The sequence below is a fragment of the Phallusia mammillata genome, chromosome 6 (assembly GCF_965637545.1).
Source record: "Phallusia mammillata chromosome 6, kaPhaMamm4.hap1.1, whole genome shotgun sequence".
Lineage (NCBI taxonomy): Eukaryota > Metazoa > Chordata > Ascidiacea > Phlebobranchia > Ascidiidae > Phallusia > Phallusia mammillata.
In genome coordinates, this window is record NC_137257.1 from 24,907,692 (window position 1) to 25,049,288 (window position 141,597).

The 141,597-nt window shown below is 37.0% G+C and overlaps 11 protein-coding genes and 2 long non-coding RNA genes across 17 annotated transcripts in view; 7 read left to right on the forward strand and 6 right to left on the reverse strand.

Annotated features, from left to right (window-relative positions):
* The first annotated feature begins 2,023 nt into the window (after positions 1–2,023).
* On the forward strand, positions 2,024–20,065 carry LOC145233146 (ER membrane protein complex subunit 1-like). Its single transcript, XM_080097815.1, has 21 exons — positions 2,024–2,185; positions 2,509–2,649; positions 4,120–4,244; positions 4,591–4,762; positions 5,493–5,639; positions 5,983–6,140; positions 7,172–7,262; positions 7,985–8,114; positions 10,095–10,206; positions 10,918–11,113; positions 11,413–11,520; positions 12,157–12,266; positions 12,934–13,106; positions 13,578–13,675; positions 14,114–14,320; positions 14,638–14,787; positions 15,576–15,689; positions 17,870–17,981; positions 18,275–18,419; positions 18,811–18,973; positions 19,604–20,065. The coding sequence occupies exons 1-21, from the start codon at positions 2,051–2,053 to the stop codon at positions 19,748–19,750; spliced, it is 2,934 nt and encodes a 977-aa protein (XP_079953941.1). The 5' UTR covers positions 2,024–2,050; the 3' UTR covers positions 19,751–20,065.
* Positions 20,066–21,328: 1,263 nt separating this feature from the next.
* LOC145233148 (uncharacterized) lies at positions 21,329–23,840 on the reverse strand. Of its 2 annotated transcripts, XM_080097818.1 has the most exons (4): positions 23,688–23,838; positions 23,192–23,211; positions 23,063–23,124; positions 21,329–21,888 (listed from the first exon to the last, which is right to left on the reverse strand). In XM_080097818.1, exons 1-4 carry the CDS (start codon positions 23,767–23,769, stop codon positions 21,813–21,815), a joined length of 240 nt encoding a protein of 79 aa, XP_079953944.1. In that variant the 5' UTR covers positions 23,770–23,838; the 3' UTR covers positions 21,329–21,812. The 2 variants fall into 2 exon arrangements, with proteins under 2 accessions (XP_079953944.1, XP_079953943.1); XM_080097817.1 differs by lacking the exon at positions 23,192–23,211 and having other exon boundaries at positions 23,688–23,840.
* Positions 23,841–24,662: 822 nt separating this feature from the next.
* Positions 24,663–27,325, reverse strand: LOC145233147 (superoxide dismutase [Mn], mitochondrial-like). The gene is made up of 5 exons (XM_080097816.1): positions 27,197–27,325; positions 26,883–27,085; positions 26,248–26,387; positions 25,755–25,911; positions 24,663–25,002 (listed from the first exon to the last, which is right to left on the reverse strand). The coding sequence occupies exons 1-5, from the start codon at positions 27,220–27,222 to the stop codon at positions 24,857–24,859; spliced, it is 672 nt and encodes a 223-aa protein (XP_079953942.1). The 5' UTR covers positions 27,223–27,325; the 3' UTR covers positions 24,663–24,856.
* A 740-nt stretch (positions 27,326–28,065) lies between these two features.
* On the forward strand, positions 28,066–33,244 carry LOC145233759 (tyrosinase-like). The gene is made up of 9 exons (XM_080098539.1): positions 28,066–28,365; positions 28,903–29,097; positions 29,153–29,346; positions 29,718–29,829; positions 30,226–30,416; positions 31,052–31,323; positions 31,770–31,934; positions 32,058–32,597; positions 32,755–33,244. Exons 1-9 carry the CDS (start codon positions 28,147–28,149, stop codon positions 33,096–33,098), a joined length of 2,232 nt encoding a protein of 743 aa, XP_079954665.1. The 5' UTR covers positions 28,066–28,146; the 3' UTR covers positions 33,099–33,244.
* Positions 33,245–36,171: 2,927 nt separating this feature from the next.
* On the forward strand, positions 36,172–44,319 carry LOC145233773 (pre-mRNA-splicing factor CWC22 homolog). Its single transcript, XM_080098555.1, has 17 exons — positions 36,172–36,438; positions 36,581–36,709; positions 36,769–36,937; positions 37,081–37,203; positions 37,272–37,409; positions 37,533–37,737; positions 38,022–38,096; positions 38,292–38,443; positions 38,866–38,943; positions 39,017–39,127; positions 39,362–39,531; positions 39,595–39,696; positions 39,897–40,018; positions 40,181–40,602; positions 43,455–43,613; positions 43,676–43,843; positions 44,220–44,319. Exons 1-17 carry the CDS (start codon positions 36,245–36,247, stop codon positions 44,268–44,270), a joined length of 2,568 nt encoding a protein of 855 aa, XP_079954681.1. The 5' UTR covers positions 36,172–36,244; the 3' UTR covers positions 44,271–44,319.
* On the forward strand, positions 44,274–48,534 carry LOC145233777 (GATOR1 complex protein DEPDC5-like). 2 transcript variants are annotated; one of them, XM_080098560.1, is made up of 5 exons: positions 44,274–44,405; positions 44,897–45,036; positions 45,696–45,859; positions 47,581–47,664; positions 48,324–48,534. In XM_080098560.1, the coding sequence occupies exons 1-5, from the start codon at positions 44,274–44,276 to the stop codon at positions 48,527–48,529; spliced, it is 726 nt and encodes a 241-aa protein (XP_079954686.1). In that variant the 3' UTR covers positions 48,530–48,534. The 2 variants fall into 2 exon arrangements, with proteins under 2 accessions (XP_079954686.1, XP_079954687.1); XM_080098561.1 differs by lacking the exon at positions 47,581–47,664.
* Positions 48,535–48,974: 440 nt separating this feature from the next.
* Positions 48,975–50,533, forward strand: LOC145234553 (GATOR1 complex protein DEPDC5-like). Its single transcript, XM_080099268.1, has 3 exons — positions 48,975–49,023; positions 49,485–49,608; positions 50,059–50,533. Exons 1-3 carry the CDS (start codon positions 48,975–48,977, stop codon positions 50,243–50,245), a joined length of 360 nt encoding a protein of 119 aa, XP_079955394.1. The 3' UTR covers positions 50,246–50,533.
* A 41-nt stretch (positions 50,534–50,574) lies between these two features.
* LOC145233774 (uncharacterized) lies at positions 50,575–58,932 on the reverse strand. The gene is made up of 6 exons (XM_080098556.1): positions 58,805–58,932; positions 58,358–58,416; positions 56,396–58,173; positions 53,139–53,353; positions 51,488–51,702; positions 50,575–50,956 (listed from the first exon to the last, which is right to left on the reverse strand). Exons 1-6 carry the CDS (start codon positions 58,930–58,932, stop codon positions 50,856–50,858), a joined length of 2,496 nt encoding a protein of 831 aa, XP_079954682.1. The 3' UTR covers positions 50,575–50,855.
* Positions 58,933–100,202: 41,270 nt separating this feature from the next.
* LOC145233775 (uncharacterized) lies at positions 100,203–106,804 on the forward strand. Of its 2 annotated transcripts, none has more exons than XM_080098558.1 (10): positions 100,203–100,348; positions 101,995–102,171; positions 102,317–102,454; positions 102,842–102,898; positions 102,984–103,051; positions 103,335–103,462; positions 103,779–103,971; positions 104,410–104,459; positions 104,976–105,143; positions 105,541–106,804. In XM_080098558.1, exons 1-10 carry the CDS (start codon positions 100,341–100,343, stop codon positions 105,886–105,888), a joined length of 1,335 nt encoding a protein of 444 aa, XP_079954684.1. In that variant the 5' UTR covers positions 100,203–100,340; the 3' UTR covers positions 105,889–106,804. The 2 variants fall into 2 exon arrangements, with proteins under 2 accessions (XP_079954684.1, XP_079954683.1); XM_080098557.1 differs by lacking the exon at positions 100,203–100,348 and adding an exon at positions 101,456–101,634.
* On the reverse strand, positions 106,776–108,536 carry LOC145233776 (uncharacterized). Its single transcript, XM_080098559.1, has 2 exons — positions 108,359–108,536; positions 106,776–108,204 (listed from the first exon to the last, which is right to left on the reverse strand). Exons 1-2 carry the CDS (start codon positions 108,428–108,430, stop codon positions 107,518–107,520), a joined length of 759 nt encoding a protein of 252 aa, XP_079954685.1. The 5' UTR covers positions 108,431–108,536; the 3' UTR covers positions 106,776–107,517.
* A 1,116-nt stretch (positions 108,537–109,652) lies between these two features.
* Positions 109,653–118,292, forward strand: LOC145233450 (uncharacterized). The gene is made up of 5 exons (XR_013861099.1): positions 109,653–109,741; positions 111,127–111,204; positions 115,899–115,958; positions 116,333–117,956; positions 118,175–118,292. It is a non-coding gene; the product is annotated as an uncharacterized LOC145233450 (long non-coding RNA).
* A 940-nt stretch (positions 118,293–119,232) lies between these two features.
* Positions 119,233–138,067, reverse strand: LOC145233451 (uncharacterized). Of its 2 annotated transcripts, XR_013861102.1 has the most exons (4): positions 137,838–138,067; positions 136,994–137,034; positions 132,715–132,830; positions 119,233–119,364 (listed from the first exon to the last, which is right to left on the reverse strand). It is a non-coding gene; the product is annotated as an uncharacterized LOC145233451 (long non-coding RNA). The 2 variants fall into 2 exon arrangements; XR_013861101.1 differs by lacking the exons at positions 136,994–137,034; positions 137,838–138,067 and adding an exon at positions 133,578–133,640 and having other exon boundaries at positions 132,715–132,962.
* Positions 138,068–138,509: 442 nt separating this feature from the next.
* LOC145233772 (wings apart-like protein homolog) overlaps positions 138,510–141,597 on the reverse strand; it is a 14,335-nt gene continuing 11,247 nt past the window's right edge. The window contains exons 15-17 of the mRNA XM_080098554.1: positions 140,329–140,519; positions 139,702–139,889; positions 138,510–139,628 (exon numbers count right to left, since the gene is read on the reverse strand). Coding sequence (XP_079954680.1) covers positions 139,542–139,628; positions 139,702–139,889; positions 140,329–140,519 — 466 coding nt within the window. The 3' untranslated portion in view covers positions 138,510–139,541. The remainder of the gene's footprint in view (positions 139,629–139,701; positions 139,890–140,328; positions 140,520–141,597) is intronic.

Genomic DNA, 141,597 nt, shown 5'->3' on the forward strand with positions numbered 1-141,597 from the left:
AAATTAAATAATGGCAACAAAAATAATTCTGTGTATTTTATTTGACGATTATCGCAAACGCCATTTCTTATTGTTTCCTTCACTGGGAGCTTGTTTAATTATTTTCCTCCTCCAAAATTTCATTGGCTACAATCTGGTTGAAAATCTCTGCAAAAACATTAACAGTTACACTTTTTATCAAATGGCATAAATGATGCAACAAACATTGAAATAAATAGGTCTATTTTCAAAATATGCTTGTCTTCATTTTGTTTATCTTTTCTTACACAAAATTATGTTTTAAATCAAGGGACTTACACTACTAAATGCATAAGCATTAAGGTAATTTGCAGCAAGGTAAAAAAATTTAGCAAACATCTAATTTGTGTAGCAAGGTAAAACAAATCTAATCCCGCTTTAGTGACTTTGACCTTTCCCCCAATTTACCTCGCCCCAGCATTTCTTCAGCATCGGAAACATCTGGCATTTCTTGCTGGTCGAGGAGACTAGCCAGCCTTTCATTTTCCTGAACATAGAGAAGTTTCAAACTCAGCCACACTGTATACACCAGTAATTCTCACACTAGTGGGCCGCGAAATATTTCTTTTTTTAAGTGCAGAACGTCACGGGTGTTTTAGGACTTCATGACGGAATACTGGTGTGCATGACAACGTTTCAAAGCTCATATTTTAGTTATTGGAAATAAAAAGCATCCTTACCCACCACAATAAAGTTGAAAATTACCATTTATTGAACAACAGTGTGCCGCGAAAAGAAATTTTAGTTCTTTAAACCGCCGCATGCTTTAAAAGTTTGACAACCATTGTCTACACATATATTTCTCTTTCTGACGTCACAAAGAATATTATGACGTATTAATTCATTTGTACCTGCATTCTGCGAGCGTCTTTCTGCAGTTCAAGGTCCCCAAACAACTTCTTGATTTTGGCGAAACCGGTTTTTGCCGCTTTCTTGGCGAAGATGTAAGCTTGTTTTGCTGACTGCTTGAAGGGTGCCCATCCCGGTGCTTTTGTCCTGAAATAAATCATCACAAAAATAAACAAATATTGGGTTTAAATGTACTGTTTTACAAGAATTAAAATACAAATAAGGCCACTTTTAGCAACCTTGCTTGTACAATAAAAACATTTTTTTTGGTTTATTTTATTATCATTGTCTTACGGTGCGGGTGCTACTGCATCTGTTGAAGCGAAGATCCCAATCGCCAACACTAAAATAATTCCAAAACCGTTCATTGTAAACTACTTTTGTCTTCGAAATCGTGTAGTTTAAGACTATAAATCCAACAAAGTTAGAAGCGCTTTTGCCTCATTTATAGCCACTGTTTGTCGCAACGGATGCAAAGCCAACAATTGTCTTGCAAATTTCATTTAAATCATTTTCCTACTTTGGGCTTTTGACCGCACATAGGACTGCGTCGCTGGTAACAAAAAACAATGGGTAGCAAAGGTGAAGAATATAGGGGGAACCAATTGCTTTCAGTCAACTTAAATGAACTTTATGTCCTTCCTGTTGACTTTTAATGGAAGATTGCTTGACGGTTTCATTGCACAAAGTCTGAAAAATCGAAACTGTTTTGTAACGTATTAATGTTGAGTTTTCTTAAATTGTGCTGACTTTATGGAATTTCCACCAAGTGAATTGTTTGGCCGTTGTTTACTAGCAACGAACCGTTGGATTCGAATGAGCCCTTTGGCATCTGGGCTAACCTAACATCCTAAATAATGTTTGTCCACTAACGGTTTATTACTGTTTGCTGTAACGGTCTTTTGGTCCCCCTGCCCCTGGTAACTCAAAGTGTACGAAGTTGTTTGTGTTTACTAAGACCGCGTTGGCCCCTCATAAGTGCATAGATCAAAACACTTTAAATTATTTATTATGGTTTGGATTGAGTAAGGGTTGAATAAAATTCTTTATTTGAATGTAAAACTTGCAACTTTCAATCTTTACAAGGTGTCGCTTGTCGCGCAAAAATACACAGCGTTACGCGACATAACATAATGTTCACTCATGCGTAATATCAGTTTTGGAAAATCAAAGCGAAAGCGTGATGATGCTAAAAAAATCAGCAATGAACCGATACTTATATGTTTGTGTCGTAAGTGCATTATTTTTTGTCCTTTCGAACGCTTTATATGTTGACCAGATTGGAAAATATGACTGGACAAAGAATTTAATTGGAAAGGTATGTGAAAATAATTTTGCATTTGAATTTTGCGATTTAAAAACAGTGCATTGTAGTTATTGGATTAAACCGCAGTATAAAAAGTTGCCGACTTATTCTATGACATCTTTTTGTGAGCGTTACACCAATGAAATTAGCATAAGTTATACTAAATAATTTGCATGTTGCATATTTGAAAATGTAATGCACAAAAGGTTGATAAAAATACTTTAATTCATAGTCTTATTCTTCATGTAAATATAAGTTTAAGCTTTCTTGATTTTTATTAATTCAGTGATAATCTCTTATGGTCATCTTTGTAATCGGCACTTTTTGTTGTACAGGTAGAATTGGTTGCATTTGACAGTTCTGTGTCCATCAGTAAAAATGTATTTGTGGCTACTGACAAAAACGTTGTAGCGAGTATCAGTGCTAAAAATGGAAACATTAATTGGAGACGAACACTAGCTTTCAATGATGGAAAAGTAAGAGTCCGTAATAGTTTTATTTCGCCAGTTTATGCAAACCAGAATTGTTTATATTTGTTGCAAACAGACATATGTAGCATACTCTTTTGTAGGACTTTTCTATTTCACTATCAGCAAAACAATTTTAAAAAAAAATTGTGTAGTTTTTGGTAAAAAAAATCAACAGAGAAAGGTTTGCAACGATTGCGAATGTTCTCTACTGTGTTGTTATCATGAAAGTTGTGAAGTCAGTTAAAAAAAGATTTAACTCCGAATACATTTTCCAACACTCAGAAGTGAACTGACTTCGACTCAAAACAAAACATTTATGTTGCCCTTTGCCAAATTTATTGATGTTTTTTTAATTAATTTCATTCTGTTTCCAACTTTACAAAATAAAAATGACTTAAATGCTGACTCCATGCCTAAAAGTGCAAGTCTTTTGCCGGGGGCACAAACTTTTGCCGAGGTTATCATTAATAGTGATGGGACGATACCAGGTTTTGAAGCGAGTACCGAGTACGAGTACCACATGTATATACCTTCGATACCGAGTACGATTACTGAGTACTTAAGTACAGTGTTGTACTTAGTTGTATATCACCTGCTAATTTATCTGCCATGGCCGGCGTACAGGCGTGCACACACACATGCAGAAAAAAAATACGTAACCTGGCGGAACTTTTTCCCAAATTTGTACTGCCTGAAGCATATATTGGCACAAAGTTTTCAGTGTTCTTATAGTGTAAATCGGCCTTCGGTACTCGCACGTTGGTATCGAAAACTGAGACAAAATATTTCGATACCGAGTACGAGTATTGATACCACCGAAATCGATCGATACCGGGTACTCGTCCCATCACTAATCATTAATGCAGAAATTACTGGTTGTTTCATTTTCTTTTAGCTACTGTAGCGAAATTTTATTTGCTTGTTATTTTTTGTCACCGTCACTTATTGTTTTCGTTCTTTTTCGTTGTGTCACCTTAATTACGTTTTTGTGTTATGGCACCCTCGCTGCTTCCCCTTAGGAGTGATTAGTTGTGAAAGCGTTGATTGCGCCGGAATGTGCCTTCCTGTTCCGCATGCTTTAAATAGGGCGTCACTAGTCGAAGAGATGGCTTTTTCTCTGGGGGCCGTGAAACGTGGTGATATTGGTGTTGGTGGTGGGTTGCCAAGTGCCCGGTGTAACTTTGTTTTTACCTTGTTTTAAATATAAGTCGCGCCCATAAGCTAAACCAGTGTGAGGGAGTATAATTGGCTTTAGTGGTGAGCCGTTATTGCAGGGTTCTGGACCGGTTACGAATTAAGTAAGCAGGCTTGGTGCATAAGATCGATTTTTCAGGCCTGCCGAAATAATTCGGTAACACTACTATTTACAATTTTGTCTCTCATGACTTTGCCACTGGAATGAAAACCATTTTAAACTCACCTGAGTTCATGCAACCCTTATGTTAGTTGTATTATCTCTGCCAATTTTACTTGCAGATAAAGTCACTAAATCATGTTCGAGATGGAATTGTGTCCGTCACTGAGGCTGGCGTCGCTCGTGTTTTTGAAGCTTCAAGCGGCGTTACAAAGTGGGATGTAAATCTAGCAGCTTCCAAAACTGAGTATGTACTTTCATACGGTTTAATGGTTTTTAACACTAAATATTGCATTTCTATTATTGAATTTCACTATTTCTAATATTGACTGAATGCTTATTTTTATATGTTGTTAATCATGATAATTTTGGTGCCATATTTAATGCTTTGCAAAATCTAACTACTTTATTAGTAAAGTTCTTCACACCCTGAGCAAAGTCTTCTGATAACTTGAGTCTATCAAATATTTAATAAAAATCCAGTCATTGTTACCAATTGAATAAAAATAAAAAAGTCAAATTTATCATGTTGAACGGTTTTGATTGTAATTGTTTGTTTTTTCCATTGTTTAAACAAAAAACAATTTTTCTAGGGAGGAATTTTTGGTCCACCAGGTGGCAGTCTTGGAACAAAGTTACACGGAAGGAAATCTTTTAGTTGTTTTGACAAACACAGAAATCATAACTGCTTCTCTGTCTAAACATCATCCCAAAGTGAAATCAGTTGCATTTGATCAAGATATTAGCGGTGCAGAGTACAACAAGGTTTGATGAATCATATTTACTTGCATGGAGTAAGAAATATACATTTTTTGTGCAAACTAGACTTCATTTTCATGCTTCACTAGAATGTCATCACAGTACGCCAAGCACTCACCATCATATGGCAAGGCGTAGGCTAGAAAAATCTAGCCTGCGGTGGGATTCGAACCCACGACAGTCTTTTGAAATCGGTATGACGCCTTTGGTGGGCCTGGCGTACTGTGATTTACATATGAGTGTGCCGTGATCGCTGGTCTGCATCGACGCTTCAGGGCTGATCCCAGTTATGAATTTATGTTCATTAGAATGTAGCTCTTTTGTACATATTAAGGGCTTGGTTGTGGGTAGAATATTGGGAAATTAGTTTTTGGCCATGGATTTTTCAGATTTTTTGAGACCATTTTTAAGCACAGCGACTAAGTCTGTACTTCCTAAAGTAATTCTCAGCATTTCTAAGGGTGAAGCAACTATCACCATACCTCAGGGCAGACACACATTTAGCTAATTTTTGGTAGGTGGCGCAAAGAGCTGAATTATTTATTTAGCAATAGCCCTAACCGTGAGCATTTTTGGAGATATATCATTTTAAATGGGTAAATTGCTCTTTGTGCCACTTATCGAAAATTAGCTAAGTGTGGGTCTGCTGTGAAGTATCATGTTAGTAAATTTTCCACTTTTAAGATGGCAACCTATGGCTATAGCTTAATGATTAAGAAAATGTTGATTGCTTTAGCTGTTGATTGATTCACAAAGCAGTCAAATTCTCCATTTTCAACTGGAGTTGAGGAGAGGAATTTCGGTGACTGTGTATGATGCGAAACAACTGGAGATTATCTCTCAAGCCAATGTTCAAAATGATTGGCTTGCCACACTTGATACTGTAAGTTTTATCCGAATTCATCACTCATATACATTAAAAATTGTTTGTTTTTAATATGCCTGAGCCGCTGTGTTTGTTTTTACTGTGTAACCATGTGCACAATTATCAGCTTTCAAAGAGAAATACTGGGCATTACCAAATTTTGAGCAATTTTTAGAACTACCAATATGGCAAAGTAACTATTGAAAAAAAATGTTACAGTAAGTCAAAATCTGGCATGACATTATACCTCCTTTACTTTAAGCTTAGCATAGCACAAGTATTTTAATGTGATGTCCAACCACATTGGACATGTCCATTATTTCGCCTATTTACTGCTTAAACACATAATATACCTTATTAGGTTGCTGTTCTTGAGGGAAACCAGCTTTTGTACAGTTGCAATGAACCTGAATCTGAGATGTTGTATCTTGTCGACTTCACGAGCGGAAAAGTTCTGAATTCTGTTAGACTTGAGTTGTTTGATATCGAATCAGTTGCATCTATTGTCTCTGTCAGCAAGTAAGGAAACAAAAAGTTTTTGATTACGTTTTTATACCATATTGATCAACTTGGGCATATGGAAGCAAATACTTGCCTGGTAAGCATTACACAGATAAACTAATACTTTTTAAATCAACTTTCCCCCTGTTTTAGTTTAAATGTTTGCTGGAAACCCATGGGTCTGTTTTTCTAACACAATTTCAATAGATTTAAAAGTAAGTAGTCGAGAAAATGTGAAAATTTGGCAACACAAATACAACCAATGCAGTTTATAATAATCCAGTTAAACACAAATTCCATTTATTGCATATGTATGGCAAAATATAGTCTGTCATTAGACAAGAAAACATTCAGTTTACTGCAAGAAAAAGTGGGCAAAATTGAGTTGTCATTCTAATAATGTGAACTATCATTAAAAATGTACTTAAATTCTTAAAATTGGCTTAGACCTGAAAGCATTATTTAGTGATGGGACGATACCAGGTTTTGAAGCGAGTACCGATACCGAGTACGAGTACCACATGTATATACCTTCGATACCGAGTACGATTACCGAGTACTTAAGTACATTGTTGTACTTAGTTATAAATCACTGGCTAATTTATCTACCATAGTCGGGCTACAGGTGCACACACGCACATGCGCAAAAATGTAATCTCCACACGATAGCGAAAAAAAGATACGTAACCGGGCGAAACTTTTTCCCGATTTTGTGTTGTCCAAAGCAAATTTGGCATAAAGTTGCCTGTATTTTTATGTTGTAAACCGACCTTCGGTACTCGCATGTTGGTATCGAAAACTGGGACAAAATATTTTGATACCGAGTACGAGTATCGATACCACTGAAATCGTTCGATACCGAGTACCGGGTACCCGTCCCATCACTAGCATTATTGCAAACAAGTATATATGAATATTGAGGCTGCCAGGCCTAATGGTTTTATACCTTATGTGAAAGGCCAGTTTGATTTAGTATCAAAGGCCTGGTGTAATGTTATTTATCTGTAGTGGTAAATAAATGCTTATTTGTTCTATCCTGTATTCTGCAGCAAAGATGTGACAACTCATGGACCGAATGTTCTGTTACTTCATGGTCAAGGAAAAGTTTCTCACATAAAAGTTGATGATGGAGATGTGAAGGTTAGAAATCCAGATGTTTTGATTTAAATTGTTGCTTTTAAGTTTTATTCGTCTTATTAGCACAAATTCACTTAATGGCACAGCCTCCAGAAATTTCTTAGTCTTCCTGCACACAATGCTTAAAACCATGTTATATATAACACAAATTTGTCGTTCAACTGGTGCGATGCTAAACAAAATACTTGCTGTGTTACATTGTTTAATGCCGTGTTTAATGCAGGTCACTTGCAATAACAAAATTGGGGGGCGATGGAGAATAAATAGACAATTGGGGGTTACTGGAATAGATCTGTCCTATTAGAACAGAATACCTTACTTAGGCAAATTTGGTCATTTATGCATAAATCCAAACTAAGCAAAGTAGTATCGGTGTATAAACTTCAGCCATAATGGCTATTTTCTGTTAAGAGGGGTGTTTTAAAGTAAACTAGCTGTTTAAGGGGCAGTTTTGAAAGCATGTTTAAGAACACTTGTTGATAGAATGACAATTCAATGTTGTAAGTAAAAATATGAAAACTCATCAAGCAGTGTTTATAATGTCTTTAACAATTTGTGTTGTCATTTACATTAGTCTATGTTTACAATTTATACAAATTGTTTGTTTTTTTACTAAAGTTTGCTTAACAAATGATTGTTGTTTACATGTGATGTTATGTGTTAGTTCAGCAAAACCGTACAAAGCACTCTGGTAATATTAATAGCATTGGGATTTTTTGATTTAGATTGGCTGGAAAAAAGAGCTGAAGTCATTGAGGGAAGTCGTCACTAAGCAACTTGGTTCAGAAGAATACAGTTTCTTCACATCGATCGACAATCAAGATGTCACTATTACAGCTATGAGTGTGAAAACTGGTATGGTGATAAAATACAAAATTATTTTCATCCTACAAACTGAAAATTTGAGCTGACAATCCTTCAAAATATTACAGTTTAGAAACAATTATTCTGGAATATCCAGTTATTCCACTTTGAACATCCCTAATCACTGCTTTTACCCACAAAAGGATTTTAAAATGTAGGATTGTATTCTTTTTAAGAATAAGCATTGGTTGGTTATACAGACGAATCCGGTTAATCGCATCATCGATTTGCCAAGGGTATTTGATGCGATTAACCGGATTATGCGATAATCCGGTCGCTATGTAAACAGTACACGCCGTTAACAAAAGTGCTCATTTTCACTTCCCCAGCTGAAACAAAGTTGCCGTGACGCTCAACTATGGCAACGGAGCAGTATTTTCTCTTTTTTGTTGCCGAGAATTGAAAAAATTGCTGCTCTCAGCGCAATACATGACGTCATGCTTCCTAACTGTCGTGGCTGTGGTGCAATCGCTTAAGTGTGTTAAAGAAACAGTAGAAACGCACACACACACTCTAAAAAACTTTGGCACATTCTACAGCGCAAGGGCACTAAGGCGAGCTGCATCAGTTTCTATTATAACCCATTATTCAATTGACAAAAAGAATATTTGATTTTAGCAAAACTTTAACGACTCAGATTGTGGCGATACTTTCTAGCTTACTCAGCAAAACTGCAGCTGCAAGATTAGCGTGACTGTCACGTGATCAACGTGTGATCGCTGCTTCAAAAATTTAAAGCAGCAACAAATACTACAGGAATAAATGCCTCTCTTAATCGGTGTTTTACCTGATAAGTTGCGCAAGGTCACGAACAGAAGACAAAATATGGCAATCATTGACACGTTACCAACTACGTGAATCTAAACAACATAGTGTGATTACTTGCGATCTAACATTTTTTACAACCATTACGTGTTTGGCGGGTCATGAACAATATAACAGAAAACATTTTTAAACATTTGTTTTACATTTAACCTTGTTTAAATTTCAATACAGTTTAACACTTCGAATTTGGTGCAGTTCGCACTTAGCAAGAAATTACAATCAGCGTCTTTGCCGGAACACCAGTTTCGGAATTTTAACACGTTGAACTCTTTATTTAAACGCTTGATTTAAACTATTGGCGATTAGATAAGCCAATAAAAAAGAATCAATGTGCACGGCTGTGCGATAACGACTCCTTGTTATCGCACAGCGGTACACTGAACGCCGATTTAATCTTCTAATAACTTTTCCAAAATATTTTATGGTCGAGACGTGTCATTTTCAACGTTAGACGCGTTATTTGGTGTGGAATGCAAAAATGCATCTACGTCTTTTTCGCGTACATTACCTCCGGAGGATTTTACTATCATATCGTCGTTTTTTATTCCAAATACTCGGGCTGTTCGACTTTCACATAGAGATCATCAATCCAGTTAATCGCATATTTCGTAGAAAATCGATGCGAATATCCGGTTTATGCGATAAACCGGTATGCGATTAACCGGACGATTTTCTTAACAAACGATGGGCGACGGTTTGGGATTTTTAATTGTGATGCAATTAAACGGATTATGCGATTAACCGGTATGCGATTAACCGGATTCGTCTGTATAAGGCAAGATTTTCTCAGCCTTTATGTTTAACTGTGATTATGGCGGAGTTGTGTACTTGTAACAAACATTTGATGGAAGTTTTAAACTATGCAGACTTGGTTAGAAAACACTGGTTCAGCCTGATTTAGCAAATCCCATGTTATTTTGTTTTTGTGAGTTTGAATCTTTTCATTTTAAAGGTCAGCAGTCCCTGGTATACATGTAGGCCAAGTCATTTTTAATAATATCTCGCCAAATCGTTACATATATGTATGTGTATAAAACTAATACATTGGCACATGAAGCCATTACCATTTTGCCATTAAATGTGTAAATAGTCATAAACATTGTAAGTTTTGTCATTCTTTAGCTTATAGAAATAAATTTACTCCAGGTTTGACTGACGACAGTTTGACGATTCGTTACCAACTTCCTGCAAACACGGGTGAAATTTCTTCTATTCACATCAACATGTTCCTCAAGAGGACAACACCTATTGGATTCAGGTGCAATTATGCATAATTAAAGTTTGTCAAACACATTGACTGGTGTTTTTATTTTTAGTGATTATGACATCTTTATTGCTCTAAACCAGGGGTGCACATATTGCACCGCCACTCCTTCAATAGTCACTAATGCTGTCTGTATGTGTAGACTTGTACATGTAACTGGCCTAACATAAAAATCATGTTTCTGTAAGGACAAAAAATCTTTTTGAGATCAGTTTTTGAATTTAAATATGGAATAAATTTTCCCAAACACATCATTTAGCAGCTGTCAGTACAAAATTTACAAAAACATGTTTGAGGCTGTGAAAAATGTCTCCTAGGCTGCATAAGGTTGTATGCCTGTTGGTTGTACACCCCTGGTTTAAAACAACAGAACTAGATCAGTGATTCTTACCCTTTTTGTTATGGCTGAACCTCTATGATATTCTTCAGCCTTTGGTCGAACCACAACAAGTTACATCCTTGTTTTTTAACTCATTTGGTGCTTTTGAAAATATGCTTTGCCGCTCACGAAGGATGCACACAGTGTTCTTTTTTCTGTCAAATATATCATTAGCATTATCGAACCCCTGGGGATCGATCGCAACCCAGATTGAGAACCACTGGACTAGATGGTTTGAAAAGTAACCAAGCTGACTTACGCAAAGTATAATGGGACTCTTTAACCCAGTAAGAATCAAACCAACAAAAATCTTTTTTACTTTTCAGAGCATTGCTAACCACCACTGCGGACACAGTTTTGCTTGTTGCTCATCCAAATCGGTTGGCATGGCAACGGGATGAGTCCCTCGCCTCGATTTCATCTGCAAACATGTTGGATCTTCCCCTGTCGGATGGAGATGCAGGAATCGAAGCGGAGTTCGAGGAGGCAGAGAGGACATCGGTTCCTGACATGTTTGCTAAGGTTGCATTGGTTCACTTCATGTTGAAGTTAATGACAAATGTTTTGCCTAGAAACATTAAACCACAATGTATTTCCAGACAGTTATGTCAACTTTTAAGTTTTCTATTGCATAGCTTCTAATGCCTATTGCCCGATTTATACATCAAAGTACACCTTACTGAACAATTTATTTTTCATTTTTCAGTATCCTTCAGATATAACTGCTTGTGTTTTTTGAGATTTTTGCTCATTGGACTTTTCACAGATTTAAATTTTTTATTTTTGTGAAATGCAATAACTTATTTTGTACTTTTCCGCAGAGGGTGAAGGCCCAAGCATCTCAGGTAGTTTCTTTCTTCAAGCAAATGGCCAAAGAACTTGACGAGGGGACGTTGTTTAAACACAAAACAAGAGATCCACTTATTCAGGTACATGCGATTAGCTTTAACGTTAGAAAATATCAATTTTTACATGTAGCATATTACTTGAAAAATGCTGGCTTTTTTGCCATACAAAAGAGAAAGACTTTAACTGGTTTGTCTTGCATTATGTTACTGATAATGACAACAGTTTTATAAAAACATTTGAGTTATAAATGGTTAAATAATAATAGGGCCAAAACTGCAAATGTTCTGTTTGGTCGAGTACTGAGCATCTCACGATAATGCTCAGTTCTCAGCCGTGCACGCTTGGTGCATTGTGGCGCTACAAACATTCCCAATTCCATGCTAGTTTTGTAGCTTTTCAAGGTCCCTTACATCACCAGCAATATAATAAATTGTACAGGCCCTATAAGTACCCTTTTTTCCACAATCTAAAATATTGAAAGAAAAAACAGTAATTTATGTTCTTGGATACCCTTTCATACACCAGTTTCGTATGTTAGCATGGCATGAATGTGCAAATTTAATGCTGGGGTAAGTATGTGCAACTGCTTTGCCGAGCATCAAAAACAGCGATGCTCGGTACCAAGTACTCAGGTTCTGGCTCGGCCCTTCCCTCAAAATAACATGTTTCTGCAGCTGCCTTGGACATTTTGTTCTCAAAATACACTGTTTCTGCAGGTTGAAGGATTAACCAGGGATCCATTTTCACTTCATAAGATGATTGTTGTCGTCACAAAAGCTGGAAGCTTGTTTGGCATCGATAGTTTGAATGGAGAAGTGGTTTGGAGGTACGGTATAAATATTTACATTTACAGTAAGCCTCAATTAATCAGGATCTTCGCCTAATCCAGGGAAAACTTAGGTACAAATGATTTGTAATGTGGTATGGCTTGAACTAATCAATATTGGTTAATCTGGGTCTTTACCTAATCCGGACAAATTTTGGGTTCTAACAGGTCCGGACTAGCTGCGGTTTACTGTATATATATATATATATATGTTGTGGTATGTGTTCTTCTATATTCTGTTATCATAAGTTAAAAACTGTATCACTGTTTTTATATGTTTAAAGAGATTAAACAATTGGAATTTTAATTACTTTTTTGTATGGTAACTTTGTATTATAGGTAGAAAAAAATCAATGCAATAAAGTGAAATATTCTTTACTATATAATACACTAACTTGGTCTAAGCATTAAAATTGTTAAGTTGTTTTGGCTGATTCAGCAAAAAATAATTCAAAAAATAATTCCTTTCTGGCCCTAATTATCACTACTGGGTGAAAACTGATCTTAGTTTTTTTGCGATTCTATCATGTGTGAAGTGATAATTAGGGCCAGAAAGGTTTTGGTGAATCATATCATCTTATGTTAACGTTGCATAGTTGGTCTAATAAAAAGTTACACTTGTATTATTTGGTAATAGATTAGTTTTTTAAATGTCATTTTCATCCAGGTATTACTCAAGTCTTCTGACTGATCGCGACATACATTTATACGTACAACGAACCACTGCCCATTTTCCTCACCCCCCTCAGGCTCTCATACTGGGTCTCGACCCCCAACAGCAGCTTAACCCCGTATTGCTGGAGCTCAACCCAATCACTGGTGAAGTGGAAGACAAAACAGGTGAGAAATAAGTTTACCAGTAACAATTCCAGTCTTTGCATGTGTGGAGTTTGTGGGTGATGTGTTTCTTTTTTAATCTTTAAGTTCAAACTGTTTTTTTTAGTATTTTTGTTCCATGCTAAGAAAAAACTCTGAAAAAATTAAAGAACATACCTCAATAAGCATTTTTTTATTACTGTTATGTTAATGTCTGGAAAATGTCTGGAAATTGCATTTTTCTAATTTAGGTTAAGGGGACTTAGTTAAATGTTAAATGCAATAAGTTTACCAAACATCTCAAAAAGTTCATGAGAGTGTGACCAATTTTTCTTTGATTGCGTGTTTTTCCACTTTTTCTGCCATTGGGGACAATAAAGTCAACGCCATGACCTGAATACCCAGTTTGAATAGTCTGGCAGATTTTTTATGTGAAATTTATATCCTCAAAAGTTTTTGTGTTTAAATTTCCTCTAAATAAAGTGATCTTACCAGATGTACTTGGAGGCATAAAGAGTGCTATCATGCAGGCTACTCTACTTCCAAATCCAGATTCAAGTCATCTCCGACCTCTGCTTCTGTTAGACACAGATGTAAGGTTTTATTTATATTTTGGTGTTAAGCTTATGCATGTGACTTGCTTATGCCTAAACCTACTCTAATATGTCAAATAATACTATACTGCATTTAGTTCTTATATACAGTAAACCTCCGTTAATCCGGATCTTCGCATACTTTAGACAAAACTTGAGGTACAAATGATTTGTAATGTGGTAAGGCTTTAACTAATCGACATCGGTTAATCCGGATCTTCACCTAATCCTGAAAAATTTTGGGGTCCAAATAGGTTTGGATTAATCAAGGTTTACTGTATATGTTCAATAATGTTACTGAAAAAAACTTTGTATAATATTTATTTTGAATTCATTTTTTCAAATTTAACATAAAAAAAAATGCCTTGGCTACCTTTTTAGTCTTAAGTATTCTTAAGTCCAAGGCTTCATATTAAACCACTTTGTTTTTTATTTTAGTTAAATGTTCATCTTATCCCAAAAACAGCTGAAACTGAATCTGTGTTGAAGCAGTTGAATTTATACTTGTACGACATTAATTCACTAACTGGTCTCATTCGAAGTTTTTCAATTAAATCATCAAATGTGGCTAAACCAACATGGTCGGTCACAGTCCCAAACACCCACAGAATTATTCAGTTTGGTGGCAAACCATCGGGGGAAAAGGTAAAATTATTTGTTTGTTTTTTTCATTTTCTGCACTGTCCATGTGAACTGCTGTGATATAAAAATTACCTCCAAACAAAATCTTGCAATAATTTGTATTTTTTTAGGCCAATAGTTAAGGGTCCCCTTTTCTGGAGGGACAAAAAAGCCAATTTGCTTTGTTGCCGCATTGTGCCGTAACTGCCTTACTATTCACAAATGTCCTTTAGAGGGCACTGGTGCTTACTAGGAGAAGCACTCACGTAAATTTTCTCTCTTTTTCTACTATTTAACAGATTGTGAAGACATACAATCTTATAAATATTACAATATTTTAGATTGACTCTCTAGGAAGACCTCTAGCAGATAGAAGTGTTTTGTTCAAGTATCTCAATCCCAATGTGGTAGCTGTGTTAAGTGAATCATTGGAGCAAAACGTAGATCGATGCTCGCTGATGTTGTTCCTCATTGATGCTGTTACCGGACAAGTAAGTTGTCAATCAATCTGGGACTTTGAACTGTCAAGTTTTTACTCTAAGCAGTTTGACAATACTGTATTGGCTTTGGAGAACCTTACCAGCTTGAACTTAGTATGTTTAATATGTTTCAAATACTTTCTTAATGTTGGGCACCATACACATTGTACTAGCACCAACATATAGTTGGTAGCATAGGTTGAAACACAAATCATTCGAATGTGGTGGAAAACCAGCTAGACTTTTTATCAATAACTTTTTGTTTGGGATATGATAACAAAGTTGATTGCACTGTTATAAAGTTCCACTCTCTTATCGGTTAGCCCAGTGGTTCCCAAACTTTTTTCTTTTAAGGCGCATTTTAGAAAAAACAAAAATTATTTGGCGCACTTCGAACATTTCAATAATTTTTTAGCTGATAAAGGCACTAACTATGAGGTCATAAAGCCGCTATACAGGTCACTTTCATAGTTAAATAGCCTAGTTAAACATCTCAGAGACGTGGAGCATGTTGGTCTAGTGGTCTAAGCACCTGGTACTACTACTCTACTTGATTGATTTTAATTTCAATATTTTTTGCGGCACACCTAATGACATCTGGCGGCGCACCAGTGTGCTGCGGCGCATAGTTTGGGAACCACTGAGTTAGCCGTAGCACCAGCTTGCAATGTTGGTTTTTGTGTAATGAAATCAAATTATCTGGTGAATACTTTAACATTGCATAACAATTTTTCCATTGCACGTTGCAGTCCATATTGCAAAAATCATTTCTGTTTAATTTAATTCTGTTTTGTTTGTAGATGATCCATTCAATTGTTCACAAAAGGTCCCAAGGTCCAGTTCATCTTGTTCATTCAGAAAACTGGCTTCTCTATTCTTACAGAAATGCTAAGTTGAGAAGAATTGAAGTTTCAGTAAGTCTGTTATTGAAAAAAACCTAGTGTATTGCACCATACTCTAGTTCAGGGCTTCCCAAACTGGGGGTCGCGATCCCGGTAGGGGTCGCTTAACAAACTTGAGGGGTCGCAGAGAGATTTACCAAAAATTATGTCGGGGGGGCCTTTGTATAACGTCACAACAGCATCTTTGTTCAAGCTACGTATAGGTTTTAAAACGTATCCGGCTAAGCCAGGGATGGCGAACCACTGACCCGTAGGTCACGAAGTGACCCGCCACGTGAATTTTAGTTGACCCACTTGTCGTTTTTTTTACAATTTAGACTGATTGCTATAGATAGGGTTACCAGACTTTCAAGATTAAAAAGCAACGCAACAGTTAAATTTAAGCCCCTTGCCAGATTGCCTATTGTCTTAAAATACAGCAATACAACAACTTGAAACGATTTGTTGTAACTTTGTTAACGCTGTTCGGTTCAACATATTCATGCGAATCCTTGTTTTTACACATGAATTTGGTAAAATCAAGTGCCAGGAATCGTCTTAGCTCAGATATGACTGCTGCTTGTATTAAGCTGAAAACTATCTAGGATTGCAAGGCTTGCAGACAAGATGCTTAAGCTTCTCATTGACATTCACATATTATAAAAAATGTGACCCACCTTGTTTTCTTTTTGAATTATGATCTCATGTATGACCCATTCAACTAAAAAGGTTCGCCATCCCTGGGCTAAGCGCAAACGAGTTTAATTGTAGTGACGCCATTGATCGAACAGACGTCAGTTGAAACGCAACAATTGCGATTGTTTTGAAATACACAGGTATTTTAATGCAACATAAACATGACATATAGGGTTATAGACTAACGTATTGTTTGGCGCAATAACTTTCTCTAATAAAAAATAAAATAGGTAATAAATTTACGATTTCTAAGCAGTGTTTAATATCCGTTTGCAAAGCACTGCAACGGCCTAAACTTGGTCCAAGGTGACCTCAGTTTAGGCGTCAACAATACATGATTTAAAAAATGAATTGGTTTTACTTCTATTTTCCGCCCTAACAAATTACTTAAAACCTAACCCGTTGTTAAAGTTGCCGATTCGGCAAATCCTCCTTTACGTACGTGGTAAGTTCTCGACGCACAGCAAACGTCCAAACCACACGAAGAAATTGTGACAAGTGCATATTTGCAAAACAATTTGACAGAAACTAAAGGCTGAAGCACGTAAAAGTTTAAACGTGTAAAGTAGTAGATATCGAGTACCGGTAGTTGTTTTTAGTTTTCGCTCGAATTAGGCGTTTCAATAAATACAACAAACGTATCATATTATCCGTGAAGGGTCGCGGAAAATTTTAGATTAAAAGGGGTCGCGTTTAAAAAAGTTTGGGAAGCCCTGCAGTGTTTTGTTTCTGAATAGGGTTACACAACCACTTAAAATGCTGATGCACATTTTTTTCCATCTTGTAGAACTAACATGTTGCGAGCAACATTTTTTAGTGTTACTTTTTTACATATACATCTTTTATTATGTTTTATCCTGTGGGTTTTTAGGAACTGAAGATGCCAGTTGGCGAAATATATATATTCTATGTAAATTCATGTAAATTCAAACCGAATATTCGGCGTTTTTGCCGAATAAATTCGGCCGAATCAACCGAATTATTCATGGTGTCACGCAAAGTCGTATCCCAGGCGTTTGACATGAAAACAGAAGTTTATCTACCAGGCAGTAGTGCAGAATGGTTGTGTCTCGTCCTTATTTTAGTTCTGTGGGGTTTAACATTGCCTCAAGCATGATTGCCGAACCCGATAATGAATTACTGATTTTTTGTCCGCAGTAGGAAAAGCGTCAATGTGTTAAAAAATATAAAGATTGACACGATTTTCGTTGGTTCTAAGCAGAAAGGAAACGTTTAACGCTTTAAATGGGTGTTTGTAAGCGAATCGCAACAAATTATTCGGCCGAAACTGAATCTTTGCAAAAGTGGCCGATTCGGCCGAATAAATTCGGCAAACCGAATATTCGGTACACCTCTAGTTTTTACACACTTTGTTTACTTTTTTTGCAATGTTTTGAACTTTTCTACCCTATAGCTTTCTGTTTTTGTTGTAGCACTATTGATAACTTTAAGTCTAATGGATCATTGAAAACTAACACCAAATAAATACTTTAAGAGTTGATTGCTTTTTGTTGCAGGCACTAGAAATGTATGAAGGCAAAACCCAATTTAACAGCACAAGTTTTTCATCATTTCATGTGCGACCCAATCCACCCACTATTCTGCAACAGGCCTATATTTTTCCATATGGTCAGTAGAATACGGTTTAATTTTTACAAAATTTACAACAACGAGAATTGTTCTGAACAAAAGTTTTGTTCAACAGTTGATAAAAATTATTTACTTATTAGTCAGTTGTTTTCTTATCTTTTGTTATAGTGCGGATGTTTAAAAATTGTTTGTTAGATTTTTTTGTTCAAATCTTTTGTACAAAATGTTATTGGTGTAAACTATTTAACAACAATCTACATCTGTTACATGACCAATGAGAAAATTACTGGTCAAATATGGGTTATTATTGCAGTATTTTGGAAACTTTTCAGGTATTTCTAGTATTGGAGTTTCAAAAACAGAGAAAGGAATTACTTCTCGACAAATTTTGTTTGGTTTGAAAAAAGGTTCTTTGTTTGGAATTCCTCGAAAACTTTTTGACCCAAGAAGATCATTGCACCCTAATGAAAAACATAGGTATATGAATATTGCATGGTTTTTTTAAAGTCCCTTAGCAACAATACAACAACATAGCAAGTTTAGAATATTATATAAATAACTACAATGCATTTATTTATCAAGAATTTTTTCATACTTTTTTGCACTTTTTTTATTACTGTCCAACTATTTCTAGTTTATGGAAATACTAAAATCTAACCCAAATTGTATCCAACATGCTAACTTAGTTTCCCAAAGAAACTGTGCGCCTGCCATCTATCCACCAAGTGTGCCCTCAACTTTGTCACGTGTTTTAACGTCTAAACGTTGCGCAGCTATTTCCTTCGTGGTGAATATTTTAGCGCAATTGTGCTACTACCATTTTGCCTGGCGAAATAAACTCAACTCAACCTTGTCATTATTTTTGCAGAGAAGAAGGAATAATGCCATATTCCCCAGAAGTTCCAGTTCCACCGGAATTATTTTTGTCTTACAATCTAACACTGGAACAAATTGATGGAATTTATTGTGCACCTTCTGCATTGGAATCAACCAGTCTCGTTTTCACAACTGGCCTTGACCTTTTTTTCACGGTAATCTGTGTTTTTCTAATTCAAATTTTGATGATGCTGGTTATCGTGTTTTTTTGTTGAAGGTTTTTTGTATTTAGTCCTTTAATGTGGTAAAACCAGTGGTGGGATTCAGTCGGTTCGCACCGGTTCTATAGAACCGTGTCACGAAATATTACAAGATGAGCGAACCGGTTAACATTACTGGTTACTGTCAATTGACTTTTTGTAACAGAACCGGCTGAAAAATATGACTTTTGTGATAGAACCGACTGACAAAAAATTAAATCCCACCACTGGGTAAAACCTTTTTTTTGTAGTGTTTCTCAACCAAAAGTCTGTGTACTCAGTTTTTTTATGAATCCATGACCAGTTTGTAATATACAAAAATATGTTTATCGTATTAAAGTAAAAATTGTGGAAGACACTAAAAGGTTGAGAAACACTGTGTAAATAATTTTCTGTGTATTATTAGGAATAGAACATCATTTTTTAACCATAAATTTTGTCTGAGCCAGGGACACTTATTTCTGAGTTCTTATAGGCTAAATTCACTTACATTTATACAATTGATAATTACACATACATTTATATATTGTAGGCTTCAATATGCACACATGTTAGTAATAATATCACATGTACTATTCTCCACAGAGAACACAACCATCAAAAATGTTTGATGTCCTGAAAGAAGATTTTGATCACATGTTTATCGGTGCAGTGTTAATTGGATTGTTTATTGCTGCTCTTGTTACGAGGAGGTTATCTCAAGTCAAACAACTCAACAAGTCATGGAGATGATCTATAATATGTTGTTTAAAATTAGTTAGGAAATTATTTATATTCCAAGGGGCTCAAATGGGTACAATACCTTCAATGTTATTGTTGTTATTTGTTATGCAATGGAAAAGTGTTTTTTTATTGAATGACCTTGAAGGATAGAAATCATACGAAATGCTGCTAACAATTCTATTCAATTTCAACATGCTTTTGGTGGAAACAAGCTGCTTTATGTGGAAAAATTTGTTTATCAAGACTTATTCTGAAGATTGAGCTGCTTTTTCAATATTGATTCTTTAATTTTGCAGTATCCAAGAATAAAATTTTGATTTATTATTTTCGGCATACAGATTGAATATCACGTAAGTATGAAACTTAGCTCTCAAGAGAAAGAAAACGATTGCTGCCTACATCTTGTTTTGCTTTGTTTTAGGCTATGTGTGTACAACAAAAAGGTATTTGTCTACATATGTTTTGAATACATAATTCAAAATGTATGGTAGGTAAAGGCCTTTGTGCTGTCGTTCAAGAATGGTCTTTCCTGCTGTTCTTTTTGCAGAGGTCTATAAGTTCCGACATAGTAGCTTTTTTTCCATAACTAGGTCTTCGAACATCAATTCGTTATCAAAATCAGCACTGAAACGTTAATAGCAGAACAATTGTGTGTAAATCGTACGTCGTTTAGACTTTAGAGGTGCTTTCTGCTTTGCCGGTTGAAGCCTACTTAATGTGTTCCATGCAGCAAATTACACGCTAGGAAGACCGGTTGGGTCCTTCCGTTTATTTGCTACAACTTTTTTATTTACGTTTTAACGATTTGAATTGTGAGTTCTTGCATGGTAGTACTTGGCTGGCAACTTACAAATCTATGAATGATACGTGGTCAGCAAATACTTGAAATCAATGTGAGCTGTAGGGAAATCCCCCGAAAAAGTCCCTGCCGAATTTTGACGCAAAATCACTTTGTTGGTAATGTGGCAAAGGTAAAAAGCTTCTGCTGAATCTAAGCAGTAGGCGCCCCTGCCAAATCGACCTTTCATCGATTGAGCCACCTAGAAGCAACTGTGCCCCTAGGTTAAATTGTTGTTACCAGACGTCCAAATTTTATGTTAATGTTCCAATACACGGAATGTTCCCGGCGTTTTTTTATAATAAAACCTTATCCCAACTTTAATAGCTCTAACCGTCAGCAATTTAACCCGATTTGTAGCGGTTTTCACGACGTCACGCAATATCCCGCAACATTCAGCGTTTTAGTGTCACCCGAAATAGCCAATCTTTGATTAACGTTTTAACAATCTCTGGTGTTTGTTATTTAAAGTGTATTGGTAGCCTACCTTTCCTTCAAAGCAGCACACTGAACATATACTGGCTTTAGCCTACCTTTGGCATTGAAAACCTCTTAAGGAGTTTTCAACAATTATGAAATACACCCTTGTCTGCAAATTGGAACTATTTTATTTGTTACGTCACAACTAAAAAAGCGTTGAGGCGTGTGTTTGTGGTCAACAAAAATATAATTAACTTCAGGGAGGTAATGAACAATTATTATAAAAGTGAAGGTAGATTCGATTCTAAAAAAATAGATCACAATATATATTAGAACGGGCACGACTCATTTTATTTGGGGAAAAATATGTGATCTATTATAAAGGATTCAAAAGTTATAGTTGGTTTTAAAAATCCACATATTTTTTTTTGCTTTGAGAAACGTCATAACGTTTGGTTCGCAAAAATTCCTTTAGTTCACAAATAGCCTATAACAAAAATAATTTTAATTTTGTAGAAACCGAAATCACTAAATATATCTTGCATTTAAAACTTGTTTTTTTTTTTTTTTTTTTTACTCACATTTTGCCAACAGTTATTATCATACATGAGATCAAGCATACGCTGCCGATACTATATCATGCATAAAATATGCTTAATATAAATGTCTTTTTTCGGGGCCCGTCATAAAAATACACTTAATCCCATTTCACACAATTAAGGCTTTTTACTAAAAAAGTAAAAATAAACATTTTCATAATTTTTCGTGGTTTCGTTTTCTTATGGTGATCAACATGTTGGTTTCGTTGTTGTTTCACGGACATTTGCAGCCAGGTTCGCATTTCATCGTGTAGTAGGTGTTGGTTGTCTCGTTTACCAAAACAGAACATCTGCAGAAATGGTAATTATTATTTTTCGATGTAAAGGCACCAAACCAATAAATGATAAGCTGCAGACAGTGCACACTGTTTCGACCTATTCGGTCTCATCAGTGCAGCTGGTGACGAGAGATTGGCCGCATTGGCTAGTGTATCGGCCACTTGTGAGCCAGTTTCATCTGCGCTGTAGCCTATGCCCAGTCGCACAGACTAGGTGAGGCATGGATATTTTACCCTGTTACTCCCAGCAAACTGGAGTGCCGTTGGATGGCTACACTAGCCAATACGGCCGATCTTTTGTCACTAGCTGCACTGCTGAGACCTTTTAGGTCAAAATATACTGGCAATATTTTCCACCTAACCATCGACGCATAGACATACTGTAGTGCACAAAATTTACAATGCATTCGCGCCAACCTTAAGCTCTAAACATGTCACATCTAAAGACTGAAGCTCTAAATGTGAGTGTATTTTTTTCCGGAAAATTCCAGGTTGTTTTGCAACCAATTCTGTTGTTTGTTCGCCTAGACGGGGTCGGCAAACGAGTCATATGTTTTTACCATGTTCCGAAGGCTAGGTTTTAATTGTCAAAGGTTATCTCGACACAAAGAATTTGGGTTCATAGTTGTTTTGCAATGATCAATTGTTTTGCATGTTGTGGTTGTTTCATGTTGTTGCAAGGACTACACGGGGAAACAGAGGCCTCAGATTTCATGTGTGACATGAAAACTTCCGCTCTTGTTGATTGCAACAATATTTTGAAGCCAACGAAAATATTTGTTTCAAATTTAAATTCTATTTTTACAGTTGTCTGTCAAAAATCTGTTTTCGTCTTTTTATAAGAGTTGCCTGTTGTTGGGAAACTTTAAGCAATTCAAGAAAAGGACGCGACTTTGGCATAAAAAACTCGTAAACTTATTATAAAAAAAGAAAAAATATGAAAAATTTACGAAAGTAATTTATAAAATGCAAATATTGGGCCATGATAAAATTAATACCATCTACAAACTGTTACCTCCTATTAAAAAATTCAACTTTAAAGCAAATCCAAAACAAGAAAAGACTTGAACAAACAGATCTTTTAGCGCTAGAAATTTTTGCATGTACTTTGTAAAATGTTTCAAATAAAAGCCATATTAAAATAACTACGAACCAAAAACATCGAATGTTACAATGAAAAACTTACTGGATGCATCTCATGCCATCGATCTTTCTGGTGGCTATGGTTCGTCGCACCGTGAGATGAAACTACAAAAAAATTTAAATTAAGTGCCACTGTTTATGACACTTGAAAGTAACCACAGCACAAACTTACTTCCCCCATTCTCGATCCACCTGTAAGAAAATAAACAAAAAAGCTAGTCACACACCACACATACACTATACTGTCTGCCAAATTTTACAATGTTTGTGGTCAATAAGCAAAAAGTCTATGAATCCTATCCAAACATTAAACTTGATTTTATTTATTTTTCCTCATTTCAGTTTGGTAACATTTTTATTTACTGTTTAAGGCATCTGGGGCTTTTTAGAGAATTTGGCATTAGTAAAAAAAACTTCCAAATTCGGTGTCGGTCCAAAAATGCTTTAATATGTTTAATCAAATTATTCCTTGTCACACTTCAACCTGCTTTTTGCGCAGCTTGTCGACAATAATTTACAAAATTTACAATACAATTACAAAGATTTTGTGCACGAAACGAAATTAAAGACGTAAGTATTTGGTTATTTAAATAAAAGTACATCGTTTCAGATTGAGTGTAAAATATTGTAGGTCAAAGTGATTAAAGCATAAAATCTTTTCAGCTTACCCACATAGCCTCCATCGATATTTTGACAAATTAAAATTGTCATCAGTATAACACCGAACAAAAACATGCATAATATCTTCATATTTACTTGATTTGCTTACGTTTATCTCCGAAACGTAATGAAGTCTTAAAACTGTTCACGGGACTTTTATACTAAACGCAATTACCTGTGATTTTCCGCAAAGACAATTTTCCATTAGTTTCGAGTCCTGAGCCGGTATTGCAAGGCTATTTGCGTCGCAATCAACGTCTGTATTTGATGTGAACGCTTTTGGATTCCAAGAGCTTCAAAGGTCTTGTCACGTGATGACGTACGCTTCAAAAGAGTGACGCTAATTGTTCGCGTGCTAATTAGCATCAAAACAGGAGGGAGAAATGATAATGGCTTCCTGTTGTTTGAAATCTTGTTGCGAAGAACCCGCCAAATTGCCACTGATAAGTGTGAAACAAGCTATTTATGAGATATTTGAAGTTGCTAGCAAGCCCGCCCCAAAACGTTCTGGTCGAAACCGAATATTCGCCCACAAGGCTAAATAATTTCAGCGAAATCTAAATTCCCGATTCTGATTGATGTTTTCAACTGAATCTTGCGTTGTTGATGCAAGTGAGCTGGTTAATGTCACTCGAAAAAAACTTTTACAATGCGTAAGCTTTATTTAACTTTTAATATTTTGCAGACAACGTGGCTCGTATTTTTTAGATGCAACAATTAGTTGATTTATGATGTTTCATATTGGCGATATTGTGAGAAGAGACTTTAATTCCATATAGCATTGCTCACAGTAGTCCTCACTCCTCAGTGTACTCAAGGTGCTTGTGTGTATTCCCAGACACAAGAAAATCTATGCTACGCATAAACTGGTGGGTGGTGACAGCGTGCACATATAATGTTGCTCAAAGTAGCTTTCAGTGTACCCAGGGAGCTTCAGTGTCTGTCTAAACTCCAAATAACAGCTAAAAACAAATTACCCTGCCTTCAAACAATTCCCAAGCCTGCATTTATTACAAAGTACATCCACAATACTTATACTTATGTGTTATTATTGAAACAGCAGATCACAGCAACACAATAGCATTTTTAATGGTACAATATCCATGTTTTTGCAACTTATTTGAAGCACGATAGTTGTGTAACACATTGAGCAATATCCGCAGATGAATTGATTAAATTATTGCTGTGCCTTTGTGAACCTTTCAGCCACTTTGTCCCAGTTCACAACATTATAGATAGCTTTCACATAATCTGGCCGGACATTCTTATACTGAAGGTAGTAGGCGTGTTCCCATACATCAATTCCGAATAAGGGGATAAGACCTGCAAAATAAACACACTTAGATGCAGATTCAATTTTTTGGTCAACCGGTTCTGCCACAAAAGTGATATTTTTCAGCCGGTTCTGTATAAAATAGTGACATTATCCATTGACAGTAACCAGTAATGCTAAACTAGTTCGCTGATCTTATAAAATTTTGTGAGACGGTTCTTTAGAACTGGTGCGAACTGGCTGAATACCACCACTGCTTAGATGTATTTTCAATATTTCTTATAGGCTGGTGTGCAAATTTTATTTCTACACAATAGATTCATGAAGAAAAGCATTAAAATGTTTAGACCTACTGTCTTTTTATTTCTATCTTTTTGGTGAAACATTTTTGTGGTCCAAAACTTTGTGGTTTAAATCTAGCTTTTGCAGATTTATTTTATTTTAATCCATAAGATAATAGATTGCAAAAAAATAAATTGCAAATTTCGTGTCAATAGAAGCCAATTTAGCAAACAAACTTGGTAAGAAATTTTTCCTCTTAAGTTCTACACCTTTGTTTGCTATATTTTAAATGTTAAACAAAGATTCTTAGCCCCTTTCTTCCTTAATACCCTCTGCAGCATACTTACAATTTTTTCGCCTTTTTTACAAAAGCAAGTCAAATTTACTCTATGCTGAGAGCCAATGCACAAAATTCAACATAAACAAAATTAACAACCAGTCTGTACTAACATGCGATGCAATCTAGATTAGTTTAAACAAGATCCTAGTATTATAAACAAACAATGGTGTTGTAGCCAACCTGTAGTGGCTTGTAGAGGATCCTGGTTTGCACAAGCAGCAATTTGTAACCGATTTTCTTCTTTGTTGTAACCCAACCATCCCCATCCAGATCCCTGCACAGCAACTGATGAGCCAGATAACTTAGCTTTCATGTTATCTAGCGACCCAAAATCCCTCTGTGATACAAAAACAGATAAATTATGCAAACCCAGAAAATTCTGGTTTATTACCATTCCAATTGACGTAGGTTTTTCTTGCATTTAACCAGAATGTGCAAATAACTGGTTCTTTTTTCCTAACTAAGGCTTTGGAGACTGGTTTGATTCAGTATAATGCCTCTATTGACCTGGCATAGTGTGATTTTTGTAACAGAAGGAATGTTACAATATTGAGATTTTATTGGGATTCAGTTTGCAAAAGTCATATTTTTTGCAATGGTTTTGTTTGCAATTTACAACTCGCACCAACAAAAGACAAAAACTGCCAGATATCACTAAAAATATAAATTTTACCTCAATCGCTGCAAGCAATTCTCCACTGGCACATTGCCCTGTGGCAGGTGCTAAGGTCTCCCAAAAAATCGAATGGTTGATGTGTCCGCCTCCGTTGAACTTCAGAGCAGGAGCAAGAGCAATGATAGCAGATGCATCATCTACAAAATAAGTGTTTTAGCATAAATTGAAGGAGCATAATTTGACCAACGTACAACTATTTTACTAAACCTAGAAATAGCTGCGCAACGTGGAGACTTCATAAAGTGCGACAAAGTTAAAGGCACACTTGATGGATAAATGGTACATGCGATGCACCTACATCGTTTTATGTGCAAAACTTACCACCCTGAATTAACTTTTGCAAACTGACTCATTGAGAATGCAAGAAATGGGTACCTTCATAAAATTGTTACAAATTTTTAAATCTTGTTTTCTTATTTATACAGTTACAGCTTTAGCTGCATACAACACCGGATTATTCGTAAAATCCAGTTTTAGAAGCATCTCATTAAATTCTGCCTGAAATTAAATTCTTTAAATTCTGTTGTTTACCATCAAAATTTCCCATTCTTATCTTGATGCCAACTGCCAAGCAGAGGGCACATTTGTGTGACAAATTTGATATTTTCTTCAACATTATAGAAAACACTTACTTGTTGCTTTTGCAGCGTCCAATTTTTCCTCGGCCATGTTTAAGTTGTTAACGTAAGTTGCATGATGCTTGCTGTAATGAAGCTCCATTATTTCAGCAGAAATATGTGGCTCCAATGCATTGTAGTCATATGGTAGATCAGGGAGTGTGTGTTTCAGACGTAAAACTGCAGCACATAGAGCACAACCACTGGTTATGGAAGTCCTGGACAAAGATATTATGTGTGTAAGTTTAAAACATGCATTTCGCTAAAACTAAACTATTAACAACTTTTAACATATTCGTGACAATTTTAGCTCGGCACAACTTTCTTACTTTTGAAAAATCCGTCTCAACGCCATTTTCTTTTAGGAATAAATTAATGTTTCTTGGAAAATGTAAACAAATGCTGCAAAACTACGATCTTGTTGCGGGTCACTGCACACATGTGCTGGTGTGTTCAGTCAAGCGAAACAATCATAAAAATGTTTTTTCGGGTTATTTTTTCTGTTGAGATATTTGTTTTTGTTTTATTGAATAACTGTAAAATAAATAATGTAACACTTGAAATTGATTTCTTCGGCCAAACTGTCTCTAGCAATTTCCAAACTATGTAAACTGTTTTTTCGCATACTATTTGAAGGTTTCGTACAACGCAGCACAGATTCAATAAAATCAACAAAATACCATTAGTGCAAGCTCAAAAGTCGGAGAGATGTATGTTGAATATGTTTTTGTTCACAAGGTGTTTACCCACAGTATATGGATTCCATTATTTTGTCTTCCAAATTGTACTTACACTCCTTGCGTAACCAAGTAATAACTAGGAACAGGACAAAGATTAATTAGGTTAGCCTACGCAACACCAAACATTTTAACTGTCATATTCTAACCAGTTTTAGTATCAAATAGTGTTTCAAAATTTTGCAAGAAGTGTATTATAGGAATCACTAGGTTCCTTATAGTACATGTACATGTACAGACTGGACGCAATAAATTCACAGCGGGAATTTACGGGATAGGTTTTTGATAAGTAACATCCGCTGACGTCTAAACTACGGACGGCAGCGTGATCACATTAACTAGTAATCCGACCCTTATGACTTCATTCACAAAATGTCGGGATTAATAATACCGCAATCGACTTCCTAAAGTTAAGTTACATGATCCGCTTCCACAAGAAGATATAAAAGTACAAGCAAGCCTTGTTCCTCACATCATTTGTGACAATTCAGTTGTTGTAGTGACTCAAATATCAGTTGTGCAGTTGTGGACTCATATTTACAATGTCGAAGACTAAGTTAGTTGTCTTGCTGTTGGTTGCAGTTGTGTTGGTCATTGATCACGTCCAGGGACAGTTTCCGAGGCGTTGTACCGATTCTGTGTCTTTAGCTCAGAGGGAATGTTGTCCATTATACAGTGATGGGTCGAAATGCGGTGAAAAGGCTGGTAGAGGATCATGCCAGCTCATCAATGCAGCAGAAACTGATCTAACCCTAAATGAGGTTCAAATGTTTTCTGTTTTTTCTCTCAAAGTGGATTTCTTTTATGTAGTGACGTTTTACCCTATTTATATGCTGTTTTGTGTGTGAAAAAAAACCATTAACGGCCATAATAGTGAATTACTCAAGAACTGTCGATATCATGGCAGGCATACATTAACAATCACTGATAGAAGTGACTTCCGACCGTAACAATAATGTTACTAACGAAGAAATGCTTCTTGCTCGAACAATAGGCAAAATGTACGTAATATATAATGTCCAGTGGTGGGATTTAAACTTTTTGTCAGCCCGTTCTATCACAAAAGTGATATTTTTCAGCCGTTTCTGATACAAAAAGTCCATTGACAGTAACCAGTAATGCTAACCGATTCGCTCATCTTATAAAATTTCGTGAGACGGGTTCTATAGAACCGGTGCGAACCGACTAAATACCACCACTGGTAATGTCCCTTGATTCCAGGCTGATTTCACAGGCGTCTTGGTTTTAATTAATCTTGCAAAATATTTTGAGTAATTTGAGGTATCTTGTATTGCTAGACTCTGTTGTATCTTTTGGACGAGCGAGCTAGATGGCCATTAGCAATGTACGATCGGGCTTGCACATGCGCGGGTAACTTTGACGGCGTGGACTGCTCCCGATGTCTGGCCGGTTACCAAGGTGAAAACTGCCTGCAGAGGGCGCCCTTGGTCGTCCGTAGGAATATTACTTCCATGTCGGTCGGCGAACTTAGGGTAAGTTTTTTAAATTTTCATCGAAAATCAAGAAACAACAACCAACATGTTTCAGAAATACGTTGACACTTTAAACCGAGCCAAGGTTACCAACAGCGAAGACTACGTCATATTGACGACGTCATTCGAGAGAATTTTAAAGGGGGAAACACCGGTTTTTCGTAACATTTCTATATACAATTTGTTTGTGTGGATGCATTCCCATGTTTCAAGGGACAACTTAATTTTGCAAAATCCTGACGTCACAAGGTGATCTTCTGTTGCATATGTCAAAGTAACTACTGTTTAAGATGCCATTTGACCACTGGATCGTCAATGGTCAATAAGCTAAACAAGCAGTTTTAAATGCAGTACAATGTTTGGCAATTAAGAAAGAATCTCTGTTTGTTCTTTTGATTATCTCGTAATGAAACAAATTCTTTACAAGTACAACCACCAAAGAAAATCACGAGTGGTCTGCTGTCTGTCGCGTATGTCAAAGTCACCAATGTAAAGAATTGATTATTTATACAAGCAAAAAGGCCAAATCACAACCAAAGCACATTTATTTAATCGTTTTTTGATGAAATGAATCTGTATTTAAATCTTTACAACCACTAATGCAAATTTCGCACCTTTAGACTTCTGACTGCAAACGATCTCAGTCTTGATGCCAAAATGAAATTAATCGACGAAATTTTGACACGAAACATTTCTATGGAAGTCGAATCAGCAGTCGATTACGGTCACGAGGTAACTCACTTCTCCTTTTTTACTTTACAAACATGATTTTAGAAATTCTGAAAAACCGCAACCAGTGGTGTTAAAGTTAACAACTGAATGTCAAAACCAGCCCAATTGAGCGGGAAAGCCGCCACCCGGTCAACTTTGTTCACAAAGCACATCTGGATTGGATGCCGTTCAAAATAACAACAAACCCTTGTGACTTAATCCAAAGTTGATTGTTTGGTTTTTGCTTCATAAAGTGATTATATACGTCGATGACGTCATGTACAGATACCGTTATGACATAGTACAACCTCGAACATGTAAAAAGTTACTTTTTGTTAAACTGTGCATCCTATCATTGCGACTCAAGTAGGTTTGAAAATATGATGTTTATCCACTGATTTTTATCTAATACAACAGGGTCCAGCGTTTTTGCCTTGGCACCGTTACTACCTCCTCAAGTGGGAAGCTGAAATCCGTGAACTAGTTGCCGAAGACCCGACCTTTGCCCTGCCCTACTGGGATTGGCGTAACACCGAAACCTGTGACGTATGCAATGACGTCATGATGGGTGGACGTAACCCTGACAACAGGACCTTGATAAGTGAAGGGTGATTATTTGTCGTTTATTGTAATTCTCGAAGTGTCTTGGTGATTTTTTGAAAGTTTACACATAGGATACCGAAAGTACATCGTAGTCTTCATTTAAGCCTGTGTTTCAAGGTTAACTCCTGAATTTTGTTTTGCTCATGCAAGGCAATTATGATTAGTCATACTGATCTGTGGTGATCCATATCTTCTATCGAGTGTTGGCATTCACGTTTTTTGTCAGCCCGTTCTATCACAAAAGTCATATGTTTTCAGCGGGTTCTGTCACAAAAAGTCCATTGACAGTAACCAGTAATGCTAACCGGTTCGCTGATCTCATAAAATTTCCTGAGACGGTTCATAGAACGATCCGGCTGAATCCCACCACTACTTCCATCTATTCTAAACCGATACGAGACACAAGTGTTCAGTAAAACGTATTTACTAACACTTTACTAATCTATTTGAATAAGGAACTAAAGAAACATAAAAACATAAATATTCCACGAAATTCATCAACTGATTTCGTTACTAGGAAAATATTTTGCTTTTTCAAAACAAATTTGCTTTTTCTGAGGGTGGTTTAAACTTCACCCATAAACCACAGAAGCTTTGAACAATGAGCTCTTTTCAAAAACATGACCTTTCAACTTTCAAGGTCACCATTCTCGCAGTGGGAGGTCATTTGTACTCGCAGTAGCGAATACATCCTCCAGGGTCAGCAGTGCACGGGGGAGCCAGAGGGACCCTTGATTCGTGACCATGGCAACTATGATCCCTTGAAGATCACTGGTCTTCCCACAGAGGCGGATGTTGATCGTGCATTATTTCTTGGTGATGAGTACGATTCTCCTGAGTTCGATATTTTAGCCAATCAGAGTTACCGGAATTTGATTGAAGGATTCGCTAGAATGGATACTGGGGATGCAGGTGGTTATGTTAACTTGTAACTTAAAAGTTTTGGTTCATGACTCGTTAAAAAGAATTGAGATGGATTAATGAGACACATACTGCTTCACTGACACATACCATATTGCCTTGTAAAAGTTTGGTTCACGATGATTTGTTAAAATGAATTGACTTGCATTGCTTGAAAACAGTTTTTGTTTAGCTTACTTTACTGAGTAAACTGAAAAAATACCAACTTCAATGCAAAAAATTGAGTGTTTTACTAACTTCGAAGTGCAGACTTTATTGTATGACTAAAAAAGACATCTGGTAAACATTTGTAAACAAAAATTGTTTTCTCATATCTTTTCGGTCAAAAAGTTGCAGTTTTAGAATGGTGTTGTGGACAAAGAACGAATATTTTCTCACATTTTTTAACAATTAAGAATCTCCAAATTGACAAAGCGTTTTCATTTCAAACTTGACAGACCCAGATCAGAGTCATTTGCACAACGCAGTTCATTTGTACATGAACGGGACAATGTCTTCGGTCGACTCTTCTGCCAACGACCCAATATTTGTCATTCACCATGCTTATGTTGATAGCTTGTTTGAACTCTGGCTGAGAAAGAGAATGGAACAGAATAAACCAAGTAAAGCCAAGTGTATTTATTTCTTTTTCTTTCCTAATCGGATTTAGTAAAATACGTCCTTTGTTTGTGGGTGACATTTCTGCAGAAACGATTCTATAAATATCTATTTTTATTTACTTTTAGCCACATTCGGCTACACTGGTCCGGATCAACCGCGTTTGGGCCACAGAGCTCAGGATTTCATGGTTCCTTTTTTCCCGCTCGTGCGAAACGAGAGAGGTTTCGCCGGCACAGAAGAGCTGGGATACGTATACGATTACATCAGCTTTGATGACGAAACCGGAAGCGCAAGTGACGTCAGTTTTGACGTCATAGTCCCAAATCCTGGCAGTAACGACGTAACAGAAATTACAAACATTGACGATGTGGAATCAAACGTTAACAGGAATGAAGACGTCACTAGCGATGTTAATGACGTCAAAGTTGGTGACGTTATACCTGCGGTGTTTGTCGGGGCTTCCCCTGGTGTTGCTATGAAGCAACAAGCCCAAGTTGGAAGGGATGCAGGGAACTTGAACGCAGAGAGACGGTGGGCAAAGGCGAGGAGAGGTTTGAAATTGAGACCTTACAAACATGGAGAAGGAGGTTTCTCGCTGTATGACGACATGATAAATGTTGTAGCTGATATGGGATCCACTCAAATGCTGCTAGCTGATAACAGAGGTTGGTTTCCTTGCGTAGTTCTGTAATATTTTGACTTTTTATATACTCTAAATTTTTGACTACATCTTTGAAAAAGCAGGAACAATTGTGAGAAAGCTTATATACATTAATATGTTTTGGTCTCAAAAAGTTTATACCTTTACTTTATCATCTCCAGTTTTGGCTGTTGACGCAAGTTCAACTCAATTCAGTCCTAACCTGTGGCAACGGATTAAGGACACTCTCGCCTACCTCAACCGGATGTTTAGACAAATGTCGCACATTGACCTTGCGCTCATTGTGTTTCTATGTGCGCTTTCAATTGTCCTGTCTTGTATGTTCGTCAATATCTGCTGCTCTCGGGGTTACGCGAGAAAAGGGCGAAATTCCTGCTGTTCAGGATTTCCCTGCTGCTGCTGTTGCGGATCTGACGGTGACCCGAGTGAATCTGTTGCTCTGCTTGAACCTCCGAGGGAAATTTGTATCAAGGGAAAACTGGTTAAAGGAACCACTTATATGTAAACACGTGTAAATGTATTTGAATCAAGATTAATATAATGTTTACAATTTCGGTGAAAAGACGTCTTTGCTATTTGTAATTGTATATTTACCCACTGAGCTGTTTGTACCTTCATTAAATGCAAATAAAATCAACTCTTTTACACTAATACATGGCATTTTTAGTGTCATATGTGCCATATGTCAAATGAGCCAATTTTTACTTTTTAAAAAGACCAAGTAGCTGATTTTCAGTAATATACTTCACAAAGGCAACTTGCGTCAACAAACACAACCAAAAAAACTAGTTTCTGTGTTAAAACAAGAATACAAAGAACAGTAGCACAAATACCGTTTTATTTGTCGCACATACGCTTTGCTTTAAGTTCGATATTCGAAACCACACAATCAACAATTCACACGTCACAGTGAAAAGTTCAGGATAGATGGGGGTGCCCCTTTATGTAAGATTAATTGTAGCTGTTTTTCTTGATACTGATTTTTATGATTGAGGATTAAAGCTGCTAATCGACCAATAATAAAGCTTTGGTTTATTTATTTTTTAAAGTCAAAAATATATTTAAGTTTTCCAGCACCAAAATAAAAATATTGTTTTTCCGAATTAGCTCAGATAAAGCGTAACATTGTTCCAAATTTTTTTGTCGGCTGCCAGTTTTTGTGCAAACGTCATCACTCCACCTTTGCCCTCAAAAAACTTGTGCTCTGTAAACGAAAACAGAAAATTAGTTGTTTTAAAACAGATTTAAATAATTTTACGCATTTTTTTTATTTAATATTTAATTGTATTTTTATGTTTTGGGGGTTATTACGTGTTGCGGACCGAGAAAATGGAGACTTTGTGTAATTGAATTAAATTTACTGTCATGGTACAGCAAGTTTATTGAAGGCATTTTTCTTGCCGTTGGATTTGAAACCACGACAGGAGTGTTTCTGGGACTCGCGCTTTACCAATTAAACGACACAGGCTCAGCGGCGAACCCGTCGAAAGCTGAATCACAAGCACCGTTGCCTGCCTTGTATGCACATGTCAGCTTCGTTGTATGGGATCGCCAGATTGACCATGCGCATGCGCAGTTGGAAAAGCTACATGCCGGGCGAAATAGTCGACAGGGTGCTGCGGCTCGCGCAGCTCCACCAATCACGTAGCGTGTGAACCGGCAATCCAGCATGTAGTCGTCTGTTCCGGGTCTGTTGTGTGCCAAAGCAAAACCCGTGTACTATATTCTTAAGTTCGACAGTGGGTATAGTTAAATAACTATTTTGCCATCTATCAATTTATTTGTTTGAAGGTTAGTCGTGACTTTTTAAGATGACTGTTAGTGGGCTTAGTTAGTGGTTTTTGCAGTTATCATTGAATTAAAAAGGGGATCAAATACCTTGTGCAGTCACGATTAACCTTTATAATAAATAACTGAATTAAAACGTTTTAAGACAGAATGGGTTAAAACATCTACTATTCCAAATATGTCATGCAGGAATAGGCAACAACAAGAAATACTCAGTTTTGGTTCTGAATGCTACCAAAGAAAAATAGCTCTGTGACTGTGAAGTTAAATGCCTCACTGAAATTCAGGCAATATCAAATGCAGAACAAACAATTGCAGAAGCAACAGGAATTTTGAAATAACTGAGTGATGACCATTTCAAGTTTTGGTTTCTTAACACACCATGTGGACAATATTTGCAACCAAGTGCAATCATGTGTATTGATATAATGGACATATACTGTTTCTCTAAACAGTAGCTGCTAAATTGCTTCACAGGAAGTGTTTCTTAAGAATGAACATTCTACAGAGGAGATAGTAGTGGCCACAAAGCATATCCTATTGTTGACAAAGAAAAGCTAGTTACTGAAATAAAAATGTTTCTGTAGATCTGATGTTCATGATTACTTTGAAAATAATCTAGATGATATTTTGAAGTTAAATTACTAAGATGAAAAATCCTGTTTGCAATTTCCATGAATCTTTAAGGCAAAACAGTTCTTTTTAACACTGAAAAGGATGCAAACTTTTCTAAGGGACACCATTATTTCCAAAAGACTTGCATTTGCAGTGCTAGCACTAAATAAAAACAAACAGTTTCTTAGTTGTCATTTGGAAATCAAGGAAGAAGCTATCAATTATTTTGCCCAAACTATAACTTTATGATTCATTTTGGTTGTAAAAAGGAAGCACAAGGTTTAATCATATCGGTTAAATTTAAGTGAGAGTGTTGTAAATTTTAAAGCTTGGAGGAGTATTGCACTTTAAAAAAAGGAATTATAAGCAAACTGAAAGACAATTATTAGTCTGTACACAAAAATTTAAAGAAAATATGTTTAAATAACCAAGTTCTGACACAAATGTAATGTGGTTGTTAAATTTGTCAGTTATGATACCAAAAGCTTTATGGCTAGTTTTTTGTGTGGCAATAATCTGTGAAGTGTCATGAGATATGTTGAAACAATGACTGTGACTATAAGTTACTCAAATGAAACATGACCATATTAATGACTGAATAGCAAGTGTGTTAGTTAGTGGTCATTGTTATAACCAGTTATTCTTAAATGTTGTCCAACTGAAATACTTTTCGACTCATTTATTACTATTTTGTTCAATATATTGTTGTTATGTTTTACCGTATTAACATCCGCTTCGTTTCGAGTCTGTGTCACGTGTGTTTTTGTGCCACATTTTTACCGCATGTTATTGAGTTTGGCCCGTTGCCATGCAAGTAAACAAAATTCCCCAATCATACCGTCTGCTGTTTACACTCGTGCACATTAATGCGTAACGAAATTTACATCACAATGGAGTTACTAATTAAGATTTGTATTACTTGTTTTTCTACACAAAACAATGGCTGGAAATCTAGAAATGTGGCATTTCTATATGTTGCTAACTTATATATTAAATTAAATAAAGGCTAAAATTTGGAGCAGCACCCCCAGAAATTTTAGGCACGAGCCGCCACTGATAATGACGGTTGTCAAATAAAGTTTATTTACAGCAACTGGTGTTCGTCATGTAACGTGTATAATAATAATATAAATCAATTGTATCTAAACAACATATTTTTTCTATTACATAGCTTAAATGTTTGCTATAGTGACTATAGTATATTAGTGAAACATAAACAAAACGTGACTGTTGCCTTTCTGTGGTAATATGGAAAAAGAATCCAAGAGAACAAAGTCAGATGAAAGAGATGAGAAGGAAAGCAGAACTAGAAGAAAGGAAGAACCACCAATGAAAAAGAAGAAGCCAGATCCAGTAGAGATGCTTGGAACAAAAACTGGGGGAGCGTACATCCCACCGGCAAAACTCCGAATGATGCAACAACAAATGACTGACAAATCAAGGTATTGGTTGTAGATTATTTGTCATTTTCTTTCATGGAAATATGTTATTGAATTTGTTACACACATGCGTAGGTGTTTGTGTTCAGACTTTGTGACTGCTAAAACAATTGGTTGAATATCAATTAAATTCTTTTATTTGCAGTGAACCATTTCAAAGGTTCAGTTGGGAGGCATTGAAGAAAAGTATAAATGGTCTCATTAACAAAGTTAACGTATCCAATATAAAAGAAATTGTACAAGAACTGTTTCAAGAAAATATTGTCCGTGGAAGGTATGATAAACTGTGATACCATATGACCACCCTATATAAATGTTCATTTTTTTTTTCAGGGGCCTGTTGGCAAGGTCAGTTCTAACTGCACAGAATGCTTCTCCAACATTTACTCATGTATATGCTGCACTTACTGCAATCATAAACTCTCGCTTTCCACAAAATGGTGAATTGATCTTACGGAGGGTTGTTGCTCAGTTTCGAAGATCTTACAGAAGAAATCAGAAGGTGTGATAAACTAAGTCATAATTCTATTTTTGTTTGAATGCTGTCAAAAGTATTGCCTAAAGTTTAAGTGTGTTAGTTTTGCTAAAGTTTTGGACAGTAAGTTTTAATAGTCATCTGTTTAAAAAGGTGTGTTTATTTTACAGGACACTTGTCTGCATTCAGTTCAATTTGTTGCCCACCTTATTAATCAACAAGTGGCCCATGAGATCCTTGGCTTACAAATTCTGACATTGCTGCTTGAAACACCAACTGATGACTCTGTTGAGGTGAAAAGCTGATTTTGTTTAAGTTGACAACAAGGGTGTTGTTATTAACAGTTCCTTCTTCTTTGTAGGTTGCAATTGGCTTTTTGAAAGACAGCGGTCAAAAGTTGGGTGAGGTTTCTCCCCGTGGTTTGGGAGCTGTCTTTGAAAGATTGCGGGTTATATTACATGAGGAACAGTTGGAGAAGAGAGTTCAGTATATGATTGAGGTAAGTGTGCTATACTTTATATCTTTACCACATCCAAACCTTGAGTGTAAATCTTTTTTTGTTTATGCTGAAATATGAGTTGCAGAAGCTTGTTGGTTTGCAAACAACTTGTGAATATTGCAGGTGATGTTCGCCATAAGAAAAGATGGTTTCAAAGAGCATCCAGCGGTTTTGGACAACCTGGACTTAGTTGATGAGAGTGACCAGTTCACCCACATGCTTACACTGGATGACGACAATATGAAGTCGTTGGAGAATGAAATGAATGTTTTTCGCTTTGACCCTGAGTTTGAAGAAAGCGAAGCGAATTACAAAAAGATCAAAAAAGGTTTGTGGCACAAAACGCAGTTTGAAATGGCATGTTTTTTTCAAAACTGATACCAACTCACTGTGCTCTATAATTGACAAAATGTACCCAAATGAAATTTGTACAAACCTAGAGGGGAAAGGGAACTACATAGTATTGACTTTTGTATTAAATATATTTAGCTTATATATATATAATATGTGAAAAACCAGTTATTCTTTGGTATTGTTTAGGCTGACATTGTCCTGCCAAATTTAATTGACCTTTCTAACATCTTTCATCCTTTGTCTTAATTTTTGTAACAGAAATATTGGATGACAGTAGTGATGATTCAGATAGCAGTGGATCTTCTTCATCATCAGATTCTGATGAAGCAGAAGGTAAAATGTCTATATCACTGTGCTTTTAATTCAACAACCTACAGTTTTGTCTGCAATATTATCACAGCTTGAACAATTATAGTCTAAACTTTCCACTTTAAACTTTCTTGTCTTTGCATTTGCTATTCAATTAGTTTTTGGTCATTAGGTTTTTGCATATTTAGCAGCTAATTTGCAGTATTTTTGTGTGTGCAGAAGAAGAGACCTCCACAATGGAAATCACAGACAAGACTGAAACAAACTTGGTGGCATTGAGAAGGACCATCTATCTTGCGGTGCAAACCAGTTTGTCTTTTGAGGAATGTGCACATAAAATTCTTAAAATGGAGTTTGCAGAAAAAGACTATGTAAGTCAACATTGTACACAGTGGTTTTCATTCTGGGCCAACAATTAGGGCAGTGGTTCTTAACTGGTGGTCCATGATAATGGTTTGGGTGGTCTTTAATTATATTTGGGGATAAACTGAAAATAGTTGCAAAAAGTATTTTGAATATTCAGTATGGGAAAAGCTTATCCAAGTTATTTGACATTTATTGTTAGCTGTCAGTTGTTTAAAATCACTCCTCAGAATTCTGTTTTGAAGCAATACATTTTAAGCCAATGTGCTTGTTGTGTATGCTCTCTTTATCCTTATTTGACAAGGGACTGTTTTGAACTGGTGGTCCTTGGTCTGAAACGAGTTAAAAATTATTGAATGAAGTGGATTGAATTTGAGCAGCTTAGGTCCACTATTGCAGATCATGTAACAAGTGCTAAATTGTTATTTAGGGAGAAATCTGTGCAATGATTGTCGATTGCTGCTCACAACAAAGAACTTATGAAAAGTTTTTTGGACTTTTGGGTGGGGTAAGTATTTTATGTTCAAGATGTGCATAGAACCAAATGTTTGTTTCACGAAACATGCTTAATCCATTAACAGAGATTTTGTCTGCTGAAAAAAGAGTTCATGGAACATTTTGAGGTTTTATTTGCCCAACAATATGATAGCATCCACAGACTGGAAACCAATAAACTTCGAAATGTTGCAAAGGTACGTTTCAGACATAAAGTTGGTTTAGGCTTTTTAGACAAATTTTAAAATATTTACTTGTGATGAAATTTATTTGGTTTCATTGCTGAATGGACTGAAGCGCAGTATGTATGATATCATGTAAGCTATTTTCAACATTGAACAGCAAAGCAGAACAAAATGGCATGTAATCCATGTTTATTTTAAATAGAACAAATCATAGTATACCCAACTGACTACAGGATTAATTTTTAGTTTTTTGCTCATTTGCTGCACTCTGATTCTGTCCCCTGGAGTGTATTATCACACATAGTTCTGTCGGAAGATACCACCACTTCCTCATCTCGTATCTTCATCAAAATTCTCTTCCAAGAGGTCACAGAGTACCTTGGAATAACCAAATTGAACCAGAGACTGAAGGACCCGTGAGTGAATTGATTCCGTATGTGTTTACTTTGGTAGTTATGATGTATCTTTTTTTTTTTCAGGACTATGGCTCCATTTTTCGAAGGAATTTTTCCCAGAGACAATCCAAAAAATACTCGATTTGCAATCAACTTTTTTACTTCCATTGGTCTCGGTGGCATCACGTATGTACCAAGTCTTTTTGCATTTTTTGTCCCCTTAATGTAGGAAAATGGTTGTTTTTGAGCCCTTTGGATTCGGGGAGTCAACTTATCTATGCATTAGTTTTACAATGTACAGTGATACTAAAATTAATGACTGCATTTGTCTACATACAAGATTTTTTTCTATTTACATGCAATTGGTTTAAAAATATTTTTTACAGTGATGAGCTGCGTGAACATCTCCGAGTTTCTGCTCAACTTCTTTCCCAAAAGTTACAACAGGAACAACTTGCTGCACTCAACAATGAATCTTCATCTGATTCTGAAAGTTCTTCTGATGAAGGTAAGCAAAATGGTTCAGTTATCTGTATGCCCCATAAGGCTCATGTGTAACCACTTTACCTCAAGGCGTTTTAGTGGTTTTGAATTATGTACTGTGCTTTGAATATCTACACAGCTGACAATACAACACTCTTCGCTTGCTATTAAAATGTATATTTTACAGACTCCAGCTCTGAAGACAAGAAGAAGAAAAAGAGCAAAAAATCCAAAAAGAAGTCGTCGAAGAAATCTACGAAGCACAAAAAAGAAAAGAAAAAGCGGAAGCACAAGAAGAAAGCTCCAACACCATCCGATAGCTCCTCAAACGATTCAGAGAGCAGTGAAGAGGAAGAAAAACTAAAGAAAAAGAAACTGGACAAACGTCATGCGAAAGATGACGAAAAAACGATTGAACATGACGCAGAAAAAAGTAGAGCCAAGCCACGAGACATCGAGAGAAACTTATCACCAGAAGACAACAGGGAGAGAGAACGAAGAGACAGAGAGCGAGAAGACGCTTTATTTCGCCCAAAAGTGCCAAAAAACGTTTCAAAAACTCTTGCCACTGGTGGCTTACTAGGTGGATGCGGAAAACCATATGTTTGGGTAGATTTAAACATGGTTTAACAAAATTGACTTTGACTGATATTACGATTCGCGGCATATCATGGCAATTTACGTTTCTTTATGTAGCATTTCTTTCATGCAATCACCCGAAGCTGAATCTCTCATTGACAACACAAATCTTGTTAGCTACTCTCTATGCGCTTTTTCTACTGAGGTTTTCGCAAGAGCCGTTTTTCAGATATCGAAGATAAAGTTATTTTTGAACCTAACGCAAAACGGTGAATGACGTTCCTGCAATCTGTCGGACGACTTGCAAGCATAAAAATAATCAGTGCTATCGTCGCTGCCGTTCTTACCATTGCCATCGTCGGTGTAGTCCCGTAGCCGAAATAATTGAAGGCGTTTGAAATGTTTTTCAACCAACGCAGAGGTTTTTTTACAGTTTGTCAAAATGTAAAAACTTTCTACGACCTCATCTAGTTCAGGTAGCGTCGTGCATGAAAACATTACGTTAATCCAAAACAAGTAAGTTGTAACGATTTTACGTCTATTGCTGTATTTATGGCATAAACACTTGGCAGCTTTCATGGCATGACTGCAGCAATTATGAAAGATAGTTTTGGTCAAGTCAACCTCTTCAAATCTCCCGGTCACAATTTCGAAACAGCGGTTGTAAAAGTCCAATCGCGTCTCATGCAATATCGCTTTCAATGCAGCGTTCCGCATAGCCATTGACCCATCAATTACAATAAGCGATGGTTTTTTAACACGACCACAAATTTTAGCCACGTCGAACAAAAAGTTTTCCAGAAAATTACTAATTGTATTTGCATCATGTAAACAACTGACACGTGTTGCTACGGGAAGGGGAGTTCCACCTTGTGTTGGGTTTCTAACTAATAAGGTGGAAACCTGAAAATCGGAATAATTTTTAAAACGTCGCAAAATGCTTCGTGTCGAATCTAAGTACGCAATATCAAAAACACAAATTTGATTGAAAGTTTTTACCTGCGCATCGGAGTACATTACGACCATTGGCGGATGAACAGAAATGTGTTTGATAAAGTAATGGCTTTCCATTTCTAAGCGTAAAGTATTTAGATTTATGTACCACAATTTGTTATTCGGCGACCTAGACTTCCTTCACTTTTAATATTATTCAACACAGATTGGGACGGCAGATATGTGTGCGCACCTAACCAAAGTTCTTCCGGATCCATTTGGTCGTAAAGTTCTCTGTACTCTTTAACAGCGGTCTTCGTTTGCATGCTTTTGCGCAGGGTATTCCTAAACGAACCAGTAACTTTTCTTCGCCTTTTTCACCAAGGTTGATGATTTCGATTTCCACTCACCTTTACGTGCCCTTCCACTTTATCAACATATGACACGAATGTAATTGAATATTTTACCTCACATTTACAGTTTTTGCAGTTTCTATGACTGCAATACAATTTTACCCAACCTTCTTTGTAACAATCGTCTTGGTTTGTAATTGTTGCAACACCATAAACATCAACCAAGTAATTGTTTGAAAAGTTTGGAACGCACGAGCAATACACCTTTCGAAGTTTGTCTAAAACCAGCTCACGATATAAGTCGGTACCAAAACGATTTCTTGTACGATCTGCCACCATATTTCTCCAATTTTCTAGCGATAATTCAATGACATCTTTAACCCTGACCATGTCTACATGACGATGCTTTTTTCGGTTTTGTCACCAACCCCACCAAGATCTTCAATGGTTTTGGTATATAATACCGACGAATCATAAAACGGGTTAGAGTTGCCAATTTCGTTATCTTTTTCGGACAAAACATCCATAGGCACTTCAACGTTTTCAGAGGACAAATTCGAATTTTGGTCATCCGAAACACCGGTTTGTTCGGAAACCTCTGTCACACTACGAACGCTTTCATCAAAATTGCTTAAAACTTCTGCAGGCGACTGAAGCTCATCATTTAATGCTAAAAGATGAGGCAATGTTGCGAATTTAATGAAAATAATGGGCCCGAAAAGATTTCAAAAATTGTAATAAAGTTAGCGTATTTCGTCACTATTGGCATTTGGCCCAAAGAGGGTGTTAGTGAATTGCATTTTGCTGTAATTATCGAGTCGGGTTCACTTTTTTGAAAACGGAATGTTAAAATAGACTAAAAGATGAGGCAATGTTGCGAATTTAAAGAAAATAATGGGCCCGAAAAGTTTTCAAAAATTGAGGTGAAATTAACATCTTTCGGCATTTAGCCCAAAGTGGGTGTTAGTTAATTGCATTTTGCTGTAATTATCGAGTCGGGTTCACTTTTTTGAAAACGGATTATTAAAATAAGGAAGAGCACGCGGGCTTTTACTCCCCGCCTAGGCGGGTATGCGTTGGCCCGCGTCTCGATCGTAAAAAACAAGATGGCGGCTATATACATGGGAGGTACTCGCCCACCACTAGTGGCATGCATACCAGTTTGGAAACCGCTGCTCTGATCGCTCAAATAATGTTTATTATATCTCTGGTCTGCATAGACGCTTCAGGGTTTATCCCATTCCGAATTTATTTTCATCTTAACTGATGACTACTGGTCAATTTGGCGATACCCCACTACACAGCTAAACTGTGCAGCGAGGCAGACAACAGTTCGTTCGATTCGACTTTCGACAGGTTCACCGCTGAGTTTGCATAAAGCTCAGTTGGTAGAGTGCGAATCCCGATATGACTCCTGTCGTATGGGTTCGAATCCCACCGCAGATTAGATTTTTCCGGCCTATATGCATTCGATGGGCCTTGCGTACTATGACTTATTTTGTAAATTTCAGAGCACTTTCAATAATTTTTAGGCATTTACTTGAACATAAAGTTTTGTATGATAATTTGGCTAATAAGCTCTTATTAATCGTTCAGGTTTTCGGTTTTTCACGTTACTCTGACACCTGGAAACAATTGGCGAGCGACTCGGTACTTCTGCAGAAGACATCGGCAACACCTCCGGACATGTACAAAAAACGTCCTATAAAATCAACTGACGAATGGGCTGGGGGCAAACAAAAATCCTTCGAAACGGTAGCTAGTCTTGTACTTTATCACATCTAAAGACCGAGGCTAAATCTGCCTTTCTATAACAGAGATATTCGCCGGATGGTGGCAGTATTGGGGCGAGCGTACAGCCGAGTCGGCCTGTGCATATTCCGTTGTCAAAATCTCAGCACTTCTCACGGCTTCAACAAGGTCATGGAATGGCAAGCTCTGTAGGAATGACTGCAAATTTGGAGAAATATTACCAGGTCGAACAGGTAGGAACATGTTTACTCGGTTGTCTGAACGAGCCATCGAGTTATTGTAAGTGTTTGTGCTGAGATGTAACGATAAAAATATTTTATCGAATATTTTTTAGGATGCGATAGGTCCTGGATTAAGTTAAGAAAACCGCCATGGGCAAAAGTACTTTGTTGCCATAACCTTAAACTCGATTTGTTTTCCTTAACACATTAGGACAACTAGAATAACACCTCTGTTCGTAAAGACTCATTAGTCCACTTTGTATATAATGCATAGATTGCATAGAAATCAAGCCGAAATATATATATATTTATGAGAAAAGTGTATGTTAAAATTATATATTTGTACACTCGGTTTTGGATTTAGAACCAAAAGATTTATTTTTATCAGAACTTGTCCGCCGAAATGCAGCCTGTGATAGGGAGTGCGAATCTCACATAGATCATGTGGAAAGATTCCAATAAGAAAGCGATGCAACGTAGAGCTCTGTTTGATCCCTTCAACGCGTCTCATATGTTTGCACCTCTCACTGCCAACCACAATCGATGGATGCACACATATCCTCGAGGCCCTCAGGTAATTATGCTTACTGTTTTGTTTCAGACAGGGCAAAGGAAAGCAAAAACTTTGCCCCTAAAACATTTTTGCAAATACTTTGTCATACAACTTACTCATAAGCTTCGGCAGTTTTTGCAGATACAGAGTTAGTGTTTATCAACGACCGTGCTATTGTACACTGATTGTACACTGTGCCGAAAAAATGTTTTCAAATAATGCTGTTTTTCAAAAAATCTGGGTGTAAATGACAAGGCAATAACTCGATCTTTTTTGTGACCAAAAGCAGTGATACATACCACAGTGAATTCCAAATTATTTCATTCCAACAGTTTTTGTTTCATTAACCTGCTAAGTGTGCCGAGACGGAAAATTGGGTTTGTTAGGGTGCTGCAAGCTTAAAAAACTGTATAATCAGATTTGGATCAGTGGCAATTGGCAACCCTGCCTCTGATATAATTGAAAATTAGGTTGTGTTGCCAGTAGTGCAATGTGCCCTTTTTCTTTGACAGGGAGAGGCATTAGTGATGCACCACCAAAACCCCCTCACCAGATATATATCACGAAGCAGACAAACTTCTGAGAGCACTGATGATGAATGCACAGTTGGATCGGCAGGATTCAGTCCATCTCGCTATTCTCCTGCAAACAGGTACGATTTTACGGGTGTTGACAAGTGCAAAATGGTATACGAGACCAGTTTTTGATGTTATTTTAAGCCCTCACCCTATAAGCATATAGTGCTCGTAAATTCTGCCCGGTACCGAAGCTTTAGGATAATGAAGATAGCCGAGTGTTCATCGCAACCTTTGTTCGTAAGGTTGTGAGTTCTAATCCTGTGCAAGGAACTTATGCATTGCTACAACCCCGTGGATTCTGATGGGCTAAACTAAATCCCAATCACAAACTTTCTAAAAAAATAAATAAAAAACAGGTTTTATGGAAGAAAATTCAGTGTGAAAAACCACTAAATCTGTCGCTATATTTTATTTGTTTTATCAAAACAAATGCATTTCGCTATAAAAACCATCATCAGTGTCTAAAAACAAAATAAAAAGCGGGATAAAAGCAAAAAATAAAAAAAATTTTCTTGATCTGATTTTAATGACCCTGAATCGTCGCGGTCGTTTTACTTGAAAGGAGATTTCAAAAATAAGAAAAGAATTACTAGGTTTTATGGAACTTAGAATAAAAACAGGCAGCTGTACAGTGAGCAAAGCGCTTTCGGGTGTTGCCCGCCCACCAAGGATAAAAATTAAAAAATCGGACAAATGCCTTTCACTGACCGACAAACCGGGTTTGGTTGTACAGTGTCAACTCCCAGCGGCAGATCGCCATGAAACCTGGTTCCGCGGATTCCAGCAGCGGTTCCCCAGGATCCAGTCCTTCGCCAAGCAAAAACATCAAACATCTACCCGGGAACGAAAGTATTTCGTGGTCCCTTAATCCGAACCCAGCTGAGAACTACTCGAAAGGTATTTTGTGGCAATTATAGTGGACGCATCGATAATTTGATACCTCCTGCAAAAAAGCAATGTGCATTTTTGAATAAATGTTTTCTTGCGTGTGAGGTCCTCAAAAATCGACCAATTAAGACATGTCTGTATCTGTAATGTCAAATCTTAATTTTTTGACTTTATACCACTCAAAAGGTATTCCATGAAGTAATTCATTGGCTTTACCTGCCAAGCCTTGTGTTATTCGCTATGGCAAAAACATATTGCATCAATTTAAGTGAACACAATTCTCATGATACTTCTAAGCAGTGCCATCCCGTTGTCATAATGTATTTTTGTTTCCGGCAAGGCTTGGCAATATGTCAAAACCTATGCTTATCTGTAATCAGCTTATTTATGTATTGGGCTGTATTTTGTGTGTAATTGTGTGTCGTACATATAGCAACGCATGGTTACTTTCATTGGAAACAAACAATGGTGGTGTGCCAGTTTTGTTTCATGATTTTTTGGATTCATTTTAACCAACGACATAGCAGTCGCCGTTGGACTTAATTTACCAAAAAGCGATTGTGATAAAATATGTTGCATTTTTGTCAAGATTTTTTATGATAACTGTTGAAAACAGAACCGTCACGGAGCTTGAACAAAGATAATACATCCAAATTTGTATAATACGGACGTCTTGTCATTCGCTGTTTTTGTCATCAGTACAGTGCTACGAGCTTTCGCAGTTTATGCTTCACATCAATACACACCAATCCGGTTAATTGCATAACCAATTTGTCAAGCTTTTTAAGCGATTAACTGGATTGTGCGAATAAAGGAATAATTTTCTCAACAAGTGATTAGCTACGGTTTCCCTATGCTCAGTGGCGTAGCCAGGGAGGGGCCAAAGGGGCCATGGGCCCTCCCAAATTTTCAAAGTTGTACATTGATAAACCTAAATTTAGTGTAGTCTCGTCCTTCATTATTGTGGTTTTGTCTCTCAACTGTCAAAGGAATATATAAATTACCAAAATTGACTTTTGTCACCAAGTTGTAGGCTGAAATCCATGCTTTTTTATTTATGCAGACATGGAATAAATTAATAAAGCGTTTCGTTGTCCCATCAAACCACAGTTTGGCAAGTCACGTTTTTGGTAAAAGCACGCCGAGCGTTAGCAAAAAGTTGTATTAGACATCAAATTATTTGGCCCCTCTCAAACTTTTTGGCTGCCTACGCCACTGCCTATGCTTATCAACTAAACGGATTATGCGATTAATGGATATGTATTGAGCTGCTACCAGTTGCTAACTATTGCAAATACAGTAAGCCTCGGTTAATCCGGACCCGTTTAAACCGAATATTCTAGTCGGATTAACCGATGTCGATTTGTTCGAGCCTTACTACATTAAAATTCATTTGTACCTCGAGTTTTGTCCGAATTAAGCGAAAATCCGAATTGACCGAGGTTTACTGCCTACGTGCATCCATTTTCTGTCTTCTGTCTTTCATATTAACACATGCATGAGTTTTACGTAATCAGGGTCACCATTAATGCATTAGGCAAAATCCAGATATACATCTTGTACTTTTAATTTTTGCTGGGCGAAATCAAATATTGATTGACAAGCAAGTAGCGATAAAAGCGTATCAGTTATCTTTTCTTTTGCGTTTCGTATAAGGTGATGCAGTTCAAACACAAATTTTCAAAGTTCATTTCCTCACGTTTTTGTGTCGTGTGCTTCTTCTCCACCAGGTTCGAAGCCGATCGCCAGTTACGGGGTCAGCTGGATGTGGGGCATCGCTGGCGACATCCAGTGGACGTCTGACACGCACACGGGCACGTTTGGGTCTTTGTTCTTCCGTTTGTCGGTGGCGATAATTGGTTACATGTCGCGCATGTTGCATGCTTTGTCATCCGCATGTTGGGTCTTCGCGCTAATTGGCTGTTTTCGGTCACGTGTTACATGACGTTGAAAAATATTGGTAATTCGATGTTTTGCGATTCGATTCACCCGTAAAATGCATGTGGTAAATGGCGTTTTATTTGCAACATATCAATTCATTTGTCTTGTGTGTGTTCCTTTAATTTCAGTCATTTTCTCAAATTTACGCATTTAGTAAAGCGTGTATGCATGGTAACACCAAACATGCCTAGTTATTGATACAAGTCTTTATTGGCATATTTTGATTTAAAATTTTGACTTTATTGGCAATTATCTTTGACTGTTGGACTCTGCCATTCTTTACTGGTAGGTGGTAATCATAGACATGAAACAATAGATTGGCGATCAACAATGTCAGAAAAAGTGATTAAAAATATATTTCAAAACTCTTAATCATCAAGGATGGTGATGTATTTTATGTTTGCTCACAATTATACAGAAAAAAAATTTACACAATTTTTCATCACATTGCGCCAAGTTTGTCATTATTGTCACTTTGTATGCTATCAAAAGCCTAGGTCATATCTTTTAACGCTTGAACCTGTTTCTTCAGGTTTGCATTGGAAATCTTTGAAATGCCCGGCCTGGTTCCCTATTACCACTGATTATATCATCCGACCTACGCACATCTGCGAAGCGCCTGCACCGAACAATCCTACTTTCTCGTTCCTGACGATGGAGAACCCTGCTAGATCGTTTGTTTATTGTCACATGACCGCACTTACCCCAAATGTAACAATATCAATACAAAAGTCGTGACTGTGGGTTTTCTTCCTGTCAGGGACCAAAGTGTGATTTGGTCCGGTTTTTTTCCGGTTGGGAAAGGGTTTTACTTTGAATAAAACGGGCTAGATTCAGGCCTAACTTTAATCTCGACATCATTTGCGTCCTATTACACTTTACGGACCCCAAAGGGACCGGGGATCCAGGTTTGAGAACCGCTGGTGTAATGAGTTCCTTTATTCTACTTCAGTTCTCATATTTTACTTAAAAATACGAATTTGAATTTAGCACCGAAGATGACGACACCAAACAAGAGTCGAAGAAGCCGTGTTTAGAAATCCGCAGTTCAAAGGAGGTTTTTCAGGAGTTGATCAACCAGAAATTGTGCCAGGGTTTTCAGATCATCAATCAAACGCAACGTATGCGGGCAAACGACAGCACAAGCAGCGCAATCACCGTAATTAGCCCCAACACAAGCGAAATGTCGTTCATATTACAGATGTGCGGAACGAGTCCTCTTTATTCGTCACGTAAGAAAAATGTTTTGTATTTTTGAGCAGCATACATGTTACATCTTTATGTATTCTAGATTTACAAATGTCAAATTATTAGCATCGCCCTTTTTTCGTTTGAAGAGTAGTTACTATTCTATTCAACTAAACACATAGTCGGCGAATTCCTTACTCTCCACGATCTTTGTGCAATAAAATAAACGAAAAAGAAATTGACTTTTTGGTGTTAAATGAATGTAAAGGCGAAGATTTAACTGTAAAGCAATCACTGCTTTGAACGAACATGTATAAAAGGAGTCATCTATTTTTTATTTTACCGCCTTTTTATTTCGTACAATAACAGTGTGTGTTTTTTTCAATTTGGTAAAGAAGCCTACAGTTCAATATTTAAAGAAATCACATACATAACAGAAAGACATCTAAAGATAGTATTTGTAAGGTTGGATCGATTTCAAAACTTTAAACTGTTTGATTTATAGCTCGTGGACTTGATGAGTTAAAAGCGTCACCAGACACGTGTATGCTGAGTCACGGTCGGCAATATCACCTAGTCAAGTTTGTACAGGATGAAGACAAAATCGAAGTTGTAATATTCAAACCGCGGTAAGTCAAGAAAAGTAGATTAATTTACTGATGGTCCGTATCGTGCCGACGTGTTTTGTTACTTATTCTAAAATACACCCTGTGGCATCTGCGTGATTAAAACAGTAAAAATCCCCGCACAGACCTTACCTGTACAGTATACACAGACACAAAAATCTGGTCGGAATTCGTCTTTGGAAGCTGGGATCGAACACCGTGCCAAATTTAAATTTAAATTGAATATCACTTATCTAAAATGCCAATTTTGTTGCTCTTGTATATTTTTACCCTGTACATCGTTCATGAAACATAATCTGCGATGCTTCAAAGTTATATATCAATACCTGAATCATATGTATTGTTATCAAAATTTTCGGTACCCTATGTTTCCCACCCTCTTAACACTATTGGTTGGATTAGGTGACACATTTTCACCAATGTTAAACAAATTATAATTTTATACATTTGCAGTCACCCATTCGATACAGTAACGGTGGAATACGGTTACATGCTGTGGTCAAAAACACGGGGCCAATTCCAACCATCCAGGTGTTCCTTCGCTCACGAGAAAGTTGAAGATTACCCGTGGAATCATCATGACAACTACGTGTGTTGCCTCGACAGCCACCTCCAGCTTGCCTCGGTAAGTTACTGTTAACGGGGCAAATGTTACTTACACTAAGTATGACATAAACCTTTCAAGGGTAGGAAACTTTGTTTACCAAAAGACCTATTACGTCACATGTCGGTCGTGAGAGCAAGTGTTTTACTTCGAATACAACTAGATGTGTGAGAAATCCGTACACACGTTTTTGTCTAAAATGTGATTTTTGTCTTAAATAAAAACACAAGGGTGTAAAGATATGGCAAAACTGTGATTTAATAACATCAGAATTATGTAGAGTATTCATTTGTGTTAAGAAATGAAAACTAAGATTTGTCTCATACGCGCTAGTTTCTGTGTTAAAACAAGAATACAAAGAACAGTAGCACAAATACCGTTTTATTTGTCGCACATACGCTTTGCTTTAAGTTCGATATTCGAAACCACACAATCAACAATTCACACGTCACAGTGAAAAGTTCAAGACAAATAGGGATGTCCCTTTATGTAAGATTAATTCTAGCTGTTTTTCTTGATACTGATTTCTATGATTGAGGATTGAAGCTGCTAATCGACCAATAATGAAGTCTGGTTTATTTATGTTTTAAAGTCAAAAATATATTTAAGTTTTCCAGCACCAAAATAAAAATATTGTTTTTCCGAATTAGCTCAGATAAAGCGTAACGTTGTTCCACACTTTTTTGTCGGTTGCCAGTTTTTGTGCAAAAGTCATCACTCCACCTTTGCCCTCAAAAAACTTGTGTTCTGTAAACGAAAACAGAAAATTACGGAAAATTGGTTATTTAAAAACTTTATTTGGATATTTTTTGCGCAATTGTGTCCTGTGATGCCATTAAATTATATTTTTGAGGTCACATCGTGTTGCGGACCGAGAAAATAAATGTTTTGTGTGATTAAATTTTAATTTACTGAATCATGGTACGCCAAGTTTATTGAAGGCAGTTAAGAAAAATCGAAATCCAACTGAGCTACGCGGGCTCAGCGGTGAATCCGTCGAAAGTCGAAGCACCGTTGCCTGCCTTGTATGTTGCACATGCCAGCTTAGTTGTAGGGGATCCACAGATTGACCAGTATCAGTTAAGATGAACATAAATTCATAACTGGGATCAGCCCTTAAGCGTCTATGCAGACCAGCGATCACGGCACACTCATATGTAAATCATAGTACGCCAGACTTTTTAAAGGCACCATACCAAATTAAGCTGGCCGCCAAGCATTCCAATATTGCAAAGCGTAGGCTAGAAAAGTTAACTACAATTTTAAATTTCAACTTACGTCTTGCCATGTCCAAATCGCATTTGCAAACCGGAGTGTTTGTGCCAAGAGCCGATTTGGACCAAATCGCCACTACCAGGCGCCCTTGTGTCAATATTTTTCTTCTCATGTTGGGGAGCACGATGCGTTTGCTTAGTTGAAGGGGAGATGCACATTTCATAGCTTTCGTTTTCCGCTTAATTCGTTTGTAGTTAGGCTCTTCGCTTTCCAGGCATCTGTTCAAAATTAATAAATTAAAAAAAAAGTTTTTTACACAAAAAGCATATTTTTTGTTAAGCTTCTTTAAAGTTATTATGTCGATATTTTTTTAACCATTTATACTAAGTCATAGCACGTTCCGGACCTTATTATTTGATTCGGACATTATTCACACTTAGTCATATTATCTTTTTGTAAAAAAACATTTCGGGTTTGGGGCCCTTTTCTCAATACCACTTATAACTCGATAGCAACATAAAAATGCCCAAAAATATTTTTCTCAATACCACTTGAATATGTATTTTTATGTTACCCTATACGTTATAACACACCAGCTGCAATCTCCTAAACATTTGTATTTAAATTAGCTAAATATGGTTTTGAATTAAACTTTGGGACAGCTTATTGCACAACACTCCTTAGAAAACCTCTTTAAAGGCAAGACTGCCGAATTATTTGAGAAAAAACATGTTTAAACAATTTGATGTGTATATATTGTATGTGAAAATGCTAACCCCTAGCGAACAGAACCAAGAACGAACGTGGTTATCTTTTCCATCTTTAGTCGCCCTTAATAGACTTCATTACCCACAATACAACGCAATATTAGCACTGATCCAATCACAACGTCGTTCTACTTTATCGCGATTATCTAATCTTAGCACACAATAAGCTTGAACACACGAGAACTGGGTGATATTGGGCGCCTCGTAGTTCGTACAATGGCGTCTCTATGCTATGCCTCTGTGTATGTAACTGTTTTTACGGGTTGCTTCATACAAACTTTGTTAGTGGTAAAAATTGGCTGCAGTTACTTTGGCGGTTTTGAGGTTTCAAAATGTTAAAATTTACACAAGGTAAAATTATGGGATAAATGGTACATAAGTTATGTTGACATTCGGCAAAGGCATTGTTGAGAATTAAGCTGGATTCCAAAAGAAAACTGTTGGTTTCAAATGTTTCAGCGTTAACTTGTGCTGTCGTTGGTCCTAATTGTATAACGCTATAATTTGCTTGTATAACGCTTGTATACTTTTGTGCCTGTATCTTAATGGTAGGCAAATAACTATGGTAGAGCTACTAACACTGAGCTTGGGCTGGCCCCCGACCTGAGAACTTCTGGTAGGTGGCGCAACAGAGCATAGGCGTTTATGGTGCTGTTACAGCAATTTGGGTTTATGGTAAGAATAATTGCTGAGTCAGCACCATAAACGCCTATGCTCTTTTGCGCCACCTACCAGAAGTTCTCAGGTCGGGGGCCAGCCCAAGTTCAGTGTTAGTAGCTCTACCAATAACTATATTCTTAACGCCACAAACGTAAAAAAATAGAGACATTTAAAGTATCTAACTAAAGGACAAACGCCCATTTAAGGTATTGCAGTATTACACCATACAAAAGATTATTACGTAACATACTCTTTATGTCCCTACACAAAAACACAGGTACACTTACATTTTTATGTAGATTTTCGTTTTTCCTAATGCCAAACCCTCCAAGACTTTTACGAAAATCTCCAAGTCACACGTATCCCCGTCTTCCACCACTGCGAGCTTATCTCCGGTGTGTGAACCGGTGTGAAGGCATCGCATCCGTGCAGTGATGCTGCAAGCGGTCGGCGTGCTTTCTTTGGGACGAACCCCGTAAAATTCGAAACTGGAGGGCGGGATCTGTAAACAATAAAAACTTGTAAATTTTTTTAAAGTGAAATGTTAGCTCATAACTTTGAAATATAGTGTTTAAAATATAAAGCGCCTTTTTTTTAGATAATCTGTTGCCAAAGCATTATATCTTAACGAAAACAAAACTTTATATATTCTAAACTTTTGGAACCGCTTTTAAATGCGGAATTGTATGTAAGAGAACAAGTCTGACAAATATTTAAAAAGCCCAAAACCAAGTTGAATTTACCAAAGCGATATTACGGCCGAGTTTCAAGTCAAACCCGTTTTACTTCTGAATTCTTTTTCTTAAAATTCTGCATTTGGACATGGTCATACTTTATAAGGTTTCTAGAAAAATCAGTAAGAGATAGCCCATAACTTTCTTTGGGAAAGTTGTTGTGTATGAAATTTTCTAAAAGTTTAAAAATTTTTTTTGGATGACGTCATCTTGAGCCCGAACCGACCAAACACGAAAAGCGGAACATTTTTGCGCATTAACGGGGTTTCCTCATAACATTTAGTCCACGTAGTCACAAACTTTAGTCATAGTTTATTCATAGTTTAACGACTTATATATGGCCTAGAAGTATAGTGAAAAGTAGCTATAATTTGTCCATTCTCATGTATTTATGATTATTTTTTTTATTTTTTTACATGTGAAAAATTGATATATGCATGAGAATTGGCAAATTACAACTGCTGTGAAAAATAGACAAATAAACTACGAACTGTTGGACAAAAAAATGATTTGTGCTGACACATGCAAGGCACAAATCACACAATAAGACAAAATCTTGAGATGATTGTGTCTGATTTGGGATTTTAAACCAGCGTCTCAAAGCACAAAAGCGACAGGTATAGGGCGTGTCTTAAATTTCATGCCCTCGTTTTCTTGTTAACTCCTCGTTGAGCTGAAGACGCAATTGAACCCGATATTATCTTCGGCTGCAATCTCCGAAAAAAAAAACGGTGTCTTTCCTGTGAAGTAGGCGGAACGATGCCTACAATGTCCTATGCAAACAACGCGCTATTGCCATCGAAATGCCGAGGCTCAAGAAGATAAGATTTTATTGTGAGGCGATTTTGCGAACACGTCAAAGAATTAGGGGGTGGGGCATAGGCGTGGCCTGAAGGACATGTTAACCAAAACTTTGTGTAACAGATTTTTAACATGATATTTTATAAGCTTGTGGTATAAATTTAGTTTATTAATTTTGCCTTGGCATGTTTTGCTGTGCTGTAACATGTAGGGAACCTGCAGGTATTAATCAACTGTTTCTACAGCTAAACTAGGCCCCAAAACTTTTTACACTGAACGAACGGGTCGCTAACCGGTTTTAAATACGTGATTTGTAAACGGTTTTAAATACGAATGAATTTTCGAATCGGTTGAGATTAGAATCCATCTTACACATTCACAGAACAAACAGGTTGCAATGATATCTTGAGGTGCCTTATAGTAGAGTGAGGTAATAGTATTTCATGTTTTAATATTGAATGCAAATAAACAGCATCTATTCCTAAAATAATGCATACTTGAGTGCATCAAAAAACAAATTTAAAAATATCGTGTGCAATCTCATACACCAAACAAAACACTATAAATTGTAGCGGGGAACCTCTGAACTACAATTAAACGCTATTATCCTGCATAATTAACGTTTACTTGACTTTAATTACTTTTAAAAGTCCGTAAGAAAACTGATGTGACATTAATCGGCTTAGATCAAAGGCCGGTGATTCATTTTCCGTGCGACCTGTTGTACACCTTAAGCTCGTTTGAATCGATCCTGGGCTACGTGCAGTGACGAATGTTCAATCTGTGCTGTGCCCAAGTTGACCCCTTGTTTATTGAAAACCGTCGTTTAAAAATCCTTTGCGTAAGACTATGGTAAGGTTTCATGTATTCTTGCGTCCTTGGATAAATGCTTAATGCATAGTCATTTTGTGAAAATCACATTAAAAAACTTTTCGCTTAGTTATTTTGTTAAAATCGTATTCTATAAAAACCTATCTAATTTTGTGGTATTAAAACAAAAAATTAAACCGAAATAGTGTGGTCTAATCCGGGTTGCCTGTGCAGCCCAGAGTTTCTGAAACTGTGTGCTGTAAAATTTCAGATTTGAAATGTCGAGTTGTCTTATAACTTTAGTTTCGAGATACTCGCGTGAATACTTTTGACCTTTTTTTCTCTTTAACGCATCGAGTGAATTATAATGTCATAGTTAGAAAGAGCTCTTTTTATAATGTAATCTTCCCAGTCTATTGCTAGAAGATGTCACTTCAAAAGCACGAAACTGATAGTTAGGTTGAAGCAGAAACCCAATTTGGACCAGAGTTGTATATCGGGTTCGGACTTTTCGGTTTGGGCTAAGTTTGAATAAAACAGACTTGATTAGGGCCTGACTTTACACTGTACAGCTTTTGTGAAAAATTTCCAAAGCATTTAGGTCTTTTCGGTTTCGTTTCTAAATGGGTTCGGGTCCCGATTTCAGACCTCACTCTGGTTTAGACCGCAAAGCATTGAAAAAGGCGTAGAGATGTTGTGCAAAATATTGTTGGTTAAAATCATTGAAACAAACAATTAAGCTTCCTATGACTTTAAGACCGGCACGACCTTTATGTAAGTTTAAAAGAAGCATATCTTGGTCCCTTGGCAAAACAGTTCACCTATTATGTTTACAGTTAATCCTATGTAAAACAAAAGGGCTCCGTGCTTACAGCTTCGTCGGTGCGCAGTAGAGAGTGTTAAACGGACGTGCTAATGCGATCAAATTACGAAGTACGGGATACACGATATCGTTAAGCACGAGAGCGCGCAACTATACAACTACTCAGCCACACAAAAGTAATTTTAAAGTTCTAAACAGCTGCTTTTGCTGCATAGTTTTTGTAGTCCGGCAAAAATATATTTGTACATAATATTAGTTCAAATTGCAGTTGAATTTAGAGACAGCTGTAGAAATTTTTCTCAATATTACAAATTTGCAACAATTTTGAATAGTTTACGGACTTAATCAACCGAATTTGCACCCTACAAGACCTTACCTTAGAAGTATCAGCTTGTGTTTTTGTCCCTGCTTTCGAATTTTCGGTCTTTTCGGTTTCCTTTAGAGCGGTATCAACTTGGGGGAACTCCGCAGTTTTGCTTTCACTCAACTTGGCTACGTCACTTTTTTCAACGTCACGTGCTGGGGTAACCGAAATCACCGAGGCATGACCGCTCTGTGGCTGTGACGTATTGCTTTCGTTCTGTGTGCTGCCATGCAAGTCTGTTAAGCCTGAACCCTTATTCTGTTCCGGCTTAACGGCATTAGAAGTGTTTTCCGCAACATAATTGGTCTCTTTGTCGATATTATCTGCTGCTACCGAAGCACATTGCCCCATTTCACCTGTGGGTTTGTCTACAGTCTGTTCAGTGTTTTCAGTTTTAACTGTTTGAAGAGAGTGTTCTCCGGAAACTACGCAATCGCCGTCACTTCCGTCGCCGCCTCCGTTGTTATGACGGCAAGCACCGGCGCTGTAGCACACCCCGTTGCCTAGCGACTGACTGCAGCTCGTGACGCAATCAGCCCCTCCCACTCGTTGAGCACCGTCTGTGTTTTCAGCATGGACGTCCGCTTTTGTTACCACGATATTAAGCGACTTGTTGGCAGAATTTTGCTTCGCAGCAACCTCCAACGCATCGTCGCGTGTGGCGCATGTTGTGTTTGTTGTGGTGCAGCTGTTGTCCTTGTCGCCAGATGAAGTGGCCTCGACTGAAGTGTCTGTCTGATGCGTTGTTGCTGCTGGACTCGCATCAGGGCTTGTCACAACATTATTGTCAGTGCCATGTTCGCAAAACGATCCACTTTCCGTTTCTTCCTCCTCTTCTTCTAAAATCGGCGCCATCGCTCCCGGAAAAGCATCCTCAGCTGCAGTGTCTTCATCGACGCCGGTTATTTCATTATTGTTCAACACCTCGTCGCCGGTTTTTGCAATTTCCTCTGCATTTCGGCGCATTTCTTCTTCCATCGCCATCAGCTGCATGTCGTACTCCACTCCAGTACTATCCCTACGACTGTTATAAAGCATTTCATCTGTGCCTTCTCGTTTAATTTGTTCAACCTCCAAGTCCGTGTCATGAATCTGCTGATACTCGAAAGTCTCCCCTAAGTTCTGCAACGCACAGGCCTCCATACTGGTTTCAACCTGCTGGTTTTTATCTATAGCAGCACATTCCTGCACCTTTTCACTAGTATTTGCTTCTTGTAGCTGTGTTGTAGACTTAGTAACTTCTCCAGCCGTGCTGTTGTCGCCCGGCCCGCCGCTATAAGCCCTCGTCGCAACTAGGTCGTTTATTGTTGCCTCATCGCCACAGCTTTCACTCGACCCATCACGCTCTGTCGACGATGACACGCCAGACGTCACGCTTGAGCAGTCACTGTCGCACGTGATCAGACTGCTGACAGTTGTAATGGTCGGAGAACTGGTTTGGTCGCTGCTCGACTCGTCCAACGGCGAAAACAAATCGTTTTTACCCTTAGGCAAATCGTCGCCCTGCCCGAGGTCAGTAATTCCGGCCTCTTGTTTTAGATTTCTATCCTTTCTAGCCTCTGTGCAGGCCCTAATAAGTTCGTCTATCAGCTTGCGAGCGACATCCTGTGCTTGGCTTTCAGTGTCAACAGTTTTTTCGTCGCGGTTTAGTGGGATTTGCGAGCATTGTTCTGGAACGTTCGTTTCGTCATAAGGATGATTGTTCTCGTCATAGAAGTCTGAAATAACTTCTCGGCTGAATCCGATGGACAAAGCTGCGGGGCTGGCGAGGCGAAGTCCCCGTTTAATGCCTGTAAAAAAAGAAAACAAAAAAATCAAATATATTAATAACCTAACTTAAAAACTTGTGTATAGAAAACATGTTATTTTGCCAGCGCTTTCACATTGCAAATCACAACTTGTCATAAGTATTTAATGTACAAAAAAATTGCTAACTTCTGTTGCAAATTTATTTCAATTCAAATTTACACTTACTATGGGAAAGATCGTTTTCCTCTGAGATTTCTCTTGTAAGTTTCCCGTCTTTTAATCTTCTGCAAACAGATTAATAACAGTTGAACGCAGTTTGCACAAAGTTTCACATATTTGTTTTTATCAGCTATAACACAAATGTACTGTGGGCTTTTTAAACCCTAATCTGTTTTTTTTACCAGAGTTCCACGGAGCCCTGTGATGTCACGGTTTATCCCTCACAGTACGTTTCATGGGATTAAATAAAAGGAAGACATCATCCGTCTGTGACGTGTTAGTTGGTTATCTTATTTTTTTTAATAAGAGGTACATTGAAATTCAAAGTGAAAAGGACCCTTGCCTAATAAACAGATAAGGGTTCAACCGTTTTTTTTCATGTTTGTTGCAAAAATTTTAATTGGAAGTCAAAGTATTGTTATCACATGCTTATAGAAAATCATTTCAGTTTACCTTTTATATTTGTCTTTACAAGTTGCAACCACTCTCACAGCGGCGGCTGTTCCGAAGTAGGTAACCGCTACAAGTAACGCAAACGACACAAGGTTATTTACACTACTGCTCATGTTGAGCTCTTGCATCTGACAACACAAGTTTAACTCAGTACGTGTAAAGAAATAAACTCAACATAATTATTTTAATGATCTCAGATACACAAAGCGAGTTTTAAATTTTAATGAAAAACTGCAATCGTTTCTACATTTGCCAGAAAGTGTATTCTGTATGCGAGTAAAAGTTAGTTTGTAAATCGCTATCTTACTTTTAACATTTTACCGCTGTAACCTCCCTACCCGTTTCTGTGTGTTTTACCCTTTTATAACTTAAGAATAAATCAGTTTGTGCAATTATTACCTGGCAGAATGTGATATTTTAAATTGACTGTTCTGCACATAAAAGTAAAAAACGTGTTATCTTAGAACAAGAGTTTCAATCTTTGACATACTTGTGCTGCTACAGACTACAGTCAAAAGCTCTTGCATCTACTAAACGTGTATAACTGCAAAGCAACAGATGCAAATATGTGTGGCATGAAATGAAATCGTGATTATCATTCAAACGGCACCGGTAAATAGCTTAATCAGCAAAATACCAGATGAGCCATGTTGAATATACATTACAATCCGTGTTACGTAGAAACGACAGGTGTCAGAAAATGCCAGGTAACCATCAAACAATATGCATCGTAGTGATAGAGTTTTGGTGATGTAGCCCAGATAGGCAACATAGCATTTACTTGAAGGTCATTGTGCTCTGTTCTAAATGTAATGAAGTGTTTTATTACGTAACAATACAAGGTATTGCGTCATAACTAATTCAATTAGAGCAGCAATAAAATTTTAGTGTTGTCTCTAAATAATTTATACACGCTTTGTAAAAAATAGGTATCCCAAATGAAAACATTGTTTTTTATTGTTTATATTCTACGTCTACTGCAAACTATATTTATATCTGCGTTATTTTTGTCAAAAATATGATCTTTTTCTATTTTTAATGTGTTTAATTAAGCACTATGTTCTTTCCGTTAACGCCAAGAATTCCTTTTGACTATTTCTCACCTAAAAACACAATTTTCATCCAAAATATCATCACATCGAAGCTTGCAAATTCACCTGTGCTACTATTGATATTACTCCCGTTTACACGAATGCCACCTTGAACTGGCAAACTCCCCATTTTAATCACTTTCCCGTTAAATCCTACTTCGCTACTGAGGATTATCGTGAAATTGCGCTGGATTTTCGGCTTAAATAATCGATATTTATGTTGCATAGGTTAGAACAGTGGTCGGCAACCACCGGTCCGCGACGAGTTCGTAACCGGGCCGTACAATTTTTCAGGTTAAATGCTTCAGAACATTTTGCCCATGTATTCCGGGGATTATAAACTAATTTTGGCGTTTTCTTAAGGCAATTTTGGCGCTAAATATTTGTATTTTTTGGAGGCCGGTCCGCGATCAAATTTCAGTTTTAAAAACGGTCCGCGGTAGAAAAAAGGTTCCCGACACCTGGGTTAGAACATTAAATATTTGTTTTTAGAATTCTCTTTACCTGTAACGGATATAAAATAAGTAAACAGTGACATAGTTAAAATGCTAACGTTGGGTTATCTTAAAAATAGACAATTATACCAATCAGATAATCGCCAATTCCTAAACACGTTAAAAAGTCAAAAAACGCTTAAGGTAACATTTACCAAAATTTAAGGTGCAAAATTTTGTAGTCAAGAAGTTGATGAAATCGCTTCACAAGTAAAGTCGAATGTAAAGTTTGTACAAAATCACTTCAATTTTAAACATTAGTCAGAACCCAACATCCTGCCCTGAATTACACCTCTAGGTGTCGCTGTGGAGAACGATACTTTGACCGTTTCTGTTTTCAGTTTAAAAACGGTTTGTTGTGTTTTGAAATCTTTTCTGGGATAAAAAAATATTAGCTTGACCAAAAAGCGTGTTAAAATGCTTGTAATAAAGACCGAATCAATTTCCTGTTTACACGTGTGCTACCATACTTCGTGTTTTGAGGTAGGCAGTTAAATGCCAAAACCAACGTTTCCTAAATTAGCATAAAAATGACTTTTTATTTGCAATCTATTTGCATGTACAAAAGTCTTGTATACCAACATTAAACTGGTAAAATTGTTTCAGTGGGATTCCTGTTGAAATAAATAACGTTAAGTTATAAGTTTTAACACTTTCAGGACTGAAAACACACAGAAAGGTTCAGAATAAGATAAAGTTTCCGCATAGTTGAGAAACTACTTAAATAATTTTAGGCTAATATAAGTTTCAACTCCCAAATTTATTCAATTTTTGTTCAAATGTTGGGCAATTTTACAGTTTCGTCATCATAATCGTCATTTAAATACACACCAGTTTGTAATTGAAAAGATTTCCGTTTTTGACCCCGGTCAACTGAGAAAGGCTACATATTTTATTGTCTAGTGATTCCAAACATTTTCGGTTGCTCTAACATTGATTTTGACGACGTTTCGGTTTCGGCTTGAAGTATTTTTAACCTTTTAACCGAAACTTTTTAGCTCATGAATTCCATGCCCAAAGTCTTGCAAACGTCCAGTTAAAATGTATTCATTTAACTAATCGTATAGTCAATGCAAAATACTTTAACTTTGTTATCAATTTGTAGGACAAGACATTTTAGGTACGCCTAATTATAGGTTTGTCAAACCAGTAAAAAATCGTTATTGTTCCTTACGAAACATTATGATACATATACTTGAACGAAATATGTTTCATTTCGAGATAACAGCCTTGACAAAATATAACACAAGGTTACATAATCAGTTATTCATCGGTAAAGGACTTTTGCATTACGTATTTGGAAGTTATTAATTCCTAGTAATAGTAGGTCAGTCCGTTACTCGAAACCGCTAAGATGACAGCATCATCTTTACTACTGATTATCCTGATGTTTCTAAGCTGGCGTTTGGCAGACCAGTGACATTTGTAAGACTAGATTTAGGGCCACACATTAAGTTGTATGGTGGTTTTGTAGCATCTACTAACGTTGCTGTCACTGAGGTTTTAACGCTCTCTTGACGACGTAGATGGTTTGGACGTATGCAAGGCTAGCTTTAGACAGCTTGTTATACCAACAGGTCGAATTCCAAAGGGATAATACACTCCTTACTTTTTCACCTGCCAAACACATATTGCAGGTAAATTTGTTAATATTTTGGAAATGGTTTAAACATGTTTGCTGGTATACGTATAATATATGTAAGAAAATTGTTGAACTTTATCAATTTTTTTACATCAGGCCGCACGTCTGCCTAGTTTTAAGTTAATCTTCAATTCATATTCAATTGTCAATTGCACCGCGTTTAACCATTATCCACCAATTGTGCCCGACACTTTTTTGCGCCCCATAACGTTTTAACGTTGTACAACTTATTCCAGCTTGGTGATTGGTTTAGTGCAATTGTGTTGCTATGAATTGTCTTTTACCAAGCAAACTTAACTCAACTTAACTCAATATGGCAACTCTAAATATAGAATGAACTACCAGACCATGTTTCCGAATTTACTTGTTTTCCGTATTTGCTTGAAAGACTTGATATATTGCTAAACAAACATTTAGTTTCGTTGTTTTATGCACCGTCGAAACATAACCACAAATCAAGACTAAACTTTTCCGTTTTGGGTGTTGCCGTGTTGTTTTAAATAACAGGAGATGGTTTAGATTGATTTCAGAATAGCCTTGGAACTTGCTTTGCTAAATAGGGCGTGTTTCTTTCATCTGCCACTTAAACACATATTGTTGGTTTATTTGTTATTAATGATTTTACAAATAATTCAAAACATTTTTGGCTGGTATACTCATAATAAATATGACAGAATTCTACAGGTAACATGAAACCACATCAGTTTTAAATTAGTTGTCAATGCAATATAGTCTGTTCTTTGGTAGTGTTGTGACTTAAAACATGGAATGAATTAGAGTATTAGACCATGTTTCCGATTTGACTTGTTTTGCGTATTCGCTTGAAAGACTAGAAGGTAGAAGCCTAAATTATAATTGTTGGCAAACAAACATTTGGTTTTGTTGTTTAATGCACTGTCGAACAACATGACCACAAAGTAAGCCGACACTTTCCTTTTGGAGTGGTGCCGTGTTGTTTTTTAAAGAAGACTTAAACATTGTGAAACCTTTACACAATATCATACTTAATAAAATGTAGTTCGGGTCGGTACCAAGGTCTGTAGGAGTGCAAGGGGCCCATGAATATAAAAGTTAAATTGAAGTGAGCGCTGAGCTTGTGTATATGCCCAGACACGTGAAAATCCATACGGCGCTTAAGCCACAACGTGTGCAATTGTAATGTTGCTCACAGTGGTCCTCAGTGCACTCTCAGAGCTTGTGTGTATCCAGACACACGAAAAATTCGAAAAAGGTTAAACTTGGCCCACATTTGTCAAACTGTCGCCATTTTTCTGCGCCCCTTGCTGCGCTTCAAGCCAAAATATCAGCACTGGTCGATAGCAATCTTTGACATATTGACCTTGCAGCTTGATTGCCACTCTAGATAAAGTCACAGCGCGCATGGTTCATGTCAAGTCCCAAAATATCTGCCCCCCTTTCCCTGTCGACTCGGCGCCGTTTTATGATGTCATAGAGGGATGCTGTGACGTCATAAGTGCGTGCGATCGGAAGTTTGGTTTTGGAATTGCGGGATTATTTGTGGTGAAGGCAATTTTGTTCCGATTGAAGTAATTGCAGAGTAAAAATATAACCCACTCTTATATGCTATTGCAGGCCATTCACTTGTGCAGACGATTAAAAGTAAATTTGTTTGTAAATGATACATTTATTAATACAACTTAAATACAAAATACAAATGTTCTACAAACATACAACTTGAAGCATAATCCAAACACCCACAAAGGAACCAATTTCCCTCAATTTTCAAGCTCTGCAAAAAAAGGAACTGTTCATCAAGGCACTGAAACCAACCAATTGAAAACACGGCGTGCTTGCTTCAAGCACAAAGCACTTTGCGCTTTGCGTTTCAGAGCAAGACACGTAACAATAGCCCTATGTTTTGTAACAATCCCCATTGCCCTGTTGATCGATGATGCGTACAATGTTAGTTCCTGCTCCATTTGTTAGATTTTATCAGCAACTGTTTGTTGTAGTTCGTTATTTGGCCACGAATTTGTGCAATATGTGTACAGAAACTTTAATAGATTTAGCAGGCTGTATATGGTTGCATATTATTGTGTTTTGACAGCTTTTTGACTATTTTTTGCCACTTCAAATGCATGTAACTGGAAATATGCCTGTTTTAGCACAGGACTGCTTGTAAAATGTTTTGATTGTATTGTTTTTGCTTAGCAGACTTTTGACCAATAAGTAGCAAAGCTTTGGCTAGTATGAAATGAATTGTAGTATAAGTTTAGTTGCATAAATGCGGCAAAAAATAAGAATATATTGCAGTACACTAAACATTCCATACAACTGTGTAAAAATTAGTCACAGAACATGTGTGTTTTCAGGTGGGCTATGTTTTATGACTAAGTTTATACTTGTTGATATATGAGATTAGACATAAAAGGTATCATCACAAAATTGTTTGCTCGTCTGTCTAGAATTTAAATAGCTATGAGTAATTATTTGTTGATAGCATGATAGCTTCGTGGGCCTCGCGGTTTAGATAGACTTTCACTCATTTGCTCGACTTTTAATCCAGTTATTGTTCATCCCAAACACGTTTTTGCGTTTCGAGGTGACCAATAATGTAAATACAGACACTTAAATGTTTGCATAATGAAACCGCCACGCATAGCTTTTGCTTATAGTTTGTGGTCATTGCTAAATACGTTCACAAACTGAAAAAGGTAAATTGAGTCTTTGGAAGTCTTGTTCTTAGCTACAGAAAGCACATTTATTTAAGATCTATTACTTTACGTTTGCCTTGGTTTATGTAAACTGAAATTAATAGATTTGCTTTTGAACAATGCCCTTCACTTTTGAAAAAAATATAAATTTGACCAAATAGACGTAAACATATTTTTTGTTACTTTAACGTTTGCATTTGTTATTTAAACGTTTGGATAATAAAGCATGCCGTTTTTACGTCTTTTTGGGTCGTTATACTGGTCACAAACTTGTGCATAGATTAGGCCTACCATACGTCCTCTGTTTGGAGGACATGTTTTTTAACAAAAACCAAGTTGTCCTCCGAGGACAAGAAAAAATACCCAAATGTCCTCCTTTTAAAGGAATTTCTGATTTATCAAATACATATGTGACAATTGTGCTATTCAAAACAGCAAAATATAGATCTTAGCTTATGTTTTAAAGAATACAGGTTTTCCTTTTTTTAAATACAAGGTTATTTTAATGTTGTGGTGCAATAAACGTCAAACTTTATCCAAACTATATTGTATATCATTTAATTTTTGAAGCTTTTATTTTTTGGGGGGCCTTCAATTGTTTTTTCATGTTCTTTTCAACAATGTGTCCTCCTTTTTGAGGATGGAAATATGGTAGGCCTAGCATAGATCCGTGTCTAGTGTTCAAAAATATAAGATTATATTGATGTACGAGGATCGTTCTAATTGTAGACATTAATTTTTGGCCAACGTATTGAGAAGATAGTAATATAAACACTAATACGGAAAAAATGTAGTGGCTATAAGTTGCATGACTTTTTGCCTTTTTTTACTTCACGACCCAGCATTGCTAATTGCATCATTTAGTTTCTAAAGTTTGTTTTGAAGAGATTGTGTAGTCGCTTTGCATTCCTGTGTGCGTTCACGCAGACGCCAAGTTGTCGCCCAATTTGCAACGTTTCGTTTCGTATTCCTTAAGTGCTATGTGCAACCTTGGTGAAACCAGTCAAGCATTGCGGTTTGTTATTGTGTTTTAACCTGTCATTTCGCCGTGGCCGCTGTTTTGGCGTAAAGTTGAACTTCAATTTGGTTGTATTGAAAACTTGGGTGGTCAAAAAAGCATTGGCATGCGATCATTTGCAAACTACGTTACTGAAAATGGCATAATGGGCCAGGGTTCGGCAACGTTTTAAGCTACGCGTACCGATTTACTTGTTATTTCCATTTGGTAATGACTTTGCATGCCAACTTTTTTGTGGATAACACTGGTTAGTGGCAGGCGATCTTAATATGAAGCAGAAATAAGAGTGTTTTGTGCATGTAGGCTGGACTTGAAGACAATTTCGTGATAAAAAAAAAACTGAATAAAGCAGTGTAACAGGTTAAATTTGTATTTCAATGTAAACACACAAATCGGTTGGCGTACCATGAAAAATCACCTTGCGTTGTACTTATTGTACATCAAAACAGAGGTTCAAAAGTAGGGGCGCGACGCCATACAATGCACTTTTGTGATTGTGCATTCACTTTCTTAACCAAAATCCTAAACGATTTAAAAATAAAACCTCAATTACAAGCGGCACCGTGGCCATATTTCGCATTGTGTTTTTTAAGTTACTTTACACAAAAATCAAGGCTTAGTGCCTGTGAGGTGCAGTTTTGTTTCTGAGCAAATTAATACCCGCCTTTGGTGCGCAACGCAGTAAAGTAAACTTCGTGTAATGGTGTTTCCCTCTGTCTAATTTTGCTGTTCTTTGTCCATCAGTGATAAAAGTTGCACACCCCTTTTTGACCACAAAACTACCACTTTTGGCAATACTTACTATTGCTTCAAGCGGGAACTTTCAAAGCAAAGTTTAATTTTAATGTTTTGACTGGGAGTGCCGGCCATGCCTGGACAATGTTGTATTCACCTAAAACAATTTTTCTATTCTTAAAAATACTGCCTATGACGTAACAATCCCCATTGTACTTAATTATAAACGAACAATTGCCACATGTGGCCCGCAGGAAGGTTCTGAGTGGCCCGCGTGGTATTTTTTGAAATTACTCATATTGGCAACTTAATTGCCTACGTAGTTTATGGCAAACTTTCATTCCGAAAAATTGGCATTTATTGCTTGCTTTATTTCTTTGTTAATAGACTTTCTACATTGTTACGTCACAATCTGACTCGTGCTTCAAGAGTCCGTCACTAATGTTTCTTGGTTTGTTAAGATACTTTTAGTATAAGAGACTCGCGCAAAACGCATTTAGCAGTAAAACTTCTTCCGCACTCTGCTGCAGTGATATTGATTATGCCAAACAGGAAACAAAAGCAAGTAACACCAACAGAACTTTCCAAGAAAGGTTGACATGTAACTTTAAATCCCTTGTAAGATCAGTAATTTCTGACAGCCATATAGAAAAATCGCTTCGCATTGCTACATCGTCCATCTCACCGAATATTGCCAAACTTGTTAGAGAAAAACAGTGCCAAACTTCACGTTGAAATGTCGACGTGTGGGAAGAACTTTGTTGACTTAACTATATCTTGGTGTGTTTATTGTTCTTATAATTGTAAACGAGGACAAGAAACATTTCTAAGATTAGAATTTCGGTGTGAGGATTTTAATTAGAAATTATAAGACAGCTATTTCTAAGATTCCAAATTGGCAGTAACACTCAGTGGCCCGCGCAATCATTCGTAAACAGCATGTGGCCCTTTGGCCAAAAAGGTTGGACACCCCTGACTTAAACTGTATTACGATATTTTGACAAATTCGTTACGTCATTTGTTGGGGATGACGTCACGAGTCCATGTCATTATTTCGTCGTTCATTCACAATGACGACTTTTGTATGTTAAGTTGAGACTTTTTATGCAAAAAACTTCCTTCAAAATTTAAATGGTAAAGTTATATTACATTTGAACGTGAACATGGCTTTACGTATCGATAAAATGCCAAAGACAGACATGGAACGTATTCATTTGTAATCACTTCCTTTATTGATTTGATTACATTATTATTGATTATGATACCCTAGTCAGATATATTTTACCATTAACGTAGATAATCGATATTTGAGGGTGCTTGTTGTGTGAGTTTCAGTAACTGCTTGTGGAAATAGCAATTGCTCTCTAAACCATTTCTTAACAGTCATGCAGTCCCGTGATGACAAAGTTCAAACCAGTTCAATGCTTGCTGTGCATAAACTGCTAAACTTTGTTCCCGATTTGACTGCACGCTGAGCATGTGATGTTATTGTTAGTACAGCAGTTGGTGGTGGACATGTTTTGTTTGTGATGAATACTAACAGTTTAAAATAAATGCAGCTGATTACTGCTGTAAAAGTTTTTGTTGCTTTGTTGACAATACATTGAATTTGACATTGAGTTGTTAGACAAATAGAAAAATATTTGAATTTCTTTGGAAACTGCTACTTTGCAAAAGTTTTGTACCAGCTGCAGAATAATTATATGTTTTTACCGAAGCTTACTGACTAACCAACTGGTAACGCACGCAAGGCTATTTTGTTACTTCCGGCTGTTTTTTTAAATGCAAGGTTGCAAAAAACTTGCTAAACGTAACTTGGCCTAGATTTATATGATCGTAAAACACAATTCACTATTATATTTGCCGTTTTTTGGATTGTGTTGCAACCATATAGTGAAGTACAGGTCAAAAACGGTTTTTATTGGGTCCTACCAGACCCTGATGTTGACTTAAATAGCTTTGGTGCTGAGCAAATAAGCCAGTGACAATACGCCAAGCAACCGACAATGCTTTGTCACTCTATTTGAACTTTTGTATTCGAGTTTTCGGTTCTGCAAGACGTACAATAGTTGCAGTGTACTGAATGTTTAACTAAGTCGCTACCAGCGAAGATGAATGCAATGAACCTTTCGTGCGGCAACCTTACAGCACTCCATTCTGCAGCTTATACTTATCAACTTATCATATACTGACTTAATGCTTTTATTTTGTATTGTAAGTGGTTTTTTAAGTGTAGTAAGTCATATTTTTGGTTGGGTTTTCTGATTCTGAAAATTGTTGAATGCTTGGTATATAACAGGGGTGGCCAAACTGCGGCTTTTTGAGCCTTTGATTGCGGCTCTTTAATGTTACACATGCATTTCCCCATCTTGCAGTTGTTTGACCAGATGATAAAACAATGCATTCTATCACGTATTAACAATAGACTGACTGTTTGTAATAACAAATGTACATTCCGCAAACCGAAAAGAACATTATTGTACAGAAGCGTGCTAGCTTGTGCATTGTAGTCAAATATATTATCAGGTTTAAGCTGTAAGTGTGGGCTGACATGGAAAGAATTTTACATTTGTATTGCAGTCTCTATTAGCAATAATTGCAAAGTTTAAACCTGTGTGTCTTATCTGTCAAGCTTCGTTCAATCATTACAAAACTAGCAACTTGAAACGTCATTACAAAGCTAAATACAAAAACTTTCCCATCATATCAGCCTAATTTCAAGCAGCCCAGGTGGAGACTCACAGTATCACCACACAACAATAATCATTATTTGATAGCGTACACTTCGTTGTGGGTGAATAAATTCGTTTCTGTTTTTTTGTGTTGCGGCTCTTTTGAAACTAAGTTTTGTGATATGCGGCTCGAGCATGAAGCGGGTCTGGCCACCCCTGGTATATAACTTACCAGCCCTTGTCAAGAAAATGAATAACAACAGTAAGTAATGGTCTCAGTTGCTTGTGTGGAAATAGATTACGTTGTGATGTAACAGTATTTAACTATTTACAATCTGCAACAGATTTTGTGGATTATATTTTGACAGAATAATTTGGTGATATAGCGAGCTCACAATGAAAAAGAGCAGTCAAATTACACCATTGTTAATATTGACTCAGTTTTAAGTGCGTTGGACTTCAATTTCCAATGAGCAAGCAGTTTTTTTCCGGTCAATATTTGCTTTACTTTTAAGTGCGCAGACATTAGTGGCAAGGCTTACATCCATTTATTAAAATATATCACTTTGTTATTAAGGCGTAATTCAGTGTAATTCACCACTGTTTGAGGAGTTTTGTGTTTGAAATTACTTCGACCTAAATATTTTGTTAAATCTTAAGTCCAATCGTTATACATTCGCTTTTTCTAAAGTTATCAACCTAAGGGTGAATTGAATTAAATTTTATCTTTCATTAAATTTTTGTTTGTGACATACACAACTAAACACAAATGTGTCATCCAATAGCAATGTTTTCAAAGCGGCTGATTAACTTTGCTTTTACCAACATGGCATCACCTCAGTGAAACGTTGGCCGCCCTAAAGAGGATTTTTTCGTAAAAACAATTTAGAATCAACTTCTGAAATCATTATAAATGCCTATATCGTCTATCTATTTAATCTCTATACGTGTTTTGCGCATTCTAGTATTGTAAGGCCGCTCAATAAACAATGACATTAACTGACGCGAATACTAACGTTAGACCTATATATGGCCCTATGTGTCATTAAACAAGGCTTCCCGATAGCTGTAACACATCTAGTTTCTCGTTAAAATCCTACGTGTGTAATGTACAACCCCTTGTCAGAAAAGTCTGCTATTATTACTTTGCATTGGCTTGGCATGAGGCCAAAAATGCAAAGTAAAGCCGTTAAAAAGGATATATGATACGTTTTAAGCTCTTTAGACCACTCTCAGGCGTTCATTACATGTTTATGCTTTCTTGATTATGCATTTTTACTTTGGTTTTTGCAGCAAGTTAAAGCAAAAATGGCCATTTACTTTAAAAATTATAAAACTGAGTAATGTCTTAGCTTACACCGTCAACTTGTCAGCAGCATTCACTTAAATCTGCCGACATTTTTTTCGGTGTGTGTTTGTGGTCGTTTAGTCAACGTTGGTTTGCACGTTTTGACGCGAAAAGTGTTTTTTTTTCGTTTTTTGCATTGCTCACTTTGCAATTCTTCAAAAAGTATGGGTTGCAAAGGATGTAGCCTTTACCGGGCCACTCGTATGCCTGCAAAACAAAAAAATACCTTTGAGTCTTAGAAACGCTGTATTAATCACCGAGTACTTTCGATTTGTTGAATAGTTGGCATTGCTAAATAGCGGTATAGAGTTTAGGTTTGTAATTACGAGCCTAATTAAAGTTCAGGTTTTTTAATTTCGCACACATTGTTGTTATTCTCGAATCTACCCTGAAGTGATTATTTTTTTAATGTTTTTTATCCATGCCTAGGCGAGTGCTTTTTTTGCTCACGGGACGCTTGCAAAATAGTCATAGTTAGGAAACATCCCTAAAGCTAAACTATAAGTAACTTTATGGGGAATAACTAACCCTTTTTATGATTTACTATTATTTTTTACTGTGTAATGCATAGTTTTGCTTGCATTAATGATCAGTCGATGGAATTTACGTTGCAGGCTTAAATTTCTGCTTTAATATTCCCATCTATTGTAACGTGCGTCCTTATCATGTATACATAAGGCATTTATTTCAGGGAGAATTAGATTACAGTTACACTAACGCACATCTCACACCATCGTATCATGGTATATTTGGTAGCGGTTATAAAAGTTTTAGACAACATACAGAACTGAGATTATAGTTTTGTCTTAAAAGGCCGAACAACAATTATGGTTATAGCGAGATCACTGTACTATGTTTGTTATAACATGTTTTTCAAAAATATTAAATTCAGCACTTTTAAAACATTAATAGATAGGACTGGGCTGTGCTCAATATTCGGTTACGCCCGTACCTAAATTAAGCTAGGTCTGCACATGGGCTGGGCCAAAACAATTACTGGTCACAAAATTTCGTTTCACGATGAAATGTTTGTCACGTGAGCAGAAAGTACTTTATGACATCACAATTCTTACTACTGAAGGGGGAAGTTTGTGAAACAAGGGTAATTTTCAAACCACTGGAAAATTATACTCTGACTTCTGACACGTTTCGAAAATGCACGATACAGAACTCCACAAGTTTTTGAGTCAAACAACATTTTTTTCAGGCAAAGGAGAACTAATAATTCTTTCTTGCGTGGTGGAAATTTAAACCTCATCAGAGCAATTTGGATCTAAAATAAAACTGCCATAGAGAGAACTTGCCTATATTGCACGATTTTTTTTGGCAAAATGAACAAAATCGCTATTTTTGGTATCCCTAAAAATGCAAGTTTGCTTTTTTATTCCGCTATTTTCCCTTGTATAGGGTAAGCTGTTCTATTTTATGCTTGTTTATGTTCTTTGGCGCTATACAGATTTTAAACACATTAAAAGTCGTCATTTTACGCTGCATAAAAAAGTAAATTTCCAAACTGTGCATCGTTAAAAGCATTCAGTTTACTGTGTTATATGTAACTTTACAAGATACTGTAGTGAAAATATGCGACGTATTTCTTCTACGACGCCTTAACAAAATTTTGTCTCGTCACTGTCGGGTTTGATATTTATTTGCAAATCTACCTTTCACCACACACATTGATAAATGATAACATACACGATATTTAGCCATTATCGTCAAAAGTTAAAAATTAACAGCCTGAACATTAAAACGCCATTTTTGTTCAATGTCTTGTCTAGGATTGAACCACAGGCTTTCGTTGCGATTGTTTAAACGTCAAAACCTATTCTATAATATATGGTCATCAAGTTAAATTAATGTCTTGCGTCATTTGACTAAGGGACAAAGGTCAATGTGTGTTTTCAGTCCTTGTTCAGTTTAGGAGAAACGTTTTCAGTGACCTTTTGTAACTTTCGTTTTTGTAATACTGTGGTGATAATCCTGCTATGGGTGTAGCTACATGGTGTCAATGATCGACCGGTTAAATTTAGCTTTTATCTTATGGTCAGACTGGGCTGTTCGGAAGTTTATTGAAAAAAGGAAGGAACCAAATTTGGGCCTGAAGTTTGGTAACTCTGAATATTGATTTGTAGTGTCAGACTTACATCCCGAAGCAGAGGTCAAGGTATAGTATGGAGAATAGATCTATAGCGCTGTTGTTTAACATGTGAATGTGAAAGGCATTTTTTAGACTTCGAAGCTTTTATGTACTGTTCAATAACTGAACGAACTTGGCTACTTAGAAATGTAAGGGTATACTTTAGGTGAGTTTGCGTAAAGCTGTAAGAAGCAGCGAAAATGTAAGACGTGATTATTATTTAGATCTGTAACTATTTAAAGAAGTACCTCGTTCATGACTTGTATGTACAACAGTTTAATTGCTATTGAGTTTTGAGATTATGAACAGTGTATTGTACGGAAGAAGTGTTTAAATATTTCGACAAAAAGATTTCTTTATAAGGGGTTATATATTAATGCACGGATTCCATTATGTGGCTTTATACAGCGTGTAGCTTGCATTTACTTTTGATTATCGACTGATTTGAAATTTCTGAAAATTTGTTTTGCCTGGAATCTGTCGGTTAAAATCGCAGGTAACATAGTCCCAACACAAATGTGTGTATAGGCAACGCTTAAAACTAAATGTTGTATCCGAGCTAACTTTGCTGTTATAGATTGGTTAAATTGTTTTAGTTGAAAAAAACGCCACTTGCATCATATGTCGTAAACAAAAACAAGTACATAACTTGGATATGTATTTGACATAGCCTGGTGTACTATGAGTTTTATGAGTATGCCGTTATCTCTGGACTGCATGAACGCTACAGGGCTGATTCCAGTATGACTATATGTTCATGAGAGCTTACTCGGACATATTAATTTAAATTGTGGGCAAAATTGCTTAATACAAACGTTGTTGCGCATAAAGTTCTCCTGTGACGTTTTTTGAGAACGTTTTTCAATCGTTTAAAAAAATTCACGTAAAATTGCGTAACGAGAAAATGTCGTTGTGGCCAAACGTACTTTCCAAATATATTTGTGATTGTAGTGAGAAAATTTCCTCGGGCATTTACGTCGAACTTGCGTGGGTACTTGAGACGTAAAGGTTAAAGACGTTTGTGAAATATAAAAGTGTCACTTATCTGTCCTCCTACTTACGTTTATATCTTGATGTGACAGATTTTGCAGTTTTTTTAATGTCATTGCACAAATAGGTTTAGCCGTGTTGAAAACTTCTTAGAATTATTTTGCAATGGTTTGCAAATAATAACGGTTTCAAAATGCATAACCCAACTTTAATGTAAAATTATTTTGAAACAAATCTTTGATCGAATTATTGGAACGGTATTGACCAATGCAATATGCTTTTTGGCTTTTGTCGCTTTATCACAATAAAATGCTTATGATACCTAAAAAATCTTTGCAAGGAATGAAAATGTTTTAATTTGTTAAGGGTTTAGTTCTTCAATAAAGGTTGGGAACCACTGGTTTAGGCTCTTTTGACAAAATGTGGGTATGCGTAACAACACTTTTTTTCTTACCAACAACATAAGTTTCCTACGAAAAAAATAGTGTATTAATACGTGCCGCAGGTTTAATGCAATTTGAGAAGCAACAAGCGCTGCTATAAACTATTGACATTGTAACCTAATACCAAGCGTATTATTACTAGTTTTCTCTCCCCAGCTAATGTATTAAAATTCAAATGCATAACGCACTTAACGATAAGTTACGACTTGTGAAATGATAAGAACATTATGTGAATCGGGGCGACTCGTAATTTTCTCGAAACAACAAAAGCTTCACGCGGCGTTTTTGCATCACATAATCGGTCGAGATATGAGGGGTAATTTGCGTTCCAAGCCCTTGGTCATTGTAAGTGATACGTCTCAAAAACCGAAATTGATATAATATGACCAGTTTAGGTTAAACCTGATACGCCTGCATACAGCGTACTGCCAAAGTTACGGTTAAATTATCTAAGTACGCTTGGTAATAACTGTTTAATATAACAAAGCTTTGTCGGCATGAAGAGCAATTTGTCTGCAAAAGATGACAGCCTAGTCTGGTATTCAATCCAATTTTCGTGTTGTTTTACTAAATGTCAGAAATAGGCTTAACCTAAGGGATTATTCTTATTGTGTTGATATAAGGTTGCCTTGTGAAAAACCGCCTTCTCTGAAAAAATATCAATATCGCACAACAGGAATAATCCTGTGTGTTCAAATTTTACTTTGAAATCACATTTTTGTGGCATTTTAGCTTGAGGCGTGGCACTATATACATTGTTACATACGTCTTGTGGAAACACAATTGTGTCAAGTTTATCAGTACCTGAGTTCTGCAGTTGTTATGCTTCGATCTGCTAACTCGTTTTGCTTAAAACGTTTTAAGTAAAAATCTTTACTTTTGGTGCTAAATGTTTAGTGGTTGTTTGCATGTAGTTATTGTATTGATTGGAGCATGGTTCTGAAGGTTAAAAAACAGTGTTGTTGTAGCAAACATCTCAAAATTGTGAGTGTTGTGTCCTTACTTCAAGACAGCATTTGATTGGTTCAGTTTTAACACTACGTCGTGTGTTTACCGGTCGTACATAATGACATGCGTTTCATGAAACCTAAATGTACACATGCAATTTTTGTATTAATGGTGCAAACTCATCAATACGTATAGTCGTATACTGTAATGATAGGGGCGTTTTGTAAAAAAAATTTATGCATTCCATATCAATGTGTGACGAATTTGCAAACGTTTATACTGATACCATTATAGATCAAACTAAAACTCTTTCCTTGTCAGCTTTACATATCTTTCACAAAATTATAGGTGACATCGGTAGTAGCCTGTCTCATAAAAATATATCTCCTCAATCGAAACGGAAATATGTCTCTCAAATCAGTCGTTTCCTTTCAACTCCCAGGAGATGTTTATCACTCTATTGATGCACGTTTAAAGCCATTAAGGGTGCGACTCTTTTACAAATGGCTTCGTCCACAATAGAATAAATGTTCTTGCAGCATTAGGCCCTATTATGTCAAAGATACAACCCTGTAATAATAGGTTCAAGAAGTTTGTTTAAAATTCCCATGGGTTTGATTAAATCTCTCAAGTTGGTAATAAGGTGTTTGATATCCTGTTGTTTTCCTCGGTAAACACAATAACGCTATTGTGCGTGGTGCTCTTAAAACCTGCGCTGTCAAACAATTGTTTACAGGTAAACTGGATTCGGTTAATCCGGATCGTCGCCCCATTCGGACAAAACTTGAGGTACACATTATTTGTAATGTGGTAAGGCTTCAAAACTGACTAACATCAGTTAATCTGGATATTTGCCTAATACTGACATTTGTTTTGGTTCAAACGGTTCCGGATTGACCGAGGTTTATTGTGTTTGTTTTGCAAACGTTTTATATTAGTTTCAGGTATTTCCATTTCCAATCGGAAGTATATGGCGTCTCAGTTTTTTTTTGGTACATTAATTGCAAATTGCGTTGGACGTTTGGTACAGTAGTTTTTGCTTTTTGGGTTCTATGCTTCCATTTACACTTGGCAAAACTAAATTTGAGTTCCTTAAACGTAATGCTATGATATAATTTCCGCATATTTGTGTTTCAAATTCTGTTATTGTCAACATATTTGTCATTCCAATTTCGCAATTTCTATCACATTTGGAGGCATAGTATTTTTGCAAAATTGACGGTTTTCTGCCCTTTCTATCCCTTGGGGTTGATTTTGGAACTTAATTATATTAATGATGGATTGTCAAAGATTTTTTTTATCTAATTTACATGACTAAGCATTGACACAACGCATTTACCAGTTAAAGTAAAAATGGTTTTATTGTAGACTTGCTTTTTGCCGCGATTTTGGGCTCGTTTTGACAGGACAATGGGCGGGTTTTAATAAAGTGCGTATTGTAACTTCAATATCTAGTTTTGTCTCGCGACGTAATTCCGTCACATTAAATCGGATTATGAATCGGGCGTCGACGAACATTTCACGCCTGCCCTTCGACTCTATTTTCCCGCCGGTCGTCCTATCACTAATACTTGTTTTGTGGGTCGTAAAATAACGCGACCGGGCGTTCGTGGTCAGTAATTAAACGCACTTTTTCACGCCACCCGCGAGTTAATACTGCTTGCCTGCCAAGAGCCAACTTCACACCAGAATCCCTCTGAGCACAAGCCTTGATAAGTTTATTACCGATTAACTGGTCGTTAAACAGGTTTTACAAAACTTACACTGTGCACGCGTGTGAGCAGTGAAGAAGGTTGTGTGTTAGTCAGGTCTTGTGTTACGTTTTTTTGACCTTGAAAGTTCAGGATAGGTGTGCGTCCTTTTCTTCACTGTTGTCTTATGTTCGTGTTTTTTTTCACTTTTTAAGCTTATGTGGCAAAACTTATTTGAAAAAGTTGAAAAAGGTTTTATAAAGGCCATGTAAGTAGCGTTTGCCGGTGCAAATCCGTTGATGTAAGGAAAGCGTGTACATTGACAGCGCAAAGCTCATTAGAAAACCCACTTTGAGTCTGTGGAATTGTGCATGTAAAAAGCGCTATGGTAGAGTACGCGAAGGTTGTAGCATAGTACGTTTTTAGATTGAAGAAACGTACCTACGACAACCGTTTAAGTTATTCCTTACTATGGTTACGTGAAAAAACACGCTTCAAACTTGCGCTTTTGTGCATTTGACATCGATACAGACACAAAGCCAGTTGAAAAGTTCACTTTTAGCTTGCAACAAACCATTTAGCTGGCCGCACTAACCTTGTTTAAGATAGATGCGTAAAGGACTTCGATGCATTAAAACTTGCACTTGTTTAAAACCGTGCTTATCAGGCATTACCAGGTATGCGAGCATGTTCAGTCTAGCAATACAGCACGCTCCAGTTATTGCGGAAAAGCTTGTTTGGTCTCCTTAGACTGCACGCCCCCACAAGAAGATCAGTTGCCAAGTATTTGTTCACGGCGTTCCAGGTTTATTCCTGATCACACCAAATATTTGCTGTTTTGAGGTTATTCCGGGTCAAACCAAGGGGTCATGTGCCATAGCTTGGGCAAACAGTGTGACACATTGCAGGATATTGAAGTATTTTGTTTTGTGACAATAACTACTGAACTGTACATTCCGACTTGTTGCTCTTTCAATGCTTCTATGACCTCATAATGCTTTGATTCACCGTCCATGACCATCGTCGTCTTTATTTTTTCCGCACATTTGGCAAATCGCATCTATTTTCGGCTTAAATTTGATACTGGCTATAGTTTATGCCCGTAAACTGCCAGGGCGTCTTCTCACATATTTTATGCTTCAGAAGATAAGAGCAATTATACAACGTCCGAAAAAATCCGTGCACGCTGTAAAATTGTTTGAAAAATGTGAAGTTGTAACCAGCTGGTTTATCTATTTTTATTATGGGTCCCCTTCTTTTTTTTTCTTTTTTTTCTTCCTTTTTTTTTCTCCCCAAAGTTTGTCCGACTCGTTTTTCCATCAAATGTTTGATGGATTTGGCTGAAATTTACACAAATGGGAGATATAGTTATGTAGATGTGCATCCCACTTTGTTTTTGTTGATAACCCCAGTATTTACCCCGCTCGCCCCCTAAAATGGGTATTTTTACCCAAAGTTTGTCCGACTCGATATTTGGTAGATATATTCCTGCAGATGTATAGTATGCCATTTATAGGTGTCAATTGTTGTGTTCAACCCTGTAGTCCTAACATTTACCCCACAAGCCCCTAAAGTGTAAAACGTATTTGTATGGTACTGGGCACCACAAACGAAAGATTTCTTTGGAGCAATAGTGTTACAAGGGCAACCAGTTGTTTGTTGCTCGTTGGTGGTTTTCTTGGTGGTCGTTTTTGCGCCATGGCAGTTAGGGGCTTGTTAACAGCCCTATGACGTCAGAAACAGTAACGGTTGTTGCTCAAAACACCTCTAGTGGTCGAAATTTTAAACATTGGCGGATTGGGCTGAAATTTTGCAGTACTATTGATTGAGTCATTGTGGTTTTTATATATTTTTTAGTTTGTGTGTCGAACCCAATTAGTTGCCCTACTAGCCCCCTAAAATGGATCAGTTTTTTTAAAACGTTAAATAGGACATACTTTGATCAATATCTGGGGTGAATCTAGTTTTATAGTTTGTATTCTACATAGTATTATTATTTAAGCCCAGTGCCGATCACTGTGTTTTACCTTACAACACCCGACTTTTGCATGGTTATCTCTTGAAATGCATTATCTACAACTTTGCATGTGTGGGGACCCATGAGTTTTTGCCTGCAGAAACGACTAAAGTTATAAAAGACGGTGACTAATATGGGACCCAATGCAAAATAAGCATAGGAAATATATTTATGTTTTAAAATAGGTTATAGTGTATATGCAAGGGCAATATGTGCTAAGCCACCCTTCTAGTTTCCCAGAGAAAATCCATTGGTTATAGGTTCGAATCCCAGCACAGGTGTCGCGTTTAAATTGATTTTTTTATAATTGAATACTGGTTTACAACTATGCTAATTATCATGCAGCAAGATTTAATTCCAGAAATGCTTTGCCTAACCATTTTGCAACTACATTGTCTCAGCTAAGCTCTTTTACTGCACCAGTGTTTACGCTCACAACATGTATTTGAACTGCTGCATTTAAACCCAGTATAGGAAGGATATGTGTGAATGAATGAACGGGAATGGTATTCATGATCACCGAATCAGGTCAACATTTCTATGAATGCATTAGGCCGTGTGTAACATTAGTAGGCTATGGTTAGGTTTAAGTTACAGGCAAAAATGATGCAGAAAACGCCGTTATATAGATTTCAAAGTTTTAATTTAAGAAAAGTACTTTCAATTTTCTACGTCTTAATTGGGTTCTGAAAGGATGTACTTTATAAAGACTCGAAACGGTTCATTGTAGTATCATAAGGTTCATTATAGTCTTCATCCACGAAGCAATCAGTTGGGTGAATTTATTTACAAGTTTGAACCACGAGTATTGCTAAATTAAGCTGTTATGTGACATCGTATAGGGTATGGTAATGTTTCCAACTGACGCTTTGCTTTGATAAGGTTGAGATAAGCTATGAAATTCCGCCATCTTTTGCAATTTTGACCGGAAATCGCCCCACATAGCAACCCTGTTTGGCATTGCAAACAAAAAAGGTATTTTAAATTGGGCACCGGATTTTGTTTTTCCTTTTTCCCCCGTTAAAACTCAACGTATCCATGACGAAGTGTGTGGTAATAATTGCGAATCTATAACACAGTGAGTGCATTGTTCTATGCGTTGGCGGCAATTTAAGAGGCGCTTTCAATCAAATACTGGTTAACATGCAAATTCATGCGCTTCGTAAGCAGGCCTTGATAAAATGTATTTTGCTTGCTACATTGTAGCGTTGCAACTGTGATTAAGCAGCCCAAATTGGTGCCAAATCCAATTAACGTTAAACAATGCTCGTTTTGCACCGTTTTGACCGCACAGGTACTCAGTAGAAAGGAATTTTCGGATCAATGCAATGACTGACAGCTTGCACGACTGCGGCCGTCCATCACTATAACGCCCTCCCACGTAAAAACAAGACAAAAGCGACGTTTTAAGACCTACTGAGCCAAGTGACATCGACAACGGTTTCCGAAACCCGCGGACAAACGTCGCGTCTTTCTCCGGCGCGTCGATGATTTTGCCGCGTTCCTGTTCTTTTGCTATTGTTTTTTCGCGCACGTCGCGACTGTTGCATTCTAGAATACGCGGGAGGGGGAAGGGCTATTGTTGCTCGAAATTGCATTTGTCTGCATTCTGACACAATATTCATGATATCTGACGGAATTATTTTAAGGGAGAAACATTACGAGATATTTGACTTCACTCTTGGTATTGAATTGCGGGTTTAATTTTGACTTCAAGATGGTTTAAGCCAGGGCTTCTCAACCTTTAAAATGTTACGACCCATTTTTTTGCATTTTGCTTACAAACATAATCAATTGCATTGCACTACCCAAGTTTGTTACGCCTGTCTAATTTTACGTACGCTTTGCCGATTAGCTAGGTTTAGTACTTTAGGCAAAGCACATAGTATTGTAACGTTTGGGACTAATTTTCGCACAATTTCGAAATTAACGAATCTTTTGCATAGTTATTTGAGGTATAGCACTGACAAAAACCAATAAATACCTACACAATCAAAACCAACACTACAAAAAAATGTCTATTCTAAACTCGTATTTCCATTCTAAACCAACGGCTTCAATTTCCATCTCGGTGCAATTTTCAACCACGCTTTGTTTGTGTTGTAAACACCAAACCAACTCCATGCGACATTGAACTTGAAATTGAACGCCAAGTCCAAGTCCTGACCCAAAGCAAGGGGTGGTTTTCAGCCAATCAACCCTATAAGCTGCGGTTTCGGTTCTTGCATAGCACAGGTGTAGTTAACTTCAACATGCAGCTGTTTGCCAGTGAAGTGTGAACCAAAATTGGGTGCTGCAAGTTTTCGTTTTCGTTCAAGCGATCTAAGGAATATGTTCGCTGTTGCATAAAAATCCAATCAACTGTGTTTGCCGTGCGGTTTTTAGTGAAATGCGTTGTTGAAGGTTGTTTTTTTAATGTTGGTGTAGTTTAAATGCAGTCTTACTTGCATTGAACCATTGGTAGTCTTTCGTTTGTTTGTTGAGGAATAAAAGTTGTAAGTGGCCCGAACTATAACGTTTTAAAAGGTCCGAAATTTGTACAAAATGCAAATTACGACACAAATGTGGCACGTTTTTAAGACAACTAATCCCAAACCCTGCTAATCTTACGATCATACATGGATTTCTTGTATTAAACAAGCACCAAGTCTTCAAGGATAATTAATCCATATGGTAACTACAAAGCAAAGCCATTGTATTTATCCCTAATTGAAAATCCCATCTTATGTCATAGTAATCTTAACACATAGTCTCAACACATGTACAGGATCTTTCAGTAGCAACGGTAAGCACAGTTTGATTGATTTGCGTTGTTTCAACGATTTTTACGACAACCCAGCAGTAAAGCTATCTCGGGTCTTAGCTACAAATCCCCATAGGCCGCATAGGAACCTTTTAGCGACATTTCTGTGGGCAATAGGATTACGAGACTTACGGTTTACGACCTTGACTTTGTCCTTGCCAGCGGCCACGTGCAATGTCGTACCATTGCTAACTTTTACTTGGATGTTCATTAGGCCGTTAAGCAGTGTTGTGCAAAGACGTTTAAGATCGACCTTTTCTGCTTTCTTTGGAGTGTATCAGAGGTTTTTATAGATTTTATTTGGTAATGGCGCCAAAGTAAATAAAAAAATAGTGCTTGGCTAGGATAAGCACAGGATTAAGCAAAAAATTAATTTTATTCTGTGAAAGATAGGTATTAATAAAACTTTCGAATAATAAAGTTGGACGCTTATTAACAGCTATATACTTGTTCAGTTTAAAAAAATGTAGTGTGCTGTGAAAAGAACAAGACTTGTTTGTTATGCGAGGTAACAGCAAAATCAGAGGCATAATTGAGTATTTTCTGCCATTAGATTGTATTATACATCCGTATATTTGTAAAATCGTTTCTTGCATCAAAAAAGGAATGGTTGTTATGAATATTTTCCCCAACCATTTAAACTTTGCGAATTTTCTCCGTTTTAATGCAACATTCCTAGAGTATATCATCATAGAGGACCCATACATTTTTCAAGACCACGATGTCTGTGTTCAGTTTTGACATCCTAGTTAGTCTTGACGAAACTTTGCCATTATCTGTTTGTTTGGTTTCACAAAAATGTTTCGTGTAAAAAAATCCAACATCTGTATAAACAAGGCTTAAGGCTCAACTGGGATCGTTCCGTCTTAGTTGTCTTAATCCGCCTTCGTGTGCGCAGCAACGCATCGACCGGCCACGTTTTCGAACCGGCGAAAACTATTTTAATTTGTGGTTGATGGTTTCACCGAAACGGATTTAGAGTGTTGTTTTGTTTTCAAGTTTTAAAACATATTTCTAAAAATGATTTCAGATAAATTGATAAAAAGAAATTAGGGCTTTGTCCAAGATGTTTAGAACAACTTAGTATAAAAATATTTGGTCATTTTTTTTTAAATTCAGAGGAATAAACAAATGATAACTATTTTAACATTGACAAAAATGACGTCAATCATGTTTTTCAGCAATAATTTTATGTACTAACTGTTATAATTGTTATCCCACGGTTCTACGGTTTACAAACCACCCAATTTTAAAACCCAAAGTGAGAAGAATTTATTGTGAAAACAAATCTTGTAATTTCCCCTGGGTGGTTTAAGATGTCTATGTTGCGCATACAAACACGTGACACTAAAGTGGGAAACTTGAAACTGGCGGTTAAACCACGTGAATAAAGGAATGTGTTGTTTGTCACGTAGTGAAAAGGGAACAAAAAGTAACTGCAAAAAATTGAGCATTTTTATGTCGATTATGGTTAACATGTAGCACAGGGATTTTTATTTGCTTTACATATAAGCTTCAGGGCTGAGTCGGCGGGCCTGATATGGGAAAATGAAGTACTTGGCGGGCCGGATTCGTGAATCGATACATTAATCGCGTATTTATCCAGTGATTTAAAACGGATTTTTGACCACCTAAACCAAATACATTCAAGAACATCACAATTACAATACAGTCTAAACAATCAAACTGATATAACATAAAATTATTCACCGCAGCAAATTTAATGCATACACCACAGACTTAGATACTGCTATAACACTAACTAGGCTACACCTGTGGAAACAAAGAAAACCGTGAAAGCAGGCCATACAACACACAAGGTTGGCAGTTATGTCGTAACAATGGACGTATGGTGCAATGGTAACAACGGCGGGAAAGTTTTTTGCTATTGGGGAGCGTTACTGTCCGTTACAACTATAATTTGACGTAGTAAGCAAGTAGTGGGGGATTGTGGCCGCGGGCCACATTACCATGTAAGACCCGGAAACTGTCTGCGGGCCGCTCAAAATCCCGTCGCGGGCCGGATCCGGCCCGCGGGCCGTATGTTGCCCGCCCCTGGCATAGACGCTAAGGGCTGATTTTATGTTCATCTTCACGTCCGTAATTTTAACGTTTTATGTACCGCACTCATTTGCTGTGGTCGGTTAATCCGGATTAACCGATGTCGAAGTCTTACCACATTACAAATCATTTGTATCTCGAGTTTTGTCCGAATTAGGTGAAGATCCGGATTAACTGAATCCGGTTTAACCGATGTTTATCTTTTTTTCCCTGCAGTCCAAATTTGAATAGCCAACTGCTATTTTGACTTTCTCACTACAAATGCCATTCCCACGCTAGCAGGTGCAATTCAATCGCCCTTTCCGCTTTCAAATCTGTTCTCCAATCACACGAATACTACAGGGCAGCTGCTTATTGCTGACCGCGCATAAATAGCCTGAAGCCACTCAAATGCGTACGTAGGAAACGAATCAAGCATTTGGCAAAGTAATCGCGTCAATTTCGGAAACATTGCGTTAACTGCGTGCGTAACTGCGGCTAAGATTACGTCGAACTTTTTTCTCGCTTCAACTTGGCCTCAAAACTGGTGCACTGTTTAAACTTTATGGCAAAGGTTGATATGTTAGATATTGTCCGGTTATTCGGGTGTGCTTGTGGCTAGGACTTGATTTCCAAAATATACCAAAAACTTACTATATTATACCAGTGGTTCCCAACCGAGGAGGAATTCCCCCCTAGGGAGGAATTTATAAAAACTGTAAAAAAATTACATTAGAAATGTTACAGAACATCTTTGTATCTACATTATTATGTCCAGTATAATTTGGACCCGGTTCACATTTGGAACCAGTTGTAACGGATTCTGAAATGGACATCCCTCATTATAAGGTCTATTTCAATTTGCTTTTTTTTATGTTACATTTGTTTTTCGTCTTATGGCGAGGAATTAATAGTTCGAAAATGGGCAAAGGGAGGAATGTGACAAAAAAGGTTGGGAACCACTGTATTATACCAAACCTAATTTCTTGTGCTGAATCACTAACTTAACTTAATATCTGTCACGATGGCAAAAAGGCACTGATTTAGGAAATATACGTTTGTTATAAACAACAACGACATGTGTATTGATAACATTAGCGGTTGATAAAGCATATGGGTTGCGAAAATTTCACCAATGTTTATTATTTGTCCGCTAGCTTCTATTTTAGCAAATGGAACTTAAATGTAGCCAAATACGGTCGCTTGTTGGCCTTGTTTTATTTGCTGTTGTTGCCACTTACATTTGATTTGCTACTTGAATACAAATGTCAGATGTCCATTTTAGTTATCTCCTAGGAAATTGCTTGATTTCATCCGTGATGTAGTAATGTCAGGTGTTTTATCGTTTGGCATTTCGTTTGAAATGTTTCAATGTCCATTTATCATTTGGCATGTTTTGTAGGTTGCATTTGCTCGTAAGTGAAGGTTAGGTTTTGTCTGTTTCCAATTCCGGATAGCAAAGACGTTGGCTAGTTGCTATATTAGCTATTTTCTTTATCTGATTGGCATTGAAAAGTTCAAATAATAAAACATTTGGTATTAGATTTGTGCAGGGGTCAAAAAGGCCATGCAGCATTGAAATAGAAAATTTATCTGCTTTAAAATCGGGCTTGTTGTTTTGGTACGAAGGGCAGAAAAGGGACAAGGCCTTTATGCAACCACTAATTAAGATGTCTTGATTAGCTGGGATTGGCAAACAAGGGTCTTGTTTTCGTTTTTAGCTGCACAAAAAGTGCACATCTTAACATTTCTTTATCGCGCATGTTCTGTGTTCTACTCAAGGTAAATATAGATTCGTTTTATATTCTTAAAGGTCTATTGGTGTCTGAATTTGCAGACAGCAGCAACGGAATCATAGTGTCAATCTTTTTGCTATACCACATCCAAGCATCATTGGTTTTGACCTACGAATAGTATATTTGTTAGCTTTGTGAACAAACCGATTGCGTTTTGTAGGAGCACTTTGGTACCAATATTTATTTGTCATTAGTGTAGCCATAAAATTGTTGAATTTATTTTTGTTAATGGACGAAGAGCCAAACCGAAAACAGGGATAAAAATAGTAAAACGAATCCATGCTTGCTGGTCGCAAGGCATAGGTCGCATTGGATTAGCAGTTAGTTGATACGGCGAATGCCTTGTCACCATGCAGCTGTACTGATGAGACCTTATAAGTAGAAACACTGTGGACTGTCGTCAACTTACGAATTTTTTCTTGGTTTTCCACAAGGTTGTAGTTAATGTAAACGGTTTTGTATCTTAAACTGTGGAATTGGACGCTTTTCGGAAATAAATACAGTGTATGTGTGTGCCTTATTTAAAACAGGGCTGACCTTTAAGGTGACCTACCTTATCAGCGACCCCGAACCAAAGCTAAATCTTGATGAAGCGCATCCCATGGAATGTTAATCGAGTACCAACGCAAGTGGCCGAATGATTTTAAAATGCCGTGCAAACTGATACACCTGTGCTGGGAGCGTTTCCACAAACTGATGTATTTTGCACAGGTGTATGTCTGCATTGAAAACCGGATTTACACGCAATGTGCGCATATTTGTGGTTGCAGTTTGGCACCTCGTTTTGAGGTTTATTTCAACGATGGTTGCTGTTAGTTGTAACAAAGATTTAACGGTTTGAGGTACAAAAAAAGTTAAAAAACGTTTTGTTAATGGCTTGATGCATATAGAAATTTTGTCAAAGAGTGTTTGTCAAAACGCTTTCATTGGATGTCATTTTACGACAAGAAACACAGCAAAGTTTTTACTGCGCAAATGTTTGCATTTGACCTTTCATTCACCTCACCGAACGCCATGTATACATGCATTTGGTCCATTCACTGGGTTGGCATTCATGTGATTTCTATATTGTGGTTTTGCAGGGTCTTGCGCATTGCATTGGCTAGATATTATGCAGATTACTGCTGATGTCTGGCGTGTGAAAATGAGCTCCGTCGCACTTTGCAGCTTGCAATTTGGCATTGAGATTCAACACAACTACTAACAATGGCCTTGACAGGTAGGCAAACTGTTGGACGATACTACTTCCTATTGTTAAGTTGTATTGCTGCTTGTTCAGACAATTTTGCTGAAAGATTTGTTGCTACCTTTTGGGGAAACGTCTGTTGTTGTTGTGTTAGGGACAGGGTGTTGAATGGTAAAGGTTGGTTTGTCTGAAGATGTTTTTTTTTTTCTTTTTTGTGACTGTCATAATAATATCTGTAAACTGCCATTGTTTAATTAACAGAATCGAGTAGTAGCTTGAATTTAAAATAATAACTTGGAAAAGAATTTGATCAAAAACATAGAGTTTAAATTGCATGAGAATCGTTTTATGTGAGCCTTTAACTGTTTTAATACACTACTTTGTTTCTAGTCGTTGCTGAGGTTTAAAATCATAACTAGGATCGTAAAGAAAAGTATTTTATCAGAGATATGAAGTTTAATCAAGTTTTGTGTCAGCCTATTACTGTTTTAATGCACAACTTTGTATGTTTCAATAAGACTTATGCGCAAACAACTCTAAAGGATTGCGAAAACATGACTCTAAAGGTTGCGAAACACATGACGTCATCACTTATACGTAAGTTCGTGACGTCATAAAACGATTTTGAAACTATTTGGTGGTTGTTTTTCACTTCTGTATTTCAATGTTTAAAATTACAGTTTTTGAAAGATTTTCGTTTTTTTATCAGTGTGCAGATGAAATGTGTAATTTTGTTCGATTTGACCGTGGGATTTATACGGAAATAGCGGTTTTATCCATGTAACACCATGTTTAGAACCGCCACCTTGCAAATCATTGGGTTTGTTGGTAATTCGAATCTTGCAACCGAAAATTCCGATCCTTGCTGCGAAATATTTCATATGAACTAAAAGTCGAAACTGTGCAATTTTGAAACACATAATTTGACCCAGTTTGAAGAATTGAAATCATGAAATTCCTCAAAAATAGAAATTGTCGTGGATGGGCAATATCTAAACCTCCAACAGCCGCCATGCATACCGACGATAACTGTGCAAATTGTTAAAAGACTCGAAATTTGAGAGGACTGTCTCAACTGCCAACAGAATCAGTCAGTAAATTAGAAAGTAGGAATATATATTTCGCCTAATAATGGCATCATCAGTTCCTGAAAAACGCAATAGATCAACACCAATATATCAAGAATGTAAAACAAACACAATGTTCTAAGCAACTCAACAACGCGAGTGTCGCCAAACACAAAATCGTTAAAAACCTTGCAAACCCAGCAACGTCTGGAAAACCTAAAGGTAACACCTGTGAAAACTTCAAAAATAAACTATCATCCGACGATGAATATGCGTGAAAACGGAATTTGATATTGTTGATATAAATTTTTGGCTCTATTGTAAAACGTTGGAAAAAATAAATTGTTTAGGTTGGCCAAGGACCAAGTTAGCTATACATATTTGCAGTATATCAACAACAAAAGTTATATGCACATAGAAAGGACTTTACTTAGTAGAATCTTTTTTTCCTCTTTCAATTTATTTTTCAGTATTTCTAAAGCTTTTTATGGATTTCCTAAACCTACTAGTGATACGACGGTTTGGAAAAGAAGCAAAAATGTTCTACAAGCAGAAAATTATCAAAAAACAAAACGGTTACTAGTTAACAAATTATGCTATTGCCCAAAAGTGAATCGAAAACATTTACTCGTTCGACAATTTACAGCTTTATTAAAATACGGTCTATAAAGATCACTAAATCTCTTGTTTTAAACCTCACATTTCGTTGAGGGTAATTTTTATCCATCTGAGCATTGCAAATTTTATTCAGGTAGGTTCCAAGTCATCTTAGGTCAGGTGATTATCTCCTAAGCTGTGGTCACGCGAATTCATTCGGGCGTAGTTTAAACAGAGAGCTAAGCCAAGAACGTGATTACATGTCAACTTTTCAGGGGGCTAAGCTCAACATACCAGTTTAAGCCGGGAACGCCTGTGCACAATTTTGCTCTGCGCTCAAGCGTTGATGTTACACGAGAACATATCAGACCGTTGAAAGATTGGTCAGTCAAGTGTTTACTGATTTCCAGCGGACAGTTTTTGCTGAGTTCAGGGTTTAGTTTTATTGCGTAAGCTATATAGCTTACTATAGGTGTGGAGAAAAATTTGGTCAAATGTTTTTGGAAGGTTGCGTGTTTTTCCTTATTTCTAAGAAATGTCCTTGTTTTTGACTCGAGTCCTTATTTTGTCTTATTTTCAACAATTACAAGTCAAATCCCTGCTACAAGTATACAAGTAAACCTAGACCTGGACTGTCGTGAGATGAAATGCAAACATGTGTTCAAAAACGTTTGTTTCGTTTCGTACGACAATGTAATTCTAGGAACCTTCTTACTAAAAATCGTGTGGTATTTTCAATTCAAGTCACATATAAATCAAACATTGCAACTTTTTTAAATACGAGTAAATTTTGCGAACTAAACGTAGCACTTTATTATTATTTTAAGACATGGTGTTGTAACATTCGAACACAGTGCTGCAAACTAACTACCTTTTATTTTATAGATTGCTGTGTCTTAATATGCTCAGTAGTTGATAAAGAAAGCGCTCTGTGGCGTTAGGACTGTCAATTTTAAACCAGCTGAATCAAAAGCATTGGACTTCATTGTCGTTTGAGATTGAGTTTGATGGGTTTCGAACCCACGTCCTATGGACCAGGAGACTTTATTCAGGTTTATGTATTTTTTTGCTCGGACAAAGCGGCTGCGTTGTTAACTGATCCAGTAAAAACAAATGAAAGTAAATACACTGATGTTAAATTTAGCTGTTGTTAAACATTTCACTATTAAATGTTTTTACACTACCGCACTAAAATACGGGCTTTCTCGTAGTTATGTTGCTAATTAAAACAAATAGGGCTTGTTAAAGCGATGTGTTGGATTTTAACGTTCAAACGTTTGTGGTACACTTATTGAATAATTGTAGTGTTGAATTTCCCCTTCAAGAACAATTTTAACTTGAATTGACACAAATTGTTTTTCACAGGCACAAGGTTAACTGTATACGACCCTGTACAACCAATTAATGAAGGCTCTTGTAAATTTTCGTGTGAAACATGTTAGCTAAACAGTTTTGTATGGCAGATAACATGACACTGACTTACATTAATGTTTTGTATCTGTTCACCCTATAGCACAGACCCACAAACTTACATTACAAGTTTAGGTGAAGCTTAAGGTAGTTCTGTTCACTATTTTCAATCTTGAGACTTTTGTACTAAACATTGTATGTTGCAGCTTTTTTCGACCGGGTTTTAACTTGTACTTCGGGTTTAGGCCCGATCACAACTCTGTTTTAAAAGCTTTGTTAATTTGCCGTTATTATATGTTTTTACATGTTTTTTTTAATATAGAAGGTTGAAATATTTACACGTAAACTTATATGTTGAAAAAACATGTTAGTTCTGCACACTGTGCGGTGTGTAGCAATTGATGCTAGATTTTGCAACACCTTTATTTTGCTATGCTACGTCGGGTGTTAAAAACTGCTTGTCGGTAATAGTCTGTTAAATGTTTGTAGTTGAACAATCCATTCACATATTACGCTTGTTTTAACAAACCCGTTGTTTTGCCATGCGGCCTTGAGGGTCTGATACTGCGTGTCTGATGAGCGAAAACAGGAGGATATTGTTGGAATACGGTTGAGTTAGGTTTGCCACGCGTGAAGTTATTGTGTTTCCGCTGTTGTAACTGCTACTGAAGAAACTTTCGCCTGAATTTTGAGTGGATTCGTTTGATCAAAATTGACTCGTATTTCACTCGCATCACAAAGCAAAAACAGTCAATACAAAACTAAAAACGTGTTTCAATTCATAACTTTGTAATTTGTCATATCAATTAGGCGCATTTTTAAATGATTGAATGTTGTTTATTAGGTCGCTGAAAAGCATCTGATTTTCTGCGATAAATAGTTTAAAAAAAGGGTATTAATATGTCAAATTTGAAATATATATGCGGTAAAGACCAAATTTGTTACCATTTTCGTGCTAAAATAAAAGTGAAAGTGCACAATGCAAAAATCCGTATTTTAAACTAATTGTGATCTATTCACAAAAATAAAGAGTTTACCGAAATAATATTGCAGCAAAAAACACTGCAGTGCATTTATGTTCATGAACTAACAGCTACTCAGGGTTCATTATTTAGTGGGTGTAGTTGGAACTTTATTGAACCTTTTCAGAAACGTGCCACTTCACACCAGCCAGAAATCACACCACGATTCCTATACCACGTGTTGATACGTCCAACACGCAAGGAAAGTTACTTAACCGTAAATGTAAGCTCCTGTCATCCACAGGAATTGAACCATGATTTCCTTCTCAACGGCAAAAGGTTTGTTAAGCGTGAAATTTTCACAAAAGGGTTGTTACCTTAAATCGTGCGCTGCTTCAAACTTGGACGTAGCAATTTCTTTTCTCTCATCGGATAAAGTGGTGATATTTTGCGAACCAGGCGTATAACCGTGAATAGAAATTGTACACGTTTTTATGGTGAATGATTTTGAATATTATTTAACACCGACTTGGTTTAGTTTTACTGGAGAGAAAATGGAAAAAAAATCACTAAACTTTTGTTCATTGAAAAACACAACGGCCAAAATAGATTACATGCGATATACTTTTTTGGTCAGATGTTTGGGCAAATAGTCATCATCATTTGATATCATTTGGGTCCCATTAAAATTATAAACAGATCCTTGTTTAGAGTTACAAAGTCTGTTTATTGTGATAACAACTACAGTTATATGTACTACTTCTTTACACAACGTATTTTATTGTGTCCAAATTATGGAAGATTTAGCGCTTCTAAATACAGGTTAATGTGTTTGCGTCAAAAAGCTCGAATGTTATTCATTTTTTTGCCCCGAAACTATAAGGTCTTAGCACCGGTTGCGCATGTTATAAACCAGTGATTCTCAAACTTATATGGATCGCGTACCACCTGACAACGTTTTCTATCGCTGCGTACCACTAAACCCTGTTTGAATGGATAGACCAAGAAATAGGCCCCTTTTCTCAACCTGACCAGCAGATTTAGCAATTTTAAAATAATGTCCAAAACAAGAGTTTCGCCCAAACCAGGGTCGATCAGTTGGGTCAGTTGAGTTGCAATTTTAAATCGGACTTAATAGCTATAGCAGAAAACTACTCGCGTACCACCTAAAAAGTTCTAGCGTACCACTATTGGTACGCGTACCACAGTTTGAGAACCACTGTTATAAACGGAGTAAACTTTCAAAGTTAACATTTTATTATTATCGGTGACAGTAAACTCGTTTTTCGATTGTGCTTCTCATGTCAAAAGCATTCCAACAATTTGTTGATTCGTACATGTTTTGTCAAGCTTATTGCCTTAAATGTTAAAAACCCGCTTTCAATAAGAAACACACAAAGGGCGGCAGCGGTAAAGATGATAATTGGCGAGTATATCATGATGTTGCACATTAACATCACATTTTGCGCCACAGTGTACATGTGATTTTGAGGTAAACGACGTGTTTTTGAGCGGTTTTTCACATCTGCGTGACTGCGTACAAACACCAGCATTCAATTCCGACTCCTCCTTTTTTTTGCACCGCGACATGAGGTTTATAAGCAGACCTCTGGTTGAAAAGCGCCCAGACTGATTTTCGACGTTTCAGCAGCATTTTGTGTAGCGAAGTAATAGCTCAGTTATGCGTCGCGTGATATTTAAGTGGCAGTCTTATAACTAGCACAATGGTTCTCAAATTTTTATTCTGCTTAGTTCAGCATGTTTGTTGAGACCAAACCCAATCGTATGTCTAAATTTAGTTTTTAAACAAAGATTTAGTTAAAAGAACCTGTTGTGCGTACTTGGTAGATTAGTGTGTTTGGCTGTTAGTGGACAAATTGACTCGTACTATGTTAGAAGTGAGACAGTATAAATATAAATGTTGCAGAAGCGTTTCGATCTGTTTATGGCCAGAGAATTTGAGTAGTTTTCAAGTCATTCAAACTGCTCATATATTTTCCTCGACGTCTTGTTGGTGATTTTTAATTCTTTCCCAGCATCGAATACAACACCATCTGCAAAAGTATTTGTTTTTGTCAAAATTATGCGCTACTGGTACCAAAAAGTTTGGAAAAAAACACAACAATTGCATTCTATATCTTGAAAGACGTATATTTTACTGCCAAAGCATCGTCGCTAGTATGTTATTCAATTACAATCGTTCGAGCGAATTTAAATGCACATGCCTTTAAAATCAAAGCACGAATTAATAAGTTTTGAAAAATTCGCGAGGAAAACAACTATGTACTGATTCTACGTTCAGCTGTCTAGCAACTAGTATTATCTCAATTTCTGCGCACAACTTATTTTTGGTTGCTAATTTGTTTTGTCCCTCGGGGCGATCTGCGCCTCGTCACATAGTGATAGTTTCCATGGTAACCGCGTGCACGCCATCACGTGATTTCAATGTCAAGTACCTTTAACTGTGAAATCAGCGTCTGTCGTTTGTCTTAGGAAATAACTTACGAAAGACAAGCTGGTTAAGAATGACTAATCGGTTTTAAGGACTTTGGGTGTTTTGTTTGTACTGTATGTAAAAAGCTTCATACTTTCTGATGATTAATCAATTGCTGTCTGCGCAAATAGTTGGAGACACTTTTGTGAAAGGGAGTAATGCATTTGCATGGTTGGTGCAAAATTTGGGAAAGTGTAAATTCAAATTTATCAGGATGAAGTAAACGAATTTGAAAGAAACGTTAATGAGAAGTCCTTTAACGGACAGAAAAAAGACTAAAAACATAAGATACGACAACGACCTAAACCAGTAGTTCCCAACCTTTATCGACGAATTCATCACCTAACAATTCAAAAAATTTTCAGTCCTCCCAATGGACTACTATAGAAAGATCGTTTAAAATTGCATCTTTATTAACTTTACAGGCCATATTCCCGGAGCTTAAGTGTCTATTTACAAACCACATGTAAAAAATGTAAATTTCTCCCCGCTTGGGAACCACTTCCGTAAACAGAGCACTTTATTGATTCTTAAATAATTTTTGGGGTTTTAAAATCTACGTAATTTATTTTCCTCACCTGTGAAGTTAATGGTAGATTTAAGACAGGTGGTAAACAAGTATATGTTGCTCACAGCGTTGTATGATGCAGCTACCTTCCGGTTAGAGGGCTAGCAACGTCCATCAAACAGCAACAAACACTCGCATGAAAATATGAGTCACTACTAATTAGAGAGCTGTCATAATTGTTAATTACCGTCTTCCTGTTTTTCTACACCTATTTTTTACGACCTCCTGTGAAGTTAAGCGTTAACTTCCTATCTCGGCGCAAGTAAAAAAACTACGAGGGTTTCTGCAAATTTGGTTGGCGGTATTTGCTCCCAATACGTGGTGATGTATTTTTTTAGACTTTTATGTTTGTCGTGTTGAAAATTGTGTATGGAAGTTAAAAATCATGTCTTTTTTGTGATATAAAATGTTATTTTGTGGATTTAGTTTTTGTTTTTGTGGTGTTGAAAAATTTGTATATGGTTGGTTGGAACTTAAAAATCATATCTTCTTTGTATTTTTTTGAAAGAAACAAACGTATTTGAGTGTTGTTGGCTGTAGATTTGCGCAAAGCAATCATAAGAAAAACGGTATAGAAAAATACAATATCTTTTCCTTTTCATAGACAGATCTGTGCGTAATTAAGAAATAAAAACTTATAGGGGCATGCTTAAATTCCCAAACGTATCAGCAAACAATTCTATCACTGAAATAGCATGAGCATTTGCCGAAACATTTTAAAAATTTTCTTGTTTTGCCATTGTATTTCTAAACAGACTTGTAACTATGTGCTTCTCTAAAACCACGAATGTTTGTACTTAACAAGTAGTTAAAGGGTCAATTTTATTCTTAACCCACCTTGTCACACAATGACCGATGCGTTCAAGGTTCTGGGAAAGCCAAGTCAATCACCAGTTTGATTAGGTTTACGTTTTGCCCTAGGCACTAACGCGTAAAGATTGTTTATGTGTTATGAACATGCTTGAGTGTCTTGGTAAAGCTTTTAACATGATGACAATCTGTGCTGCATTCGTGTGCAAGGTTTACTATATGTCAGAACGTATTGTTGGTATCTTTCTATAGTCGTTGGAAATGTTTTCGTCGACTGATCACGTAGCAATATTTACTGCACGGCTGCTTTAAACTGTGTAATAAGTCAAATTTACCAAGTTTATTGAGCTCTTCTGGCAAAAGTATTTTTATTACGACGTTTCGACGTACTACGAGCATTCACTATTATTTACCGTGATGAAGGCGACCTGTATAGAACGTGGAATCGAAACGTCGGAATAAAAATACGTTTGCCAGGAGCGCTCTAGAAACTTGATATTATGCCTGGCAGCAATAGCTTATATCAGTCAAACTTAGCGTTTGTCTAACTATCTTGAGGTTTTAGACCGAGAAATTTTCTCTTAAATTGTAAAGCAAACTACGAAAGCGTAGTGGCTCCCATTTTTTTAGGCATTTTCAATGAGCCAAATAACCTATTTCTATCGCTTTTATTATGGTACGAGTAGTCATGTTTTCATCGTGGTAAAAAAACTCGCTTCGTTTAAACATATGTTCATTAAAATTTTACTACGACGCATAGTGGGCCAAAAAAAAACAGTCTGAAAAAAAAAATTTTTTGCGCCCAGATCCGAAATGTTTGACAACCGCTGGCATATATACTACACGATTTCAACTTTGAATCAACTACACTGGTTTTAATGTTCGACATTTGTCACATAGAGCAGAAAGAAATAAAATTACAGACCTATAAGGCAAGGAAAGGTTATGGGGTAGGCAACATGTTATTGATGAAAACCACAGAATTTTACTCACGCAATGGCATTTCTGCGCGATCCTTGTTGGTTTCTCATTATTCCGGCGTTCCTTGGTAGGCTGGTGTCAGTTTCAATTGTTCACACCACTGATGTTATAGATTTTTGAAACCCAATCTTACCGTCGGTCGGGGGTCATTCTTATTACATCTGTCAATCATATACCACCCGGCCCTAATTAAACGTGCCTGTAGGTTTTCAATTTTTTATTTCAATAACTACCTCAGAAAGGTTACTAATTTGAAAAAAAATCAGTTACTGGATGCAGTAGGAATTTTGACAATGCAAAAGTAAACTTTGGTTAATCCGGACCAGTTCAGACCAAAAATTTGTCCAGATGAGGCGAAGATCCGGATTAAGCGATGTCGACGATTAGTTAAAGCCTTGCCACATTACAAATCATTTGTACCTCAAGTTTCGTCCGAATTAGGCGAAGATCCGGATTAACCGAATCCGATTTAACCGAAGTTTAATGTACGCAGACATGTATTACATTTAATAAAAGGCCACAAATCGTGCAAAAAAGACAGATGTGTTCGCAGGTAATGTAGGGCAAGGGTTAATAGATGTCAATGGACCCTGTGCAAAAATTTAATAACGCTTAAAAAAGCAACCCTTACAGTAACTTAATTTCCCTAATCCCTCGTGTATTTGTCATGTTATGTTAGCTAGCACAGTAAGTGTTGTGGTTTTCAAACCGTGTTCCTATAGTTCCCCCGCGAGACCGGGATATGATAACTCGATTATGATGTGGTACTGCATTGTCGGTTGTAGTTCTTATCATAGCGACTTGGGCCGCAACACTTTCATCCCACCAGAAAAGCTTGCGATAAAACTGTCTGTATGATAGATAAGGATAGTAACTGTAGCTTCTTCGGAATTGTTATGTAACAATGCTGGTATTGTGCGTCACATAAAGTAATAAAGGTCGGTTTATCATCTTTTAAAGTGTGATAAGAGGGTACTGTCAATTGTAACGTGAGTGTATTGGAAACAACATTCTGTGTGTATGTCCTGCATTGTTTGATTAAAGGCATAGATTTTTCCCTTGTGAGCTGATACAAGTTTTTTTTACGGGTTTGAACATTGTCGCTTTTTCCTTGCATTTGAAACACTATTACAGTCGATCTGGGATTTAAACCCTGGACCCTACGATTACCATCTAAATCAGCTATAGTAAAAATCAGTAAAAATGTACGGTCTGGTTTTCTTCGCTGTAGTGGTACAAAGGCCATTGATGGAAAGATTGACAAAGCGACCATTTCAAACACAGCGCCAAAATCTAGGGCAAATACCTGTTAACTCAAATGCAACAGTAGTTTCCATGATTCGTGTGCATTACATCGGTCACGTACGCTTGGTGGTCGGTAGGGACAAATCGGAGGCAATTAAAAATAATCACTGATGTCGTCTTGGCGAAATTATTGCCCTGTCACTGAGACATCTGTGTCGACCTTGCGACGCCAGGTATTTGTGGACGCACGCAAAGGGAAAGCGGTTTGTTATAATGTTTGCGGTGGTCGCAAGGTTGAAATAGATTAAACCTTTTTTTGTCTAGCCATATGGCAATGCTTGGGAGACCTGCTTGTATCGGTATAACGCCTTCAATGGGCATGGCGTAATGTGTTTTGCGTTTGACTGTGTTATGATTGTTGTCTGCATGAACGCTTCACGGCTGATCACAGTATGGAAAATTTGTTAAGAGTTGTTGAGAAATAAATGTTGCAAAGATGATGGGTTTGACGTTTAGTCGAATTGAACGTAATGTGCGAACCCATTTCTGCGGAACTTTGTGTTGTTGTTTAGTAAAAGTGCTGTAGAAAGTGGACACAAATTTTGAGAATAATTTGAAACACAGTGTTCAATATCGCGTCGTGCTGAAACTATAAGGCTTTTAAAACAGGCACCTATAATAGCACTGTCATTGCTATATGTTCAAATATCAAGAACATATTAAAAAAAACATAAAAAAAATAAAAAGTATCAATAGTTGTCACAGCGTACACGGAACATTTGTTTAATTTCCTTTCTAATTTATGGACCATTTCACGCACAGTTGCCAGAATTATTTGCTTCACACAAATTTCAACATGAAAATAGGCACGGGAAATTGAAGCGCAACAACTGCTGAGTAATGCTTTTTAAGTCGAATCGGCAGAATTGATGCTTCAGTAGTTTGGTTACCAGATAACATGACCCTGCTGCCGGGACTATATGTACGGGAACTGAAGTGGTGGCGTTTTCGAAGAGTTTGAATTTGGTTAAGTGAAACCAAGTTCTTCAGGTGCTTCACCACACCTGGCTACTGTTGTTTCGGGTTCCTCACGTCGCCCTTCATTTGAATCTTAAGTGCGTGGGCATGTCGACAGGATGGCTTTCGTTGGTTATAACTTTTTCTTCCAATGCATGACACAACATCGGTTTATAGGCCAAACGGTATTTTTCAAAACGAATTTGTGAACCATTTGACTGGTTTCAGTTGGACTTTAATTGCAACAAAACGGATTTGGTTTGGAGCAGACTTTACGCTCAACAATGTTTATGTCGTAATTACAGTTCGGTAAATCTGGCTCTGGGACAAATTCGGGATTATTGGAAAAAGGCTGTGATCTTGAGGATCGAAAAAAATTAAGGTAAACGTTCAAATTGCTCACATTTACAAAATGCCAAAAGTCAAGACTTAATCGACGGTTTAAAATATTTGCTTTTTATATTACAGTCCATGGTAAGGTGATATTATCTGGAATTGCTGCTTAAGTCGAAATACAAGTTGTTTTGGCCGCGAAGCTTTTCCCCAGGGCAGTTGTGCAAAACCATTAGTCTGCTTGACAAGCAAAAGTAAAAGGGTAGAAACTGAAATGCCCAAATCTGTAACAAAACTTGCAATGAGAAATTATGTGAGTAGCAGTATTACATGGGCTTGAGTAACTGTTGATTGTTGCAAGCATTACAATACCAGCATACTTGTGGCATCATAAACGAAACGTAACCGGTAATATGACATCATAAACGCAACCGGAAGTTTCTATATGATGGTTAAAGTGATATTACTAAGGGAAACTGATATGCATACATCAAAATTCAAAGTAATTGTTGGACAAAATTCAAATTAAAAAGGGTTTGAAAAGCATTTGTTTCCTAAAATGGGCGTTATTATACCCTTTTGTGGTTTTCCACACCGCTGATTTGACTGGGTTTTGTTTACGATGTTAAATTTTAAGATAGGCGTCCATACAGAAATGGGCGTATGTGTTTTATGCTTCAACATACAAGCTAATGTATCCAATTGGTTGAAAATGATTAACTACATTTCATAATATGCATTTGGCACGGTTTATTTGGTGTCATAAATATTAAAAAAATGACTTTAAATGGCAGTTTTCAATCTACCAGTGCTCCAATCTGTTGTGAAATTTTTCTGTTGTTCTCTTATTTAAGTTTCACATCGTTTCGGTCACGCGCATCTCACGCCAGATACGCATGCACTAAGTTTAGCCTCCTATAGAATCTCCTATAGCCTCTGATTGAACCACCAATTACCAGTTTGTTATTCTTTGTGCGGGTTTTTTGCATGCTCTGATATCACGCGGTTCCTTTGACCAGTAGCTAGCCCTCGGTTGCAACTGCCTTCCGGTTACGTCAGAGTTACGTCATCACGGGTTTATTTGTTTCCTTCGAAGACTGAAGCGGTTATTATAAGTGTAGAAAGGTTAATGTAATGTTTGGCTTGGTAGTTTTTGAAAGGCGTTTTGTTTAACAGTTGTTTGAAATGTGCGTTTTTCTTTTGAGGAATCTAAAAGCCCAAATAGAATTAAAAAAGTGCCATTCTTATTCTTTAACGTTTCGACAAATGTCTTTGCCATTGTGGGCAACAAAAAATTGGGCATTAAATTCCTTCTTAAGTATTGGCGTTTTCTGTTTTACAATCACTAGTTTGGGCGTCTTTGAGCAATTGTTCATTTGGCACATAGCATTATCTGCTGATCTTTTTTCACGTTTGTTATATTGTGACACTTTGAGACTTCGACGCACGCTCTTGGTGCTTGGCGGGCAATCACGGGGTCAAATGCCATCGTTTCCTTTTTCATGGACTGTGGAAATGCGAAAAAAGCTTTTGGAAAGTTGAATAAAAAGGTCGTTTTTTTCCACGAGACCGATACAGTTTCTAATATTCGCGGAGACCGTGTAAGCCGCAAGCAGAGCGTTGTTGTTTGTGCCGAGGTCCCACACCCAGCTATAAGTGCATGCATGTGTTGTTAGGGCAATGACAGTTAGTTATTCAGAGAATGAGCAAGTTAGATTAGGAATTAGGTCATTTGTTTGTGAAGCTTATTGATATGCAAGTGTGCAAACGCATCTGAGTAATAGCTTATTTGCTTGTATTTCCAACGTAGGCCTACGAAAACAAGGCACGCTGATTGTACAACACTATTTACCTTGGTATGTATAATGATGAATGATTACCCAATGTGCTGCGCCATAGAATCTGACCTAGTCTTTGTGGTTATTTGCAGTTGAGGCTTTTGAAAACGTTTACCAGGTTTAGAAAAGCAAAACTTGATGTGCATGACACTTCTACCTATTATGAGTTTCTAAAAATGGAAATTAAAATATTGTTTTTGCCGATGTCGGTGTATTGGCTTAGACCACGCAACGGAATATGACAAAGTGTTTTTATAACTGCCTCTTGGCAATTTGTGGCTTTAGTAGTTGCATAACACCTCACATGTGGTCAGCCCTGAAGCATTTATCAAATCTTAAGCTAATAACAATGTGCTTTTATTCCTAGGTGGTATAGTAGATGTGGTTTGTTATATAACACTGAGACCTGTGCTAAATTGTATAATTCCTGTTTAAAGTTAGCTTGAAGTTATTTTGGAGGTAGGAACTTGGATACAACAGCCAAAGACATGACGAAGTAAGTGAAATTTATATTAACTTGGGACTTATTTTTGTGATATGGTCCATGTGTAATCTATTAAAGATAGCCCTAAGAGCAAGAATGCAAAAATTTGTTGGAAAAAAATTGGCAAGTAACGTTATTGCTACACAAAAGTAATGTTTTTGCCGTTATTTCTAACTAGCCTACCGCATAATAAAAATGCCGTTATTTTCAAGTATAGCCTACCTTTTCAATCTGAATTTTTGTTGTTGGTAATTTGGCGTTTAGAACCTGTACCAACACGCAGACACCTAAACAATTTCGTTCGTAACGCAACTCTTAATGTGTCACCGGTTTGACCCTGCTTAACCCGTCAGACAAGCAATCTAGTTCTAACGCTACGAACTGTTTGTCTCTCTAACCAGGGGTGCGGTTTACTTGCAATGCGAACGGTTTGTTTACCATTTTCAGTTGTACAGTGGCACAAGAGTGGTTCAGTTTGGTAAACCTGTTCTTGGGTTAACAAGCAAAGTTTTGAAACATCTCTATATTTTGCACTGATGAGACCCTATAGGTAGAAACAGTGTGCACTTTTCTGCACCATTTTATTAGCTTGATGCAATTATATGTCCCACTCTAATTTCGGTATTTCCAAAAAACATAAATAACCCATTTTTATTTACTATTATGTTTTGCGTTTCCTAATGTGTTTTTCACATATTTTGTGGCGGAAAATGTTTTGCCAAAATAGGAAAAATAAAAATCCGCTGCGGTTATATTCCGTCTGAACGAATTTACCGCTTCGTTTCGTTTTTCGTTTGACCGTAAACTTTCATATTGTGACTGCACGCAATCTTTTTCGTATTAATTCAAGCGCGACCACCGCGGATATTTCTGCTATTATAGTCATTTTTTAGCATTTAAATTTCATTGCTAAACTCAAAATCGTGCAAGTTTTGTGTTCAAATTAAGCGTAAAACCAAAAACAACTTTCAAATTCCATTTTGACAAAACATTTTGGTTTAAAATCATATATTTTGAAAAATATAGGGCACAGGAAGAACGTTGTTGTAAATATTTTACGTTAAATTGGCCTAATTGTCGTAAACGTTACTGCTAGCGCGAGTCAAAGGCTTTATTGGGGTAATTTGGTAAAGAAATCGTTGGGAAATAGGATGTTGTTTTTTACAACAAGTTTATCCACAAACAAGCGCGGCTACAATGACACCAAGCGGTCAAAATGTCATGAGAAAAATTCCCCCGCAAACTAGGTTGCTAAAAAGGAGAAGTTGTGTTTGTGGCTTTGTGAAGTTGTTTGTTTGGTAAGTGAAATAAAAACAAATTGAGGGGGAAAATATATTTAAGCACCAAGCTAACGTTTCTGGCTTGCTAAAATTACTTGGAAAAGTCCAGTTAAAAACGATTTTTTCATAAAAAGACAATTAGTTGTTTGCGTTTTATTAAAAGCGTTTGTGTTATTATGGTTTGCATTTTCACGACATTGCCTTTGTTTTGAAGTATATTTTTTTCCATACTTGTGGTTGCACAAATGTATGTTTTGACTACTTGTGAACAAAAGCAGTTTTTTCATATTCATCAGTGCATTTTTTTCCAAAAAACTAATGTATGTACCAAACTGTATCAGGTAGCGTGTATTGTAAAGTTCTGTTTTAACCTTGTAGTCACCAGTGTGAAGAGAGATGTCTGGCGGAACATAACAGCGGCAACAAGAATGGGATTACAGCAAAACCCTCCCAACTGGATTGCCCATACAGGATTAAACGAACACTTGGGAGCAATAATTTCTCATCATTTGCACCTTGCTGCGCAGACCAAAGTAGCCTGACTGATTCGCGAAGGTAAAAATGGCATTTCTTTGGTTTTTACGATGTATACAGTTTTGTAAATGTGGAACGAGATAGTGTGGTTTAGGGGAGATCAAATTTGCTACTTTAACGTTAACCACTATGGCAGAATATAAAAAAAAACTTGTACTTTTTACAGACGCAGGGATTCAATGCTCACCACATCCACCGGGTGTCAGGACAGAGAACAAAGCCGTAACGGATTTTGTGGACCCCTGTCTTGGTCTTTTTTTCCCATTCTCATTAGCATCACCACATCTGTGGGCTTTGTTGTCACGTAAGTCACATCAAACCTACGCACTTTTGTTGTCAAAACTTCTCACCACCGTAACGTTCCATGCAAACTGTATGAAATCTTTTTAAATCATTAATTTTAAACTGTGGGTTTGTGGACACCCAAGGGGTTCATGAATGCACAAATGTTGGGACTTAAAATTTCTGGGGTGTAATCGTACATGCTGGTCCACAAACTTTTTGTATTTATAAAAAAATATGTTGTTACTAAACGGTTGCTAACCACTGGTTTATTTCAATATGTGAAAAGGCTTTTGACAACTAGATCTTTTAATCTTTGATGCATACTTAAATACATTTTAAATTTAGGTAAATTCTGTATCCAAATCTTACATGGTCTTACAATATGACAATTTTAATCTTTTTTCAGATATACTTTTGCAAAGACGAATTGCCACATTGAGAGATGGATATTTCCTTATTTGAGGTAAATATCAACATTACTCTGTACCTTTACACTGTAATATCAAGCTACAAATATAAAATATACAATAAAATCTATTTTGTTTTAGTTACACCGGCACAGAAAATCCAGAATCAATGATCTTTGGTTTAATTTTAAACATAGAAGGATTTTTTGGTAAGTTTTTACATAAAAGTTTTACATGAGAGAAAAAGTTAAAAAAAATAAAATAAAAGAGTTATAATACACATTTAAAGACCTTCTGTATCAAAAAAGTATGACTGTTTATAAATCCATTTATATAGTTTGTTGTAAAAGGTATTATCCTGTTAGTGTTCAATAAGAAAGATAAACACATTGTTTGAAGTTATTCTGACTTACTCTAAATCTGATGTCTGTCTGATGAATTATTGCGTAAAAAGTCTCCTAGTAAAATTTTAACCATCATATTTTGTCACAGGACTTATTGTTGTGTTTCTGGCATGGAGATTTTATCGACACATGGGTCAAACAAACTGTCTTAATTCACTTGCACTTGTACTTGGATCTTTAAGCTGCTTTGGTGTGATAATGGTTGGCAATTTCCAGGTAAGATATTGCAAAAAGTAAAAAAATGAGTAAAACAGTTAAGGATCTGTATTTGCATCATTATTGCCTTTTAACAGCCAAGCATTCTTTTTTATCTCGTATACAAATGCAAACCTTTTTTCAAAACTGAAAGGTAAAAAAATATTTGTGCAATGGAGCTTAATGGCCAAGTGCTACAAAAAAATGTCATTTAAAATCACAGTGTTTAAACCATTTTTGATCATTTATATGCATTGATAAAATCCATACAACCCTTTAGCTATATTTAAGCATAGCATTAGTCTTTTACATAATAACCAATCACCATATCTTTTAGGTAACGAAAGCCAAGGTGCCACATTACATTGGTGCTGGACTGGCATTTATCATTGGTACTGGTTATGGAGTTGTGTCAAGTATTCTCAGCCGTAGATCTTTCAAAGTTGCTCACCCTAAAATGAAGTATTCTGTTTGTGTCGGGGGCTTACGCTTGGCCTGTGCATTGCTGATGGTCACAGCTTTAATTTTGTGTAAGTATTTCACTTTTGTTTAAGTATTACAGAGCGAAATAAAGGCGTTAGGCCAGTGGTTCCCAACCAGGGGAATTTGTGTCACAATATATATGGTTGTCTGTGCCATGTGTTATTGCTACATTTGCCATATATGAGCTGAGAAAAAGAAAATTCTCGTATATTCGATTTAAGGCAGCAATGCAGAACTTGTAAGGGGGAATTAGATTTGAATATCGACCAAAAGGGTGCACAGGACAATAAAGGTTGGGAACCACTGCATTAGGCTATGTTTTAATGAATACTGTACCTGTTTATGCTAAAGAGAATACCTTTTGTCAATTGTGTATGTTATTAGTCTTCCTATAAATTTGATTTCTAAATGGTATGTTGTAAATGAAGTATTTTTCTTTAAAAGCTTGTCTAAAACCTGTTAGTTACCTTCTGTTTTTTGTGCAGTGTCTTGCGTTGGAATGTACAAGAAGTTATCGGAAAGAAACAGAACTAAGGTAAGATTTTAGCAACGCTACATTAGTACCAAAAGACTATTAGAGTTTGCCTAACACTGCTAAAACGATGGCCCAAAGTTATTTTTAGGCCAAGCCCAAAGCAGCTTAAAGGTATACTTGCAATTTGCTGAACATTATTTTATGATGTGAACCTTGTGTGCTGTAATAATAAATTAGTTGCACAATTTGTTTTGTATAAACTAAAAATAATCTTTAGTAAATTGATATTTGTATGGTATGAAACTTAGGTTCAATAGGGAAAGTGTTTTGTGGTTATCATGTGAGACTAAGTACTTAGAAATAAGCATGTAATATGACATAATGTACTCTCATTTTGAGCCTAACAACTTTAAGTTCATTTACCCTGAATTTGTTGTCAATTCTTTACAGCTATTAGATTTGTTTTTCAAGCAGCTTTTATTGTATTTGTACAATCTTTTTTGTAAGTTTTTTTTTAATGACATCTTGTGGTCAAAGTTAACAAAAATATGAGTTTAAACTTTGGTTTATTTGTAGGAAATCAACCTGAACGAAACTCGCATGCTGCCAGATGGATCGTGTCGAGACTTGCTCAGCAAAATTCCTTTGCATGTCCAATATGTTGATTTACTTGGTTCGATAACTGAATGGGTTCTGACTGCTTGTCTTCTTATTTGTCTGAGTCTTTACACTTACGAATTTCGAGTAAGTATCTGCTTCTGGATTTTATGGATTCTGGATTATAGGCAACTCCATAGTTTTATTGCTTACTAAGCATTTAATGTAAAACCATTGAAAAAGATTTTGCTTGTTATAATGAAACTGGTTATTTGCTGTTTGTTGCATACAGATTACAAATCCCAAATGTAGCTATTAGTTAAGAAATTAATTTCGATTATTGCATAATTTGGTCAACACATAAAAGATGATTAACCAGATATATGTGCATTAAGCTCTACTTTGCACACTATGTACCTCCTAAGCTTCATGCTTACTTTAGAATACAATCCTAAAAATTTGTTGCAATTGTGTGTGCAAAAATTGATATTTAAGTATTGACTTCTTACTAAGCTTGTCTATTAACGAGTTTCATCGTAATTAGGCATTCCAAAATGTGAAAGTGGTCCTGTACGCTAGAGGGGGACAACTACGTTGCGACAACAATAACTGCAGCAAACCTATTAGACAAAAAGATGAGGTTGTCGTGGTAACAGAAGACAGAAGGGATCATCATCATGAAACAAAATCCCTAAATGATTCAAACTTTAGTGATTGCGAAAACGCAAGAATTAGCGAGACGAACACTTTAATTTTTTCCGATACTTCATACAAGAGTAGCTCATTGTGCAGCGACCCACCTGAAGACATATTATGTGCGAGAGAAAACAGCCAAGCGTTGCTGATTGTAAACGAACAGGACTCTACGCATTCTGACAACTTTGTGGTATAGGTTCTGGCCATCACTGCAGCATCACTTTTTTGCACTTGTCTTTTTCTTGCACATTAAAATACGTTAGGCCTGAATATTTAATTGATCTCCACCTACCCTATAGGTATAATGAGTGATAAAAAAATTGAGTCACATTTTGAACTAAGTGTCTTAATTACAGGACGTCTTTTGAAATTGTCGTTCTTCCAACATGTTATAAATTTTATTTACTTTTACTGATTATTTTATATTAATCATCCAGTTACATTTTGTCTACCAATTTGCGACTGTTTTTCATGTCTTCGTTAATGTGCTATTAATTGCGAATGAATTTAATCAACTTTTTTGTTATTGTCATGCCTTTGTCTGTTATTGTGCTCTCAGTATTTAAATTGTGTGAAACTCTGTAAAATATTTCCAAATGTTTTTTACTTGAACTCTCATTATGGTCCTAATTTTCACATGTGTTATTTACTGGCCTGATTTTTCTTATTTCCATCTCATGTGTCAGATAATTTGGTCAGGCCTATTTTTTCAATAGCATTGATTTTTGCAATCAGGTTAAATCACATTTTGGAATAAACAAATCCAAAATATTTTTTGTGTATAAAATCAGTTTTCAAATGGTTTAGGCATTCAGTCAAATTCACATAAACCACTTTAAAACAAAAGTCATAGAGTAATCAATTTCACGGTGCTGTCATACTGCATCAGCCTTCACAGTTTTCTACTTAAATGATATTTATCGTGTTTGCCACTGTTAGCGGTTTTGCTGAATTGGTGGTTTAATGTACTTGTCAATTGTCTTTTGTTGTTTTGAGCAGATGTTTGTTTATTTTTCTTGTTCATTTTACTAACCCCTGTTTCGTTTCTGTCAGTTTATAATGCCTTTTCTATTTCTTCAAGTGTTTTGTTCCAATAAAAAACTCTGTTGTTACTTGTTGCAACACACAAAACAGTGCAATCAAAAATGGGTCAGTGATGGAACAGATATGAGATTCGTAATTTATGTGACAAAGCCATATTATGTAAACAAAACAGCTTAATTTGCACAATTGTAATTATTACAGGCCTATTAAATAACATATTTAACATTTTTTTAAACCTAAATCAATTTTTTATGCAGGCTACAGCAATATGTCAAAAGTATTTTACACATAAAATGTAACTACTATTAAAATAGCGAAGTAGTTTTAAAACTTGTTCTGTACCACCCTCTAACCACCAGTGGAATTGTAAACAATCTTCTTGGTAGACAAAGCTTATGACAAAATATTTTACAGAAAAAAAAAACAGTTACTGAACTGGTTTTTAAGTATCCAACATAATCGAATCATTTGTCTAAGTTACTTAAATTGGTTGTTTAGCCCATATGAATGAATATACTTGACAATTTACTTGTTACTGTGATCTGTTCCAACTGTCAGCTTTTCTCTTAGCACCCCCTAATCACCCATTTGACCTCCAGTGCCATCTTTATGATTGAAAACTTTTCTAGGGGACATAGGTACCCAGTTAAAAACTACATAGTTGGAATTTTTAAATGGAATCAACCATATACATTGTTCATAAATACACTACAAAACACAGGTGAAGGCAGTGAACATAAGCAGTGCATTCTCAAAGCCAGAACATATCTTTATTTATCTGCTACGAAGTCTTCTTTATTTTGGCACACTCCACAGCAGGAGACGAAAACGAATTTCTTTTGAGTTTAATCCTCTTGCCAGGCTTTTTGTTCACAACTTGTTTTTTGCTTTGATCATTAGTCGCTTCACAGGTTTTCACAGTGGTTGAATGTTTATCTGTATCAGTGTGGTTTAGGTCGGTCTTTTTGATTGAGATATTTTTGCTGTTTATATTACTGTTTTCAAGTGCCTTTGGTTTAGTTGTACAAACTGGGGTCTTCTTGTTGTCAGTACATGCAGTAGCACAAACATCTGGTGGCTTTCTATTTATTATTGGCCTTTTAGCTGGCGTAACTTTAGGTTTGACGTTTTGCTCTGCAGGAGAAAGTTTACGCTTTAGCACAGTGCTCTGTTTTGCAGCTTTTGACCTTGCAGCTAAGCGGTCCAGCTCTGGGGTTGCAGATGCAGACTGATCCACAGTTGAAGTTGCTCTTGGTTGTTGCGATTTTTGATGCATCGCATTTTTTAGCAACACATTTGTGTGAGAAACTTTCGGTTCTTTTTTTCTGCGTTCTTGAAGTAGCCTTCCCCGTCGGTTACTTCGAGGAAAGCGTCTCGGTAGAGCTGCCAGAGAAACGTAGAACTTTTTTACAACATCTTCTTTCGACCAAGAAATTATGCTGTCTGAAGAATCTTTCAAAAAGCCAACCTGAAAAAATGCCAATATTACAAAATTACTATGATTTATGCTACTTCAAAGACAATTTTGTTGCTAGTTAGAAAGCATTACGTTAACTAACTGAGTATGATCGTGTAAAAAGTCGTAAACTTCATTAAAATAGAGTTAAAGAACAAAAACATACCCGAACAAGGCTTTGCACCAAATAATCTTTAGATGCTTGTTCAGGAAAGACTAGAAACAACTCTTGTTCCATAAATTAGTCAGTTTTGAAATTAGACTGCAGGCTGCAAGACATTAATGGTCTGCCTTTTTTATTTTTTAACAATTACTGAAGTTGCTTATTGCAAGACTAACCCACGCGATATATGAGCATAGAAAACGTATTTATTATTCGTTTAATATTTTTCAATCGAAGAAATATATTTAGTAGAATAAAAATGTACGTTTGAAATAATGAAAATTAACATTATTGCATACTTGCTGAATTGAAGTAATTCAATAGCTCAGAGGACCAAAACTTTTCAAAACAAATGACATTTTGACAAAACACGCAAAATTAAACGGGGAATTCCCATAAAGTGTTTATTTATTGATGTTTTTCTTTTTCTTAATTTTTAAGCCGTAAAACCACAATTTAAAGTCAAAAGTCTTAGAAAATAATTGAAATATTGTGAGCTTATTTGCTGATTTGATTTTGGTTTTTAAAATCAGAAACAAAAAGAAATATTTTTTTTCTTCAAATTTAAATTATTGCGCGTGGGAAATTGTCATCTGCGCTTCTGGGATTTATCAATTTTCCGTGCATGATTAAACAAAAACAAGCGGATGTTTTGATTTTGAGATCAAGGTCATTGCTGATTTGTATCCGGTCATTATCGTAACGATCAATGTCAATCAGCAGTTATGTGTTATCAAATCCCAGTTTTAAACGAATAACAGTTATGTTAATGTATATATTATCAGATAAAGAGTAAGAAGAGTAACATACAAGCCGATAGGCAATGGAATATAACCACACTTTTCCGCACTTTTCCGAGTAACATTATTATTCAGTCAAACTTTAGCACCAAGGACGATGTTTTAATTTGTGTGTACCTACCACGTAACTCTGCTAATCGTACCAAAGCCGAGACTAGAGCGAATTTTGTAGTAAGCCATGTGAGTTTTAGGGACCTTTAACAGAGTGACTCGCCTTCACGTGAGTGTCATTTTAAAATAATGCACCACAACAAATGTAATGGCTACATGTTTTAGTTTTTCTTTGTCAAAGATTAATTTTAATAATAAGCAAAACAAATTTATATTGCACGCAGTAGACTTGAAGTGCAGTCTTAATTCCTCATTGACAATGTTGGCTGTCATTTTAATAAGAAGGTATAACACAAATGGAAAAGCTTATTTTTTGTTTTTTCAAAAAATATATTGGATTGCAGTGTTACTTGCTTTTTAACTTCTGCTAACATGCCAATAGCTTTTTCAGATTATTTCAAACATAACATTTTTGATAATTGTTTTGAACTCAAGCATGAACTGACAACCCAATGAAAGAAGAAAGAAACTGCAGGTAAATGAGAAATACTAGTGGTTTATTCTTATTTAATGTCTTCAAATCCTTTATGTCTTAACATGTTGCTAGTATGGGTTTTCTCCTTGTTATTTGTTTTGTCTGTTTGGTCTAGGAAGAGTGTTGATAAACATGTCAGTTTGTTATCTGAATGGCCCCCTTAAAATATTTTTTGAAGGCTATAAATGCTGAAATTTATACATGACCTAGGAGTTTCGTACTTTGTTGTTTGGTGCAATGCGTATTTGTCCAATTCAAACCGAACCATTGCATCTGTTGTGGGCTACAGCACTGTAGTTTAGATTGTGCTTCGTTGTACATATAAACTAACGTAACTGTGTAAAAACGGAACTAACCAGCGCCAAGAGCATCAAAAGCTTTTGGCATTGATTTGCCTTGATACCGATCAGTGACTAAGATATATATACATAGTCAATAACATAGTTGCAAATGTGCTGTTTATCAGCTGTCTGACGAAAAAATTATGGATTTAGACAATGATAATCGGTTATATGCCAAATATCGGCGCAGATGTAATCAGCCAGGCTGATATTAATCTGTCTATCACTCTTAAAAGCATTGTTGAAAGGTCATTAAACAGTCATTCAGCTTTGCTAGCAGTAGATGATTGTGGATGTCAACACATGTTTAAATCCATTGTTTAAGTCCTAGGTTGATCTGAGTTTGATGATGTTTGTCAAGGTTTGGTTAATTGGAAAAATGAAAGGTCTGACCTTTTACAATTCACACATTTGATAGTTATTTTTCCGATTTCGATCTTTAAAAATTTGCAGAATACTCGTTTTACAATCCAGAATATCAAATCTAATTCTTACAATATTTGTAACTGTGCAATACTTAATCTTGACAACAATAAATTCAAACCTGTTTAGAACATTTTAAAACATACTTCTAATTTACAATACAGAAAAGAAACAATTAAAGCTAGAAGGATGGCTTAGCAGATTTTGCCACAGTACTAGTCTTCCCTCCTGGGAAAGTCTCAATGAGAATTTCCCGGGATTTCTGGCAAAAATATTTCTCGAATCTGACAATCAAGCAAAAACATGTTAATTTTGTGACAAAATAACAGTAACGTTCGAATTTCTGCTAGCTGTTACCGAAATACTGGGTTTCATAACTTTGATGCTGAAATGAGTAAGCGTTTTTATACGAGATGGTAAATTATTTTTGAGAAAATGCGCTACCCAGCGTAAATAAAAAACAAATTATTTTTTCGTAATTTCCGAAACTTGTTTACCTCGAACAAGATCATTTAACTTCATTTAACTTTTGGACATTTTATACTGTTTAGGTAAATGTTGCTTGTTAAATATATATATATATGTATTAGAAAATTGACTAATTACAAATATCATTTTCAGCTACCCATCAAACTTTCATCACAGAAGAGATTCATCGAACTTTCATGAAGTTGAATCAACTCATCACTATATGGCAAGGTTTGTTAAATTTGTTTTTTTTTACATGCAAAGTAACGCTTTAGTCATAATTACATTCGTTGGAACAATTTTGGGTACAAAGCTATGGTGTAAGATAAATATTGTAGGTAAATTAGTTTAATTTTGAAAAAATATTTGTTACACATTAATTAGTTTAATGTTGTCAATGAATTAGCTGGTGCCTAGAAATTTTGGAAAGGTTGTATTATATGCAACACATGTTTTGTGTGTATTTCTTTGTTTATTTACTGTTTAATGTGGGTTTGTTTCTTTTATTTCATCAAGCAAGTGGTTTTGAAATTAAGATTCTTGTTAGATATCCATGTGAAATTGTTCTTGTAAATTCGGTTGACCCAGCAGTTCACATTTTAAAATGTGAAATTGAAACAGCTATACCTAATATAAACCAAGATTTTTTTGTTTGTTGGTTATATTTGTTTTATGTGTTGTTTGGTGTATTCTGAAGCAATTTGTAACTTATAGTTGAATTTATCTGTTTTTAACTTTCATATCAGAATATTATTGTGTTAGTGGGTTATTTAGACTTGAATCTTTTTAGCCCCCATTTTTAGTTAAAACGCTGTTGTGTCCATGCTAGACACTTGAACATAGTGATAAATTGGTTTAAGATTTGGAACGGCCTCTGCTTTATGCATGGAAACATGTACCAACCATGCAATGTTTTTTCTGGTTTGAATTAGGCTGAAACATTTTTGATTTTTTTTTATGGAACAGCCGCTTTGCACACAAACAAGTGTTTTACATGACAGACTTTATAGTATGGTGATTGAAAGCTAAATCTTATCATTGAGTAAAAGGGGGAATGAAATTAACGAATAAAACAATACTTACATTCTGAATACTGCTGACTCGTTGATATTAACAATTAAATTGATGCATGACATGTTATAGAAATTTTGTAAAGAAAAACTAGTTTTTGTACGTTTAGCTACTGCAAGGCAAGTAGTAAAGGCACGCCGAAGTTTAAAACACAAAAATATGATTCCTTGCATGTGTTCTATCTTAAACGGAAGTACAGAATTCATGAGTTTCGTTATTAGTTGGTCTATTGTAAAATATGTTAAATGATTTTAAGAGATGTTCAGAGTAGAATCTTGAATCTGTTGGATTTGAATCCAATTTTGCCATTTATAGCAATTGGAACCGAAATAAATGTGTGCTCGGGTCCTTGTAAAATATGCCTGCATGTGTTTCTTGATGTATTTGCAGTTTAAGGGCTGAATGATGTTGACAATGTTGATTTGGATGAAATTTAGATAGTTTGTAAAATTTGGCATTTAGAGGTGTTGGTTGTTGTGGCTCCAACATTCACCCCACTGAATTTTTTAAATAATTTTGAATTGAATGAAATTTGGTTAATTTGTAGAAGATGTCATTTATTGGCGTTGGTTGTTATTTACCCTGTAGCCCCAACATTTACCCCGCTAGCCCCCTAAAATGGGTTAATTTTTTAAACAATGCCTGAATTGAATGAAATTGAAACACTACGTAGATTATGCTATTTTGAGATGTCCTTTGTTGTGCTTAACCTTGTAACATTTACCTAACCAGCGAATTGAATAAAATTTGGTCAATTTATTGAAGATGCCGATTATAGGTGTTGATTGGTTTTGCCCTGTTCATGTCATCTGGTTTGACAAGTTAGTCTCCAGTTAATTAATTTTTTGTTTAATGCTGCTTTCTTCTAAATGTATGGCAAAGAAGGACTGCAATGTTTGACTTGATTTGATATTTTTAGTGATGGGACGGGTACCCGGTACTCGGTACTCGGTATCGATGGTATCGAACGATTTCAGTGGTATCGATACTCGTACTCGGTATCGAAATATTTTGTCCCAGTTTTCGATACCAACACGCGAGTACCGAAGGTCGGTTTACAACACAAAAACACAGGCAACTTTATGCCAAATTTGCTTTGGACAACACAAAATCGGGAAAAAGTTCCGCCCGGTTACGTATATTTTTTTCGCTATCGTGTGGAGATTACATTTTTCCGCATGTGCGTGTGTGCACCTGTAGCCCGACTATGGTAGATAAATTAGCCAGTGATTTATAACTAAGTACAACAATGTACTTAAGTACTCGGTAATCGTACTCGGTACTCGGTATCGAAGGTATATACATGTGGTACTCGTACTCGGTATCGGTACTCGCTTCAAAACCTGGTATCGTCCCATCACTAGATATTTTTACTCATTTAGTGATTTTTGTTGGATTCAACTCTTTAACCCCAAATATATAGTTGTTTTTAGATTTACCAGTTGTTTGGGTCAGATATATTTAGCTTGATCAGCCTAGTGGTCAACTTTCCAGCTTTAAGTATGTGTCAAAGTGCCTTTTTGCCTCACCAGACAATCGTTGTTTCATGTATGATCGTGTGTGTCATGAAGCAAACTTAGTCATATGATTGTATCACAATGTGAAGGGTTGTGGACGATATATATATATATTGTTGGTCTTGCTACTTTGCCACCAATACTAGGTAGTTAGTGTGCTTACATGTTTTTCAACAGTAGCTTATGCATTTTCAGTTTTGGTAAAACATTGCATATTTAACCACTTCAATTTTTTGTACATGTCAGGCTAAACTTGGTTAAATTGAATAGAATCACAGAAACTAAAGTAAAAGGTCAATAATGGTTTGTTTTTGCAATGAGTAAAAAAAAGAAAGACAAAAATTTTTAGTATTTGTTTTTTTAGTAAATTTTTAGTATTTTTTTAGTATTGAATGACTGTTTTTGCTAACTTGTCCTTTAAAAATTAATAATATTCACATAATATCAATACTATTACTAATTATCACTTTAACATGCATGGGATCTGTTCGTTTTTGCTTGCAAAAACAATACTGTTAGCATGTCAATTAGTGCATGTAGTTCATAATTAAATAGGACAGTATAAAATATGTAAATCTGCAATATAAATGAAAGTCGCCTTTCTAGTTGTTATAAGTACAACTTGAAGAATGTTTGAATTGTGTTTTTGTACGTTGCTAGGCCGATGTGGAAAAGACGAATTATTTCCATTTTATGTGTTTTTGCTTATTAGCCCCACAAATCTTGAAAAAAAATTGTTTGAGTGAAGGCTTTAGTCACTGTTGTTTGTGGTATTATCTCAAGCAACAAACTTTGTATCGTGTTAGTTACTCCATTAGCCTCCAGAAATGCATGAAAATTCAAACAATGTTAGATTGTATAAAATGCAGACAGTTTATAGAATATGCCATTGTAGAAGGCACATTGTTGCATTCCCCTTACAGACCCAACTTACAACCCCAAGTTACCCCCAGTGCCCCCTCAAATAGGTCATTTGTATTGATGTCCAAATTGGTTCAAACTCGGATAAGCCATTGTGATGTGGTGAGTTTGTTTCCGTTTGTACCTCATATATTTATCAGATAAAAAACTTTTGTAAATGAATAACATTATTTTGTGTTGTTCCATCCCACTATAAAACATTTTTCCATTACTGTTGTTGTTCAAAATTTGATTGTGTTTTCTGATCTTCATAAAAAAAAGAATACATCGCTGAGGTTGAGTGCAATGTAGTTGTTTTATAAAACAAGGTAGTACTATGACCTTACTTTTTAAAGAAACTCTTGCAGCAGTGATTTCTAACCTGTATCAACCCTTAGTTGTAAAAAGTTTTTTGGGAGCTTCTGTGCATTTGTTCCTCACAGTTTATTTTAATATATTGGTTTTTATAGAAAGAGGAATATGTGTACTTATAAAAAATCCCACTAACTAAAAGTTGGTTTAGTTCTTTTTATGCCTAGGTCGCTAGCGTTGTAGCCCAATGTTTGTGTGAGGTGTACTCACAGTTGCCGAAATTTTTGGCCGGGTTATGACGTCATGAAACACCAAATATATTTTTTGCTAAACCTTGCAGTTTAAGATTGTTGCATAATCTGACATGGTGTGATTTCAACACACGGACTGATTTCCATTTTATTTAAAATCTGTACGCATCAGCTTAAACAAATTTAATGTTAAAGATGCCTATATATTAGCTGGAACATTGCGCAATGTGCATACTTTGGTTGGAAACACGTGGGTCTTCAGACAATTATGTTCTTCAGGACTGTAGCATGACCCATGTTTGTAAAGATGTGTTAGTAATTAAGTTAAACTTAACAGACCCTGCCTTTAATTTGTTGCCTTACGAAACTAATTTATTGTATTTGCCAATATTGCTATATTTTCTGTTCTGATTGATATGTATGTCATTGTTTCAAATACTACATGACCAAAAGACAATAAATGTTTGGGCAAATAATACCAGCTTATTTGATAAAACCTTTAGAATATATATTTAAAAAAATATGTGTCATAAATTTTGTCACTTTAGAAAACATTGCCCTGTTCATGTTAATAATCAACCTCCCCCAAACAGTTAAATCTCATCAGACAGAACAAATTTTGTTTTTTAGCACCAAACATTTTGAGTAACTATAATTAGGTTCATTCCCCTAATGTACTATTTTATGAACTTGCTTGATTTGTTGTTTGTTTTCAAATATAATTATAATATTTTTTGAGCAGTTATGGTTTATTTAAAAACAGTTTATTACCCTACATAACAAGAAAAGTGGCATTTTTTGGTGGTTTCATCATTTGTGGTAGATTTATTAAATATATGTTGGGAATTTGACTGTTTACGAATGTTACTTTTAGATGTCATCACATGAGGATTCACCTCCTGTTCCTGATTTGACCACCAGACTTCATAGCAAGGTTTGTAATATTTTGTTTTTATGTCATAAGTAATTGCTTCAATACATAAGTTGCAACAAAAATAAAGTGAAACCTACAGTGGCATTGATTGTTTTAAGTATATCACTTTCACATTATTTTATGTAGCATTTGAAGTTTTTATTACTGGTGTTTGTGTAGATGGGTGAGGCACTGCCTAATCCAATTGGTGGCTAATTTTGTGTGTTTGTGTAACTAGCAGTCATTGTGTGCTCTTTGTAAAAACAAAAATATTTGTCCCTGGGGTTGGGAATAATCAATTTGTCAGATTAAGCTTCAAATATAAATCTTTAGGCTTTGAATATATCAATATATTCCTTGATGTAGGCTTTAACTTACTTTCTTTTTTATTGCAGAACTCGCAGAGAAGACCATCGGACACTCAGTTTCATTTTAACAGTGCCTTGTCGAGCGATTTTGTTTTTATTTGTAATCACTATGTAGTAGTCTCCAATAATTGTATAGTGAGCCTGTGAATGTCTGCTCTTCCGCCTGCTTGTGCAATGGTGGTTGGGATTTGCTTGGCTGATGTTGATGGTTGTGGCTGGTTTGCCTCAATCGCACATCGAGTATGGCTGTCTGAATTGTTGGAGCTTGTGTTTCGATGCCAGATAGGTGACTGGGTGGTAGGATAGCAACTGGTTCGCAACAGGGATCGGGCTGTTCCCGTTTTAAACCGGTGTGTGTATGGGCTGCTCACGCGGCTGTACACTGCAGTTATTTGTTCCTGCTCATCGGTAGGGGCACTTAGCTAGTTGGAGTGCTTACCTCGCTAGTTCATGTGTTTACTGTTAGGACCCTGTCCGCTAGACACCTCCTCTAATTGACGGCACAGTATTGTTGTGATTCGGGTTTGATGTCAGTATTGATGCTTCTCAGTTAAGGCCTTGTAAAAGATGCTTGTCTGCGGGCTTCTCTTTCTCGGCTGGCGCTGGTCTGTGGCACTTCTTTACTGGCTGACTGGAGGATGTATGTTTTGTTGCGGTCTGTGTTGCCTGCTGTCATTAGTGTTGTAGGGCAGAGCTTGGCTGAATATTTTAGGCTAGAGCGATGACCCTGCAGCATTTAGTGATGATCGCACGGTTCGCCAAGTCTGTTGGTATGGTGCTAGTCTGGAGCGGCTCAGGGAAGGTTACCAAAATATGTGGCTTTGTCACAGTTGGAGCTGGAACTGGGTTATATCCTTGCTAGCTGTCTGTTGTAAGAATTAATTAGGCTTTTTTGTCTGGTGTCAGTCTGGAGCTTCTTGGCAGATGTTGTCTGAGACCCTAACCCGGTCACTTTTTAAGATGGCTGATGCTGGTTGCAAAGGACTGTCTGTCTGTTGCATGTCATGTTATTTTCGGTCTGGTATGCCGGATGTTGGCTGGGGGCAGCCTGGTGGAGGGAAGCTGAAAGACTGGGTCCACGTTCAACCGTAAGGTGTCGGTCCACGTTCGGCCAACTAAAGCGGGGCTGTCATCTGGTTCTCGGATGGCATTGACTTGGTTATGTCATGTGTCTTTGCTGTCCTCTATTAGGCTAACTGTATATGTGGATTCAGCTTAGGTAGATTAAGATAAAACTTTCTTTAATTCTAATAGAGATACGGTGTTGCATTTCAGGTGTGTTTATTCTACCAAAGTTTGTTTTGTGAATTTGTTGATATAGTGGTGTTGTATGACTACGTTGGTATATGTGCCTGTGGTGTTGCAGTGGTTTATATGTTTATGTTATATATCAAAGCTACAATATAATTAATATTTAAGTGACCTGTCGTATGCCGCCTGAGACCTGACTGCATGCCTGCCTACAGTCTGTGTTGTATTGTTGAGATTGGATTTGATATGTCTAATTTAAGCTTAGGACATCTTGGTCAATGTTGTGTGAATGCAATTTCAGCAGACTGAGACCAGGTTGCCTTTGCTCAAAGTAGGCTTTGAATTGTTGTTAATATCGAGTCTGTGTGCTTGGTGCTTTGGCCGATGTTGGCTGGATCAAGTAAGTTGTAGAAATATATTACATATTATTTCCTTGCAACTGAAGTGTATGTGTCATTGAAATGTTTGGTATAACAAATTATGAATAACTTTTTCCATCAACTTTCAAAAGATATTCTGAAATACATAACATAAATGGTCAATGAATTTTTTTTTAAATATTTAAAGCAAAATTAACTACACCTACAATACTAACAAGTTGTAATTATTGTTTTGCAGACTCGTTGCATGGTGAACAACCTACTCCTTCCAATTTTATTGTTGTGTTTATTGTTTCGCAATGCTTGGTGTCATTATGTAGCTGACTTAAATTCTGAATCAGGCAGGTTTGCAATCAGGAGTTGTCCCTCTCCCCATATAGATTAGGCAGTGCTTCACCCACCTTTCCGGCTGTTCTCTGCATCCTATACCTACTTTAACTTAGATTAGGCAGTGCTTCACCCACCTTTCTGCGTGTTCTCTGCTCTACTTAACACCTAACTTAGATTGAGCAGTGCTTCACTCACATTACACCTACTTTAACTTAGACTAGCCAGTGCTTCACCCCCTTTTCCGGGTGTGCTCTGCACCCTACCCCCACTTAAACTAGGCAGTGCTTCACCCTCCTTTCCGGGTGTTCAATGCGTCTTACACTTAATTTAACTTAGACTAGGCAGTGCTTCACCCTCCTTTCCGGGTGTCCTCTGCATCCTAAACCTACTTTAACTTAGATTAGGCAGTGCTTCACCCACCTTTCTGGGTGTCCTCTGCTCTACTTAACGCCTAACTTAGATTGAGCAGTGCTTCACCCACATTACACCTATTTTAACTTAGACTATGCAGTGCTTCACCCCCTTTCCGGGTGTGCTCTGCACCTTACACCCACTTCAACTTAGACTAGACGGTGCTTTGCCCTCCATTCGGGTGTTCACTGCGTCCAACACTTACTTTAACTTAGACTAGGCAGTGTTTCACCCTCCTTTTCGGGTGTTCTATACACTGCTCCACACATAACCTCTTGCATCCATAACGGATGTAAGTCGATGGCTCACCCAATTTTCGGGTGTAAGACATTCTTTTGCGGCAAATTCTGGAAATCTTGTTAGTGGCAAGCAAATGCACTGATGTTTCTGGTGAGTGTATTGTTTCATGAAGAACACAGTACACTAGTAACAGGTGGAGCCAAAAGAGGGGGTTGTACACTACTTAAGTTGCAAAGGAATTGCCCAAAGAGAAGTTGTACACTAAATAAGAGGGGGGGCGCACCTACAAAAACTGGGTACAGTAAAAAAAGGGGGTATCTTGATCCAAGTTTATTATTTTTTGAAACGCGCCAAATTATTTCACAATAAAATACAACGCAAAGCAGAAAATCCGAAGATCAACGGACCGTATGGACTTTCAGAGATGAGATGCCATCAGTCAGTAATCTGAAAAAATAAAATTGGAAAAAAATGCCTTTGCACTGGAAATGGTTTCAAACTGGTTTGGGCCGGTTTCTGCCTCCTATCAAACCTCCAACCGGTTTAAACCGGAATGGAAAGCAACAAATTTTCACCCGGTTTTTTGAAAAAAAATAGCCTTTCCGTTTTATCGGTTTTGGGGGCCCAAAATTTCGAAGAAAAATCGACGTTTCAGTGGGTTTTCGCCGGAATATTCTGGTTTCAAACTGGTTTGGGCCGGTTTCTGCCTCTTACCGAACCTCCAAACCGGTTTAAACCGGAATGGAAAACAACAAATTTTCACGTAATTTTTGAAATAACCCTAAGGCTATAGCCTTTCCGTTTTATCGGTTTTGGGGCCCAAAATTTCGAAGAAAAATCGCCTTTTCAGTGGGTTTTCGCCGGAATATTCTGGTTTCAAACTGGTTTAGGCCGGTTTCTGCCTCCTACCGAACCTCCAAACCGGAATTGGAAGCAACAAATTTTCACCTGATTTTTGAAAAAACCCTAAGGCTATAGCCTTTCCGTTTTATCGGTTTTGGGGCCCAAAATTTCGAAGAAAAATCGCCTTTTCAGTGGGTTTTCGCCAGAATATTCTGGTTTCAAACTGGTTTAGGCCGGTTTCTGCTTCCTACCGAACCTCCAAACCGGTTTAAACCGGAATGGAAAACAACAAATTTTCACGTAATTTTTGGAAAAACCCTAAGGCTATAGCCTTTCCGTTTTATCGGTTTTGGGGCCCAAAATTTCGAAGAAAAATCGCCTTTTCAGTGGGTTTTCGCCGGAATATTCTGGTTTCAAACTGGTTTAGGCCGGTTTCTGCCTCCTACCGAACCTCCAAACCGGTTTAAACCGGAATGGAAAACAACAAATTTTCACCTGATTTTTGAAAAAACCCTAAGGCTATAGCCTTTCCATTTTTTCGGTTTTGGGGGCCCAAAATTTCGAAGAAAAATCGCCTTTTCAGTGGGTTTTCGCCGGAATATTCTGGTTTCAAACTGGTTTGGGCCGGTTTCTGCCTCCTACCGAACCTCCAAACCGGTTTAAACCGGAATGGAAAACAACAAATTTTCACCTGATTTTTGAAAAAACCCTAAGGCTATAGCCTTTCCATTTTTTCGGTTTTGGGGGCCCAAAATTTCGAAGAAAAATCGCCTTTTCAGTGGGTTTTCGCCGGAATATTCTGGTTTCAAACTGGTTTAGGCCGGTTTCTGCCTCCTACCGAACCTCCAAACCGGTTTAAACCGGAATTGGAAGCAACAAATTTTCACGTAATTTTTGAAAAAACCCTAAGGCTATAGCCTTTCCATTTTTTCGGTTTTGGGGCCCAAAATTTCGAAGAAAAATCGCCTTTTCAGTGGGTTTTCGCCGGAATATTCTGGTTTCAAACTGGTTTAGGCCGGTTTCTGCTTCCTACCGAACCTCCAAACCGGTTTAAACCGGAATGGAAAACAACAAATTTTCACGTAATTTTTGGAAAAACCCTAAGGCTATAGCCTTTCCATTTTTTCGGTTTTGGGGGCCCAAAATTTCGAAGAAAAATCGCCTTTTCAGTGGGTTTTCGCCGGAATATTCTGGTTTCAAACTGGTTTAGGCCGGTTTCTGCCTCCTACCGAACCTCCAAACCGGTTTAAACCGGAATTGGAAGCAACAAATTTTCACGTAATTTTTGAAAAAACCCTAAGGCTATAGCCTTTCCATTTTTTCGGTTTTGGGGCCCAAAATTTCGAAGAAAAATCGCCTTTTCAGTGGGTTTTCGCCGGAATATTCTGGTTTCAAACTGGTTTAGGCCGGTTTCTGCCTCCTACCGAACCTCCAAACCGGTTTAAACCGGAATGGAAAACAACAAATTTTCACGTAATTTTTGAAAAAACCCTAAGGCTATAGCCTTTCCGTTTTATCGGTTTTGGGGCCCAAAATTTCGAAGAAAAATCGCCTTTTCAGTGGGTTTTCGCCGGAATATTCTGGTTTCAAACTGGTTTGGGCCGGTTTCTGCCTCCTACCGAACCTCCAAACCGGTTTAAACCGGAATGGAAAACAACAAATTTTCACCTGATTTTTGAAAAAACCCTAAGGCTATAGCCTTTTCATTTTTTCGGTTTTGGGGCCCAAAATTTCGAAGAAAAATCGCCTTTTCAGTGGGTTTTCGCCAGAATATTCTGGTTTCAAACTGGTTTAGGCCGGTTTCTGCCTCCTACCGAACCTCCAAACCGGTTTAAACCGGAATGGAAAACAACAAATTTTCACCCGATTTTTGAAAAAACCCTAAGGCTATAGCCTTTCCATTTTTTCGGTTTTGGGGGCCCAAAATTTCGAAGAAAAATCGCCTTTTCAGTGGGTTTTCGCCGGAATATTCTGGTTTCAAACTGGTTTAGGCCGGTTTCTGCCTCCTACCGAACCTCCAAACCGGTTTAAACCGGAATTGGAAGCAACAAATTTTCACGTAATTTTTGAAAAAACCCTAAGGCTATAGCCTTTCCATTTTTTCGGTTTTGGGGCCCAAAATTTCGAAGAAAAATCGCCTTTTCAGTGGGTTTTCGCCGGAATATTCTGGTTTCAAACTGGTTTAGGCCGGTTTCTGCCTCCTACCGAACCTCCAAACCGGTTTAAACCGGAATGGAAAACAACAAATTTTCACCCGATTTTTGAAAAAACCCTAAGGCTATAGCCTTTCCATTTTTTCGGTTTTGGGGGCCCAAAATTTCGAAGAAAAATCGCCTTTTCAGTGGGTTTTCGCCGGAATATTCTGGTTTCAAACTGGTTTAGGCCGGTTTCTGCCTCCTACCGAACCTCCAAACCGGTTTAAACCGGAATTGGAAGCAACAAATTTTCACGTAATTTTTGAAAAAACCCTAAGGCTATAGCCTTTCCATTTTTTCGGTTTTGGGGCCCAAAATTTCGAAGAAAAATCGCCTTTTCAGTGGGTTTTCGCCGGAATATTCTGGTTTCAAACTGGTTTAGGCCGGTTTCTGCCTCCTACCGAACCTCCAAACCGGTTTAAACCGGAATTGGAAGCAACAAATTTTCACGTAATTTTTGAAAAAACCCTAAGGCTATAGCCTTTCCATTTTTTCGGTTTTGGGGCCCAAAATTTCGAAGAAAAATCGCCTTTTCAGTGGGTTTTCGCCGGAATATTCTGGTTTCAAACTGGTTTAGGCCGGTTTCTGCCTCCTACCGAACCTCCAAACCGGTTTAAACCGGAATGGAAAACAACAAATTTTCACGTAATTTTTGAAAAAACCCTAAGGCTATAGCCTTTCCGTTTTATCGGTTTTGGGGCCCAAAATTTCGAAGAAAAATCGCCTTTTCAGTGGGTTTTCGCCGGAATATTCTGGTTTCAAACTGGTTTGGGCCGGTTTCTGCCTCCTACCGAACCTCCAAACCGGTTTAAACCGGAATGGAAAACAACAAATTTTCACCTGATTTTTGAAAAAACCCTAAGGCTATAGCCTTTCCATTTTTTCGGTTTTGGGGCCCAAAATTTCGAAGAAAAATCGCCTTTTCAGTGGGTTTTCGCCAGAATATTCTGGTTTCAAACTGGTTTAGGCCGGTTTCTGCCTCCTACCGAACCTCCAAACCGGTTTAAACCGGAATGGAAAACAACAAATTTTCACCCGATTTTTGAAAAAACCCTAAGGCTATAGCCTTTCCATTTTTTCGGTTTTGGGGGCCCAAAATTTCGAAGAAAAATCGCCTTTTCAGTGGGTTTTCGCCGGAATATTCTGGTTTCAAACTGGTTTAGGCCGGTTTCTGCCTCCTACCGAACCTCCAAACCGGTTTAAACCGGAATTGGAAGCAACAAATTTTCACGTAATTTTTGAAAAAACCCTAAGGCTATAGCCTTTCCATTTTTTCGGTTTTGGGGCCCAAAATTTCGAAGAAAAATCGCCTTTTCAGTGGGTTTTCGCCGGAATATTCTGGTTTCAAACTGGTTTAGGCCGGTTTCTGCCTCCTACCGAACCTCCAAACCGGTTTAAACCGGAATGGAAAACAACAAATTTTCACCCGATTTTTGAAAAAACCCTAAGGCTATAGCCTTTCCATTTTTTCGGTTTTGGGGGCCCAAAATTTCGAAGAAAAATCGCCTTTTCAGTGGGTTTTCGCCGGAATATTCTGGTTTCAAACTGGTTTAGGCCGGTTTCTGCCTCCTACCGAACCTCCAAACCGGTTTAAACCGGAATTGGAAGCAACAAATTTTCACGTAATTTTTGAAAAAACCCTAAGGCTATAGCCTTTCCATTTTTTCGGTTTTGGGGCCCAAAATTTCGAAGAAAAATCGCCTTTTCAGTGGGTTTTCGCCGGAATATTCTGGTTTCAAACTGGTTTAGGCCGGTTTCTGCCTCCTACCGAACCTCCAAACCGGTTTAAACCGGAATTGGAAGCAACAAATTTTCACGTAATTTTTGAAAAAACCCTAAGGCTATAGCCTTTCCATTTTTTCGGTTTTGGGGCCCAAAATTTCGAAGAAAAATCGCCTTTTCAGTGGGTTTTCGCCGGAATATTCTGGTTTCAAACTGGTTTAGGCCGGTTTCTGCCTCCTACCGAACCTCCAAACCGGTTTAAACCGGAATGGAAAACAACAAATTTTCACGTAATTTTTGAAAAAACCCTAAGGCTATAGCCTTTCCGTTTTATCGGTTTTGGGGCCCAAAATTTCGAAGAAAAATCGCCTTTTCAGTGGGTTTTCGCCGGAATATTCTGGTTTCAAACTGGTTTGGGCCGGTTTCTGCCTCCTACCGAACCTCCAAACCGGTTTAAACCGGAATGGAAAACAACAAATTTTCACCTGATTTTTGAAAAAACCCTAAGGCTATAGCCTTTTCATTTTTTCGGTTTTGGGGCCCAAAATTTCGAAGAAAAATCGCCTTTTCAGTGGGTTTTCGCCAGAATATTCTGGTTTCAAACTGGTTTAGGCCGGTTTCTGCCTCCTACCGAACCTCCAAACCGGTTTAAACCGGAATGGAAAACAACAAATTTTCACCCGATTTTTGAAAAAACCCTAAGGCTATAGCCTTTCCATTTTTTCGGTTTTGGGGGCCCAAAATTTCGAAGAAAAATCGCCTTTTCAGTGGGTTTTCGCCGGAATATTCTGGTTTCAAACTGGTTTAGGCCGGTTTCTGCCTCCTACCGAACCTCCAAACCGGTTTAAACCGGAATTGGAAGCAACAAATTTTCACGTAATTTTTGAAAAAACCCTAAGGCTATAGCCTTTCCATTTTTTCGGTTTTGGGGCCCAAAATTTCGAAGAAAAATCGCCTTTTCAGTGGGTTTTCGCCGGAATATTCTGGTTTCAAACTGGTTTAGCCCGGTTTCTGCCTCCTACCGAACCTCCAAACCGGTTTAAACCGGAATGGAAAACAACAAATTTTCACCTGATTTTTGAAAAAACCCTAAGGCTATAGCCTTTCCATTTTTTCGGTTTTGGGGGCCCAAAATTTCGAAGAAAAATCGCCTTTTCAGTGGGTTTTCGCCGGAATATTCTGGTTTCAAACTGGTTTAGGCCGGTTTCTGCCTCCTACCGAACCTCCAAACCGGTTTAAACCGGAATTGGAAGCAACAAATTTTCACGTAATTTTTGAAAAAACCCTAAGGCTATAGCCTTTCCATTTTTTCGGTTTTGGGGCCCAAAATTTCGAAGAAAAATCGCCTTTTCAGTGGGTTTTCGCCGGAATATTCTGGTTTCAAACTGGTTTAGGCCGGTTTCTGCCTCCTACCGAACCTCCAAACCGGTTTAAACCGGAATGGAAAACAACAAATTTTCACCTGATTTTTGAAAAAACCCTAAGGCTATAGCCTTTCCATTTTTTCGGTTTTGGGGGCCCAAAATTTCGAAGAAAAATCGCCTTTTCAGTGGGTTTTCGCCGGAATATTCTGGTTTCAAACTGGTTTGGGCCGGTTTCTGCCTCCTACCGAACCTCCAAACCGGTTTAAACCGGAATGGAAAACAACAAATTTTCACCTGATTTTTGAAAAAAGCCTTTCCATTTTTTCGGTTTTGGGGCCCAAAATTTCGAAGAAAAATCGCCTTTTCAGTGGGTTTTCGCCAGAATATTCTGGTTTCAAACTGGTTTAGGCCGGTTTCTGCCTCCTACCGAACCTCCAAACCGGTTTAAACCGGAATGGAAAACAACAAATTTTCACCTGATTTTTGAAAAAACCCTAAGGCTATAGCCTTTCCATTTTTTCGGTTTTGGGGGCCCAAAATTTCGAAGAAAAATCGCCTTTTCAGTGGGTTTTCGCCGGAATATTCTGGTTTCAAACTGGTTTAGGCCGGTTTCTGCCTCCTACCGAACCTCCAAACCGGTTTAAACCGGAATTGGAAGCAACAAATTTTCACGTAATTTTTGAAAAAACCCTAAGGCTATAGCCTTTCCATTTTTTCGGTTTTGGGGCCCAAAATTTCGAAGAAAAATCGCCTTTTCAGTGGGTTTTCGCCGGAATATTCTGGTTTCAAACTGGTTTAGGCCGGTTTCTGCCTCCTACCGAACCTCCAAACAGGTTTAAACCGGAATTGGAAGCAACAAATTTTCACCCGAGTTTTGAAAAAACCCTAAGGCTATAGCCTTTCCATTTTTTCGGTTTTGGGGGCCCAAAATTTCGAAGAAAAATCGCCTTTTCAGTGGGTTTTCGCCGGAATATTCTGGTTTCAAACTGGTTTAGGCCGGTTTCTGCCTCCTACCGAACCTCCAAACCGGTTTAAACCGGAATTGGAAGCAACAAATTTTCACGTAATTTTTGAAAAAACCCTAAGGCTATAGCCTTTCCATTTTTTCGGTTTTGGGGCCCAAAATTTCGAAGAAAAATCGCCTTTTCAGTGGGTTTTCGCCGGAATATTCTGGTTTCAAACTGGTTTAGGCCGGTTTCTGCCTCCTACCGAACCTCCAAACCGGTTTAAACCGGAATTGGAAGCAACAAATTTTCACGTAATTTTTGAAAAAACCCTAAGGCTATAGCCTTTCCATTTTTTCGGTTTTGGGGCCCAAAATTTCGAAGAAAAATCGCCTTTTCAGTGGGTTTTCGCCGGAATATTCTGGTTTCAAACTGGTTTAGGCCGGTTTCTGCCTCCTACCGAACCTCCAAACCGGTTTAAACCGGAATGGAAAACAACAAATTTTCACGTAATTTTTGAAAAAACCCTAAGGCTATAGCCTTTCCGTTTTATCGGTTTTGGGGCCCAAAATTTCGAAGAAAAATCGCCTTTTCAGTGGGTTTTCGCCGGAATATTCTGGTTTCAAACTGGTTTGGGCCGGTTTCTGCCTCCTACCGAACCTCCAAACCGGTTTAAACCGGAATGGAAAACAACAAATTTTCACCTGATTTTTGAAAAAACCCTAAGGCTATAGCCTTTTCATTTTTTCGGTTTTGGGGCCCAAAATTTCGAAGAAAAATCGCCTTTTCAGTGGGTTTTCGCCAGAATATTCTGGTTTCAAACTGGTTTAGGCCGGTTTCTGCCTCCTACCGAACCTCCAAACCGGTTTAAACCGGAATGGAAAACAACAAATTTTCACCCGATTTTTGAAAAAACCCTAAGGCTATAGCCTTTCCATTTTTTCGGTTTTGGGGGCCCAAAATTTCGAAGAAAAATCGCCTTTTCAGTGGGTTTTCGCCGGAATATTCTGGTTTCAAACTGGTTTAGGCCGGTTTCTGCCTCCTACCGAACCTCCAAACCGGTTTAAACCGGAATTGGAAGCAACAAATTTTCACGTAATTTTTGAAAAAACCCTAAGGCTATAGCCTTTCCATTTTTTCGGTTTTGGGGCCCAAAATTTCGAAGAAAAATCGCCTTTTCAGTGGGTTTTCGCCGGAATATTCTGGTTTCAAACTGGTTTAGCCCGGTTTCTGCCTCCTACCGAACCTCCAAACCGGTTTAAACCGGAATGGAAAACAACAAATTTTCACCTGATTTTTGAAAAAACCCTAAGGCTATAGCCTTTCCATTTTTTCGGTTTTGGGGGCCCAAAATTTCGAAGAAAAATCGCCTTTTCAGTGGGTTTTCGCCGGAATATTCTGGTTTCAAACTGGTTTAGGCCGGTTTCTGCCTCCTACCGAACCTCCAAACCGGTTTAAACCGGAATTGGAAGCAACAAATTTTCACGTAATTTTTGAAAAAACCCTAAGGCTATAGCCTTTCCATTTTTTCGGTTTTGGGGGCCCAAAATTTCGAAGAAAAATCGCCTTTTCAGTGGGTTTTCGCCGGAATATTCTGGTTTCAAACTGGTTTGGGCCGGTTTCTGCCTCCTACCGAACCTCCAAACCGGTTTAAACCGGAATGGAAAACAACAAATTTTCACCTGATTTTTGAAAAAAGCCTTTCCATTTTTTCGGTTTTGGGGCCCAAAATTTCGAAGAAAAATCGCCTTTTCAGTGGGTTTTCGCCAGAATATTCTGGTTTCAAACTGGTTTAGGCCGGTTTCTGCCTCCTACCGAACCTCCAAACCGGTTTAAACCGGAATGGAAAACAACAAATTTTCACCTGATTTTTGAAAAAACCCTAAGGCTATAGCCTTTCCATTTTTTCGGTTTTGGGGGCCCAAAATTTCGAAGAAAAATCGCCTTTTCAGTGGGTTTTCGCCGGAATATTCTGGTTTCAAACTGGTTTAGGCCGGTTTCTGCCTCCTACCGAACCTCCAAACCGGTTTAAACCGGAATTGGAAGCAACAAATTTTCACGTAATTTTTGAAAAAACCCTAAGGCTATAGCCTTTCCATTTTTTCGGTTTTGGGGCCCAAAATTTCGAAGAAAAATCGCCTTTTCAGTGGGTTTTCGCCGGAATATTCTGGTTTCAAACTGGTTTAGGCCGGTTTCTGCCTCCTACCGAACCTCCAAACAGGTTTAAACCGGAATTGGAAGCAACAAATTTTCACCCGAGTTTTGAAAAAACCCTAAGGCTATAGCCTTTCCATTTTTTCGGTTTTGGGGGCCCAAAATTTCGAAGAAAAATCGCCTTTTCAGTGGGTTTTCGCCGGAATATTCTGGTTTCAAACTGGTTTAGGCCGGTTTCTGCCTCCTACCGAACCTCCAAACCGGTTTAAACCGGAATTGGAAGCAACAAATTTTCACGTAATTTTTGAAAAAACCCTAAGGCTATAGCCTTTCCATTTTTTCGGTTTTGGGGCCCAAAATTTCGAAGAAAAATCGCCTTTTCAGTGGGTTTTCGCCGGAATATTCTGGTTTCAAACTGGTTTAGGCCGGTTTCTGCCTCCTACCGAACCTCCAAACAGGTTTAAACCGGAATTGGAAGCAACAAATTTTCACCCGAGTTTTGAAAAAACCCTAAGGCTATAGCCTTTCCATTTTTTCGGTTTTGGGGGCCCAAAATTTCGAAGAAAAATCGCCTTTTCAGTGGGTTTTCGCCGGAATATTCTGGTTTCAAACTGGTTTAGGCCGGTTTCTGCTTCCTACCGAACCTCCAAACCGGTTTAAACCGGAATGGAAAACAACAAATTTTCACCTGATTTTTGAAAAAACCCTAAGGCTATAGCCTTTCCATTTTTTCGGTTTTGGGGGCCCAAAATTTCGAAGAAAAATCGCCTTTTCAGTGGGTTTTCGCCGGAATATTCTGGTTTCAAACTGGTTTGGGCCGGTTTCTGCCTCCTACCGAACCTCCAAACCGGTTTAAACCGGAATGGAAAACAACAAATTTTCACGTAATTTTTGAAAAAACCCTAAGGCTATAGCCTTTCCGTTTTATCGGTTTTGGGGCCCAAAATTTCGAAGAAAAATCGCCTTTTCAGTGGGTTTTCGCCAGAATATTCTGGTTTCAAACTGGTTTAGGCCGGTTTCTGCCTCCTACCGAACCTCCAAACCGGTTTAAACCGGAATGGAAAACAACAAATTTTCACGTAATTTTTGAAAAAACCCTAAGGCTATAGCCTTTCCGTTTTATCGGTTTTGGGGCCCAAAATTTCGAAGAAAAGTCGCCTTTTCAGTGGGTTTTCGCCGGAATATTCTGGTTTCAAACTGGTTTGGGCCGGTTTCTGCCTCCTACCGAACCTCCAAACCGGTTTAAACCGGAATGGAAAACAACAAATTTTCACCTGATTTATGAAAAAACCCTAAGGCTATAGCCTTTCCATTTTTTCGGTTTTGGGGCCCAAAATTTCGAAGAAAAATCGCCTTTTCAGTGGGTTTTCACCGGAATATTCTGGTTTCAAACTGGTTTAGGCCGGTTTCTGCCTCCTACCGAACCTCCAAACCGGTTTAAACCGGAATTGGAAGCAACAAATTTTCACGTAATTTTTGAAAAAACCCTAAGGCTATAGCCTTTCCATTTTTTCGGTTTTGGGGCCCAAAATTTCGAAGAAAAATCGCCTTTTCAGTGGGTTTTCGCCGGAATATTCTGGTTTCAAACTGGTTTAGCCCGGTTTCTGCCTCCTACCGAACCTCCAAACCGGTTTAAACCGGAATGGAAAACAACAAATTTTCACGTAATTTTTGGAAAAACCCTAAGGCTATAGCCTTTCCGTTTTATCGGTTTTGGGGCCCAAAATTTCGAAGAAAAATCGCCTTTTCAGTGGGTTTTCGCCGGAATATTCTGGTTTCAAACTGGTTTAGGCCGGTTTCTGCCTCCTACCGAACCTCCAAACCGGTTTAAACCGGAATGGAAAACAACAAATTTTCACCTGATTTTTGAAAAAACCCTAAGGCTATAGCCTTTCCATTTTTTCGGTTTTGGGGGCCCAAAATTTCGAAGAAAAATCGCCTTTTCAGTGGGTTTTCGCCGGAATATTCTGGTTTCAAACTGGTTTGGGCCGGTTTCTGCCTCCTACCGAACCTCCAAACCGGTTTAAACCGGAATGGAAAACAACAAATTTTCACCTGATTTTTGAAAAAACCCTAAGGCTATAGCCTTTCCATTTTTTCGGTTTTGGGGCCCAAAATTTCGAAGAAAAATCGCCTTTTCAGTGGGTTTTCGCCAGAATATTCTGGTTTCAAACTGGTTTAGGCCGGTTTCTGCCTCCTACCGAACCTCCAAACCGGTTTAAACCGGAATGGAAAACAACAAATTTTCACCTGATTTTTGAAAAAACCCTAAGGCTATAGCCTTTCCATTTTTTCGGTTTTGGGGGCCCAAAATTTCGAAGAAAAATCGCCTTTTCAGTGGGTTTTCGCCGGAATATTCTGGTTTCAAACTGGTTTAGGCCGGTTTCTGCCTCCTACCGAACCTCCAAACCGGTTTAAACCGGAATTGGAAGCAACAAATTTTCACGTAATTTTTGAAAAAACCCTAAGGCTATAGCCTTTCCATTTTTTCGGTTTTGGGGCCCAAAATTTCGAAGAAAAATCGCCTTTTCAGTGGGTTTTCGCCGGAATATTCTGGTTTCAAACTGGTTTAGGCCGGTTTCTGCCTCCTACCGAACCTCCAAACCGGAATTGGAAGCAACAAATTTTCACCCGAGTTTTGAAAAAACCCTAAGGCTATAGCCTTTCCATTTTTTCGGTTTTGGGGGCCCAAAATTTCGAAGAAAAATCGCCTTTTCAGTGGGTTTTCGCCGGAATATTCTGGTTTCAAACTGGTTTAGGCCGGTTTCTGCCTCCTACCGAACCTCCAAACCGGTTTAAACCGGAATGAAAAACAACAAATTTTCACCTGATTTTTGAAAAAACCCTAAGGCTATAGCCTTTCCATTTTTTCGGTTTTGGGGGCCCAAAATTTCGAAGAAAAATCGCCTTTTCAGTGGGTTTTCGCCGGAATATTCTGGTTTCAAACTGGTTTGGGCCGGTTTCTGCCTCCTACCGAACCTCCAAACCGGTTTAAACCGGAATGAAAAACAACAAATTTTCACCTGATTTTTGAAAAAACCCTAAGGCTATAGCCTTTCCATTTTTTCGGTTTTGGGGGCCCAAAATTTCGAAGAAAAATCGCCTTTTCAGTGGGTTTTCGCCGGAATATTCTGGTTTCAAACTGGTTTGGGCCGGTTTCTGCCTCCTACCGAACCTCCAAACCGGTTTAAACCGGAATGGAAAACAACAAATTTTCACGTAATTTTTGAAAAAACCCTAAGGCTATAGCCTTTCCATTTTTTCGGTTTTGGGGCCCAAAATTTCGAAGAAAAATCGCCTTTTCAGTGGGTTTTCGCCGAAATATTCTGGTTTCAAACTGGTTTAGGCCGGTTTCTGCCTCCTACCGAACCTCCAAACCGGTTTAAACCGGAATGGAAAACAACAAATTTTCACCCGATTTTTGAAAAAACCCTAAGGCTATAGCCTTTCCATTTTTTCGGTTTTGGGGCCCAAAATTTCGAAGAAAAATCGCCTTTTCAGTGGGTTTTCGCCGGAATATTCTGGTTTCAAACTGGTTTGGGCCGGTTTCTGCCTCCTACCGAACCTCCAAACCGGTTTAAACCGGAATGGAAAACAACAAATTTTCACGTAATTTTTGAAAAAACCCTAAGGCTATAGCCTTTCCATTTTTTCGGTTTTGGGGGCCCAAAATTTCGAAGAAAAATCGCCTTTTCAGTGGGTTTTCGCCGGAATATTCTGGTTTCAAACTGGTTTGGGCCGGTTTCTGCCTCCTACCGAACCTCCAAACCGGTTTAAACCGGAATGGAAAACAACAAATTTTCACGTAATTTTTGAAAAAACCCTAAGGCTATAGCCTTTCCATTTTTTCGGTTTTGGGGCCCAAAATTTCGAAGAAAAATCGCCTTTTCAGTGGGTTTTCGCCAGAATATACTGGTTTCAAACTGGTTTAGGCCGGTTTCTGCCTCCTACCGAACCTCCAAACCGGTTTAAACCGGAATGGAAAACAACAAATTTTCACCTGATTTTTGAAAAAACCCTAAGGCTATAGCCTTTCCGTTTTATCGGTTTTGGGGGCCCAAAATTTCGAAGAAAAATCGCCTTTTCAGTGGGTTTTCGCCGGAATATTCTGGTTTCAAACTGGTTTGGGCCGGTTTCTGCCTCCTACCGAACCTCCAAACCGGTTTAAACCGGAATGGAAAACAACAAATTTTCACGTAATTTTTGAAAAAACCCTAAGGCTATAGCCTTTCCATTTTTTCGGTTTTGGGGGCCCAAAATTTCGAAGAAAAATCGCCTTTTCAGTGGGTTTTCGCCGGAATATTCTGGTTTCAAACTGGTTTAGGCCGGTTTCTGCCTCCTACCGAACCTCCAAACCGGTTTAAACCGGAATGGAAAACAACAAATTTTCACCCGATTTTTGAAAAAAAACCTAAGGCTATAGCCTTTCCATTTTTATCGGTTTTGGGGGCCCAAAATTTCGAAGAAAAATCGCCTTTTCAGTGGGTTTTCGCCAGAATATTTCGGTTTCAAACTGGTTTAGGCCGGTTTCTGCCTTCTATCGAACGTGTTAAAATGAAAATATAAAAAACGTACCTTGTTTAAAAGTCGTTTAATGACAATGTAGATAAATCCAAACCCAGGAAGATTTTGGGGGAATTCCTTTTCATACTGTTCATCTCCTATCTACTTGCGGTTGTATTTCGAAAATTCTGGTAGATGAAAACGATATTTTTTAATTGGTTGGTCGGTACACTCAGCAAGACGGCAGAGAGGTTGATGTAGAGATAGGTAACCCGTTGTCCAAAATGTCACATGCAGCCTTTTGGGGCAACACATGTGGCCTATGATGTCAAAATACAGTTTTAGACCTTGATACTGCACGCGGCACCACTCAAACAAAACTATGTGGACATACACCATTTTTATCTTACTTCACTATTTTAACAGTTAAAACTCTTGGAGCAATATGTATGAGTTTAACAACCATTCATGGATTTATTATTTTACTTGATATTTACAGTTTAATGCTGTTTATTTCATCAAAAGTTTAAAACGCCATGCACACATGATTGTTTTTGGTTTAAAATTTTGTTGTGGATTTGAATATAATCAACCCAAACTTGCAAGATCAATCAAGTTTCAACTCTTAAACTAATTTAAAAATGTTGGAAGAACTATTTTTTACCCAATGTCATGGGTTTCAAGATTCCAAACCCCTATAATTTCCATTTCTTGCAATATTCAGAAAAGTCTTTTAACTTTTCTTATCCATACTTTTGTGGACTAACTTTTTGCATGCAATCACAAAAAATCTTCTAATTGATTAAAATGAATGGGGTGTATTAAGTCGATGACCCACAGCAAATTTCGATGCACAATCATACTTAAGCATTGTTTTTTTGCAAATAAACAACCAAACTTTGTTGAACATTTAACACTAAAACTAGACCACTAACCACAAAATTTGAGATTTCTTTCCAACCAAAGCATTGGAAATGTTGATTATTTCTTAAACCAGACTCATGCAATTGTAAACTTGTAAATGTAATAGCAGTATTGTGATTTGCTCATTTTTTTCTGAATGTAAATTTTCTAACATTGCTAGCTTTCAAAAATAAACTACGAAAACTAGAAAGGCGGATTTCGTATAAATTTCCGTTTTTCATATTCTGTGTCCTATAAAAAAAACTTATACATCAATTAACCAAAGCAAAAATAAATGGGTGCCCACACATGTGTTTATGTGAATTAGTAACATTATTAAGGTGATATGAATATGCAACAAATCATTCATAGCCATGTTCTGCAAATTGTAATATGGTATAGTAACCTGCCATAACCTCCCGCCATGCTGTAGCCATGCAGAAACAACCCATATTAACTAGAAGTAGGACTTAGCACATTTTGCCTTGTCACATACACTATGAAGTATTTTGAAACGCTAATATGTTTCCTACACTTATGTTATGTGGGTCCCATACTCCAATATTACCAACCATCTTTTATAACCTTAGTTGTTTCTGCAAGCAGAAACTCATGTGTCCCCATGTGACACATACAAAGTTGTAAATGATGCAATTCAGAGATAACCATGATAAAGTTTGGTGTTGCAAGGTAAAACACAGTAATCAGTACTGGGCTTAGGTAATCATGCTATTAAAAACACAAACTATATAAATCTGATTCAATTCAGAGATTGTTTGAAGATTGTGCTATGTAATGTTCTATTTTAAAGGAAAGAAAGGGTAATTAGTGGCAAAATAGTGTAAACACAACAATCGACAACTAAAAATAGGAAAATTTCCCAAAACCCAAATTTTAGCCAATTCCCACACTGTTTAATAAAATTAACGATTTTAGGGGCCTAGTAGGGTAACTAATGGGGTTTGACACACAAACTAAAAAAATATGAAACCACTATGACTCAATTAATAATACTGCAAAATTTGAACCCAATCTGCTTGTGTTTTGAGTAACAACAGTTAATGCTTGTGACATCATAAGGCTGTTAACAACCCCCTAACTGCCATAGCGCAAAAACATCAACCAAACAACCCACAAACTTGAGTAACATACAACTGATTTTTTTTTTGTTCAATTTTGTACAAAACTACAAAAAATGTTTACTGAAATGATGTCATCTTTCTATGTGTCAAGTAGAAAATATTGCATTAAAACAAACCAATCACAGTTACACATGTAGCACTAGACTAAAATTCATGGCTTGTAGTGACAAAAAGGAGCTAGAATAGTGGCTTATTCGCAAATGTGGTTTTGAACATACACTGACACTTATTTTAAAAAGACTTATTTTCCCGTTTTAGTTTTAAATTGGATCCCATAAAAATTTGGGTCCCATAATTTTCTGTTTGTTTCAGCAAACAGAAATTTATAGGCCCTCACTTATGCAAAATTGTCTACACTGTAGTGATGGGACGAGTACTCGGTACTCGGTATCGAACGATTTCAGTGGTATCAATACTCGGTATCGAAATATTTTGTCTCAGTTTTCGATACCAACGAGTGAGTACCGAAGGCCGATTTACACCATAAGAATACGGGCAACTTTGATGCCAATATTTGCTTCGGACAGCACAAAATTTCGCCAGTTTATATCTTTTTCGCTTTTATGTGGAGACATTTTTCGGCATGTATGTGTGCCCCCTGACCATGGCAGATAAATTAGCCAGTGATATACAACTAAGTACAACACTACACTAAGTACTCAGTAATCGTACTCGGTATCGAAGGTTTATACATGTGGTACTCGTACTCGGTATTCGCTTCAAAACCTGGTATCATCCCATCATTAATTAATTGTTTAGTATACTTTGTCTTGAGTGGGAAGGCGAACTTGAGTGAAACGAAGTAGTTTTTTTTAAACAATCCACTTGGCTTTACCACATAAGCGCGGTCACTGTCTGTGGACAAACACATACATTACTTACAAAACTGCTAAGTGGGATGTGTCGGTATCGGTACTCGCTTCAAAACCTGGTATCTTCCCATCACTACTACACTGCATTGTAAAATTTTGGCATGGTAACTGATTAATCATTTTTTAGATTTGGGGACCTAAGGGGGTCCCGATAAACCAGGGGTCTCAAACTCAAACTGCTTTGAGGGCCAAAAACAAACTTTTAAGTTAAGTCGAGGGCTGCACTATGGAAACATTTGTTACAGTGTACCATGACAACAAACATATTGTATGATGAAGTAAAATGTTCATTAATGATATTAACTACATTAAAAAAGATTTACAAGATTGTAACAAGTAACCAACATATATATAATGTAGCAAAATGAAAGAGCCAACCGTGCTTTATTGCTTTGTGTGGAAACAATAGCATGCAATGACGCAACAATGTAAAAAATATTACGCAACAATCCCAATTACTGATTCTAAAAATGGGCTATATCTATCATCAATTAAAACGTTGCATATACCACTAATAGAGAATGATTGTATCATGGAAATGTAAACTCACTGGTCTGACACGGTATTCCATCTCAGTAAAACAACTTCTAAAAGTTACTTCGAGGGCCGCACAAAAACCCTTGGAGGGCCGCATGCTTTGAGACCCCTGCCCTAAACCAAGTCAGTTTCAAACAGGTAGGATAACAGGGTGAAACTCAATAACGGCCATGTGGCAAAAATAGTTTAACTGTTTGGGGGGATCCTACCAGCTCTCTTATCAACTATTATGAACACTATGCAAAATTTATATTATTGGACTAATGGGTGTAGCTGATAAGCAAAAACACAACAAATTGCACCCAACAATGCCACAGTTTACAAACCGTAAAAAATTTAACGATTAGGACATTATGTGAAATTGACCCATTTTAGAAAGCTACTGTGGTAATTGGTGGGGGCTATTAAGGTAAACACATCAATTGACCCTTCACAATGACCAAAGATACAAGCTGTTAATTTTATTAAATTCAAACACTTTTTAAAATAAATTGAAACATTTCTGCGTGACAGTGGGGTATCTGATGGGATTTTAGGGTGAAACACAACAATTAATACCCAATAATACAACAATTTACAAATTATCCAGATGTTATCAAACTTAGATAATGCTTAAAAATGGCTTATTTAAGGAGCTATTGGGTCAACTGATTGGGCTACAGGGTGATATACAACATTTAACACCCAACAAATGGCTTTTTTTTACAAACTTTTGAAAAATATATTTGATTCTGAAATCAATTAACAATTTGACCTTTTGGGGAAAAACCAACCATCAAACTAGTGACATCATCAGGCTACATACAGCTAAAGACAACCCACTACTACCTAAAAAAATTTCATTGAAATACCTAATTATTTCTCGTCCACAACCAACATACATCAAGTAGCACTTACCTTTATTTTTCAGAAAAAAATGCTTTCTTGTGACTGGCAGCCTGAAAAATGTGTAAAATCTATATGACAAATTCGGCCAATTGTAAAAGTTTCATTCAAATCCATCAAATATCTCATGCTAAAAGTGCATGGACAAACTCCACTGGAGAAAAATACAGGGTGAAATCAAATTGTGCCCCTCCTAGAAGGAAGGAAATAATAAGAAAAATCTTAGTGACCACAAAATGTTAGCAGTATGTTAAACAGTGATGGAAGAGTCCAACTTGAGTCACCCTTTTAAAAGACTTGACTTCAGTCTCAGCAGTGAAAAGACTCGACTTGGACTGTGCTTATTGATTGGTTTAACATAATCGAATGCAGTTCATGTCAAGGCAAAGTATTCGCTTTTAAGCGCTTATATTACTGTACAAACGCTCTAGCGCATTCAGTAAAATATAATTTGGGTTTTTTAAAAGGTTCCTTAAACAGTTTAATGAGTTTTAAAGTTTACTTTTTACCTCAAAACTTCTTAGAACAGTTTAATGACTTTTCAACGCTGTTTAATGAGTGTCAAATAATGCGTTTTATTAAAATTGACCCTACTCTAAGAAAGGAATGTTGATGGGATTTTTTCACTGTAATGAAGTGGTGTCCATTTTAAAGGTAAAAAAGTCACGATGAGCCATTCAAATTGAATAACTATCTAAACCTTTAATCTCTCTTGCAAAAACTTTTTGGGACTTGCCTTGACTCGAACCGCTAAAGACTTGACTTGACTCTCGAACCTCATTTGACTTGACTTATACATTTACATGTGCCACAAACAGTGCACAACACCAGCACAATGGATGATTGTATCACTTACCACAGATAATCTAGTCATAAACACTACACTTTCCAGATCTCATTCGAGGAGGATTCAGGAAAGAAGTAACCAGTTAAAGCCTGTGCAAGGCTGCAAGCCCATGTCACTAATTACAATGCACTGTATTGGACTAAAACCTTGTTTCCATAAGATAAATTACAACATTTACATAAACAATGTTGCAATTTGCTGCAAAATACTATGCAAATTTGTTTATGACATCATAAAGAAACTAATAAAAGTTTGGAAACATCACTCAATGCGACTTTGGCGGGAAACACACCTAACGTGATTTTCGAATAAGTTTTGTGCAGCCAACCGTAACTAGGGGAGTTTTTTGAAATCGATTTTGAAACTGTTTGGAAACGTGGCATTGCATAAAAACAGCTCTTAAAATAAATCTATCAAATTTTAATTTTACTAAAAACAATTGATTGTAATTAACGCAACAAATTTAATCCAAAAAACACCCTGTTTAAATCAAAAATTTTGGCGCTGTGGTAATTCACATGACTTCTTATTTTTTTTAGCTTTTATTTGCTTCAAAAGATTAACGACTTGTGTAATGTTTGCTGCTACCTCGTTCTAAACTGATCTCAAATTTAACACTTTTCTGAAACTTCAAAAACATTACCTAAATCCAAATCATTCCGTTTAAATGTCACACAAATAATGGATATCTCCGATTTACTGGCAATATTTACAAACAAAAATAAAATCAAACAACCCGGAAATTACACAATCGCAGAAAAAACGCTTGAATGCGGTTTACTCAATAATTGAACCACATAAATTTAAACAACAGTGACAAAAAAAACAAGAAACGCTCAAAATCCAAAAATCAAGTACCGTCAAACCATATTGTTTAATCTATAGACGATTTGTGTCAATATGCTTTCTAAATAACCGAAATATGTTCTTTACGACTGTTAAGCTACAGTTTAGAATACAGCATGTAATAAACCGGAATTGTCTATAATTGTCATTGTTTGCTAAAAATTCAGGGCTAACCTTTATACTGTGATTTCAAAACCGAAATATATGTCGAAACCTTATTATATTTTCAACATACATATTGGACAGCTAGGCGTCCAGTTAAGTAGAATCAGAACTTTTTTTAGTGTCCTAAACAGCGATAACAATAAATCATCACGAATAAGTTGAATACAGCTTCGAAAAAAGCATCACGAAAAATTTAAACCAGTTCACAACATGAACTTTAACAAATATTTGGAGGTCTTTTATGACAGAGAAAATCCTGATTTCAGCATTTTAGTCCCAAACACCAAGCTATTGACGCTCATGATTAAAGCAATCAAAGTCACAAATAATGGTACGGTATAAGACTATATGTTTTTCGATTTGCAACTGAGATAGATACATTTTTGATTCTACCCTGAATGAATTTCCCAAAGCTTGTCATATGAGTAATTTCGTGACTCCCTTGAAAACCCATCCGTGAAGCACGTTTGAATTTAGTGATGCTCACATGTCACGTCTGTTCATTTGCTTGGCAAAATCATCGTGAACATTCATGTGAGGTAATCCGTGGTACTCATGTGATCCAATCGTGATGTTCACATGATCGAATTTGTGAAAACCTAATAAAACCGTGATCAAACCATAAATAAACTGTGCATGACACCACGTGATTCCAGAAAAAAATCACGGGCGTGATACAGTTCACGATTCCGTGATTAATCCTTATGATTGTACGGGCGAGAGATTTTCTTCCTCCAAATCTTCGATGATCTGAATCAAAGTCTTTTCTCCCTTCTGGGACATCCCCGCCTACGTAATAATAACATGACGTCACGGTGACGTAAGAACTTCACACAGAAATCGTAAAAAGTTTTTAACTTACCGTCATACTCATAAAACTGAGAAACTTTTTGAGCATAGAAATCATTGGCTCGAAGTCGGATGTCCCGCGCAGATGCGCACGAATCGTTGTGACGTTGCCACGGTTACCGTGAATAAGGCATCCGAGCACGAGGGCTGCGTGTGACGCCATAATGGAATGTTCCATGTGTTCGTTGGCCTTGTTTAAAGCTTAAAACACAAAGAGATCGTTTAAGGCTTATATAAATCAAGTTTATTATTTTCACTGTTCCATTGGTTCGAATAGTATTCCTAGCACACCTGCCCAAAATCACTGGTTTAACACAATAGGCGTACATAACTTTTCTTGTATGCAAGTAATTATCGACTATCACCAGTTTGAATGTTCCATCGTGATTTGCTTCATCTATTGTTTGTAATAATAAAGCTTGTTGTGTAATAATAAGAATATAATCGCGTGGGCCTGTTGCTACATAAAGTACAATACAGTAGTTAAGTGTTAGCTTATTTACATTATGGCATTATTATAAAATTTCGTTTGGGTTCCGCAAGATTATTTTAATGTATAAAGTGTTCCGTGATTTCAAGGTTAAAAACACTGGGGTAAAAAAGCTGGACTTAAATCAACTCCAAACCACCAGCTACTTACTGTCCTGCATTTGGGCTTTTTCTTCTGTGGTCAAACCGGCTTCAGGGTTTCGTGACGTAGAACGTACCGACTCCTGACTGCCCCCTAGCGACTGTTCATCACCGTCTTCGGCAGGAACCCATTCCATACCGTCCTCTGACTCCACCCAGCGGCCATCTTTGGCGTCAGCTTTGAACTCCATGCGCTGGGAGCTGAACAAAAAAAACGAATAAACTTACTTACTTACGCCTAATTCAACGTACAACGTTGTTATTACGTGCATTACAGTGTTTTTTCACTTGATATTTTCTTTGACTATACCAGGGATGACCAAACTACGGCCCGCGGGGCGGCTTCGGCCCTCGAGGTCATTTCATCCGGTCCGCGACCACTTTTTTGGTTTTTTAGTTTTATAAAATAACAGTAATTTAAAAAACAACGTTTAAAACCAACAAGTTGAAATCAAATTTGAGATAACTTTATGTACCGAAAACAGCGTCTAACGCAAAACAATTGTTTTGTCAATTGAAGACAAGCTACAGGAAACAACATTCGAGTTGGGTTCATGTGTAGTGATTTTAGGGTGCCTGGTGATTTTACACCTGATATCAGACTTGTGGCCTCCCCCTAACTTCTAGCTGCTTGGGACTTTAAGATGTTTATGACATTAATCTATTGTTGTTGCAACGAAATTCGAAGGGGAGAATTCGAACTCGGTAATTGACTTTGTTGTAAAAATACTCCAAAAAAACTTAAAAAACAATGTTTCAAAACCTCATAAACATGTCTACTTCCATTAGAACAATACAAATATTGTTTTGCATATTCACTACGGTTTGTGGCAGGGTCGTATTTTCAGAGCGCAGTATAAGGAAACACATTTGACTGACAGTTCCCCACACATTTCCTACCGAATCATATTTCACAAAACGTGCATGTCTGTTTTTCAGGAAGCCTCCTTTTTTGAAAATAAAATCGCTTAAATCAGTCTTGTATGTTTGAAGCTTTATAACAATATAAAGCAGTGCTACACAAATGAGGAGACCGATTGTTTCGTTGTATGATATCAAGGAAATTAAAAGATTACATTCATCTTCATTCTTGACTAACGAGTTGTTGGAACTTAAAGATAAAAATATACATGGAAATGCGCTTAATCGTTTTAACATAACCACAGCTGACTGCTCTTACAGCTCAAGACACTGACCAAATACCTTCATGTCCATTCAAAACAGATATATTTTGTTGAAGCTGAATTATGCGGATTTTGATTTCGGATCTTAAACAGAA

Bases quoted from the DNA above. Each gene is read 5' to 3' on its own strand.
- LOC145233146 (XM_080097815.1), top strand. From the start codon at position 2,051: ATGATGCTAAAAAAATCAGCAATGAACCGATACTTATATGTTTGTGTC. The intron at 11,521-12,156 runs GTACATGCGATT...CTGTTTCTGCAG, and splicing joins CAAGAGATCCACTTATTCAG to GTTGAAGGATTAACCAGGGA. The intron at 13,676-14,113 runs GTAAGGTTTTAT...TTTTTATTTTAG, and splicing joins TGCTTCTGTTAGACACAGAT to TTAAATGTTCATCTTATCCC.
- LOC145233148 (XM_080097817.1), bottom strand. From the start codon at position 23,769: ATGAAGATATTATGCATGTTTTTGTTCGGTGTTATACTGATGACAATT. The intron at 23,125-23,687 runs GTAAGCTGAAAA...ATTTTTTTGTAG, and splicing joins TATCGATGGAGGCTATGTGG to TTTCATCTCACGGTGCGACG. The intron at 21,889-23,062 runs GTAAGTTTTTCA...CCATTTCTGCAG, and splicing joins GATGGCATGAGATGCATCCA to ATGTTCTGTTTTGGTAAACG.
- LOC145233147 (XM_080097816.1), bottom strand. From the start codon at position 27,222: ATGGCGTTGAGACGGATTTTTCAAAA. The intron at 26,388-26,882 runs GTAAGTGTTTTC...CTTATTTTGTAG, and splicing joins GGACGCTGCAAAAGCAACAA to ATGATGCATCTGCTATCATT. The intron at 25,003-25,754 runs GTTGGCTACAAC...TTTATTTTGCAG, and splicing joins TCCTCTACAAGCCACTACAG to GTCTTATCCCCTTATTCGGA.
- LOC145233759 (XM_080098539.1), top strand. From the start codon at position 28,147: ATGTCGAAGACTAAGTTAGTTGTCTTGCTGTTGGTTGCAGTTGTGTTG. The intron at 29,830-30,225 runs GTAACTCACTTC...CTAATACAACAG, and splicing joins CAGTCGATTACGGTCACGAG to GGTCCAGCGTTTTTGCCTTG. The intron at 31,935-32,057 runs GTAAAGCCAAGT...ATTTACTTTTAG, and splicing joins AATGGAACAGAATAAACCAA to CCACATTCGGCTACACTGGT.
- LOC145233773 (XM_080098555.1), top strand. From the start codon at position 36,245: ATGGAAAAAGAATCCAAGAGAACAAAGTCAGATGAAAGAGATGAGAAG. The intron at 37,738-38,021 runs GTTTGTGGCACA...TTTTTGTAACAG, and splicing joins TTACAAAAAGATCAAAAAAG to AAATATTGGATGACAGTAGT. The intron at 39,128-39,361 runs GTACGTTTCAGA...ATTAATTTTTAG, and splicing joins AACTTCGAAATGTTGCAAAG to TTTTTTGCTCATTTGCTGCA.
- LOC145233777 (XM_080098560.1), top strand. From the start codon at position 44,274: ATGTGGAAAGATTCCAATAAGAAAGCGATGCAACGTAGAGCTCTGTTT. The intron at 45,037-45,695 runs GTACGATTTTAC...TTGGTTGTACAG, and splicing joins CGCTATTCTCCTGCAAACAG to TGTCAACTCCCAGCGGCAGA. The intron at 45,860-47,580 runs GTATTTTGTGGC...CTTCTCCACCAG, and splicing joins AGCTGAGAACTACTCGAAAG to GTTCGAAGCCGATCGCCAGT.
- LOC145234553 (XM_080099268.1), top strand. From the start codon at position 48,975: ATGTCGTTCATATTACAGATGTGCGGAACGAGTCCTCTTTATTCGTCA. The intron at 49,024-49,484 runs GTAAGAAAAATG...TTTGATTTATAG, and splicing joins GAGTCCTCTTTATTCGTCAC to CTCGTGGACTTGATGAGTTA. The intron at 49,609-50,058 runs GTAAGTCAAGAA...ATACATTTGCAG, and splicing joins GTTGTAATATTCAAACCGCG to TCACCCATTCGATACAGTAA.
- LOC145233774 (XM_080098556.1), bottom strand. From the start codon at position 58,932: ATGCAAGAGCTCAACATGAGCAGTAGTGTAAATAACCTTGTGTCGTTT. The intron at 58,417-58,804 runs GTAAACTGAAAT...ATCTGTTTGCAG, and splicing joins TGTAAAGACAAATATAAAAG to AAGATTAAAAGACGGGAAAC. The intron at 50,957-51,487 runs GTAAGTTGAAAT...TTTCGTTTACAG, and splicing joins CGATTTGGACATGGCAAGAC to AACACAAGTTTTTTGAGGGC.
- LOC145233775 (XM_080098557.1), top strand. From the start codon at position 101,534: ATGACACCAAGCGGTCAAAATGTCATGAGAAAAATTCCCCCGCAAACT. The intron at 101,635-101,994 runs GTAAGTGAAATA...TTAACCTTGTAG, and splicing joins TTTGTGAAGTTGTTTGTTTG to TCACCAGTGTGAAGAGAGAT. The intron at 104,460-104,975 runs GTAAGATTTTAG...GTTTATTTGTAG, and splicing joins CGGAAAGAAACAGAACTAAG to GAAATCAACCTGAACGAAAC.
- LOC145233776 (XM_080098559.1), bottom strand. From the start codon at position 108,430: ATGGAACAAGAGTTGTTTCTAGTCTTTCCTGAACAAGCATCTAAAGAT. The intron at 108,205-108,358 runs GTATGTTTTTGT...GCATTTTTTCAG, and splicing joins TGGTGCAAAGCCTTGTTCGG to GTTGGCTTTTTGAAAGATTC.